Below are 144179 nucleotides of genomic sequence, written 5' to 3'. Positions count from 1 at the left end.
TTCAGCTGGGCGACACCTAGGTAATCTTGCAGTCACTGCGGAAAAGATACCTCCTTACACTAGGTGTCTTTTTTAATTCTAACACATTTAAGACTTATCAGGAGCATGTTGGGGATGTTTTGGCCAATATGAGAGACATACTTGCTTACGAAAAACGTACCCATGAAACTAAATGGCTATTTAATACGTTTCCCAACAAACCCCCCGAGTGGTCACGTCTGACCATTCTCCTTACCAACCCACAACCCTTAAAACTTATATCTACATTGCACAATGTGGCTATGGACCACTAGGTTTCAGACCTCCATAAGCTTTGCTTGGCATGGGAGGGGGACCTGGGGCAGGCTATAACAGATGAGCAGTGGGAGTTCTGTTGCCAACAAACAAAGGAGGTGTCCTCCAATGACAGGTTCTGTTAAATTCATCACAAATATCTGCATAGAGTATACCTCTTACCCATGGATCTTGCTCGATTCTACCTGGATGTTGATACTAGATGTGTCTGATGTCGGGCACCAGAGGTGACTCTTATACACTTGCCGTCGACATGCCCTGAGGTTGCAATATTCTGGGCTCATATCCTGACTTCACTACTTGACATGTCTAAACATGAATTTCGACTCACCCCCATGGTGGTACAATTGGGATACGTTAAAGAGATCCCAAAGAGGTATCGGAGACTTGTTCCCCTTGCCCTCTTATTGGGGAAACATATAGTTTCAGTGACTGGCTGGAAGATGTGACACTCTGCGAAGAATGGGTGGTGGTATATGCACAAACACAGCCCCCGAAGGCACACCCTTGAGACTTCTAGGACCCGTTTCGACCGTACCCTCTAAGGTTCACACAGATTAGTTAGTTAAATATCACCTGTAGAGATATACTTGGCTAGTCTAATATTCTGAAAGGGTGTATTCACCAAATTCTTGACCTTGTGATGCACTATACTCTTGTTGTTGCTTTTTTTGGCTACAAACATACATTGGTATTTCCTGTGGCTTTTATTGTATTTGTTACGTACTATTATATATGTCTGTGTCAGACAGCACATCGTTCCACCGCAGCAACCTGTTTTCTACTTTAATATTATATTTTTCTGCTTTACTTCACCCACTATTGCTGTTACAAAGTGTAAGTTGATATTCAATAAAGAAACAAAATTAAAGAAAAAACAAGTTCCACTGGTGTGCAGCTGTCAAGAGTCTCTTGACTGGTTACACATGAACATGTGTGCAAATGCATTTGCACATGTGAGACTACCATCTTTTGCAGTTCAGTATCTGCACATAGGTAGCCTATCACAAAAGGGTCCCTTCAAGGATTGGTTCTGACCTTGGGTAGGCATTATAATGTCAGTGAACATTCATAGTGTAGGCCTATAGTGCTTACTGAAAGACTGCAATGCTTAAATTAACTATATATTATGGTGAACTCTGATCAAAAGTACAGTTTCACCCCAATTAGGCCTTTAGGCTCCAGTGAGATATCAATCTTATGGGAAATATGCATTCTGAGTGTAGATCACAGTCACTTTTGTCACACACTTCTCATAGCACTTTACGAATTGTCATATTTCTCAGCCATAAACAGAATCTAGGAATTTATTCCCCCTACTGGGCCATGTTAATCAGTGTGTTAGCCAATAGGAAGATCAAAGGCCTCTCCACGCATTACACCCATTAATAATACTGACCCAGTTCTGGAGAAAGGAATGGGTGGAGAGGAAATCTCCATCTGTTAAATAACTCTTCACACTGTGTCTGGGCTGGGAAAGCTGAGCCGATAGAAACAACAAGGAAGGAAAAATGTCTGGAGCCAAACACAGGAGGGGATTCTCTATAACATTTTGTTAGGGGCAGAGTTGAGATTCCCAGGTAAGTTCTTCCCTTAGACCACTTGAAGTTGCCATCTCAAAGAGTCTCGGAATGCTGTGCAGATGGGTTGAGGCAGGGTAGAGTGATGATATGGCACCCTAGGATAGGCCAGGGGTGCTTAGGTTGTGGAACTTACCAACTCCACTTAAAACCCCATGCATAAGAGGGAGCCATTCCAGAAGACACTGGACCTTGGGCAGCAACACCAGAATAAGGCCTTGCTGGAAGAACTGAGGACTTTCAACTCTAAGGTCTTGATTTTTTTGGAGCAACTACATAGAGCCAATTAAGGGCTACGTGTCTAGACTCCTTTTCAACAACAGATGGGAAGGGCTATGTATGGCAGCAAGGGATGACTGTATTAGAGTGGCCATTTTCCTTTTCTCTGTGCTATTTTTGAACAACTGAGATTTAGGAACTTCTGCACTTTGTAATTTATGTAGATGTCCTTTTTAAGCCTGCCTGCGGACAGCTTTAGCTGTCATCAAGAGCTCATGTCATCAACACACAACAAAATAACCACAGAATGGGCTTTAAGTTTACATTTGAAAAATAGTCTATTTCTGGAAAGTAGCTTCTCTTCAAATGCACAAAAACAGAACTCCATGGAGTGTCTAAGAGTCACCAGCTCCTCACCATTGTGATTGCAATCCATACTGAAAGCACAGAGCCTAGCAACAGTATACATTCACCTTCCAAAGCAACACTTCTGTGCCTTAGACTTTCAAAATATTCTAGCCAAACAGATAAAAAGCTGTTCCATCTACAGACAAAAGACTCAGAAGAAATTGATAGTACCGATAATGCTAGAATTTCTTAACATGCTTTTTTCAAAATGTATAGTATATGCACTCAAAGTTGAAATAATGACTATGACCATTATAACCCAGTACTGTTATATATATATAGCCAATAAGAAGGCATACAACCCTTTTAAGCTAGCAAAAACAGATATTAAAATATATTAGGAAGCCATACCATCCCTTTAATCTGTTTAGTTATGCTTACTGGCACAGTTGAATTGTTTGTCATCATTCAAATCCAGTTCCAGGGTCTGCTCTATTCATAACTCTAGAGGGTAGTAGTGTCAGTTTAGGTTAGGACACCAAAGGACCTCTATGCACTGCAGACTGGTACAGGAAGTATACATGACTTACTATAGGAGGTGTCTAGTATAGGCTTGCAGTAGCACACCATTGTCTGAGAAGCTTGAAGGACGTATGTCTGAGTAAAGAGGAATATCAAGTATCATTGGTGAATGCGCTTCCTTGGAGTCCAGAAACAATGACAGGAATGTGTTTTACCATGCTTCACCGTACCCACTGCTACCCATACATTGGTAATATGATGTTTGGAAATAGATCCAGGTAAAGGTGAATTGAATATGGGAGAAAACAGAGTCACTGGATAATGTTGTTCAGCCTGGTAACACAACTAGGCACAGGTTTCACTGTCAGGGTGTGGATACATAAAGACAAGAGGAAACTATTACTGATGTTATCATTCTGACTTTTACATCTAATCCTTAGTGTTATATATGCTATACTGTTATATTGTGATAATATTTTATTCATATTAATTCCCCACTTAGTAAGCCACATATCAAGATGGTACTTTCCCTTATCCCCTCTACTTCAGTATACATGGAACATTCTGACAGTTGTATGACAGTTGTATGATAGCTTGCCTTAAGATGTCAAGAGGATTCTAATCTACGAGGTGATTTGATTGAGGAGAACTATGGACCGGAGGAGACATGAATAATAGCTGAGTTGTTCTACTTAATTGATTCCTGTCTCGACCGCAACATATACGTTTGATGACCTCTCTATTTCCACTCTCTATGGTCTGTTATCATTCTGACTTTTACATCTCATCATTAGTCCTGTGTATGCTATACCTTTAATAATCTCTGTACTTCCGCTCTCTGTGGTCTGGTGAAACTCTGTGCCCTCCAAGAGCTGAAAATATAATGTAAAATTTGTAACATATGCCAGGAGCATTCTAAGCTATGATGCAATTCCAATTATAATTAACTACTTTCAGCATTATACCACTTTCAATGTGACAAGTTCATTAACACAGTTAGTAATAGAGCATTCTTCTAATGATAAGTGATCTCTTTCCCACCTGAGTTGATACCTTGTTGCCATATGTGTCTCTTAAGAAAGTGTATCAATGTCTGTGCTCAAATGAGGATCCTTTCTGCTCCCCTCATAAAAAAACAAGAAGTGCAAAATAACAGTGTATAATGCTCAGTGGATGGCTACTGAAGAAAGTGTTCAAATATAAGTTCAAATCCTTAGACCTACATGTTTTCCTAGAACCCTCCCGTAAATCCAGCTTAGTTTGGAAGAAAATGAGTAATGCAAGAGTGCAAAACTCTAGCAATGAGGTCTCACGTAGCGAATATGTTTCTCAATTGCCTAGCAATGACTCACTGAATCATAAGGAGTTTGTACTACAACTATTCAAGATAGTCATCATCTTCCTGCTGCTCAATGGGTCATGTAGTGTTTCATAGTTTTAATCATCATGTCTTGTGTAATACGTCCATCGGAGATGGGAAGCCTCTTTCCAGGCAATGCCTCTTCTGCTTTTGAAGGAATATAAATTCAGATTAAGTTGAGAGTACCTCACCTCCAGCAAGGCTCAGTATGAAGAGGTAAGCATCAGCTGCTTTCAAGAATAACTTGCAATGCTGCACCTTCATGAAAAAATCTTCAAGAACTTGTGTGCAAAATAATAAGAATGTCTTTTAATAGTGGCTTTTAGCACTTTGTTAAAGAATTTTCCAGGACTTATGCGTCGCTCAAGTGTAAAACATACTAACGGCTTGCGGTATGGGACCTTTGTGAAAGAATATCAAAATATTTAGTAAATGTGTTATGTAATCCTCACTTTTTGTAGAATTCAAAAGAGTGGGCCATATGTACTAAGAATCTATTTGCAAAAGGCAGTCACAAATTGCGCACTGACATTTTGTGATTTGATTATTATTTTAAAAATGAACTGACAAATGTACTAATAGGTCATTTCAGAAAATTCACATTCAGAGTGGATCAAAATCTGACCTACGTCATAAATATTAGTGAGGTAAGTCACAAATTGCACACACATTCCCATTGGAGGTCATAACAGTTATGGTGACCTGCTGGGTTAGTCGACCACATTGTCTGTGATTGCTTTTAAACAAAGTGAACTTTTCCTTTTAATTCCATCCCATTTTTTCTTTAAGGAAACTGGACTGCATTTAAAAAAAAAGTTTACTTTTCTTAAAGGAGGAAATGTTCCTTTTTGTGAAGGAGTTACCCCCCTCCTTTGAGGTCTGACTAATTTCTAAATGATTTGCGACAGGAATTCTGGTTGCAAACCATTGATCCATTGCAATTTAGGAGGGATGCCCTAAAGTGTCTTGACTTAATCCTACTTAATCCCAAACTGGGTTTCGTGAATACAAAACAGCCATTTTGTAGTCACAAACCCTTCAACCTTTTGTATCACAGGGTTTGCGAATCACAAGGTTTGTAACTACAAATGGCTTACTACTTCTGGTCCTTGGTTTGTTCATAAACATATACTGTGGCTAGATAATATAGGGCCTGATTTAGAACTCGCGGATCAATCAATCAATCAATCAAATAAATTTGTAGAGCGCGCTACTCAACCCGTGAGGGTCTCAAAGCGCTGGGGGGGGGGCGGATGGGTTACTCTGTCACAATGGTGACTAATATCCCATCCACCGAAATCTGGCCATGAGATGTAAAAAGATGTAATATAAATGTGCAGGACCACCACTACCAAGATGCATTGTGTAACTCACCAGAGTATTTAATGAAGTAATCAGGTGCTTGCAATCATTTGCTCAACCCAAGCATTTGGCCTGTGACCAAGGACGAGATGTCTGAAACGCGTAAGGCCTGGATACTGTGTAAAGAATTCTTTGAATGTTACTGGCTTTGCTGCTTTCCAAAATAAACTGCAACCTGTTGAGAGTGCGCTTTCTCTCCGGAGGACAACTTTGTTTTGCACATAATTTACGGCCTGTCTAGCCGTGAAAACAGCATCATTACCATATCGTCATATAAAGAGCAACAGGAGGAAATAATTTCAGCAAAACTCTGTAACTGTGCTTTGAATTCACCTACTAAGATTTTTAAATGTGCTTTTATGTGTGTTTGACTGCAGCAACCTACTAAGGCAGAAATGTTCATCTACTAAAGATGTAATATAAATGTACAGGACCACTACTAGCAAGATGAATTATGTAACTCACCAGAGTATTTAATGAAGTAACCAGGTGCCTGCAATCATTTGCTCAAGCCAAGCATTTGTCCTGTGACCAAGGACGAGATGTCTGAAACGCATAAGGCCTAGATAATGTGTAAAGAATTCTTTGAATGGTACTGGCATTGCTGCTTTCCAAAATAAACTGCAACCTGTTGACAGTGTGCTTTCTTTGTTTTGTATATATATATATATATATATATATATACATCACTTTGATATGTGGGTCTGGTTTTCCTGGGGGTCGATCGCAGCCCCCATGGAAATCACACATGCATTGACAAAAGTGATCTCTCTCTCTCTCTCTCTCTCTCTCTCTCTCTCTGTCTCTCTCTCTCCATATATATATATATATATATATATATATATATATATATATATATAGAGAGAGAGAGAGAGATATATAGATATAGATCTATCTCTATCTGTATAGATATATCCATGTAGATAGATATATCTATCTACATAGATATAGCTACACAGATATATCTATCTACATAGATAGATATTTCTATATGTAGATGTATATGTATATATATAGATCTATATATATTTTTAAAAGTTGTATGGTTTCCTTGGGAGCCATAATGCCCCCCCTCCAGAGACCACTCACCTTTATTTAAAAAAAATATGCTCGGGGGGGAGCGGCCCGTTTTCCGAGGGTGCCGACCCTCCCAAGTGAAATCCCTGGTGTCTAGTGGTGTTTCCTGGCCCTCAATTGCAGCTGTGCTGCAATTGAGGGCCAGGAAACCCGTTTAGGAAGGCCTCTTGGAAAGGGGAGAGTCTCCTCTTTCAAACGAGGCCTTCCCGAACGTTGGGAAGGCCGTTTGGGGCTGTTTTCCCCATCGGAGCAGGAAACGGCCCTGCGTCCTCTTCCTGCTCCGTTGGGGAAAACATAACTGGTGGTGCGCTGACGTGGGGGGGCGTTGGGAGACACGGAAGATCTTCTGTGTCTCCCGGGGTTTTTAAAAAATAAAAAATATTTTTTAACCCCCTCCCTGGGGTCCGCCACTGGCCGTGACCCGCACCAGGGAGGTAGTGTGAGCGTCGGCCACGGGTTAACCCCATGTGTGCATTACGTGCAATTTCAAGACATGTGTTTCATATATAAATATTCAAATCCAGGATGGCATACAAAAAGGAATTATAAAAATACATGGAAATAAAGTTGTAGTACTCCACACTAAAGTCCCTGTAACGGCATTTTATATGAAATGGGCGCTTCTTTGAAATTACCTATTCAGTAAAACAATAGCATCAAAAATCAGGTTCCCAAGAAAATATCAGATTAATTTACATAAATAAAAAAACCGTAATTTGAGAAGAGGTAAGACGTGCCCCAATAATCTTAAATTGAATTTATCCAGCTCTATTAATAGAAGAGTGATCAAGTCACACACCTCATAACTGAGGAGGTCATCTCTATTCAGGTACAAACTGATCCGTGAAACTACACCTTCTCAGCCGAAGTGTCTTTAGCGAGCTAAAAGTATTGCTTAAGTTGAACATCTCCGTCAAGTGTGATAGTTTACCATAATACGGAGACGATGCTATCGGTGTAACTCCAAAAGGTGAGAGACCTCCATGAATGGGAACCTTGCCTTACCTGGTGTATGTGAGAACGCTTACCAATAAACATACCTCGTCGAAATATTGGTTCTACAAGTCTATTGGTTCATTGCGTGTCTATTTGCTTTGCTACCAATCATGAGATGAGAGTGTTTTTATTATATTTTCTTTTTGAAGTTAACATATTTAATAGAACAGAAAGCAAATTGCTGTCAATACAGCCAATCCTCACTGTTGAAAATAAAATGTTATTCACAGCAAACGTTTTATCTGAACACGTTTCTGTGGTAGATGCAAATGTTTTGTTTATCCATGGGATAATGCTGTTATTTAACCTGTTCCCACCTTGAACAGTGAGAAAACTTAATTTAATCAGGATCAAATAGTTTGCTCAAGTAGGCACGCCTATATTTAAATTGAGTTGTCTGGGTTCCACAGTTGACAATTTGGCAACAATATTTCATCAGTTCTGAAAACGTTCTGGTGAAACCTCAGCTTTCAGACAATCTCAATCAAGCTGGCTAACCCACTAAATTTCATTTGTCTGTGCTTTCCTGAATGGAATGCGAGGCTCTATTTAACACCTCTATAATGCAAAGGCTACAGTCATCCATATGATCAACAATGAACACCATTTTGGGCATATTTAAGAGTCCCTAGCGCCATTCCAACACCACATTAGCGTCATTTTTTCACGGTAATGTGGCATTAGACGGCCAAAAACGCCACGCCATATTTTCAAAGAAGTGTAATGCATGCATTGCACCACTTTGTAACACTTAGAGCTACATTATGCCTGCACCAGGCATAATGTATGCAAAGGAGGCGTTTCCCCATTGGGGGGGGCTAAAAAAATGGCACAAGGAAATCTAAGAGATTTTCTCGCACCATTTTTTTCAGCACTTTTAACACCTACTCAGAACAGACATTAAAAGGAGGCTTCCATTGGTTACAATGGGCCTCTGGGTGCTTTGCAGGATTAGAGTAAAACTTTTTGATGGTAATCCTGCAAAGCGCCAGACTTGCATCAAAAGTTTTGACTCTGGTCCCCTAACTACCCCCATGGTGTGCCATATTTTAACTATGACACACACATGGTGGTGTCAGGGGACGCTAAGGGGTGCAAAAAAAGTGGCGCTGCACTGTGATCAGTGCTACCTTTCTTAAATATGCTGCTTTGTGTTGCTTCCAATATGGCAGGGAAAAACAATCAGTTGATACCATAATCATCACTATTAGTGCTTAAATTTTCTCTTAGAACCAGAACCTGAAACGCCTAAAAATACTGATACATAAAATGAACCCATCACACTATCCTAACCAAGAATTGGAAAAGCCAATAGGTCTGGCAATAGCTGCCAGCCTTTTGGCAATTCATGTTCTGTTTTGTCATTGTTTTTGCAAAACATTGTTAGGGAACCTACTCGGACCGCCAATCTAAAAAAAAATATCTAGGCAAAATGTATTTTTGGTTTCAAAAAGTGCACACAATGCCATAGTGATTCTTGTAAAAAGGGCAGAATACTGTTACTCATAGAGAAGTCAGATAATATGATACATTGTACTTTGATGCAAGAGAGAAGAAGGCAAGAACGAAAGAAAGAATACAGAAGGCTTGAAAGAAAGAGAAATCAAGCAAGCAGACAAGAAAGAAAGAAGGCAATAAAGATAGATGAAAAAGAAGGCGAAGAGGTAAGAAAGCAAGAAGGCAGGAAAGAATGCAAGAAACAAACAAAGATCGATGAAAACAAAGAAGGCAAAAAGGAAAGAAAGCAAGAAAGAAGGTGAGAAGGGGTGTGCGGCCATGCCAGGCAGCAAGGTGGCCTCTCATTAGAGCACTCTGCCAGCCAAACACACTATCCACTATTTATCAGCCACATATAGAACACCCTGTACCTGTCTGCTAGATGCACGGGATCCCTGTACTGCTGGGATCTATGAGGTGACCTTCTGGAGGCAATGTACAGTGCCTACCGGCCTGCAGGGAGGCGACCTGCGATCGGCCCAATGGGCATGCCCACTGCCTGACTGCTGTGTGTCCTGGGGGCGGGTGCCTCTGTGGCTGGCGAGCCCAAGAGCTCTTAATCAGTCCTTTTGCCTGACGCTCTGCCCTGGGGGCTTCTGGCACAGCCTGCAACACTGGCTTGAGCTGGTGCAGGATCACGGCCTGGTGCTACGACTAATCGGAGAGCCACATGGACCACGCTAGCGGTGCCCAGAGTGCTAGGAGACCAGCCCCTGCCTGAGGCGGAGTTGTGGCCCACTGCTCCATGGTGCCCACATCTAGTCACGCATGAGAGGGAGAATTGGCGCATCACATGAACTTGGTGAGCCCGGCCTTGTCCGGGATGCCGTGACCCTTCTGAGCTTCTGTGCTACCCTGCTGCTGATCTGACATGCCTTATGTCCGGCCTGCTTGTGCCTCCCAGCCTAACTGCTCTGCCTTGGTGTGGCGGGCCCCACTAATCCAGGGCTCTGGGCTCAGCCTCTTGCCCTATATATTTGCTGACAGCACAGAGGTGTAGCGGATCTTATCAGTCCACTGTGAGGCCTACTCCCCACCAGCTTGGGTGTGTTACCCTCAATACGCCTGCCCCTACCTCAATGGCAGCCGCACTGTGGGCAAGCACTAGGGTAAGCAAACCAAACTGACCTTCGAGAAAAAAGGCCTCACCCGAGAGGTGGAATATGGTGGGTGCTCCACCCCTGTAGCAGACGCATCGGGGTGATGAACCCCAAGAGATAGACCTGAGGGAGAATCTCCTAGATGTTAAAACCAGTCTGAAAAATATTGATGCTAAGCTGGACCTACTCCCTTATCGCCTTGACCAGGGAAAGTACTGGGTGAACACACATGACATAAGATTGGACCACCTGGAAACTCGTGTTTTGGACGCTGAGGACCTTCAATCCAATACTAAAGAACAGTTGCTCCAAATGGATAAAGTACTTGAACTGATTAGGCTAAAAAATCAAGACCTAGAGGCAAGATCTAGCTCAACAATCTTCGTAGTTCCAAAATCAACTGCCATCTCAAGGATGGAAGACTTTGTTGAAATACTTTTCAAGGAATTTTTCAGGGAAAGCTTGTCACCAGTCCTCATCGTAGAGCGCTCATCCCTCGCTGGGTCCCCAACCTTCTCCTGGAGTGCAGGCTCACCCCATAATTGCTAGACTATTGAACTACTGGAACCAGGATCCGGTCTTGTGACTCATGAGGGAGCGAGGCGAACTGCAATACCAGGGCAGTAATGTCTCCTTCTATCCTGATTTCACACTGGTGGTGCAGGCGCTGTGACAAGACTTTGTGCCCGTCAAAAAATTATTTCAAACAGCAGGGGTTTCTTCTGGCCTTCTCTACCTGGGCCAATGCCGGATATCTTATGAAGGCAACACTCTCTTTTTCACAGATGCCAATATGGCCCTCAAATTTGCTAAAAAGATCGAGAGAGGCTGCCTGCTGTTCCTCTCTGCGTTCACTAACAACTTGCTAGTTCCAACTAAGCAAGAATGATTGACATAACATATAGGCCCTCATTCTGACCTTGGCGGGCGGCGGAGGCCGCCCGCCAAAGTCCCGCCGTCAGGTTACCGTTCCGCGGTCGAAAGACCGCGGCGGTAATTCTGACTTTCCCGCTGGGCTGGCGGGCGGTCTCCTTCAGACCGCCAGCCAGCCCAGCGGGAAAGAGGCTTCCACGATGAAGCCGGCTCGGAATCGAGCCGGCGGAGTGGAAGCTGTGCGACGGGTGCAGTTGCACCCGTCGCGTATTTCACTGTCTGCACAGCAGACAGTGAAATACATGTAGGGGCCCTCTTACGGGGGCCCCTGCAATGCCCATGCCAGTGGCATGGGCACTGCAGGGGCCCCCAGGGGCCCCACGACCCCCCCTACCGCCATCCGGATCTCGGCGGTCTGACCGCCGGGATCTGGATGGCGGTAGGGGGGGTCGGAATCCCCGCGGCGGTGCAGCAAGCTGCGCCGCCGCGGAGGATTCAATGGGGCCGCGGTACACTGGCGGGACCCCGCCAGTGGTGCCGGTCCGACCGCGGCTTTACCGCCGCGGTCGGAATCCCCATTGGAGCACCGCCGGCCTGTCGGCGGTGCTCCCGCGGTCCTCCGCCCTGGCGGTCAAAGACCGCCAGGGTCAGAATGACCACCATAGTATCCTTCTTTTTTGCATCCCCAGACCTGTTCTGCCTATTGGTCCTGGGGTGTTCTTCACTGACCTCTCACCTTCGGAGAGCACTGTCTCTCTGCTAGGGTTACACATGCCTGTCTATATGCCGTGCCTACTACTGTTCCATGTAAAGAGGCTGTTGGCCATCCTGACTGCACAAGGTGAGGTTGATGCCGGAGTTCGCCCGCCCCCGGGGATGTGTCCTGCCTATTTTCCATTATGGGTTGTGGGGAATATGGGTAGGTGAGGGGATATTCTACTCAAAATGTTTGGGGGGTTGGTGTGGGTGGGATAGTATATGGGTTTCTGTTGTTGTTGATGTCTTGTTATTGTTCTTTTGTTCTCTGGTTTTACTCTTGACAGTAGACATGGCCTTTATTAACTGCAACATTACACCAAGAGCTGTGCAGCACTCACCCACCTACCACTATGATTGATTCTCACTTGTAATATGGCCACTGTAAAATGCCTCACCTGGAACATCCACAGCCTAAACGACCACCGCAAAGCACCCCTCCTACATTCCTACTTAACCACGCATAGTGTAGACATATGCTTCCTCCAAGAAAGCTAGGTACAACACCCACAGGCCCCTGGTTTGCAAACTAAATGGTGTGGTGACGCATACTCTTCTACGTACTCTAACTATGCCTAGGAGGTCTTGATCTGGCTCCAAAGAGGGCTCCCCTGGCAGGTCTCCCTCTTCCTCATAGACTAAGAGGGATGTTACGTCATACTAGCTGGCACCCTCCACAGACACCCAATAAGGCAGATAGCAGTGTACGCCCCCAATGCTGATGACCCCAAGTTTTTTGCCACCCTATGGTCAAAGATTGCTGGTCTCGGACCATGTGCTCTTCTTCGGGGCTCTTCTTTGGGGTGGTGATTTCAATGCATTGATGGACAACCAAGCAGATTGGTCCGGACTCTCCAAATGATTACACCCTGCTCAATCTTGTCTCTTAACACCATTGTGACCGACAATTTCTTGCAGGATATTTGGCGGCTCCATCATTACTAAGCAAGAGAAGGCACCTGCCTCTCAATGGTTCACAAAGCGTGGTCCAGGATAGACTTCTGGTCAATTGCCAAAGAGATCCAGACCTGGACTACCAGAGTGCCCCACTTACCACACACTCTATCGGACCATGCTCTGGTACTACTGGAAATCAAACTGCCTCAGGCACTTCCCTGAACGTTCCCTTGGTGATTGCCACCGTCCACATTAAGGGATGCTGCATTCTGGGATGAAATCGGTACTTAAATAATCGCAACTTTGCTCATGATAAAGACTGCATTAAATTGCCTTCCACACTCTGAGAAGATTTTAAGGTGGTGATTCGGGGTGCATGCATAGCTAAACAATCTGGGGGATTGAAAGAGAGCCAGGAATCTATTTCAAGATTGGAGCGAGAGATTCACAACCTTGAAATGATCCACTATCACACTGGAGATGATGCCACTCTTGCCAACATCTATGACAGACTATCTTAATTTCAAGAAGAAGCCCTTTGTGAAACTCGCTACCTCTATAGGGAGGCACAATCCAGACAATACGGAGAGGGAGATAGGGTGGGTAAAACACTAGCAGGACTATTCCGCCCTCTGTGCTCCTCCAGAAATGTTACGCAGCTTTAGGGCTCCAACTCGACTCTTGCGACAACTCGCTCTGAAATAATAAATGTAATGACATCCTTTTACACCCAATTTTACAAGGATACCCCAGTCTTCATTGAGGCTGAACCTACCAGATATTTTGACACCGTACAGCTGATATGGCTTGACAGTACTCACCAAGCCTACCTAGACACCCCTGTTACCACAAAAGAAATTACTAATGTCATTAATGATCTTAAGCCCCCGGCCTTGACGGGCTTACAACAGCCTACTATAGAGAATACGCCTCACTCTTTGCCCCATACCTCTTAGCAATGTTTCAGGAGTCTTTATGCACCAGCTCCCTTCCGTCCTCACTGCGAGAAGCGGTAATCATCACATTCCACAAGCCCAACAAACTGGGTGACCGCTGTGACTCATACAGACAACTCTTTGCTGTCAAACAACCTAAATCCCCAAATCATGGGTGAGGGCTGCCCTGTTAGATGCAACCAAAGGGTTTGACACCCTGGACTGAGGATATTCTTCCCATTGCTGGGACGAATTGGTTTAAGCCCATAAATATATTAAACAAATACAACACCTTTACACATTACTCTTGGCCTGAATGCAAATTAATGGACTCACCTACGATCTTTTCCCGGTGTCTCGGGTACTAGAAAGGGATGCCAAATTTACCCCAAGATGTCTTTTAGTTTCACTGTGTGCCAATGACATCACCCTTTATGAATGTGTCCCAAAGAAAACCTGGTCCCATTGACCCAGGAGGCAGTTAAGTTTGGAGGCTACTTTGGCATCCAGCTCAAGTGGTCCAAGTCCCTAATATTCCCCCTCACTGACAGCACACTTCCATTCCCCACTGATTATCCTATGAAATCGACAGATGGCCAGACCGAGTACCTGGGCTTAGCCGGAAACCCAGGAAACTTTGACAGGATAATTACGGTCAAGCCATGTCCTGGCTTGAGGAAAGAATACCAGTTTGGTTCAGGTTGCCCCCATCCCTAGCCAGACGCCTCATGATTGCCAAGATGATCGTCCTACCTATGTTCCTCTACCTATTTGTAAACATCCCTCTACCCCTCACTACTTCACTTTTCAAACAGCTAAGGGCAAGCTTGGTGACCTTGGCCTGGGTGGGGAGCTAACCTTGGATCTCAGGGGAGGTTCTTAACCCACCACCAGCTCAGGGTGGCCTGGACTCACCGGATATGACTTTATACGCCTACTGTTCACAGGCCCAATTTTTACATTTCAGGGTACACCCGGCACCATTCCAACTTGACGTAGCTACGGAAATAGTCAAAGCATCTCCCTGCCCCTCTCAGTACATTATATCCACCTTACAAAACACCCAGATATGAAATCAACACAGTAGAATGCGTGCACTTGGCATGGGTGGGCTTATGCAAAAAAGCAGGCCTGACACTGCTATATGCACCATCAATCCCTTTTGCTGACAACCCTATGCTGCCACCGCTACTAGAAACTGGAGTGAAAACCCGAGCCCAAAAACTAGGCCTTCAACTCTTGTCAGACTTATATACAGATAACCAATTTCTCCCACAATTTGAGGGAACTTAGTCTATGTCTCTGATTTCTTTTGACACACATCATTTATTATCAAATCCAGTCCACATCCTGGACAATATATGACACCTTTCCATTACCTCCACTGGAGCACATACTTACATTCCCACTAGTGCACAAACTGATCACCCTGCTCTATACCCTCACAAAAACTTACCTTTGGTGGTATCGCCACGTGCCAGTACACACTCGGAAGAGGATCTAGATCCACCCCTCACAGATGCAAATGTTCCTTCTGCTGTGGCCAAATGGAACACCTTTTCCCAAATTATCGACTTCGCTTAATTCACTTTAAGTTCCTACACAGGCTATAACATACCCCTCTGCAGCTGTTTAAAATGAGGCTGACCCAGGATTCAAGCTTCCAGTGCTGTAATTATACCCCAGCTTCCTTTCTTCACCTGGTGGTGGCATTTTGGTAAGATGTTTTTCAAACTATTCAAAAGATAACCAATCACTCTCCGACCTCACCCCCTTGGTTGGCCTGCTGTGATATGTCAAGGACATCCCCAAGGCACAGCATCATTTAACTGCCTTGCTTCTCCTCCTGTGCACTGGGGTAAGAAACCAACCCCGTTGTTAAGCTATGGCTGGGTTATGTGGTGTCCTGCCAGGAGCAGCTCCTCATCTATTGCGAACTAATGCCTCAGAGACCCCGTCCCAAAGATGTCTGGGGCCCGTCACTACCTTTCTTCTGAATACACAAGCAGATGATGAGGAAGATTCCACTCAGGCATAACAGTCCTACACAACGACTTAGCTTACGATGGGTGGTGGACAAACACTTTTATTCCTGACAGCACTGTCTCTACAACCCACACCGTCTCTATATCCTCCTCAGATATGCAATTCAGTGGCTACCAAGTTATGCCCCTGGCAACATGACTATCCAAGTGGCCTTGCACAATAACTGGTTCAGTGCTGATTGCAAACTGCTAAGCGGTCTACTGTCTGCAACTGTCAATTGCCATATCACAATTTGTATTCACTATTGTTGTGTTGTTTGTGTTGATAAATGTCAATAAAGAAACTTTTTGAAAGAAAGAAACTGGTTGGGCAGAGTGAAACCCTACTCAATCAGGAACCACAATCGTTGCTAGGGTGAAGTCACAAGCAAGCCCCAAATCAAACTGTGCTCAACTCTTTGGTAGCTTTGCAAAGAGCATTTAGGCTTAAGTTAGAGGAAATGTGTAAAGTATTTATGAAGCACTTCAAACAGTAATTACGCAAAAATACAACACAATAAAAATAGCAGCAAAAAGCACAAGGTGCAAACTGCAAATATCTGGTCATGGTGGACCAGGACAAAGTTACAAGTACAGGCTAATCATGATGAGTGCAGGCAAGCTACAGGGATCCAGTTAGGCCCTCTGAACAAGAATGCCTTAAATCCTGGTTGCAAATAGTTGCAGAGTCCTGAGTCAAAGAGGCGTTACACACCAGTGTTGTGTAGCCATTTTAGTTATAGCTCCATGCTTGTTTTTTTAGCACACTAGGCATGCTGCTGTGCACTTTAACCTAAATATATTTTATTCAGCTTTGTTTATTATTTTAGCAATAGACACATTTGCTTTCTTGTTTTTTTCTCTCTATATAGCTGTTCTTTGCCTAGGCCAGCACTGTGTTCTTAAACAAGACATTTCTTTCACTCTGTGCTTCTCTCAAGGCTGCAGTAAGATAGGTTGCCGGTAAACGTGGTAACATTTTGTCTCTGGTATTCATACAAACATTCACATCCTTACAAAGGGACATTTTCTAAGAACATCAGCTGTTCTTTTATATAAACACTTCCCTGTCCCATACACATCAGAGGGAGATTCCAGCCAGATGACCACAACTTCGCTACAGCTGCTTATGCAGACTTCAGGCCTGTGCTCAGTTATAGGGGATGATGTCTTCCCAGGGGAGCATGAAGGGCAAAACTAGAGCTTAAAATGCTGTGCTCTAATATAGCTTAGGTAGGAATTAGTCTATTGACTCCAGTAACAATATGGTAGCGTTATTTCTATGCTTTACTCTCTTTGTCACAACTGTAATCCTGTCAAGCTTTATCATCCTGGTTATCGTAGTACATGCTTTATTGTCTAAGATGCAGTTGCTTCATAAAACCTTATTGAAACCTATACTGTCTCTGCTTGTCCTTGTATATGTGAGACTAATGTAACAGAGAAACGGATGAGATCTGAGTGACCACGATTTCCCTGAGGAGTCAATTGTGTCATGCGCTCGGCTGCCCAATCATCCCTTCTCTTGGGTAGAGATGATGCATTGCTACTTAGCCAGAGCAAAACCCGGATTAGGGTGATAGGTGTTTCCTGTAGTGGGTTAAGACTCAGGGGGTCATTCCAACCTTGGCGGTAAAAGGCGCTTACCGCCGTTCAGAAGACCGCCATAACACCGCCGCGGTAAACCGCCACGGTCATTCTGACCCACAACAGGCAAATCCACAAAAGTCCGCCACACCAAAGGGCAGCGAGAAACTGGCGATGACCAAACCTCCACCGTCACGCCAACAGAAATACGCCCACACTATCACGACACACGAATCCACGTGGCGGTCTTTCAACCGCGGTATTCCATTGGCGGTACACACCGCTGCGCTCAAAATACACACACACTTACAAAATACAACCACATTGGACAATTCAAAATACACACACCTGAGACACATACACACACCACTCCCACACACCCAATTAAATATAAAATACACACCCACATCACCCACAAACCTCCACTCCTAGAGATTCGTGAACACGCACCGAGAAAAGACATCCGAGCACCCAGACGCCCAATTCACTGTCACGCAGCAATATTTGCACGCACTTCACACAACACAACAATACACATCACCACACTTAGCACCACACAATCCACCCTACATATCACCCACACCACCCCATGGCACCGCAAAGACACCCCAGGTTCTCTGATGATGAACTCAGGGTCATGGTGGAGGAAATTGTAGGAGTAGAGCCACAGCTGTTCGGGGCACAGGTGCAGCACACCACCATTGCCAGGAAGATGGAGCTATTGAGCAGAATAGTGGACAGGGTCAACGCTGTGGGACAGCACCCAAGAAATCGGGATGACATCAGGAAGAGGTGGAACGACCTACGGGGGAAGGTGCGTTCCATGGTATCCAGGTACAACATCGCGGTGCAGCGGACTGGCGGCGGACCCCCACCTCCTCCCCTAGAATTTACAACATGGGAGGAGCAAGTCTTGAACATCCTGCATCCTGAGGGCCTCGATGGAGTAGGCGGAGGAATGGACTCTGGTAAGGCAAATCTTATCTACTTCTTCCCCCCACCCCACCTGCATGCCAACTCATAACCCCACCCTCACCCTCACCCCCATCACATCCTACTCCTTGCAACTGTCTCACCATCACAACTCACCCATCCCAACACCTAGCCCTGCATGCGTCCACAAAGCATGGACACCCATCACCTAAGCATGCCCACTGCACATACACATACAACCCCCCCAACCACCGTCACAACGGCCCCCACAAAGGAATGCCAGCACTGGGGTACACGGGCACCCACCCATTGCACGCTATGACACACACAGAAACAATAACTATACTTTTATACCCCTGCAGGACCCGAACGCCACCTCACCGCTCAGGAGGGTCCACAAATGTCCACTCCACCCCCAGAAGAGGCCCACAGTAAGGACAGCGGCTCTGTCTCCCTGGATCTAGATGACCAGCCCGGTCCATCGGGGACGTCGGGACAGTCGGTTCCCCTCACACAGCCACCGGCCACAGTAGACCTTCCCTCCTCTGGGAACACCAGCACAGCACCCACCCAGCGGGCCCATACCTCTGTCCCCAGGACACGTCAATCAGCGGTGTGTCCACCACTACAGGGAACCCAGGCTAACCCACCACCCCAACAACAACAGGGACCTGGGGGCAGTGGTAGTGGGCACACGGTCCAGGGGACAGAGACCCAGGGAAACAGGGGAACTGGGAGGGCTGCTGTGCGACAGGGGGGGGACAGGCCCAGGGAACCCACTCTCCACGAGGCCCTCTCCTCCATCATGGGAGCATACCACCGCTCCCAGGAGACGATGGTGACGGTCCTGGCCAGGTTTCAGGAGATCCAGCTTCTGCAGGAGCAACAGTATATGGGGTTCAGGGAGGAACTAAGAAACATCAGTTCTGCCATGGGTACCATCGTAGTGGCCCTGAATGAGGTAGTCACGACATTGCGGGACACTGTGGCACCTCAAAGGGCCCCTGACACTAGCATGCACCAAGAACTGCCTACCACCTCCGCCGGCGCTAGTGGACAGGAGGCCCCGACACAAGACCAACAGGCCACCAGAACCCCACCCCCTGCAGAAGGAGAACCACCCCACAAGCGGGCCCTGAGATCCAGGAAGAAGACAGAGTAAGATGTCAAGACCCCCGCCAGCAAAGGATACCGCCCTGATTGTCATCCCACTGTCCCACATTGTCACCCTGTCCAACCTTAAACTGCCCCTGCTCCACTTCCCACAGGCATTTGGACAATGCACCTGTGAAACTGATAGTCTGGACTCTGCCATGGACAATCCTCCACCATCACCCCTCACCGATTTGCAACCACCCATCCAATTTAGAGCACTTGAATAAAAACACTTATTGCACAAAACAATCTGGAGTCTGGCTGTGATTTAGAACAAATGTATTAGACATGACCGTGCCAAAATGTTCATTCACATTGTGCTGCTAACAAACCGCTGTCAAACAGCTGTAGTCCATGGGGAAACAAAGCAGATGTCACGCAGTGGGGCCCACATCTCTGAAAACGGAAGGGAAAGTCACAACACAGTTACCATACACTGGGGGAAAAAGTCAGACAGTAGAGAGGTAGGAGTCATTAATTAAATGTAATATGCCGGTGTCTACTCTTACCTGTGTGTCACTGAAAATACTGCTGTATTACTGTGTTCCTGTTCTCTATGTCGTCCTCTTCGCCTTCCTCCTCTTCACTCTCCACAGGCTCCACAGCTGCTACAACACCACCATCTGGACCATCCTCCTGCAGAAAAGGCACCTGGCGGCGCAAAGCCAGGTTGTGAAGCATACAGCAGGCCACGATGATCTGGCACACCTTCTTTGGTGAGTACATTAGGGATCCACCTGTCATATGGAGGCACCTGAACCTGGCCTTCAGGAGGCCAAAGGTTCGCTCTATCACCCTCCTAGTCCGCCCATGGGCCTCATTGTACCGTTCCTCTGCCCTTGTCCTGGGATTCCTCACTGGGGTCAGTAGCCAGGACAGGTTGGGGTAACCAGAGTCCCCTAATAGCCACACCCGGTGCCTCTGGAGTTGACCCATCACATACGGGATGCTGCTATTCCGCAGGATGTAGGCGTCATGCACTGACCCAGGGAACTTGGCATTAACATGGGAGATGTACTGGTCAGCCAAACACACCATCTGTACAGTCATGGAATGATAACTCTTCCGGTTCCTGTACACCTGTTCACTCCTGCTGGGGGGGATCAAAGCAACATGTGTCCCATCAATGGCACCTATGATGTTGGGGATATGTCCAAGGGCATAGAAATCACCCTTCACTGTTGGCAAATCCCCCACCTCAGGGAAAACGATGTAGCTCCGCATGTGTTTCAGCAGGGCAGACAACACTCTGGACAACACCTTGGAAAACATAGGCTGGGACATCCCTGGTGATATGGCCACTGTTGTTTGAAATGACCCACTTGCTAAGAAATGGAGTACTGACAGCACCTGCACTAGAGGGGGGATCCCTGTGGGTTGGCGGATGGGTGACATCAGGTCTGGCTCCAGCTGGGCACACAGTTCCTGTATAGTGGCTCGGTCAAGCCTGTATGTCAGTATGACATGTCGTTCCTCCATTGTAGACAGGTCCACCAGCGGTCTGTACACGGGAAGATTCCTCCATCTCCTCACATGTCCCAGCGGACGGTGCCTATGAAGGACAACAGCGAGCACAGAGTCAAGCAACCCACAGGTACGTAACCACAGCTTGCACATAACACTATTCCCAATGCATTAAATGGCTTGTATGAGTGTTGGTGCATGGCCTAGGTATGTGTGACGCAGTTGGTAATTAGGCCATGTGGGCCCTTGAAATGGTGGCTGCCTGACCTGTGAGGTGCGACAGTGGGATGTGAGGTCAATGCGCTGGCGTGGCACACCGCGGCGGTAGGCGGTCGAAGACCGCGGCGCTAAGCCGCATTGGTTAACATTGAACCCTATGGGTTTCAGGAGCCAATGACGATGTGCGCCGGCGGTCGCGGTACGCACCGCCACGGTCGTGACCGCCATTTTCTATCTGCTTAATCACTCGATAGCTGATCTTCGACAGGAGAGGACCTACACTGCAAGTGCTGCTGTGACCTCGGTCTGGAAGAGACAATGGCTCATGCGACTGGGGAAAGGGCCCCTGCCTTCACTGCGGAGGAGTTGGAGAAACTTGTGGATGGGGTCCTCCCCCAGTATGCGCTACTCTACGATCCTCCAGACCAACAGGTAAGTACACTGGGACCTTGCTTAGTGGGCAATGCCTGGGTTGAGTGGGGTGGATGAAAGATGGTGGGGAGGGGAGCGATTGAGGCATGCATCAAACGACAGATGAGAGCATGTGCCACATGGCAAGGGTGGGGATGGGGGGCCACTCACATCGAGCATGCAGAAGGTGATGACAATTTTTCTCTCCCTGTACATGTCACATAGGTCAGCGCCCACCAGAAAGTCGCGATTTGGTGTGCCATCGCCAAGGACGTCCGGACCCTGGGGGTCCACAACAGACGGGGCACCCACTGCCGGAAGAGGTGGGAGGACATCCAACGCTGGAGCAGGAAGACGGCGGAGGCTCAGCTGGGGATGGCCTCCCAACGTAGGAGGGGTGCCAGTCGTCATTTGACCCCCCTGATGTCCCGGATCCTGGCGGTGGCCTACCCCGATTTGGATGGGCGCGTGAGGACATCACAGCAGACACAAGGGGGTGAGTACAAATACATTCTGCTGACTTTGCGCGCAGTGGAGGTGTCTGGGTGGGGGAGGAGGGCTGTGGGTATCCCTAGGCCAGGGCGATTTCTGTAGGCTAGGCCCCTCCGTAAGGCATGGCCCTGTGCCCCCGCCCCCCACCTCTGTAGGGTGGCAAGTACAGGTATCCATGGCCCTGTGTCATCTATGTGTGCAGTTGTCGTCCATAGGCTTGTAGGCCATGTCCCACGGATTGCGTAGTGGACCCCAAGTGGGCGGCGTAGTGCAGGGTGCTTCTGTGTCTGTCTTGTCTGCCAACGGTAGCGGTAATCCATGCACTCAACATGTCTTTATTTCTCCTCCCCCCCTTTTTTGTGGTCTTCCTGTTCATGTGTGCATTAGCATCATCAGGCAGAGGAGAAGTAGCATCGGAGCACGAGGGAGCTGCATCTCACATGGCTATGGCGGGCCATGCAACTGACTCGAATTTCACCAGTGAGACGGAGGGCGAGGGGAGCTCCACAGCGGGGACTCGTGCTGATGTCAGTGACAGCGACTCGTCCTCTGAAGGGAGCTCCCTTGTGGTGGCGGCAACATCCGTGCCCCCCGCAACAACAGGTACAGCCGCCACCCAGCGCACCAGCACCACCCTCCCAGCAGCCCCTCAGCGTTTGCCCCGTGCCCGCTCACCCAGGAAGGTGGGCATCTCCTTCGCCCCAGGCACCTCAGGCCCTGCCCCTGTCACCCCTGCTGCCCTCAGTGAGGAGGTCATTGACCTCCTAAGGACCATCATTGTTGGGCAGTCTACCCTTTTGAATGCCATCCAGGGTGTACAAAGAGAGGTGCACCAGAGTAATGCATACCTGGAGGGCATTCATTCGGGTCAGGTTGCCCATCAGCGATCGTTCAACGCTCTGGCCTCAGCACTGACGGCAGCAATTGTCCCTGTCTCTAGCCTCCCCCTCCAACTTCCTCCACCCAGATCCAATCCCCTGTACCTCTGCCTATCCCAGACACACACAGACCAGCCTGCACACACCTCAACACCCAAGGGAAGCTCATCTAGACATAAGCACCACACATCACACAAGCATTCACACAAGCAACATCCACATGCTGATATACCAACAGCCACTGCCTCCACTGTGTCCCCCTCCTCCTCGTCTCCCTCCTCCCTCCCTGTGACGTCTCCACTCACACTTGCATGCACAACATCTTCAGCCACTACGTCCATCACCAGCACACCCACCAGAACACTCCGCACACGTGCAGTCACCACCCCCACTACCATTTACACGTCCCCTGTGTCCTCTCCAAGTGTGTCTGTCACCCCCTCCTCCAAACTACACAAACGCAGGCAGCCACCCACCCAACAGCCATCCACCTCACGACAGCCTCCAGCCCAAGCACCTGCACCCCAAAGACACCAGACTTCACACTCCTACAACCACATCCTCTTCCTCCACTCCCATACCCACTACACCTACCCGTCCCTCTCTTTCCAAATTGCTTTTCTTTTCCAAACTTGACCTCTTTCCTACAACTCCCCCACCCCGTCCATCTCATAAGACTCCAATCAGCACCTCAGCCACCACAAAACCGGGACCTGTGAAGACTGTTGTCCATGGACTGTGGAGTCCCCCACCCTCAAGGGCATCCAGTTCAGCTAGGAGCCAAGGCACGGCCAGCCCACCACCGGAAAAGCATTCTCAGATTGCCAGTGCCCGGCGCGAGCGACCAAAGACCCCAGGGACAAAAATCCCTACATTGTCTCCAGCAGGAAGTCAGGTGCCACCTGGCACACCGCCAAAGGTGGGAAAGGGCCACAAGCGTGCAGGGAAGGGTGGGAAGGGCGGCACGCCTGAAGAGTCCGCCAGCAGGCCAGCTGGCCAGGAGGGCTCCACCAGCCCCATCCCACGTGTGCAGGAGGACACACACAGGCCCGGTACTGCAGCCCAGGAGGGCCCCGCAAGCCACCAGACAGATGGGCAGGAAGGCCCGGCCAGCCAAATGTCAGGTGGCGAGTGACATCCATGCCTGGGCCGGATCCGCTGACCAGGACACTCATCTTAAGCACCGCTCCGCTTGGCCCTTCATCTCAAGCACCGCTCCGCTGGGCACCGCCGTCTCAGGAACCGCTGAACTGGGCCCTTCATCTCAAGCACCGCTGAACTGGGCACCGCCGTCTCAAGCACCGCTGAACAGGGCACCGCCGTCTCAAGCACCGCTGAACTGGGCCCTTCATCTCAAGCAACGCTCCGCTGGGCAACGCCGTCTCAAGAACCGCTGAACTGGGCCCTTCATCTGAAGCACTGCTGAACTGGGCCCTTCATCTCAAGCACTGCTCCGCTGGGCACCGCCGTCTCAGGAACCGCTGAACTGGGCCCTTCATCTCAAGCACCGCTGAACTGGGCACCGCCGTTTCAAGCACCGCCGAACAGGGCACCGCCGTCTCAAGCACCGCGGAACTGGGCCCTTCATCTCAAGCACCGCTGAACTGAGCACCGCCGTCTCAAGCACCGCTGAAAAGGGCACCGCCGTCTCAAGCACCGCTGAACTGGGCCCTTCATCTCAAGCACCGCTGAACAGGGCACCGCCGTCTCAAGAACCGCTGAACTGGGCACTTCATCTCAAGCACTGCTGAACTGGGCCCTTCATCTCAAGCACTGCTCCGCTGGGCACCGCCGTCTCAAGCACCGCTGAACAGGGCACCACCGTCTCAAGCACCGCTGAACTGGGCCCTTCATCTCAAGCACTGCTCCGCTGGGCACCGCCGTCTCAAGCACCGCTGAACAGGGCACCGCCGTCTCAAGCACTGCTGAACTGGGCCCTTCATCTCAAGCACTGCTCCGCTGGGCACCGCCGTCTCAAGCACCGCTGAACAGGGCACCGCCGTCTCAAGCACCGCTGAATAGGGCACCGCCGACTCAAGAACCGCTGAACTGGGCCCTTCATCTCAAGCACCGCTGAACTGGGCACCGCCGTCTCAAGCACAGCTGAACAGGGCACCGCCGTCTCAAGCACCGCTGAACTGAGCACCGCCGTCTCAAGCACCGCTGAACTGGGCCCTTCATCTCAAGCACCACTGAACAGGGCACCGCCGTCTCAAGAACCGCTGAACTGGGCACTTCATCTCAAGCACCGCTGAACTGGGCCCTTCATCTCAAGCACTGCTCCGCTGGGCACCGCCGTCTCAAGCACCGCTGAACAGGGCACCGCCGTCTCAAGCACCGCTGAACTGGGCCCTTCATCTCAAGCACTGCTCCGCTGGGCACCGCCGTCTCAAGCACCGCTGAACAGGGCACCGCCGTCTCAAGCACCGCTGAACAGGGCACCGCCGACTCAAGAACCGCTGAACTGGGCCCTTCATCTCAAGCACCGCTGAACTGGGCACCTCCGTCTCAAGCACAGCTGAACAGGGCACCGCCGTCTCAAGCACCGCTCAACTGGGCCCTTCATCGCAAGCACCGCTGAACAGGGCACCGCCGTCTCAAGAACCGCTGAACTGGGCCCTTCATCTCAAGCACCGCTGAACTGGGCCCTTCATCTCAAGCACTGCTCCGCTGGGCACCGCTGTCTCAAGCACCGCTGAACAGGGCACCGCCGTCTCAAGCACCGCTGAACTGGGCCCTTCATCTCAAGCACTGCTCCGCTGGGCACCGCCGTCTCAAGCACCGCTGAACAGGGCACCGCCGTCTTAAGCACCGCTGAACAGGGCACCGCCGTCTCAAGCACCGCTGAACTGGGCCCTTCATCTCAAGCACCGCTGAACAGGGCGCCACCGTCTTAAGAACCGCTGAACTGGGCCCTTCATCTCAAGCACCGCTGAACTGGGCCCTTCATCTCAAGCACCGCTGAACAGGGCACCGCCGTCTCAAGCACCGCTGAACAGGGCAGTTCATCTCAAGCACTGATGAACAGGGCACCGCCGTCTCAATCACCGCTGAACTGGGCACTTCATCTCAAGCACTGCTCCGCTGGGCACCGCCGTCTCAAGCACCGCTGAACAGGGCACCGCCGTCTCAAGCACGCTGAACTGGGACCTTCATCTCAAGCACTGCTCCGCTGGGCACCGCCGTCTCAAGCACCGCTGAACTGGGCCCTTCATCTCAAGCACTGCTCCGCTGGGCACCGCCATCTCAAGCACCGCTGAACAGGGCACCGCCGTCTCAAGCACCGCTGAACTGGGCCCTTCATCTCAAGAACTGCTCCGCTGGGCACCGCCGTCTCAAGCACCGCTGAACAGGGCACCGCCGTCTCAAGCACCGCTGAACAGGGCACCGCCGTCTCAAGCACCGCTGAACAGGGCACCGCCGTCTCAAGCACCGCTGAACTGGGCCCGTCATCTCAAGCACCGCTGAACTGGGCACCGCCGTCTCAAGCACTGCTGAACAGGGCACCGCCGTCTCAAGCACCGCTGAACTGGGCCCTTCATCTCAAGCACTGCTCCGCTGGGCACCGCCGTCTCAAGCACCGCTGAACAGGGCACCGCCGTCTCAAGCACCGCTGAACTGGGCCCTTCATCTCAAGCACTGCTCCGCTGGGCACCGCCGTCTCAAGCACCGCTGAACAGGGCACCGCCGTCTCAAGAACCCGTGATCTGGGCCCTTCATCTCAAGCACCGCTGAACTGGGCACCGATATCTCAAGCACCGCTGAACAGGGCACCGCCGTCTCAAGCACCGCTCAACTGGGCCCTTCATCTCAAGCACCGCTGACCAGGGCACCGCCGTCTCAAGAACCGCTGAACTGGGCCCTTCATCTCAAGCACTGCTGAACTGGGCCCTTCATCTCAAGCACCGCTGAACAGGGCACCGCCGTCTCAAGCACCGCTGAACAGGGCCCTTCATCTCAAGCACTGCTGAACAGGGCACCGCCGTCTCAAGCACCGCTGAACTGGGGCCTTCATCTCAAGCACTGCTCCGCTGGGCACCGCCATCTCAAGCACCGCTGAACAGGGCAACGCCGTCTCAAGCACTGCTGAACAGGGCACCGCCGTCTCAAGAACCGCTGAACTGGGCCCTTCATCTCAAGCACCGCTGAACTGGGCAACTCCGTCTCAAGCACCGCTGAACAGGGCACCACCGTCTCAAGCACCGCTGAACTGGGCCCTTCATCTCAAGCACTGCTGAACAGGGCACCGCCGTCTCAAGAACCGCTGAACTAGGCCCTTCATCTCAAGCACCGCTGAACTGGGCCCTTCATCTCAAGCACCGCTGAACAGGGCACCGCCGTCTCAAGCACCGCTGAACAGGGCCCTTCATCTCAAGCACCGCTGAGCAGGGCACCGCCGTCTCAAGCACCGCTGAACTGGGCCCTTCATCTCAAGCACTGCTCCGCTGGGCACCGCCGTCTCAATCACCGCTGAACAGGGCACCGCAATCCCAAGCACCGCTGAACAGGGCCCTTCATCTCAAGCACCGCTGAACAGGGCACCGCCGTCTCAAGCACTGCTGAACTGGGCCCTTCATCTCAAGCACCGCTGAACAGGGCACCGCCGTCTCAAGAACCGCTGAACTGGGCCCTTCATCTCAAGCACCGCTAAACAGGGCACCGGCGTCTCAAGCACCGCTGAACAGGGCCCTTCATCTCAAGCACCGATGAACAGGGCACCGCTGTCTCAAGCACAGCTGAACTGGGCCCTTCATCTCAAGCATTGCTCCACTGAGCACCGCCGTCTCAAGCACCGCTGAACTGGGCCCTTCATCTCAAGCACTGCTCCGCTGGGCACCGCCGTCTCAAGCACCGCTGAACTGGGCCCTTCATCTCAAGCACTGCTCCAATGGGCACCGCCGTCTCAAGCACCGCTGAACAGGGCACCGCCGTCTCAAGCACCGCTGAACTGGGCCCTTCATCTCAAGCACTGCTCCGCTGGGCACCGCCGTCTCAAGCACCGCTGAACAGGGCACCGCCGTCTCAAGCACCGCTGAACAGGGCACCGCCGTCTCAAGCACCGGTGAACTGGGCCCTTCATCTCAAGCACTGCTCCGCTGGGCACCGCCGTCTCAAGCACCGCTGAACAGGGCACCGCCGTCTCAAGCACCGCTGAACAGGGCACCGCCGTCTCAAGCACCGCTGAACTGGGCCCTTCATCTCAAGCACCGCTGAATTGGGCACCGCCGTCTCAAGCACCGCTGAACAGGGCACCGCCGTCTCAAGCACCGCTGACCTGGGCCCTTCATCTCAAGCACTGCTCCGCTGGGCACCGCCATCTCAAGCACCCCTGAACAGGGCACCGCCGTCTCAAGCACCGCTGAACTGGGCCCTTCATCTCAAGCACCGCTGAACTGGGCACCGCCGTCTCAAGCACCGCTGAACAGGGCACCGCCGTCTCAAGCACCGCTGAACTGGGCCCTTCATCTCAAGCACTGCTCCGCTGGGCACCGCCGTCTCAAGCACCGCTGAACAGGGCACCGCCGTCTCAAGCACCGCTGAACAGGGCACCACCGTCTCAAGCACCGCTGAACAGGGCACCGCCGTCTCAAGCACCGCTGAACTGGGCCCGTCATCTCAAGCACCGCTGAACTGGGCACCGCCGTCTCAAGCACCGCTGAACAGGGCACCGCCGTCTCAAGTACCGCTGAACTGGGCCCTTCATCTCAAGCACTGCTCCGCTGGGCACCGCCGTCTCAAGCACCGCTGAACAGGGCACCGCCGTCTCAAGCACCGCTCAACTGGGCCCTTCATCTCAAGCACCGCTGAACAGGGCACCGCCGTCTCAAGAACCGCTGAACTGGGCCCTTCATCTCAAGCACCGATGAACTGGGCCCTTCATCTCAAGCACTGCTCCGCTGGGCACCGCCGTCTCAAGCACCGCTGAACAGGGCACCGCCGTCTCAAGCACCGCTGAACTGGGCCCTTCATCTCAAGCACTGCTCCGCTGGGCGCCGCCGTCTCAAGCACCGCTGAACAGGGCACCGCCGTCTTAAGCACCGCTGAACAGGGCACCGCCGTCTCAAGCACTGCTGAACTGGGCCCTTCATCTCAAGCACCGCTGAACAGGGCGCCACCGTCTTAAGAACCGCTGAACTGGGCCCTTCATCTCAAGCACCGCTGAACTGGGCCCTTCATCTCAAGCACCGCTGAACAGGGCACCGCCGTCTCAAGCACCGCTGAACAGGGCAGTTCATCTCAAGCACTGATGAACAGGGCACCGCCGTCTCAATCACCGCTGAACTGGGCACTTCATCTCAAGCACTGCTCCGCTGGGCACCGCCGTCTCAAGCACCGCTGAACAGGGCACCGCCGTCTCAAGCACCGCTGAACTGGGACCTTCATCTCAAGCACTGCTCCGCTGGGCACCGCCGTCTCAAGCACCGCTGAACTGGGTCCTTCATCTCAAGCACTGCTCCGCTGGGCACCGCCATCTCAAGCACCGCTGAACAGGGCACCGCCGTCTCAAGCACCGCTGAACTGGGCCCTTCATCTCAAGAACTGCTCCGCTGGGCACCGCCGTCTCAAGCACCGCTGAACAGGGCACCGCCGTCTCAAGCACCGCTGAACAGGGCACCGCCGTCTCAAGCACCGCTGAACAGGGCACCGCCGTCTCAAGCACCGCTGAACTGGGCCCGTCATCTCAAGCACCGCTGAACTGGGCACCGCCGTCTCAAGCACCGCTGAACAGGGCACCGCCGTCTCAAGCACCGCTGAACTGGGCCCTTCATCTCAAGCACTGCTCCGCTGGGCACCGCCGTCTCAAGCACCGCTGAACAGGGCACCGCCGTCTCAAGCACCGCTGAACTGGGCCCTTCATTTCAAGCACTGCTCCGCTGGGCACCGCCGTCTCAAGCACCGCTGAACAGGGCACCGCCGTCTCAAGAACCGCTGAACTGGGCCCTTCATCTCAAGCACCGCTGAACTGGGCACCGATATCTCAAGCACCGCTGAACAGGGCACCGCCGTCTCAAGCACCGCTCAACTGGGCCCTTCATCTCAAGCACCGCTGACCAGGGCACCGCCGTCTCAAGAACCGCTGAACTGGGCCCTTCATCTCGAGCACTGCTGAACTGGGCCCTTCATCTCAAGCACCGCTGAACAGGGCACCGCCGTCTCAAGCACCGCTGAACAGGGCCCTTCATCTCAAGCACCGCTGAACAGGGCACCGCCGTCTCAAGCACCGCTGAACTGGGCCCTTCATCTCAAGCACTGCTCCGCTGGGCACCGCCATCTCAAGCACCGCTGAACAGGGCAACGCCGTCTCAAGCACTGCTGAACAGGGCACCGCCGTCTCAAGAACCGCTGAACTGGGCCCTTCATCTCAAGCACCGCTGAACTGGGCACCGCCGTCTCAAGCACCGCTGAACAGGGCACCACCGTCTCAAGCACCGCTGAACTGGGCCCTTCATCTCAAGCACTGCTGAACAGTGCACCGCCGTCTCAAGAACCGCTGAACTAGGCCCTTCATCTCAAGCACCGCTGAACTGGGCCCTTCATCTCAAGCACCGCTGAACAGGGCACCGCCGTCTCAAGCACCGCTGAACAGGGCCCTTCATCTCAAGCACCGCTGAACAGGGCACCGCCGTCTCAAGCACCGCTGAACTGGGCCCTTCATCTCAAGCACTGCTCCGCTGGGCACCGCCGTCTCAATCACCGCTGAACAGGGCACCGCAATCCCAAGCACCGCTGAACAGGGCCCTTCATCTCAAGCACCGCTGAACAGGGCACCGCCGTCTCAAGCACTGCTGAACTGGGCCCTTCATCTCAAGCACCGCTGAACAGGGCACCGCCGTCTCAAGAACCGCTGAACTGGGCCCTTCATCTCAAGCACCGCTAAACAGGGCACCGGCGTCTCAAGCACCGCTGAACAGGGCCCTTCATCTCAAGCACCGATGAACAGGGCACCGCTGTCTCAAGCACAGCTGAACTGGGCCCTTCATCTCAAGCATTGCTCCACTGAGCACCGCCGTCTCAAGCACCGCTGAACTGGGCCCTTCATCTCAAGCACTGCTCCGCTGGGCACCGCCGTCTCAAGCACCGCTGAACTGGGCCCTTCATCTCAAGCACTGCTCCGATGGGCACCGCCGTCTCAAGCACCGCTGAACAGGGCACCGCCGTCTCAAGCACCGCTGAACTGGGCCCTTCATCTCAAGCACTGCTCCGCTGGGCACCGCCGTCTCAAGCACCGCTGAACAGGGCACCGCCGTCTCAAGCACCGCTGAACAGGGCACCGCCGTCTCAAGCACCGGTGAACTGGGCCCTTCATCTCAAGCACTGCTCCGCTGGGCACCGCCGTCTCAAGCACCGCTGAACAGGGCACCGCCGTCTCAAGCACCGCTGAACAGTGCACCGCCGTCTCAAGCACCGCTGAACTGGGCCCTTCATCTCAAGCACCGCTGAATTGGGCACCGCCGTCTCAAGCACCGCTGAACAGGGCACCGCCGTCTCAAGCACCGCTGACCTGGGCCCTTCATCTCAAGCACTGCTCCGCTGGGCACCGCCATCTCAAGCACCCCTGAACAGGGCACCGCCGTCTCAAGCACCGCTGAACTGGGCCCTTCATCTCAAGCACCGCTGAACTGGGCACCGCCGTCTCAAGCACCGCTGAACAGGGCACCGCCGTCTCAAGCACCGCTGAACTGGGCCCTTCATCTCAAGCACTGCTCCGCTGGGCACCGCCGTCTCAAGCACCGCTGAACAGGGCACCGCCGTCTCAAGCACCGCTGAACTGGGACCTTCATCTCAAGCACTGCTCCGCTGGGCACCGCCGTCTCAAGCACCGCTGAACTGGGCCCTTCATCTCAAGCACTGCTCCGCTGGGCACCGCCATCTCAAGCACCGCTGAACAGGGCACCGCCGTCTCAAGCACCACTGAACTGGGCCCTTCATCTCAAGAACTGCTCCGCTGGGCACCGCCGTCTCAAGCACCGCTGAACAGGGCACCGCCGTCTCAAGCACCGCTGAACAGGGCACCGCCGTCTCAAGCACCGCTGAACAGGGCACCGCCGTCTCAAGCACCGCTGAACTGGGCCCGTCATCTCAAGCACCGCTGAACTGGGCACCGCCGTCTCAAGCACCGCTGAACAGGGCACCGCCGTCTCAAGCACCGCTGAACTGGGCCCTTCATCTCAAGCACTGCTCCGCTGGGCACCGCCGTCTCAAGCACCGCTGAACAGGGCACCGCCGTCTCAAGCACCGCTGAACTGGGCCCTTCATCTCAAGCACTGCTCCGCTGGGCACCGCCGTCTCAAGCACCGCTGAACAGGGCACCGCCGTCTCAAGAACCGCTGAACTGGGCCCTTCATCTCAAGCACCGCTGAACTGGGCACCGCTATCTCAAGCACCGCTGAACAGGGCACTGCCGTCTCAAGCACCGCTCAACTGGGCCCTTCATCTCAAGCACCGCTGACCAGGGCACCGCCGTCTCAAGAACCGCTGAACTGGGCCCTTCATCTCAAGCACTGCTGAACTGGGCCCTTCATCTCAAGCACCGCTGAACAGGGCACCGCCGTCTCAAGCACCGCTGAACAGGGCCCTTCATCTCAAGCACCGCTGAACAGGGCACCGCCGTCTCAAGCACCGCTGAACTGGGCCCTTCATCTCAAGCACTGCTCCGCTGGGCACCGCCATCTCAAGCACCGCTGAACAGGGCAACGCCGTCTCAAGCACTGCTGAACAGGGCACCGCCGTCTCAAGAACCGCTGAACTGGGCCCTTCATCTCAAGCACCGCTGAACTGGGCACCGCCGTCTCAAGCACCGCTGAACAGGGCACCACCGTCTCAAGCACCGCTGAACTGGGCACTTCATGTCAAGCACTGCTGAACAGGGCACCGCCGTCTCAAGAACCGCTGAACTAGGCCCTTCATCTCAAGCACCGCTGAACTGGGCCCTTCATCTCAAGCACCGCTGAACAGGGCACCGCCGTCTCAAGCACCGCTGAACAGGGCCCTTCATCTCAAGCACCGCTGAACAGGGCACCGCCGTCTCAAGCACTGCTGAACTGGGCCCTTCATCTCAAGCACTGCTCCGCTGGGCACCGCCGTCTCAATCACCGCTGAACAGGGCACCGCAATCCCAAGCACCGCTGAACAGGGCCCTTCATCTCAAGCACCGCTGAACAGGGCACCGCCGTCTCAAGCACTGCTGAACTGGGCCCTTCATCTCAAGCACCGCTGAACAGGGCACCGCCGTCTCAAGAACCGCTGAACTGGGCCCTTCATCTCAAGCACCGCTAAACAGGGCACCGGCGTCTCAAGCACCGCTGAACAGGGCCCTTCATCTCAAGCACCGATGAACAGGGCACTGCTGTCTCAAGCACAGCTGAACTGGGCCCTTCATCTCAAGCATTGCTCCACTGAGCACCGCCGTCTCAAGCACCGCTGAACTGGGCCCTTCATCTCAAGCACTGCTCCGCTGGGCACCGCCGTCTCAAGCACCGCTGAACTGGGCCCTTCATCTCAAGCACTGCTCCGCTGGGCACCGCCGTCTCAAGCACCGCTGAACAGGGCACCGCCGTCTCAAGAACCGCTGAACTGGGCCCTTCATCTCAAGCACCGCTGAACTGGGCACCGCTATCTCAAGCACCGCTGAACAGGGCACTGCCGTCTCAAGCACCGCTCAACTGGGCCCTTCATCTCAAGCACCGCTGACCAGGGCACCGCCGTCTCAAGAACCGCTGAACTGGGCCCTTCATCTCAAGCACTGCTGAACTGGGCCCTTCATCTCAAGCACCGCTGAACAGGGCACCGCCGTCTCAAGCACCGCTGAACAGGGCCCTTCATCTCAAGCACCGCTGAACAGGGCACCGCCGTCTCAAGCACCGCTGAACTGGGCCCTTCATCTCAAGCACTGCTCCGCTGGGCACCGCCATCTCAAGCACCGCTGAACAGGGCAACGCCGTCTCAAGCACTGCTGAACAGGGCACCGCCGTCTCAAGAACCGCTGAACTGGGCCCTTCATCTCAAGCACCGCTGAACTGGGCACCGCCGTCTCAAGCACCGCTGAACAGGGCACCACCGTCTCAAGCACCGCTGAACTGGGCACTTCATGTCAAGCTCTGCTGAACAGGGCACCGCCGTCTCAAGAACCGCTGAACTAGGCCCTTCATCTCAAGCACCGCTGAACTGGGCCCTTCATCTCAAGCACCGCTGAACAGGGCACCGCCGTCTCAAGCACCGCTGAACAGGGCCCTTCATCTCAAGCACCGCTGAACAGGGCACCGCCGTCTCAAGCACTGCTGAACTGGGCCCTTCATCTCAAGCACTGCTCCGCTGGGCACCGCCGTCTCAATCACCGCTGAACAGGGCACCGCAATCCCAAGCACCGCTGAACAGGGCCCTTCATCTCAAGCACCGCTGAACAGGGCACCGCCGTCTCAAGCACTGCTGAACTGGGCCCTTCATCTCAAGCACCGCTGAACAGGGCACCGCCGTCTCAAGAACCGCTGAACTGGGCCCTTCATCTCAAGCACCGCTAAACAGGGCACCGGCGTCTCAAGCACCGCTGAACAGGGCCCTTCATCTCAAGCACCGATGAACAGGGCACTGCTGTCTCAAGCACAGCTGAACTGGGCCCTTCATCTCAAGCATTGCTCCACTGAGCACCGCCGTCTCAAGCACCGCTGAACTGGGCCCTTCATCTCAAGCACTGCTCCGCTGGGCACCGCCGTCTCAAGCACCGCTGAACTGGGCCCTTCATCTCAAGCACTGCTCCGATGGGCACCGCCGTCTCAAGCACCGCTGAACAGGGCACCGCCGTCTCAAGCACCGCTGAACTGGGCCCTTCATCTCAAGCACTGCTCCGCTGGGCACCGCCGTCTCAAGCACCGCTGAACAGGGCACCGCCGTCTCAAGCACCGCTGAACAGGGCACCGCCGTCTCAAGCACCGGTGAACTGGGCCCTTCATCTCAAGCACTGCTCCGCTGGGCACCGCCGTCTCAAGCACCGCTGAACAGGGCACCGCCGTCTCAAGCACCGCTGAACAGGGCACCGCCGTCTCAAGCACCGCTGAACTGGGCCCTTCATCTCAAGCACCGCTGAATTGGGCACCGCCGTCTCAAGCACCGCTGAACAGGGCACCGCCGTCTCAAGCACCGCTGACCTGGGCCCTTCATCTCAAGCACTGCTCCGCTGGGCACCGCCATCTCAAGCACCCCTGAACAGGGCACCGCCGTCTCAAGCACCGCTGAACTGGGCCCTTCATCTCAATCACCGCTGAACTGGGCACCGCCGTCTCAAGCACCGCTGAACAGGGCACCGCCGTCTCAAGCACCGCTGAACTGGGCCCTTCATCTCAAGCACCGCTGAACAGTGCACCGCCGTCTCAAGAACCGCTGAACTGGGCCCTTCATCTCAAGCACCGCTGAACTGGGCCCTTCATCTCAAGCACCGCTGAACAGGGCACCGCCGTCTCAAGCACCGCTGAACAGGGCCGTTCTTCTCAAGCACCGCTGAACAGGGCACCGCCGTCTCAAGCACCGCTGAACTGGGCCCTTCATCTCAAGCACTGCTCCGCTGGGCACCGCCATCTCAAGCACCGCTGAACAGGGCAACGCCGTCTCAAGCACTGCTGAACAGGGCACCGCCGTCTCAAGAACCGCTGAACTGGGCCCTTCATCTCAAGCACCGCTGAACTGGGCACCGCCGTCTCAAACACCGCTGAACAGGGCACCGCCGTCTCAAGCACCGCTGAACTGGGCCCTTCATCTCAAGCACTGCTGAACAGGGCACCGCCGTCTCAAGAACCGCTGACCTAGGCCCTTCATCTCAAGCACCGCTGAACTGGGCCCTTCATCTCAAGCACCGCTGAACAGGGCACCGCCGTCTCAAGCACCGCTGAACAGGGCCCTTCATCTCAAGCACCGCTGAACAGGGCACCGCCGTCTCAAGCACCGCTGAACTGGGCCCTTCATCTCAAGCACTGCTCCGCTGGGCACCGCCGTCTCAATCACCGCTGAACAGGGCACCGCAATCCCAAGCACCGCTGAACAGGGCCCTTCATCTCAAGCACCGCTGAACAGTGCACCGCCGTCTCAAGCACTGCTGAACTGGGCCCTTCATCTCAAGCACCGCTGAACAGGGCACCGCCGTCTCAAGAACCGCTGAACTGGGCCCTTCATCTCAAGCACCGCTAAACAGGGCACCGGCGTCTCAAGCACCGCTGAACAGGGCCCTTCATCTCAAGCACCGATGAACAGGGCACCGCTGTCTCAAGCACCGCTGAACTGGGCCCTTCATCTCAAGCATTGCTCCACTGAGCACCGCCGTCTCAAGCACCGCTGAACTGGGCCCTTCATCTCAAGCAATGCTCCGCTGGGCACCGCCGTCTCAAGCACCGCTGAACTGGGCCCTTCATCTCAAGCACTGCTCCGATGGGCACCGCCGTCTCAAGCACCGCTGAACAGGGCACCGCCGTCTCAAGCACCGCTGAACTGGGCCCTTCATCTCAAGCACTGCTCCGCTGGGCACCGCCGTCTCAAGCACCGCTGAACAGGGCACCGCCGTCTCAAGCACCGCTGAACAGGGCACCGCCGTCTCAAGCACCGGTGAACTGGGCCCTTCATCTCAAGCACTGCTCCGCTGGGCACCGCCGTCTCAAGCACCGCTGAACAGGGCACCGCCGTCTCAAGCACCGCTGAACAGGGCACCGCCGTCTCAAGCACCGCTGAACTGGGCCCTTCATCTCAAGCACCGCTGAATTGGGCACCGCCGTCTCAAGCACCGCTGAACAGGGCACCGCCGTCTCAAGCACCGCTGACCTGGGCCCTTCATCTCAAGCACTGCTCCGCTGGGCACCGCCATCTCAAGCACCCCTGAACAGGGCACCGCCGTCTCAAGCACCGCTGAACTGGGCCCTTCATCTCAAGTACCGCTGAACTGGGCACCGCCGTCTCAAGCACCGCTGAACAGGGCACCGCCGTCTCAAGCACCGCTGAACTGGGCCCTTCATCTCAAGCACCGCTGAACAGTGCACCGCCGTCTCAAGAACCGCTGAACTGGGCCCTTCATCTCAAGCACCGCTGAACTGGGCCCTTCATCTCAAGCACCGCTGAATAGGGCACCGCCGTCTCAAGCACCGCTGAACAGGGCCGTTCATCTCAAGCACCGCTGAACAGGGCACCGCCGTCTCAAGCACCGCTGAACTGGGCCCTTCATCTCCAGCACTGCTCCGCTGGGCACCGCCGTCTCAAGCACCGCTGAACAGGGCACCGCCGTCTCAAGCACCGCTGAACATTGCTCTTCATCTCAAGCACCGCTGAACAGGGCACCGCCGTCTCAAGCACCGCTGAACTGGGCCCTTCATCTCAAGCACCGCTGAACAGGGCACCGCAGTCTCAAGAACCGCTGAACTGGGCCCTTCATCTCAAGCACTGCTGAACTGGGCCCTTCATCTCAAGCACCGCTGAACAGGGCACCGCCGTCTCAAGCACCGCTGAACAGGGCACCGCCGTCTCAAGCACCGCTGAACTGGGCCCTTCATCTCAAGCACCGCTGAACAGGGCGCCACCGTCTTAAGAACCGCTGAACTGGGCCCTTCATCTCAAGCACCGCTGAACTGGGCCCTTCATCTCAAGCACCGCTGAACAGGGCACCGCCGTCTCAAGCACCGCTGAACAGGGCAGTTCATCTCAAGCACTGATGAACAGGGCACCGCCGTCTCAATCACCGCTGAACTGGGCCCTTCATCTCAAGCACTGCTCCGCTGGGCACCGCCGTCTCAAGCACCGCTGAACAGGGCACCGCCGTCTCAAGCACCGCTGAACTGGGACCTTCATCTCAAGCACTGCTCCGCTGGGCACCGCCGTCTCAAGCACCGCTGAACTGGGCCCTTCATCTCAAGCACTGCTCCGCTGGGCACCGCCATCTCAAGCACCGCTGAACAGGGCACCGCCGTCTCAAGCACCGCTGAACTGGGCCCTTCATCTCAAGAACTGCTCCGCTGGGCACCGCCGTGTCAAGCACCGCTGAACAGGGCACCGCCGTCTCAAGCACCGCTGAACAGGGCACCGCCGTCTCAAGCACCGCTGAACAGGGCACCGCCGTCTCAAGCACCGCTGAACTGGGCCCTTCATCTCAAGCACCGCTGAACTGGGCACCGCCGTCTCAAGCACCGCTGAACAGGGCACCGCCGTCTCAAGCACCGCTGAACTGGGCCCTTCATCTGAAGCACTGCTCCGCTGGGCACCGCCGTCTCAAGCACCGCTGAACAGGGCACCGCCGTCTCAAGCACCGCTGAACTGGGCCCTTCATCTCAAGCACTGCTCCGCTGGGCACCGCCGTCTCAAGCACCGCTGAACAGGGCACCGCCGTCTCAAGCACCGCTGAACAGGGCACCGCCGTCTCAAGAACCGCTGAACTGGGCCCTTCATCTCAAGCACTGCTCCGCTGGGCACCGCCGTCTCAAGCACCGCTGAACAGGGCAACGCTGTCTCAAGCACTGCTGAACAGGGCACCGCCGTCTCAAGAACCGCTGAACTGGGCCCTTCATCTCAAGCACCGCTGAACTGGGCACTGCCGTCTCAAGCATCGCTGAACAGGGCACCGCCGTCTCAAGCACCGCTGAACTGGGCCCTTCATCTCAAGCACTGCTGAACAGGGCACCGCCGTCTCAAGAACCTCTGAACTAGGCCCTTCATCTCAAGCACCGCTGAACTGGGCCCTTCATCTCAAGCACCGCTGAACAGGGCACCGCCGTCTCAAGCACCGCTGAACAGGGCCCTTCATCTCAAGAACCGCTCATCAGGGCACCGCCGTCTCAAGCACCGCTGAACTGGGCCCTTCATCTCAAGCACTGCTCCGCAGGGCACCGCCGTCTCAATCACCGCTGAACAGGGCACCGCAATCCCAAGCACCGCTGAACAGGGCCCTTCATCTCAAGCACCGCTGAACAGGGCACCGCCGTCTCAAGCACTGCTGAACTGGGCCCTTCATCTCAAGCACCGCTGAACAGGGCACCGCCGTCTCAAGAACCGCTGAACTGGGCCCTTCATCTCAAGCAGCGCTAAACAGGGCACCACCGTCTCAAGCACCGCTGAACAGGGCCCTTCATCTCAAGCACCGATGAACAGGGCACCGCCGTCTCAAGCACCGCTGAACTGGGCCCTTCATCTCAAGCATTGCTCCACTGAGCACCGCCGTCTCAAGCACCGCTGAACTGGGCCCTTCATCTCAAGCACTGCTCCGCTGGGCACCGCCGTCTCAAGCACCGCTGAACTGGGCCCTTCATCTCAAGCAGTGCTCCGATGGGCACCGCCGTCTCAAGCACCACTGAACAGGGCACCGCCGTCTCAAGCACCGCTGAACTGGGCCCTTCATCTCAAGCACTGCTCCGCTGGGCACCGCCGTCTCAAGCACCGCTGAACAGGGCACCGCCGTCTCAAGCACCGGTGAACTGGGCCCTTCATCTCAAGCACTGCTCCGCTGGGCACCGCCGTCTCAAGCACCGCTGAACAGGGCACCGCTGTCTCAAGCACCGCTGAACAGGGCACCGCCGTCTCAAGCACCGCTGAACAGGGCACCGCCGTCTCAAGCACCGCTGAACTGGGCACCGCCGTCTCAAGCACCGCTGAACAGGGCACCGCCGTCTCAAGCACCGCTGACCTGGGCCCTTCATCTCAAGCACTGCTCCGCTGGGCACCGCCATCTCAAGCACCCCTGAACAGGACACCGCCGTCTCAAGCACCGCTGAACTGGGCACCGCCGTCTCAAGCACCGCTGAACAGGGCACCGCCGTCTCAAGCACCGCTGAACTGGGCCCTTCATCTCAAGCACCGCTGAACAGTGCACCGCCGTCTCAAGAACCGCTGAACTGGGCCCTTCATCTCAAGCACCGCTGAACTGGGCCCTTCATCTCAAGCACCGCTGAACAGGGCACCGCCGTCTCAAGCACCGCTGAACAGGGCCGTTCATCTCAAGCACCGCTGAACAGGGCACCGCCGTCTCAAGCACCGCTGAACTGGGCCCTTCATCTCCAGCACTGCTCCGCTGGGCACCGCCGTCTCAAGCACCGCTGAACAGGGCACCGCCGTCTCAAGCACCGCTGAACATTGCTCTTCATCTCAAGCACCGCTGAACAGGGCACCGCCGTCTCAAGCACCGCTGAACGGGGCCCTTCATCTCAAGCACCGCTGAACAGGGCACCGCCGTCTCAAGAACCGCTGAACTGGGCCCTTCATCTCAAGCACTGCTGAACTGGGCCCTTCATCTCAAGCACCGCTGAACAGGGCACCGCCGTCTCAAGCACCGCTGAACAGGGCCCTTCATCTCAAGCACCGCTGAACAGGGCACCGCCGTCTCAAGCACCGCTGAACTGGGCCCTTCATCTCAAGCACTGCTCCGCTGGGCACCGCCATCTCAAGCACCGCTGAACAGGGCACCACCGTCTCAAGCACCGCTGAACTGGGCCCTTCATCTCAAGCACTGCTACGCTGGGCACCGCCGTCTCAAGCACCGCTGAACTGGGCCATTCATCTCAAGCACTGCTCTGCTGGGCACCGCCACCTAAAGCACCGCTGAACAGGGCACCGCCGTCTCAAGCACCGCTGAACTGGGCCCTTCATCTCAAGCACTGCTCCGTTGGGCACCGCCGTCTCAAGCACCGCTGAACAGGGCACCGCCCTCTCAAGCACCGCTGAACAGGGCACCGCCGTCTCAAGCACTGCTGAACAGGGCACCGCCGTCTCAAGCACCGCTGAACTGGGCCCTTCATCTCAAGCACCGCTGAACAGGGCCCTTCATCTCAAGCACCCCTGAACAGGGCCCCGCCGTCTCAAGCACCGCTGAACAGGGCACCGCCGTCTCAAGCACTGCTGAACATGGCACCGCCGTCTCAAGCACCGCTGAACTGGGCCCTTCATCTCAAGCACCGCTGAACAGGGCCCTTCATCTCAAGCCCCCCTGAACAGGGCACCGCCGTCTCAAGCACCGCTGAACAGGGCCCTTCATCTCAAGCACCGCTGAACAGGGCACCGCCGTCTCAAGCACCGCTGAACCGGGCCATTCATCTCAAGCACTGCTCTGCTGGGCACCGCCACCTAAAGCACCGCTGAACAGGGCACCGCCGTCTCAAGCACCGCTGAACTGGGCCCTTCATCTCAAGCACTGCTCCGCTGGGCACCGCCGTCTCAAGCACCGCTGAACAGGGCACCGCCGTCTCAAGCACCGCTGAACAGGGCACCGCCGTCTCAAGCACCGCTGAACAGGGCACCGCCGTCTCAAGCACTGCTGAACAGGGCACCGCCGTCTCAAGCACCGCTGAACTGGGCCCTTCATCTCAAGCACCGCTGAACAGGGCCCTTCATCTCAAGCACCCCTGAACAGGGCACCGCCGTCTCAAGCACCGCTGAACAGGGCCCTTCATCTCAAGCACCGCTGAACAGGGCACCGCCGTCTCAAGCACCGCTGAACTGGGCCCTTCATCTCAAGCACCGCTCCGCTGGGCCCTTCATCTCAAGCACCGCTCCGCTGGGCACCGCTTTCTCAGGAACCGCTGAACTGGGCCCTTCATCTCAAGCACCGCTTCGCTGGGCCCTTCATTTCAAGCACCGCTCTGCTGGGCACCGCCGTCTCAGGAACCGCTGAACTGGGCCCTTCATCTCAAGCACCGCTGAACTGGGCACCACCGTCTCAAGCACCGCTGAACAGGGCACCGCCGTCTCAAGCACCGCTGAACTGGGCCCTTCATCTCAAGCACCGCTGAACTGGGCCCTTCATCTCAAGCACTGCTCCGCTGGGCACCGCCGTCTCAAGCACCGCTGAACTGGGCCCTTCATCTCAAGCACCGCTGGCCCGTTGGCGGAAGGGGCAGGCCCGCATCTGTGTCGGGCAGGGCTGCACGAAGCACTCTGGGCACTAGTCCCCCTCCAGTACCAGTGGAGACTGTTATCCACTTGAGAGACTGTGGCTTTGCACTCCCCAGGATGGCACAGTGGGCAACCCACCCACTGTATAGACTTGAGAGACCGTGGCTTTGCACTCCCCAGGATTGAACAGTGGGCAAGCCACCCACTGTAGAGACTTGAGAGACTGTGGCTTTGCACTCCCCAGGATTGCACAGTGGGCAACCCACCCACTGTAGAGACCTGAGAGACTGGCTTTGCACTCCCCAGGATGGCACAGTGGGCAACCCACCCACTGAAGAGACTTGAGAGACTGTGGCTTTGCACTCCCCAGGATGGCACAGTGGGTAACCCACCCACTGTAGAGACTTGTGAGACTGTGGCTTTGCACTCCCCAGGATGGCACAGTGGCCATGGAGGCCCCTCGTGGATCTGGCGTCGTGGACTCATCTGGCTGAGGTGCCCCACCTTCCCTTCCCCCTGAGGTGCCTGTAGTTTTCCTATCTGATGCCCCTGCAGTGTTCTCTCCGTTGGAGGCAGGTATCCTGTGTGGGCTTTGCCCATGTGTTTTGGCCCAGTGGCCCACGAACAATGACTGATGGACATATCGGACTGGACAATTTATGTATATAAAGTTATAGATGTGTGATATATTTTATACTCAGTCTTACAATATAATTCTATATTTATAATCATTTCCTTTTGCCTTTGCATTCTTCCGGGGGGTTTGGGGGTGTAACTGTGATGTGTTGCTATGCATTGATGTGTGTGTTGTAGAGGTTGAGGGTGAGGGTGGGTGTGTTGCATATGTGTGTCCCCGTAATGTTTTGCCTCCCCCTCCCCTGTGTCGTAGGTGCAGTACTCACCGTTGTCTTCTGCGCCGGAGTTCGTGCTCCTGGTAGAGGAGCAGGAAGACGATGGCTGGTAGGATGTGTAGTTCGGGTTCCATGCTGTCCAGATTCCTCGTGGGGTGTATGGAGGTGAGCGTTTTCCATTTGAAATGGCTGTTTCCGCCGTGTTTTTATCGGCGGGGCTACCGCCCCGGAAAAGGTGGCGGATTGGTGGGTTGTGATAGGGTGGGCGGTACATTGTCTCCCGCCTGTCTGTTGGCGGTGACCGCCGCGCTGTTTGTTTGTCCCGCCGTGGCGGGCGGTGTGTTAAAGTGGCGGTTTCTGTTGGCGGTTTCCGCCAGGGTCGGAATTGCATTTTTTTTACCGCCAGCCTGTCGGCGATTTGGCCGCCACTTTAACACCGACCGCCAGGGTTGTAATGACCCCCTCAGTCTCCCACACCGCAGGCGATTCTGCTGCTCAAATCCAGTAGTCTCATTAGAATAATGAGAGCCTACGTGACATGGCACCCCCAACGGTTGGTCAGGCTCTAATTTTTGGCTCCTCCTGAGTATCTCTGTTTCACTACAGGGATCAAGAATGTGAGCTGCCAAAGATTATCATGGAGACCTACTCTAGTATTGGTCGAGATAATCTGGGGGCCAGACCAACAAAACCACAATTCCAAGGTGAATATAATAAAGATTTTACCAAGCAAGCTTCTGAGGGTACTAAGAAACGCTGGGATAAAAAACAACAAACTCCTAAAAAACTAAGGGGAGAATCTCTGCATACGGAGACCCCACAGAATAGATATAATCTCAGAAATAGAGGTAATATAAAAATGCCTGACAGATATCAATATACTGATACACACCAATATTGTTCCTTTCAGGACTCATCGGAAAAAAGCAGTGAGAGAGGTGGGTGGTCAGAGCGAAGAACTGAGTACGTGAAACAAAGACAGGAATCACAATGCTCAACAGAAGTTTCTGTTTAAAAAGAAGAGAAACGTCCCGAACAAAAAACACAATTCAAAAAGAAAAAGGTGGCAGCAGTTGCAGTTCGACATGCCACTCAAGAAGAGGGCTCTCTTGAAGAACAAGAAGTGGGCACTAGCGCTATTAGACAGCGCAGCAAAGGTCACAATTGTTCGCCGGAATCTTCTAGAGCATCTGGAGGTGAAAGCAACTGATGATTTCCTACAAGTAGAGACTGCGGACATGCGTGTCTCCACGCCTGATAGGGTTTACAAAGTAACACTACAGTTAGAAGGAGACATTGAGCGCACAATAGACGCAATCTTCTGGGACTGCGTCGTAAACATATATGATATTCTACTGGCCAAAAAGGATTGGCCACCTGAATATGGGGAAGATGTTATTAAACCTTCTTTCTCTCCCCTTGTTCCCAAGGAGGTTGCAGAATCCTATGTTATTGATTGGGCATTGGCGCAGACACCCCCTGTTAGACCTGACAGCCTTAGGGGGGTCACCCCTAACTATTTGTCCGCCTCCCTCCACTTTTAGATACTGTTTTTGCTGGTTTTAAGACTCTGCGCACTTTACCACTGCTAACCAGTGCTAAAGCGCATATGCTGTCTCCCTTTAAACATGATAACATTGGAGCATACCCAATTGGATTATTTAATTTACTTATAAGTCCCTAGTAAAGTGTACTATATGTGCCCAGGGCCTATAGATTAAATGCTACTAGTGGGCCTGCAGCACTGATTGAGCCACCCACTTAAGTAGCTCCTTAACCATGTCTCAGGCCTGCCTTTGCAAGGCCTGTGTGTGCAGTTTTAGTGCCAATTCGACTTGACATTTAAAAGTACTTGCCAAGCCTAAAACTCCCCTTTTTCTACATATACATCACCCCTAAGGAAGGCCCTAGGTAACCCATAGGGGAGGGTGCAGTGTAGGCAAAAGGCAGGACATGTACCTGTGTAGTTTATATGTCCTGGTAGTGTATTACTCCTAAATTCATTGTACACTGCTGTGAGGCCTGCTCCTTTCATAGGCTAACACTGGGGCTACCCTCATATACTGTTTGAGTGGTAACTGCTGATCTAAAAGGAATAGGAAGGTCATATTTATTATGGCCAGAATGGTAATACAAATTCCTGCTGACTAGTGAAGTTGGATTTAATATTACTATTTTAGAAATGCCACTTTTAGAAAGTGAGCATTTCTCTGCATTTAAATCCTTCTGTGCCTTACAATCCACGTCTGACTAGGTTCAGTTGACAGCTCCCTTTTGCATTCACTTCAACAAACCCCAAACACAGGATGCTCAGCCTCACTTGCATACATCTGCATTTTGAATGGGTCTTCCTGGGCTGGGAGGGTGGAGGGCCTGACACTTACATGTCAAAGGACAGTAGCCTGCCCTCACACAAAGGACTGCCACACCCCCTACTGGGACCCTGGCAGACAGGATTGAACTGAAAGGGGACCTTGTGCACTTCTCAGCCACCCGTTAAAGTCTCCCCCACTTCAAAGGCACATTTGGGTATTTAAACAGGGCCTCTGCCCCTACCAATGCAGACACTTCCTGGAGAAGAGAACCTGAACCAGAATCTGCAACCTGCCAAGAAGAACTGCCTGGCTGCCCAAATGACTCACCTGACTGCTTTCTGTGAAGGACTGTGCCTTGCTGATGCCCTGCTGCCTTGCTGCTCTCTGGCTGTGCTGAGAAGTGCTCTCCAAGGGCTTGGATAGAGCTTGCCTCCTGTTCCCTGAAGTCTCAGGACCAAAATGACTTCATCTCTACAAGAAGGACTCCTTGTGCAGCGAAAATTGACGCACAGCCTGCCAGAAATTATGCACAACCTGCATGGGGGTGATAAATTCACTGAAGGCTGAACCGGAATGACACAGCCTGACTTGGCAACCAGAAGATCGATGCAGTGCCAGCGTAGTTATCGGAAATTTGACGTATGGCCCACTGGATCGACGCACAGCTGAGCCGGAATGACACAGCCTGACTTCCAGAGAGGAATCGACGCAGCACCTTCCGCATGGTAGAAATTTCTACGCAACGCCCACCGGATCGATGCAGTCCCTGTGACTTCGTCCTGTCAGCACCGGAAATCTATGCATCGTCCCTGGGATGTTCAAAAACTCCACAACCCGAAGAGGATCCAAGACCGAGCACCGGAAATCGACGCAAAGCCTTCTCTGTGTTAAAAATAAACAACGCACCACCATGTGCGGCCCGAGAAATCGACGCACACCTCCCTGTTTTCCATGCATCTCCTCCTCTGTAGTTCTTTGCAGTGATTTTGAACACAAACCAGGTACTTTCTGCTTGAAAGAGACATTTAGGCCCTCATTATGACATTGGCGGTAAGTCCCGCTTACCGCCATGCCGACTGCCGCCAACATACCACGACTGCGGTGCTATACTGCTACCCATATTATGACACACACATAGCAATCCGTCACTATACAGCCACACACACAAGTCCGCCAGTCTGAAGGTCAGTGATAAACTGGCAGTACTAAAACCCACATGTTACGCCAACAGAACTACTCCCACAGCATTATGACCCACGAATCACTGCAGCGGACATTCAATGCCACCAAACCATTGGCGTTATATACCGCTGCGCCCAAAAAACACACACACATACAAAACAACACCACATTGGACAATTCAAACTACACACACCTGAGACATATACACACACTACACACCCACACCAATATAAAACACACACACACACTACCCACAACCCTTTACGACTCCAGAAAATTGACAACAGCGAGAGAGATACACCAAGAGCACCCACAGAACCAGAGCCACAGAACACCATCACCCATACACCATCCACGCACCTCACAGCACACACCGCAACACATCACCCCACACACTCTCACACACACCACACACACTACACCCATGGCACCACAAAGACACCCCAGGTTCTCAGAGGAGGAGCTAAGGGTCATGGTGGAGGAAATCATTCGGGTAGAGCCACAGCTATCCGGATCACAGGTGCAGCAGACATCCATCGCTAGGAAGATGGAGCTATGGTGGAGAATCGTGGACAGGGTCAACGCTGTGGGACAGCACCCAAAAACAAGGGATGACATCAGGAAGAGGTGGAACGACCTACAGGGGAAAGTGCATTCCGTGGTAGCAAGACACCACATAGCAATACAGAGGACTGGCAGTAGATCCCCACCTCCTCCCCCACAACTAACAACATGGGAGGAGCAAGTCTTGGTAATACTATATCCTGAGGGCTTGGCAGGAGTAGATGGAGGACTGGACTCTGGTAAGTCAAATCTCTATTACTATCACCCCCCACCTGCATGCCATTACAAACCCCCACCCCTACCCTCACCCCCATCACCCACCACCTCACATACACCCCACCATCACACCCCACTCATCCCAGTACCAAGCCCTGCATGCACCACCAATGCATGGACATCACTCACAGCCCAGCATGTACACCCATCACTAAAGCATGCACATTAGAGAAAATCACCTAGGCCACAAAATAACTACTCACACAAGGCAAAGCTGCCAGGGCAATCACAACCATACAGGGCAACACACCCATGCACAACATGTCACACACAGAAACAATATTACTGCATTTACATCCCCACAGGTCCCAAACCCAATGTCACCGGAGAGGAGGTGCCAGCAACATCCAGTCCCCCCACAGAAGAGGCCCACAGTGGTGACAGCAGCTAGGCACACCTGGATCAGGATGACCAACCTGGCCCATCAGGGACCTCCGGACGGTCTGTTTCCTAGGCACAGTCCCATACCACCACAGAGCCTCCCCCCCAGGAAACACCACCACAGCACCCACCCAGCGGGCATATACCTCTGTCCCCAGGACAGGTCAATCACCAGTGTGTCCACCACTACAGGGACCCCCAGACAACCCCACAAATACAGGACGATCAGGGACCTGGGGTCAGTGGGCACACGGTTAAGTGGTGAGTAATATTTACTGGGTTTGCCAATACTCAGTAACATGAATGTAATTGATGTTTTACTTTTATGGTAATACTTCTGATCTAATTTATATTTATATAGCAAATACGACAGTTGTTTTATGGTTTGTTCAAATTCGCAAGTTAAACAGAAACTCTTTTCATGGTCTTTGTTTAATGGAACGAGTTTGTGTCTTCATTCGCTGTGAAGCGAAACCTCGCAGCTCTCTCCTCTGTCAGATGTGGATTCCGTAAACAACATGGCTAGATAAATAATATGTATTTTAATAATCTCTTCATTGAAGTAATTCTTATATTTCTTTATTCAGAAATGAATGTACTCATTAGAGTGCACGATAACCTATCCATGCAAGAAAGGAGGGCCCGTTGTACCCAAAAATAAATATTTATAATGTTTGATCATACATGAAATTTCTACCCCGGATCGAGGCAAACTGCTTGACAATATAAATACGCTTCCTACATTTATGCGTGAATAGAAAAACAAAAAACATAAATATGCAATTAGGGAGCTTCCATGTGAAACAAAATGGTTAAAAAAGTGCAGGGTTTGGGTTTTGAATCTTCAGAACTGTGCAATGCTCCACATTTCGTTTGTCCTGGTTGATGCGCAAGCAACTCACAAAAAAGGCAATGAGGGCCCTGCACAAAGCCATTTTGCGGTCGGAAAAACACACATCTTCCAACTGTAAAAGAGCTCTTTGAAATGCATTAAACCCATTTCTTGATTCCGAAAAGCATTATAAATTTGCAAAATGGGCTTACCAACTCATTCTGAATCAGTTAGGAAGGTATTTTGATGGGATATGTGATATATCTTTGCCTGATGGAATGTTACAGGATGTTTTGGAAGCAAAGCATACTTCTCTGTGTCATGGTGAATAGTTGGCAGGCATTTTGTAAGGGGCAGCTGGAGAGGACACTTATCTCCTGATCGTTGGGGTGTTTTTTTACAAGAAATAAACCACCAGTTTCACTTTTTCAGCCCCCAGAGCTTCCTTAATTACACTGACATGACATGGGTTACGATTACCCTTTACCTCAAACAGCTCAACACCAGCCTGGAGCTCCCCCAGGTTTTCTGAAATCATCTTTTGGAATACAGAAAAGGCTGCATGTGTGCATGCTCCATTCTGTTTCCTCAATTTCCGATTGGGAAAATCTGCTTCTCCAAATACCTAAAAAATGTACCTCTTCATTTGCATTTGTATTGTTAACATACAGAGGATCTAGGTTTCCGAGAAGAAGAACATATAACTGTTTACATATGTGCGGAGTATATCAATTTACAACATTTAGTGGGGATTGGTTACCATGATGATTGCAGGCGGGCAACTAACAGTCTCAAATGACAACACGCACCCTCTTCAACCGCTCCTGCCCTGAAAAACTCGAACTTCCTCGCGGTGGCTCAGTTGTGCTGTCCTGTGTCTTCATCCTCTGCAAGCAGGCGCGTATTTCCATATTATCATCAGAGTGACTTTGTAATGCATGCTCTACATTGTCGTGCTTGCGATTTCAATCTGGACTGAGTCATTACCTGATTTATACACTGTCCGTAACTGGTTGGGAACGCCACAAGCCCTTTCAGTATTTTGTCTCAGGAAATGAGTGTATGTTATCTGTGTGTAATCGTTTACCCTGCTCCAGTGATATTCTTACTATTTTGGCAAGCAACTTTTCTGAGATGACAAGAGAGCTATTGTCTCACTACCGTGCAGAACGTTGAACCACCACCAGTGCTCCTAGTGTCACCAGATAAGCCTAATATCAAACAGGGTAAGTTTGAAAAAAGTTTTTTTACACAAATTTAAATGCTGAATGAGACATCACTTTGATACATTCTCTACGTCCTCAGGGGCTAATCTCCATCAGATTTAACGAGTTTGAAATTTGTATTAAAAATTGGACCTGCATTATTTACCAAATAAATGCACCATTTTAGAGACGTTTCAGTTTGGCAAAAGGAGAGTACATCACCGTTTTGATGAAATTAGCTCCTATCTGCAAATTTCGTGCTAGTTTAGAAGAGATCAATTTATGCTTGGCTGTATGTAGGAAAAGTAAGACATGAACTCTAGCTCTAAGAAGATCAAAACAAAGTGATAACAGCTTAGATTGAACACAGTTTGTCAAATAAAAGCAGTTGACTTGAAATGGAAAACTGATCATTGCAAAATAGGTTTGAGGTGCTAACAAATATGGAATTTTAGGTCAGTATGGTAGTGACAAAGAATGTCCACCTATCGAAGCACACAAAGCATGTGGAGAAAAAAGGCTAATTATGCTTGGGTATACCTGGTGCAAAAAATTGCCTCAGTATTCTGGAGAGTGATGGGAGGGGTCTAGCCAATCGGGGTGGTGTAATTGTGTGTCAATATGATGTGTTATTTTTGAAAGGAAAACGTGATGAGAGAAGAAAGTTGAAATTGAAGTCTTAAGAGGTCAGAAGGAAATGGGCTTTCTCTTGCCATTTTCAATAAAATGAGATAACCTAGTTGTTAGACCTGACAGCCTTAGAGTGGTCATCCCCCAACTTTTTGCCTGCCTCGCTCCACTTTTCTGACACTGTTTTTGCCGGTTTTAGGACCCCTGGGAGCAGCTTTGGTGGCTGGAGTCTTCCCCCTCTCCCGCCGGGCACTGGCCAACTTCTGATGCTTCACAGGTGGGGGTCTGTCTGTGCTGGGGCTCCGTGCCACACTGGCTGCCCTGGTGGCCGGTGCACTCCAGATTCCGGTGACTACAGGCACCACTGGTCCCGGAGATGTTGTGGCTGAGGTGCTAGTTCGGGACCTATGAGACGGACGGGGTGGGGGAGGTGTGGGAAAGAGGTCAAGGTTGGACAGGAAACGTTTTTTGAACACACTGGGATGGGTAGCTGGAGGGGGTTGGGAGTGGAGGAAGAGGTGGTGGTTGTAGGAGGTGTACGTTTGGTGACTTTGGGTGAAGGTGCATGCGCTGGAGGCTGTTGTGAGGTGGATGACTGTTGAGTGGGTGTGTGTCTGCGTTTGTGTATCTTGGGAGGGGGCATCACAGACACACTGGGAGAGGACACAGGGGACGTGTGAATGGTAGTGGGGGTGCTGACTGCACATGAGCGGGGTGTGGTGGTGGGTGTGCTGGAGAGGGACTTAGTGGCTGTAGAGGTAGTGCATGCAGGTGTGAGTGTAGACAAGACTGGGAGGGAGGAGGGAGACGATGAGGAGGGGGACACAGTGGAGGCAGTGGATGTTGCTGTGTCTGCATGTGTGTGATGCTTGCGTGAGTGCCTGTGGGATGTGTGGTGCTTATGTTTGCCTGAGCTACCCTTGGGTGTTGACGTGTGTGCATGTTGGTCTGTAGGTGTGCTTGGGATAGGCTGAGGTGCAGGGGATTGGGTCGGGGTGGAGGAATTTGGAGAGAGGAGGCTAGAGACGGGGACAATGGCTGCCATCAGTGCTGAGGCCAGAGTCTGAAAAGCTCGCTGAAGGGCCGCCTGACCAGAATGAACGCCCTCCAGAAATGCATTGGTTTGTTGCAACTGCCTCACTGCACCCTGGATGGCATTCAAAATGGTAGACCTCCCAACAGTGAGGGACCAGAGGAGGTCAATGGCCTCCTCACTGAGGGCAGCAGGGGTGGCTGAGGCAGGGCCTGAGGTGCCTGGGGCGAATGTGATGCCCACCCTCCTGGGTGAGCGGGCATGGGGCAAAGGCTGAGGGGCTGCTGGGAGGGCGGTGCTGGTAGGGGGGGTGGCGGCTGAACCTGTAGATGCAGGGGGCACAGATGTTGCCGCCACCACAAGGGAGCTCCCATCAGAGGACGAGTCCGTGTCGCTGGTGTCAGCTCCTGTCCCCGCCGTGGAGCTCCCCTCACCCTCCATCCCACTGGTGAATTCAGACTCCGTAGTGTCGCCCTCCAGGGCCATGTGGGATGCAGCTCCCTTGTGCTCCGGTGCCACTGCTCCTCCGCCTGATGATGCTAATGCACACAAGAACACAGAGACCACAAAAAGGGGGGGGGAGACAGAAGAAAGACATGTTGAGTGCATGCGGTACTGCTACCGTTGGCGGACACGACAGACACAGAAAGCCCCCTGCACTACGCAGCGCTCTTGGGCTCCACTGTTCAATTTCTGGGAAATGGCCTACAAGGCTATGGATGACATCTGCACACATAGATGACACAGGGGCATGACTAGGTGTACTTGGCACTCTGCAGAGGTGGGCTGGGGTGCCACATGGCCTGCCTTACGGAGGGGCCTTGCCTACGGAACTCACCCTGGCCTAGGGAAACCCACAGCCCATCTCCACTGTGTGCAAAGTCAGCAGAATGAGAGTGTACTCACCCCCTTGTGGCTGCTGTGATGCCCTCAAGCACCCAACTCCGGGTAGGCCATCGCCAGGATCCTGAACATCATGGGGGTCATGGTGCGACGGGCACCCTTCCCACGTTGGGAGGCCATCCACAGCTGAGCCTCTGCCGTCTTCTTGCTCCAGCGGCGAATGTCCTTCCATCTTTTCCGGCAGTGGGTGCTCCGTCTGTGGTAGACACCCAGGGTCCGGACGTCCTTGGCGATGGCACGCCAAATATCTTTCTTCTGGTGGGCGCTGACCTACATGAAATGTACAGGGGAAAAAGAGAAGTTATTACCAACTGCACCGTCAAAGTGATTGGCCCCCATCCCTACCCTTGCCATGTGGCACATGCATTCACCGTCTTTCATGCATGCAGCACTCTCCACCCTTCCTTCTTACATCCAGCCCTCTCCACACAGGCATAGCCCATACAACATGCTCCCTGTGTACTTACCTGTTTGTCTGGAGGACCGTAGAGTAGCGTGTACTGGGGGAGGACCCTATCCACGAGCTTCTCCAACTCCTCTGATGTGAAGGCAGAGGCCCTTTCCCCTGACACTCGAGCCATTGTCTCTTCCAGACCAAGGTCACAGCAGCACTTGCAGTGTAGGTCCTCTACTGTCGAAGATCAGGTATTGAGTGATTGAACAGATAGGAAATGGTGGTCACGTCCGCGGCAGTGCGTACCGTCACCGCCGGCGTACATCGCCATTGACCCATAGGGTGCAATGTTAACCAATGCAGCATTGCACCGTGGTCTTCGACCGCCTACCGCGACGGTCTACAACGCCAGCGCAGTTACCTCACATCCCATTGTCCCACTTTACAGGTCAGGCAGCCGCCATTTCAGGGGCCCACATGGCTTCATTTCCAACTGCGTCACACATACCTAGGCCTAGACTCAACACACACAGGCCACCTTTTGTGTATGATTGGTGTTCGATGTAAACTGTGGGTATGTACCTCTGAGTTGTTTGAGTCTGTGCTCGCTGTTGTCGTTCATAGGCACCGTCCGCCGGGACATGTGAGGAGATGGCGGCATCCTCTGGTGTACCGACCGTTGGTGGACCTGTCGACAATGGAGGAGCGACATTTGATTATCACATACCGGCTTGACCGTGCCACAATCCAGGAACTGGGTACCCAGTTGGAGCCAGACCTGATGTCAGCAATCCACCATCCCACAGGAATCCCCCCTCAAGTGCAGGTGCTGTCAGTGCTCCATTTCCTTGCAAGTGGGCCATTTCAAACAACAGTGGCCATAGCATCAGGGATGTCCCAGCCTGTTTTCCAACGTATTGTCCAGAGTGTTGTCTGCCCTTCTGAAACACATGCGGAGCTACATCGTTTTCCCTCATGTGGAGGATTTCCCTACATTGAAAGGGGATTTCTATGGCCTGGAACACATCCCCAACTTCATAGGTGCCATTGATGGGACCTATGTGGCTTTGGTACCCCCCCAAAGGAGTGAACAGGTGTACAGAAACCAGAAGAGTTATCATTCTATGAATGTACAGATGGTATGTTTGGCAGACCAGTACATCTCCTATGTGAATGCCAACTTCCCTGGCTCAGTGCATGACGCCTACATCCTGCGGAATAGCAGCATCCCTTATGTGATGGGTCAACTCCAGAGGCACCGTGTGTGGCTATTAGGTGAGCACCTGGAAGCCAGTTAGTGGGAATGGTTGTATGGGTCTGGGGATATCCCTCCAGGTTAGTGCGTGTCTAACAGTTGTCCCTCACCATTTGCAGGTGACTCTGATTACCCCAACCTGTCATGGCTCCTGACCTCATCGATCTAAGAGAGCCTGGGGCAACAATTCTTTTTCCAGTAAGGCCTCCCACCTTTGGAATACCCTTCCTTTGGAGCTCCGTAATGAATCCTCCGAGCACCTCTTTAGGAAAAAGCTCAAAACTTTTTTATTCTGTAATTAGCATTGATCCCCCCTCCTATTTGTGCGTTGCTGCTTTTTAGCGCTGGGATGCCTTCGGGTCGCCATGCGCTTTACAAATCTTATAAACTAAACTAAACTAAACCCCAGTGAGGAATTCCACGACAAGGGCAGAGGAATGCTACAATGACGCCCATGGGCGAACTATGAGGGTGATCGAGCGGACCTTCGGCCTCCTGAAGGCCAGGTTCAGGTGCCTCCATATGACAGGTGGATCCTTATTCTACTCACCAAACAAGGTGTGCCAGATCATCGTGGCCTGCTGTATGCTTCATAACTTGGCTTTGCGACGACAGGTGCCTTTTCTGCAGGAAGATGGTCCAGATGGCGGTGTTGTTGCAGCTGTGGAGCCTGTGGACAAGGAAGCAGAGGAAGAAGATATGCACAACAGGGACTCAGTGATCCAGCAATATTTCCAGTGAGACACAGGTAAGAGTACAGACCTGCCTACTACGTGTACTTTAACACTACTACCTCTCTACTGTGTGTCTTTTTCACCCAGTGTACGGTCACTGAGTTGTCATTTTCCCTTACGATTTCACAGATGTGGTTCCCACTGTGTGACATCTGCTTAGATTCCTCATGGACTAGAGCTGTGTGACATAGGTATGTTGTCATTAAACTTGAAAGAGCATTTTGTCACTCTAATTGCTAATACACTATTTCGAAATCACAGACAGACTCCAGATTGTTTTGTGCTTTAAGGGTGTTTATTTAAGTGCTCAATATTGGAGGGGGTAGTGAAATGGTGAGGGGTGAAGGCGGAGGAATGTCCATGGCAGAGTCCAGTCTATTAGTCTCACAGGTGCATTGCCCAAATGGGCATAGGAAGTGGAGCTGGGGAAGTTTAAGTATGGACAGGGTGACAAAGTGGGACAGTAGGATGACAATCAGGGTGGTCTCATTTCTTGGCGGGGGCCTTGGCATTGTGCTCTGTCTTTGTCCTGGATCTCAGGGACCGTTTGTGGGGTGGTTCTCCCTCTGCAGGGGGTGGGGTGCTGGTGTGGTGGTCCTGTGGCGGTGCCTCCTGTCCACTAGCGCCGGCGGAGGTGGTGGGCAGTTCATCATCCATGCTAGTGTCAGGGGCCCCTTGTAGTGCCACAGTGTCCCTCCTGGTGTTGAGTACTTCCTTCAGCACCCCTACGATGGTGCCCAGGGTGGAGCTGATGGTTCTGAGTTCCTCCCTGAAGCCCATATACTGTTCCTCCTGCAGCCGCTGGGTCTCCTGAAACTTGGCCAGTACCGTTGCCATTGTCTCCTGGGAGTGGTGGTATGCTCCCATGATGGAGGAGAGGGCCTTGTGGAGAGTGGGTTCCCTTGGCCTGTCCGCCCCCTGTCACACAGCAGCCCTCCCAGTTCCCCTGTGTTCCTGGGCCTCCGTCCCCTGGACCGTGTGCCCACCACCACTGCCCCCAGGTCCCTGTTGTTGTTGGGGTGATCCTGGGTTCCCTGTAGTGGTGGACACACTGCTGATTGATGTGTCCTGGGGACGGAGGTATGGGCCCGCTGGGTGGGTGCTGTGCTGGTGTTTCCAGAGGGTGGAAGCTCTGTAGTGGCCTGTGACTGTGTGATGGGAACCGACTGTCCCGAGGTCCCCGATGGGCCGGGCTGGTCATCTAGATCTAGTTGGACAGAGGTGCTGTCATCACTGTGGGCCTCTTCTGTTGGTGGTGTAGACATGTGGGTACATTCCTGTCCAGTGACGTTGGGTAGGGGTCCTGCAGGGGTATAAAAGGATGGTTATTATACCTGTGTATGTCATGGTGTGCAATGGGTGGGTGACCGTGTACCCCAGTGTTTGCATTCCTGTATGGGACCTTGTGTGAGGATGGTTTAGGGGGTTGTATGGGTATGTGCAGTGGGCATGCTTTAATGATGGGTGTCCATGCTTTGTTGTTGCATGCAGGGCTTGGTGTTGGGATGGGTGGTTTGTGATGTTGGGACATATGTGAGGAGTTGGGGTGCTGGGGGTGAGGGTGATGGTGGGGGTATGTGATAGCATGCAGGTAGGGTAGGGGTTGTAATAGTTAAGATTTGTCTTACCAGAGTCCATTTCTCCACCTACTCCTGCGAGGCCCTCAGGATGCAGAATCGCCAAGACCTGCTCCTCCCATGTTGTTAGTTGTGGGTGAGGAGGTGGGGGTCCGCCGTCAGTCCTCAGAACCGCCAGGTGGTGTCTTGAGACCACGGAGCGCACCTTCCCCGTAGGTCGTTCCACCGCTTCTTGATGTCCTCCCGATTTCTTGGGTGCTGTCCCACTGCGTTGACCCTGTCCACTATTCTTCGCCATAGCTCCATCTTCCTTGCGTGTGAGGTGTGCTGCCCCTGTGCTCCGAATAGCTGTGGCTCTACCCGGATGATTTCCTCCACCATGACCCTGAGCTCCTCCTCCGAGAACCTGGGGTGTCTTTGCCGTGCCTTGGGGTGGTGTAGGTGATGTGTGGGGTGGAGTGTGTGGTGATATGTGGGGTGATACTTAGTGGTGTGTTGTGTGAGGTGCGTGGAAGTTCTGTGGGTGATGGTGTTGTGTGCCTGTGGATGCTGTTGTTCTTGCTGGTGCTCTCTCTCTGGCCTTCTTTCAGAATTTTTTGTCGTGGCTGTTTGTGGGTGATGTGGGTGTGTGTTTTATATTGTATTGGGTGTGTGGGAGTTGTGTGTGTATGTGTATCAGGTGTGTGTTTTTCGAATTGTCCAAATTGCTGTGTTTTGCAAGAGTGTGTGTATTTTGAGCGCGGCGGTGTGTACCGCCAATGGAATACCGCGGTTGAAAGACCGCCGCGTGGATTCGTGTGTCGTGATAGTGTGGGCGTATTTCTGTTGGCGTTACGGTGGAGGATTTGTTTTCGCCAGTTTATCACTGACCTTTGGTGTGGCGGACTTGTGTGGGTGTCTGAATTTTTGCGGATTCCGACATGTGGGTCATAATAGCTGTGGCGGGATTCCGCGGCAGTGTGTTGGCTGTCTTCTGCACGGCGGTAAGGGGCTTTTACCGCCAATTTTGTAATGAGGGCCTATGTAACTTAAGTACTCTCCTATCTTTATCATGAGATTTAAATATCTCTCCAGAGAAATATGATTAAATGAACTTCCATATGATAATTGTATGAAATTGGGTTACTGGTGGACGGAAAATTAACCCCTTCTCAAGTAGCAACCACAATTCTGGTCTAGGTGAAACACAAGCAAACCCTAAATTAACCTATGTTCAACCCCATAATAGCTTGGCATAAAGCAGTCAGTCTTAACCTAAAGGCTATGTGTAAAGTATTTATGCAGCAATTCAGACTTTAATAAATTAAAACACAGCATAAGAAAAATCTCACGCCAATTTAGACAAATAGAGTAAAATGTATTAAATTATTTGACACCACAACAAAAAAATCCTATTAGTAGAAGAGGAGATATGTGATTTCAAAGTTTTAGGTAAAAAAAGGTGTTTAAAAGCACAAACTGACAACTGTGGTTATCTGGTCGCGCCGGATTGGGACAAAGTCACAAGTTCAGGCCTACCATGATGACCCGCTGAACAAAGTACTTTAAATCCTGGTTGCAGAATGTTGCAAGATCCTTTGTTAAGTGTGCATCGAGCAACAGAAGATCTGGGGAGCTGCGGGGCTGCAATGTGAGGTCCTGTGTTGAAGATGCACCATGCAGTGGCAGTTCCCAGGAGTTGCAGAGCTGTGGAGCTGTGATTGATGGCCCTGCTTCGATGATGTATCACTTAGCGGTGGTTTTGAGGAGCTATGGGGCTGTAATGCAAAGTCCTGCATGAGGTGGTGTCACTCAGCAGTAGTTCTGAAGACCTGCAGGGTCCTGTGTCGGGATGCATTGTGCAGGGGGGGTTCTGATAGTGAACTGCAGGAAGATGTGTAGCCATGCATTGGTTCTGCTAAAATACCACAGCTGCGCCAGCAAAGCACCTTCAGCCCCACTTCCAAGGGTCCAAGACTGAGTTGGCATCACTTGGAGTGCACAATTCACAGCAGGCAGTGTCCAGGGTTCAAGGTACTAGGAGCCTTTTCTGTCCCTGAGGCTCTGATCAAGAGGCCAGCCAATTAGGCCTTGAAGTCACTTTTGGTAGTCCTATGTGCAAGATACAGCTTCAGTCCTTCTCACTGAGGCAACAAAATCTCACTTCTTTGTGCAGCAGAGGAGCACAGCAGTCCTTCTGAGTCTTTCAGAGGTCCAAATGTGTACTGAATAATTGGACGAATTGGCCCACTATTTATCTTTGTTGCCAGCTTTCAAGCAAGAAAAGTTTGTCGAGGGTTCCACCTTCAGAGGTAATTGGAATTTTCTTCCTCTCTGCCCTGGCCCCAGCTGGTCAAGGGTCACAAAAGACTAGTGTAAAACTTTGTGAGTCTGCTGAGGCCGATCCTTTGAGATGTGAAAGCGTGGTAGGTGACAGCTGTGCCCACCTAACAAGAGATGGCCATACCTGCCAACAGCTATTCCCCCTTTATTTCACTGTCTGGGAGTAATGCAGAAAGAGAAACTGCCAGGTACACCTAGTCATGTGACCCAGGATAGAGGCTGCTCGCACCAACTGGTTGGGATATGAAAATGCCAATTTCTAAAATGGACATTTTCAGAACTGTGACTTATAATCCAACTTTACCATTAAGGAGGATTTTAAATTACAATTCTTTAGGGACCAATCTCGACTTTCCTACCTGCTCCTAATTGAAATTTAGCACTTATTGAATGTAATGAGGTAATCCAATGTTATCCAATGGGAGAGACAGGCCCCACAGTAGATAAAAATGAATTTAGGAGTCTTTGACTACCAGAACATGTAAAAACTAAGAGTACATGTCCAAATTTTAAATACATTGTACCCTTCCCTATGGGCTGTTTAGGGCCTTCCCTAGGGGAGACTTACATCTATTAAAAAGGAAGGTTTGGGCCTAGCAAAAGGCCTGCAGTGGCAGGCCTGGAATATGTTTCAAAGGGCTGTGTAGGAGTGTGATACAACCAGTGTTGCAAGCCTTCTGGTAGCGTTTGATTACAGGCCCTGGGTACATGTAGTACCTCTTTACTAGGGATATAAAAGTGACTTAAATGTGCCAATTAGGTGTAAGCCAATTCTACCATGTTTGAGGGAGACAGTATAAGCACTTTAGCACTGGTCAGCAGTTTTAAAGTGAACACAGTTCTTAAAGCCAACAAAATGTGTTCAGAACAGAGGAGGGAAAAGGCAAGATGTTTGAGGATGGCCCTGCGGAGAGGGCTATGTCCAACAACTATCATAATATGGATTGGCACAAGGTTCAAAATATAATTTTGCAATCGCCTTATGTCCTTACACTTTTGCATGATAGTGAATACTCAATGATAGTTCATCGTCTTTGGTGTGGATTTTCTTACCGTTCAACCTGAAAACTGGCATGCAAACATGATTCAGCAGGGTCAACATGCATCAAGACGCAGTCTGTACAGAGCAATAAAAACTCTAGAATCAGATGTTTGGAGTGGTTGGCTCTTCATCCTGCATACATGGCATTTTTTCTGAATATTTAACACAAACATAGACTCCTACAGAAAGGGGAACTAGAGTCATGTCAGCACAGATAGCTCCTTGTCCCAATACAGTCAACATATACATGTACAAGGTACTCAAAAAAGGAGAGCAGCCTCACTCAACCCTCCAAGTTAGGGAAAGCCAGTAAATATTTTAAAGTCCCTTTGAGCCCTCTTAAAAATCAAATCAAATATATTTGGAGTTCTTCCAGTCAAGATTCTTTATTTCATTCTCTTCATTACGTTCTGCTAGCCAATCAAATACTTCTAGACAACATCTGTTTCTTCCAGCCATGTTGCCTAGGCCACACCAGGGCAAGAAAATACAAGCACCACAATGCAATGAACATAAACTATTGTCGCGTAGGCTCTCATTATCCTAATGAGACTACTGGATTTTTGGGCGGCAGGATCGTTCACAGTGTGGGGGACTAAGTCTGACCCATGGCGAAGGACCCTTGTCACCCCGAAACCAGGTTTTGCTCCGGCTAACTAGCAGTGCCTCATCTCTCCCAAAGGGAAGAGACAATTGGGCAGCCGAGCGCATGACATCTTAGTACTTTTCAGGGAAGTTGTGAGTTTTAAAAGATTGGTTTAATAAAACGACTGCATTTTAGATAACAAGGCGTGAGCCGCAATAACCAGAACCATACAACACAGTAGGATTGAAACAGTAACGAGGAGAGTGAAACATAAGAATAATGCTATCATAGTGCAACTAGATTACATTCTCTCTCTAAGTTATATTTTGAGCACAGCATGTGAAGCTCTAAGCCTGCCTTTCAGGTTCCCCCGGGAGGACATCGACCCTCATACCTGAGCAAAAGCCTGTAATTGGATCAGCATCTGCAACAGGCAGTCAGCATCTAGTTGTGGGTTCCTGGTCAGAATCTCCCTCTTACGTGTACCAGGACTAGAAAGTGTTTTTATGACTAACACACCGGTGTTCTAAGAAACGTCCCTACGTAAGAATGTGTACTTTCTACGAACCCTAAAGACTAAACTTCTACCACATCTATCGGCAATGTACCAGACTGTATCCTTGACTGAAGCACAGAAGAATGTGTTGTTTAAGAACTTCAGTGCTGAAGTAAGCTAAACAGTGTGATAGAAAAAAATAAAACAATACCGTGAAACTGGTTATTGTAAAATAACAGTGCGAGGCTAAACAAAATGCATCTAGGACAAAGTGCACAGAGGCCTAATACTTTAAGCAAACGCGCAAAAAGCTACATTAAAAATGGCTACACTATATTCCTGCACCCAAGTTTTTTAGAGAAAACATAATGTGTGAAATTCAGCAGTAGTTTCTCAATATCAATCCATAACATCACCCATTTTAAAATGTCATAGTACATATCCAAATGATGCAAGTAAATTAGATACTATGGGTATGATGTGTTACTATGCATATATGTGGAAGTGTATTAAAAGAGTTTGCTGCTGTGAGCTTAGGTGTGTGTCTTTTTGTCTGCACTCTAGGGCCTTATTTAAAAAGATTTGATGTAAGGCAGCACAGCAAGCCTTTTAGCTGTGCTGCCCTATGCCAAATCAAAAGGGCAGGAATGCACTGTATTTAAGAGATGTCCATTCAGGCAGCAGAAATTGCTGTCGTGCACCAATGCAGGCATCCTTGCACCACGCTGCAAGTGTCAGAGTTGTTGGCAGGATTGTTTTCGAGTGCACAAAACAATCCATGGAGACATTTTTCTTGTTCTATGTGTGCTGCAGAATGCAAAAAACTAGGAGCAATGAAAATATTTCTCTTTGTTACACCTCCCACGGGGAGGTGTACGTTTTGGTGATGCCCCAAGTGTATATGATTTTTGAAAATCTGTGGCAGCATCAAAATCCATGGTTGTTGGGAACACCCACAGGTATGCCAATGGAATGCCTCCTTGATGTAGAGTAAGGGAAGGCAGTGATTTGGCAGTGATTTGTCTTACTATATTTCTATGAGGTCATGCAAATCCACACAGAGTGGCTTTGCATCCCCTCGTAGATATGATTGAGAGGCCTGCGCCACTTGAGTGTCCAAAAATGTGATGAGCTGACAGTACAGACCTCTTCTATATGAGGCCCTTGGTGTTTAAGGCAGACATGGGGTCTCATTTACCAGGTTTTGGCACAGGGCAGCACTGCAAGTATTCTTGCAGCGCTGCCCTGCGTAAAAAAAAGGGCAGGAATGTGCCATTTCTATGTGAGATACGGCACATTCATGTACTTTCCCTGTGTGTTGGTGCACAGATGGCTGCCAGGCACCAACGCAGGCACACTCCCTTGCATCATGGGGCAACAATGCTTGGGTTGTAGGAATGATTGTTTTTGTGCATGAAGGTAGCCTTCCTGCACAAAAACAATTTCTGGAGGTGATTTCCTTTTACTATGTGTGCTGCAGAATGCAACAGAATGGAACACACATGGAAAGAGGAGAAATAAGGATATTTCTCCTCGTTGCACCTCCCTTACGCCTCCTCTGGGGATGTGTAGGCTTTTGATGAATACCCAGGTTTACAAAATCTTATAAGTCTGGTAATGCGTCAAAATCCATGGATAGTGCATGGGAACACCTACAGCAACACCCATGGAACTCCTCTTTGACACAAAGTAAGGCAACGTTGCGACTTGCGCTGCTTTTCCTTAATCCATAACTACAAGGCTATGAAAAGCCGATATAGCCTGCGTTGCCGGTGGGTCACAAACAGTGACACACCAGTGGAACAAGCTGCTTGTAAATAAGCCCCTTGGTCTTTTCATTGATATTATGAACCAAATTACACCCTCCACTTACCTCTCCCTCAGTTAAATCATATATAATACCATGTTCACTGAATCGGATCTCATATGTTTTGCATGGTCCTCCGGGTTGGTATAGAATTTACTATTAATTGATAGTTACATGGGATCATTTGGATGTGCACTGTGAACTTTTAAATTGGTGGTGTTATGGATTTTATCATGAGAAACGGTTGTTGAATTTTTCACATGGAGTATTCTCTACCAAACTTGGATGCAGGAATATAGTTTATGTTCATTACTGTGTCGTGACTACACTGTGCATATTTTCTAGCTCTGACGAAGTTTGAGTGACAAAGCTGGACAAAACATTTGTTGGCGAGAAGTGTTTGATTGGCTAGCTGCATTTGATGGTGAGAACAAAAGAAAGAATCTTTACTGGAAGAACTCTGAATATATTTGATTTGCTTTATAAGAATGATCAAAAGGGCTTTAAAATATTTAACCCAGTGGACTGGGAATCCTGCATACAAGCCTTGTCCCCTACCAGTGAGTGCTATTTCCCAAAACAGATGGCGAAAATATATATGTATTTATTTATTTATATATAAAACACATATCTACTTAAAAGACATCGCTATAGCAAATTTCATTGTAACTGTTTAGGCATTTTGGAGTACATTTCAAAAGAGTAACAATCAAATAAATTGCTATTTTTGCTCCCATGTATTCTGCAATTTCAGTAAACGTCTTAGCTTGACATTGCTACAGGAAGAAGAGAAGAGAGTCCAGCCAAATGACTTCCTGAGAATGCCAAATTTGTGGAAAGGTTGTAGGAACTGCAAACCGGAAGGCCTGGACCCTTAACCTCCCAATAATAACAGTAGTAGGTTAATTGGAGGTGAGTTCCCACATCAAGAATTTCTATTAATAAGCACTGTGCATACTATTGGTGAATGTTCAGCAGTCGTTTATTTACATTAGAAAAGGAAATCATGAGTAGCTGCAAGGCAAAACAATGCACAAAATCCACAGTTGCCAGGAGTTCCACTAATTTAGAGCCCAGTTGGTTCTTGACAAGCTTGAAGGAGTTATTAAGTTCCAAGAATCGGCAAGATTACAGTCCAATTAAGTAATGCCAAAATTGGAGAGAGATCAGGTAGCAGTGTTCGGAGGAGTAACAGCCAAAATTGGAGAGAGATCAGGTAGCAGTGTTCGGAGGAGAAACAGCCAACACGTGTTTCGCCCCTTTAGCGATTCACCGCAGGACGCGCCAGGATTTTTCAGCTTTATCTTCTTGTTCCCGTTTCGTCAGATCCATTTCCATAATTGTGACAATTGATGTCAGATGCTTTTCAATGTGTACTGAACTAGCCTTGAGAAAGCCCTTGCTTATACGACTGCTGAACATTCACCAATAGTATGCACAGTGCTTATTAATAGAAATTCTTGATGTGGGAACTCACCTCCAATTAACTTAGCTTGACATTGCAACTCAAATGCTTCTCCTGATCGGAGTAAAATTTAGGGGTGCATATTTATGTAGAAATCATGCAGCAGAGTGCAGCAAGTTACTTTGCTGCGCTGCGTGATAGAGAAAGATTGAGAATGCACTGTATTAAAAATAATACAGTGCATTCTCGCTTTTTCCCAGTGCTGGCACACAATGTGCTGCCTAGTGCCAAAGCAGCCACCCTTGCACAGTGATGCAAGGGTGCCTGCATTGTAAGCAGGATTGTTTTTGTGCAGGAAGGGGCCCTTTTCTGCACAAAAACAATCCCCTGAGGCATTTTCTACCTTCTATGTGCAGCACACATAGAAAGAGGAAAACACAAGGAGAAATCAACCTATTTCTTCTCATTACACCTCACCTGGGTTGGGGGGGGCGTAGTAGTTTTGGTGTATTCCCAGGTCTACCACTTATGGTAAATCTGGGAAAGCATCCAAATCCATGGGTGTTGCTTGGGAACACTCATGTACTACCCATGGAACACTTCCCTAGGGCCTTGCATCACTATGGCTTTATCAAACTACTTAGGGCCACATAAGGTGGATTTGCATTGCTTGCCAAATCACATTTAGTAGCTGCGTTATGCTTGCACCCCGCTGCGTGGTGGAAAAGAGCTGCAACTACTTCATATATTTTTTCCACATTTTTGGGCATTTTGTCTTACATTAGAATACAAATTAACAAGAAAATCAAATGTTCAATAAAGGCTTTCAAACTGCAAAAAACTTGGTAGGCAAATCAGTTGTATATGGGTGGGGGAATACTTGAGAGATTGCTAGAAATATTCAAGGAAGATTCATGAAAACTGAGGAGAGTTTTACACTGAATTTTGCTGAACCCGAAAGGTAGATCAACTGGTTGGAATTTTTCGAAAGTGTTGCCTCTTTTTTGACCACTGTAAAAGGTGTAATCTACTTGGTTATCTTCAATTCTAATTATCATGAAGAGAGAAATAGTGGCCAAATATTTGATGATTTTTGCTCCTTAATCTTCAAAGTGGTGGCATTAGAACCCTGTCTGCAGTATGTCATATCTGCTGTCTACATTGCGTATTGTAGATGTTTGCTTAATGGTAAACCTGTTTAAAGCTGACTGTCAAATTTGATGGTGCTCTTCATGTAATTTCTAGGCTTGAATAGAGCCTTTTGGTTTCAATGCATGGTCTTGTACTGGGATCCACATCTATTGTGGTACATAAAACAATGTTTCAGCCCCTAGTGAGAAAAAAAGAAGGGAGTATCTTCCAAGACTATGTTTTGCTGCATGGATTGAGAATGGTATTTTGCTGCATGGAAAAGTATAATAGAGCATTGTACTTGTGAGAAAGTCATCCTTTTAGCATGTTCACCACAATTTTTCCGACTGCTACTGGTGGTAACTGAGCCTGACTGTGCCTTGGGCTCTGCTAACTAGACCCAGTGCCAAAGCTCTGATTAAAAGGTATATGGTAATATTGTACAATTGCAATTGGCAATGACAGACCCCTGTAAGCCTCTAGTATATAATAGGGCAAGGGAGATTCAAACTACCTGTAAGTTCCTAGAATGTAATAGGGCAGGGAGGTTTAGAGGGCCAGTAGATTTCCTACACTGGGTGCGCACTGCTGTGTTGCCTGCTATCATTTTTAAAGACAGCCCTGTCTTGCAGACTGTCTTTAAAAATTTAAATCTGTGCAAATTCTACTTTGTAATTAAAGGTACTTTCAAAGTGATAGTCTACCTTATTTTCACATATAAGTAACCCATTGGTGTCCCAGGAATAGGATGCCATAAAACTATAAGCATGGGCAATATAAAAGGTGTTTTATATGTCCTGGTGAGGAAAAATAGTCCCTTTAATTTTTCCTTATCGTAGATACCATAACATAAGAATATTTCATGTAAGCATAACTATTGTAAGGAAGGAGCAAAATGTGTCATGAAAGTGCTCAAAAGATTGGTAATGATAAACCCAACAACTTGCCACTGTTGAATTTATCAAGCAATCAATCAGTTCATTTGTAGAGTGCACTACCACCCATGAGGGTCTCAAGGCGCTGAGGGGGGGAGGGTGCTGCTACTGCTCAAATAGCCAGGTCTTGAGCCCACTTCCTGAAAGTCAGCAGGTTTTCAGTCTGTCGTAGGGGCAAGGGAAGGGTGTTCCAGGTTGTGGCGGCGAGGTGGGAGAAGGATCTGCCTCCGGTAGTCACTCTTCGGTTGCGGGAACGGTGGCGAGGGCGAGGTCGTCTGAGCGGAGTTTGCGGGATGGGGTGTAGAAGGTGAATCGTCTGTTGAGGTAGGCTGGACTGGTGTTGTGGAGCGCTTTGTGTGCGTGGGTGAGGAGCTTGAAGGTTATCCTTTTGTTGACGGGGAACAAGTGTAGGTCTCTCAGAAGGGGAGTGATGTGGTTGTGGCGGTGGGCATCGAGGATCAGGCGTGCAGAGGCGTTTTGTATGCGTTGCAGTCGTTTGAGGAGTTTGGCCGGGGCTCCTGCGTAGAGGGTGTTTCCGTAGTCAAGTTTGCTGCTGATGAGGGCTTGGGTGACTGTTCTTCTTGTATCTGTGGGGATCCATCTGTAGATCTTGCGGAGCATGCGTAAGGTGCTGAAGCAGGTTGAGGAGACGGCGCTGACTTGCTTGGTCATGGAGAGTGTTGAGACGAGGATGAGGCACAGGTTGCGTGCGTGGTTGGTGGGTGTTGGGGCTGCTCCCAAAATAATACAGAAAAGAAGTTAGGGGATTTTCTTTTTGTAAGCCAAAAGCTAGTCTGCTAGTGGCCTCTCCTCATTGCTCAGCCTTAACAGAATTAGCCAGGCTGCTTTAATGAGGTGATAAGTGGCCTGCAATGAGCAGAGGTTATCTGAAAGGGGGAGTTCTGCAGCTGCAGAGGCCAGGCCAGGAAGTAGAGTGTGTAAATCAAAATGGGATTCAAAGGAAGCAGGACAGTAAGCATTGCCAGCCAGGACAGCCCTCTCAGCCCGTACCCCACAGAGAGACAACAGGCCCAGGAAAGGAATTTGCAGATGGTCTGGAGGGGGAGTGTTATACAAATGAGCCACACCAGTAGTTTGGTGTTCTGCTTAACTTCAAAAAAAGAGGGAACGAATCTAAAGAATGCAAAGAATTCAGCACTCTTAGTCTGAGTAATGAATATATTAAGGCACTTCCCAGGGCTCAAACAAAAGTATACAAAAATATTAACGTGCGCATTTAACTTGAATGCAGCAAAACACGTGCAGTCAGTGGTCAAGATGGAATTGTGGTTAAATACAGATAGCATTACAGTTGGTGTAGCCAGGTTTTGCTCATCTGGAGAGAAATCTCCCATCTTGGATTTTAAAGTGCAATGCTTTGTGGGACAAGAAAATGCCACACTTTGGAGGAACCTGTCATGCTTTTGGGTGACACCTTGCATCTTCTTGGACGGGGGTGCCCACCTGCCTGCCCTCAAGATGATTGAACACATATCTGCAAGCTGCATTGCATCTCAGTTCTGCTGCCGGAAACCACAGGAAGAAGAAGGACTGCCGTGCTGGAACCCTGGTCTGCAACCCAAAAGACTGCACTCTGACGTACTGCTCCTGTTGCACATTGAAACAACAGCCCTTAGGACTTTGCCTTCCTTCAAAAAGGATTTGGCCTGGTGCATTTTGGGAATTGTGGTCCAAACTTCCAAGAACCATATCAGAGCTTCTAGACCTTTGGATGTGTTTTGGAAACTTTGAACCCTCAAGTGGAACTTCAGGAAGAAGTTCCAGAAGTTTGAAGAAGTTTGGAGAAACTTTAGGAAAAAGCCCCATAAGTGGACCAACCGAACTTCGTGAGCCAACCCGACTACCTTTGACTGTACCCTTGCCTGCATTTCAGGTTCATCCTGCTGAAAGCTCCAGATCTTCAGACTTCCAGGATTTGATCTGGTCTCGCAAAAAGGCAATCTGATGATGTTGAATCGAAATCGGCTTGCTGTAGAGGACATCGTGAAAGAAAAGCTCCAGAAAAATATGTGCGAAGGTACAATTTTGACTGAGGCCTCCTGCTCAGTGTATCCGAGTAGGGCTCCATTTCAGTCAGCCTCAAATTATGACTTGGTCCCGGTCTAGGGTGACCAGGTGTCCCTGGTTGGGACTATTGATTTCTAAGCACTATAAAGCACGTTTTTTTTATTTAATCTTAAAAAATTAATATCAGCAGTTCCATATATTGGATTTTTGTTGTTTTGGTGTCATTTTAAAAATAGAAATATTTCCTATTGTTATAAATTGGTGTGGGATTTTCTTGTGTGTTGTGTTTTACTCATTTACTGTATTGGTCCTAAGTTATGTGTATTTAGAACACTCACATCCCTCAGAAGCGAACTCCTGGTGCCTAGAGAAAGGGGTGATACCTTAGCTGGGGCCTATTGAAAAGAGCCCGCTTTCAGTTTTTTTCCATAATTTTAGGACTGAGCTGGCTGCTCTAATGTGAAGCAGGAGATTATTTCAGGCTTTAGGAGCTAGGTACAAGAAAGCTCAACTACTGGCTCTGGCTCTTCGGATGTGAGGGGTGAGCAGCAGGTTGACAAAGTGAAGATGTCAGTTAGGGGTGTGGAAGCTCATCTTGGCATAAAATCAGCAATGAGATTGCACGGTTATGCTGGTTGAATTTTGCTCAATTTTTCACACTAAACGAATGGGCAAAAGGAGTTCACCAAGGGTGCGTACTGGCCCCTACTCTTTTTCTTTTATATATAAATGAATGCATACCATACTTGCTTGATTGTGAGAATGATTCCCCAAAGCTAGGAGATAGAAAAACAATGTGCCTATTATTTGGCAGTGACACCCTGTTGTTATCCAATACTCCCCCAGGTTTATCTTCTCTTTTAGCAAGGTTCTTGGCATATTGCAAAACATATGGGTTACAAATCAACAACTGCAAAATTAAACACATGGTGTTTGGAGATGATAAGAACAAGATGAAATGTCCCATGTTACTGGAGGCCCTCGAGAGGGTGCCTGAATTCGATTTCTTGGGCATCGAGGACTCCCATAGATGGTCAGGGCAGCTAAAGAAGTGTACTGTGTCTTTAAAACAATGGGCAGTGGGCATTATAAGGTTTGCAAGTAGAGTATCCACCTTTCCCATCTCTCCGGCTCTGGAAATATATAGAAGTCAACCTTGTGGGGCAGCCCTTTATGGGGTTGAAGTTTGGGAGCATTGCAACCTGAATACTCTGGAAAAGGCAGAAAATACATTTCTCAAGACACTGCTTAAGATACCCCAAAGTAATCCAACACTCTCAATTCACCTGGACCTAAATGTAAGATCTATTGCTGGTAATGCTGCTTTAATGCCAATAGAGTATTGTTTAAAAGTATAGTACACAGATGAATTAGATGCCCGTGGGGAATAGTTTTGAGGTCTGTTGGGTTCACATGCAGACAAAATTCCTTGGTGCTTTTATATTAAAAACTGTCTTTTTAAGTTAGGTTTGGGGGCTTATTGGACAAATCCCTTTGAACTCCCGAGAAATGCCGTTGAAAAGTTCATATTGGAATATTGTCCAAGGAGAGAAAATTAAAAAGGTGCCCTTTGGCAGCTTAACAGACACTTTTTTATTATTCAAATGGTCGTTTGAGTTTGAGATATACTTAGATATCGTATCAAAGTCATTTGCATGAGCACTTTACCTTAGGTTTAGATTAGAGTCTCTTCTGTTATTCGCTTTTACTGGTTTATGGAAAAGTAAGCTTAAAACATCAAACATCTGTCCACTATGATGTGTGAATTCAGAGTCAATTGTGCATGTCCTGTATTTTTGCTCAGACTATAAAAAGTAACAAGCTCACTGTATTAAACCACTCTGTAAACTGATGGGTTTCACAGACCATCACACCACATAGAGGGTTTGCAGACCAAGAACTAGTGGCCCAGTCATGTTCACAATAGTAAAGTTTTTATCAGCTAAATGACATGACATAGGTAAAAAAAAAAACTTGCATGATGCTCCTGTGTGTTGACAGATGTGGCTATAAGGGAGAAAGATATATGCTGTTGACGGTCCCAAGACTTATACTGGTAAGAAACTATGAAAGTGATGCATTGTACCTTGATTCTTGTCAGGTCCTTGTGATGTCAACATTGTATTCACTATAGGCAATAATATACACCAATACGTTTTAGAAAGAGAAGCAGACACTGGTGTGGTTTAAATGCAAGGGAACAGGAGATTGAGCTCAGTTGTTGCTATGATGCCTCACTGATTTCATTTTGAGAAGCAGTTTTATGAAAGCATATCAAAGTGTAATGGTTTTCAGTTGCCAAATAAATTGGCCTTAATTATATTAGGTGTGCTGGTATGGAAGACTGAGGTGAGGTTGAAAACAGCCACACATGTATTCATATGTAAAATTATGTTACTCAGTATGTGTACTTCAATATGCAGAGATCACTACATCTTTAGGTGAATTACCCAAGAAGTTAAAATCTACCAACTGGACAAGTAGTGTCAGAAAACCTATGAGTAAATGTGTTATGGTAAGCTGTCAGTGTCACAAGCAATGATAATTCCACCCAATTAGGGGCAGATTTGTGAAAAGAGGCACTGCACCTAATGCAGCACCACTTTTCTTGCGTCCCTTAGCGCCCTCCTAATGCCACCATGTGTGCACCATACTTAAAATACGGTGCACCATGGCAGTAATTAGGGAACTAGTGTAATAATGTTTTACGCTAATCCTGCAAAGCACCCGGAGGCCCATTGAAACCACTGGGAGCCTCCTTTCAACACCTGCTCTGAGCAGGCAAAATAAATCCTTTATATTTCTTGTGCCATATTTTTGGCCCCCTAACAGGGGAACGCCCCCCATTGCATACATTATGCCTGATGCAGGCATAATGTGGCTCAAAGAGTTACAAAGTGGTTCAATGCATGCATTGAGCTACTTTGTAAATATGGCGCAGCATTTTTGGCCTTCCAACGCCACATTAGTGTAAAACAAATGATGCTAATGTGGCATTGAAATGGCGCTAGGCCCTCTTAAATCTGGTCACGACTGTTGCAGCCATGACCAGGAAATAGGTACTGTCACGTAAAATACGGTTGAGGCTTTTCAACTGCGCCCTGTGTGTTAGCGGCCAAATTCATGAAGTACGTGTACCTCGGTCCAAGTGTTTGGACCCAGTAGGAATAAGCCCTGCATCGGGAGGCCAACATTTGCAATGTCAACCTTGCGATGCAAAGATTTTTTTCACTATATGCAATAATATCCACCAATACTTTATAGAAAGATAAGCAGCAACTGGACTGGTTTAAATGCAAGGGAACAGGAGTTTGAGCTCAGGTGTTGCTATGATGCCACACTGATTTCATTTTGAGAAGTAGTTTTTAAAGGATATTAAAGTTTATTGGTTTTCAGTTGCCACATAAATTGGCCTTACCTAGCGCTGCATCTGGAGGCCAATATGTGCCTGCTATTTAAAAATATTAACCTGCAGTTACTTACCATGCTGACACGTGTTTGCTGAAGTCTTGTTCTTTTGACTGTCACCACTCACTTCAGCACGTCCTGGGGCTTGTGTGCCTTTTTACGTTCCTGGCACCTGCTTGGCTCCTGCCTCTCGAGGGGTCCTGATGCGTGATCATTGCTTTGCTGGCATCACTGCTCCACAGTAGAAACTTGGGGGACCTGCAAACGAAAAGTGAGGCACTTACCAACAGAGGACTGTTGCTACTCAATTGGTAAGGTGCAAAGTATTAATGTGATATGGAGAAGGACTGTAATGGGTATGTGTTCTTGAGCACCACTTCTTCTGGATTTTCCAGATAATAGAAAGACACAATGGGCCAGATGTATCAAGCTCCCAGTTTGCATTTCTTAAATAGCAAATTTTAAGAAATTGCTATTTAAGAAATGAAAAATGGAATGTACGAAAATTGCGATTCGGTAATAGCGATTTCTTAAAAGTCACAATCGCTATTACCAAATCGCAATTAGGGAACGGGACTCCATTCATCCCCATGGGCCTGTTGGCCCATAGATGCGAATAGTTTTGCATTTCCGAATTTGCAATTTCCTTTTAGGAATTGCATCTCTCTCCTACATTATTGCACGACCTGAATCAGGTTAGTGTCATAACGTTACATTATGCAAACAGCAGTGGCATTATTGCTGTGTTTCCTTAAGCTAAGTCATACAGAGGTTCTATGATAGTGCTTTGACCAGGCCTCAAAGAAAAGGGTAGTAGAGTGAATGTTGAGGTTGTCTGCGAGACTGGCTCAAGAAAAGATAAAGAAAGAAAGTAAAACACAGTTATTGAACTAGAAAAGCAGGTACTTAACCTTGTAGTTGAAGTGATGTAAACAAGAAAAGACTTGAAAAGATACACATCACAGTACAAAACGTTTCCAAGTGGCGTGTATTGCTTTGGTCAATAAAATGTTATGTTTTATATTTTTGGATGGAAGGTTGTGAGTAGCCAGAATAAGATTATGTCAACACACTACATTATCCTAAAAATCTGTAGACCTAGGGCTCAAAAATTGAGGAGCAACAGAAGTAAGAATCGGAGGCCATTTCATGTACCTAGTATAAGGTATGCTTGCCATACTTGTGAAGACAGCAAGGTAGTAATGCAACCACTAATAATGTCTTTGTTTTTGGAACTAATTCTTCATTGTTTGTGTTCTAAGTCACACTTGTTTTAAAGTGGTAATTTAACTCCTTGAAGTAAGAGCAGGTGTACTAAAAGTACTTGTTGATTATTGTACCCAAAATCAAAGTTGTAACTTCATTGGAAACACACACTGTAATACTATTCATACAAGTAGTATTTTACTTGAAGGCATTATCCAATGACAATTTTTGAGGTAATAGAATACCATTCACCTCAAATTAATATTGATGACCTAGGTCTCTGACACAAATGAATCACCAGTTTGCCCATGTTGAATTCAGAAGTAGTGAAATATTTGATGAAACTATTGCAATACTTCATTTAGATTCATATTTGATTCACTCAAATGTCTGGCATTACACTAGCGGAGTGACAACATACACTGTCAAACTTTGGACCATTCATGTAGGTTCTTGGTGATCAATGTACAGCAAATAGCAAAAAATTAAGCGGGTAGTCTTGTCATATAGGTTTTTGTTATTGAAACAGGGCAGGTGTTTCCCTATCTTGGACCCAGACAGTATTTGAATTGATATTAGTAATTGTACTAATTAGGTTTACAGGTATTAACATCAGTTCCATTATGTGTCAAAAATTGCCTGAAGAACATGTTAAAATACTTTTCTGCTTCAGATGTTCATAGTAGACTGTCTACTGACAATATCTAACAAAATAAATGGTCCATCACAAACTAACGCTCCTTCACTTGCTATGTGAACTTATATTGTTAATCTTAGCCACCAGGAGTAGACCCTTAGCAGTTAGTATTTCTTAACTGAACTTCAAAAAACATACATAGACTTGTTTTATCTCAGATTGGGGGGATTCTATAAGAAATCAGTGCATGGAATGTTTGGGAGTCATTGTATCAGACAATGTTTCTATTAATTTAATTGAATAATACATCAGGGCTGTTCACCTGTTTGCACTTTAAAGATTGCACAGCTTCAGCAATAAGATCTAGCTTGTACTCCTTCTACTAGTTTTACTCTAGACTATCACAATCTAAATGAAATTCACTTGAATGAGTGATAAAAGCATTAGTAATGCATTGCTATGAATTTCATAACAGGCATTTTTCGAATCAAAAATCATCTTTACTTGATTTTGTATATTTGTCAAATTGGTATGAAAGGCAGGGGTTTGCAATTTGGTGATAATGTTTTAAAGTTCCAAATTCAGCTTCACCAAAATCTGTTGCAGAGGAGTTTGCTTCATTTAAATTTTAATTTATTGGTTGAGCCTAGGCAGCATGCATGCGCTGTCTGCAAGACATGCTGTACTCACTGTATGGGCTTCCAGCCCACCTACTGGGTTTTTATTGGGAACTTGGATTGTCCTCTAGAAAGCCTTGCTTTCTAGTGGCTAATCATTCTTTTTTGTCCCTCCGCTTAGTTGCTTATTAAGGTCCAGAGACCAGGGACTAACGTCTGTATGGTTCTACCTGGTTTGTTTTTAAGTGTTTGTCAGGAACTATTCTTTTTTTCCAACTTCCATTTTAGTTGTATGTGCATGACTTGTTTGCAGCTCTTCCTTTTTTTTTGTGCATGGCGTCCCCAGCCAAAATAGAGCAGGCTGCCTAAAATGGGGTCCACCTTTTGTCAGCAATGGAACAAGTGCTTTCCGTTTTAATTTACAGCCATGCTGCTTGGCGGCAATGTAACACGTGTTTTACTTTAAAAAAAAAAAAAATGCACGGCACCCACAGCACCATGGCGGCTGCTTCGCCTGCACGCCTTTCTTTTTTCTCTTTTGTAACACACTTGACAGGCTTAAGTTTGACATTATACTGTTATGGTCACATTTTACTAAATATGCTCTTTACCTCCCTACCTCCATGAGTAGCAGCATCCTGTAAAATGTAGCAGTCTGGGTTATGCCTCCCTCTTTGAATACATAGTGCAAAGCCCGCCTTGATGCCGTGGTACAATCTGAATTCCCATAAGCATCCTGAAACCAACCACATGGTATCAATTGCACAGGTCCTCTCAACTGGCTGGGCTGTCCTAAACGTGGCGGCCAAGACAGGGACAGGCAGTACGTCTGTCTACCTTCTCTTCGTTTACATAAATGATTCCTCTGTGCTTTTATCTTAAGAAATCAATGTAAGCATGCTACAATTATTTAAAAAACCTTGTTGTTATGAATGCACCAATCTGTAAAAGAATTGAACTTTAACATTGATCACTAATACATTTTAACATGCTTAAAAAAGCGACGGGGTACTGATAAACCTGGTTTAAAACTGATTAACAGGATGAAAAGCATAATATTAGGGTTTTGCCAGCTGTCTTTCCCATTACGGTGATTAGTTAAAGTTACAATAAAATGCTCCCCTCAAAATCGCTAGCCTGCTACACCGTAAGAGACATCACCATTGATCCAAAAGGCAACCACGCAGCTGCACACAAACCGGAGCTCAGAGTTCAAGGCTTCTTGTGCTTACCAAGTTCCTTGCAGCAGCACAGCCAAAGTTTGAACTGCTCCGCATTTCCATGCCTCCGCGGAAGCATGGGCGCTAAAACAAACAGAACCTCAGGCAGACAGGGTCCGCTGCCAGAGTGGTGCCAGAAGTAAGTGTGCATCGCAGACAGAGCTGACTGGATGAGCAGCAAACGCCAAGGTGTATGTTCCTTAAGGAAAATGATACACAATTTATTCCGCAGCACATGGAAACTGTGAGCGCTTTTCTAGTAGCTATCAATTCAACACCAGAACATTAAGGAAGACAAAGGAGGTGAAGCAGAGTTGCCCTATTTTCATACAATTGAAGCTATGTCATTCGTGATGCAAAAGCTGGTACAGTTTCAGTGGTTCCAGCCATTTTAGTCAGTTTTGAGGAAATGTTGTGATTATCTTAAATACAACAAAAAAATACATGTGTCACTCTGCAGTCATCGATTTAAATAGTTCTCACACCTTTTTCCTCTTGTTCATATTCTTTTTTTTGCAGTTTATATAGGGGCTGATTCTAACCTTGGCGGACGGCGGAGGCCGTCCGCCAAGGTTCCGCCGTTAGAACACCGCACCGCGGTCGAAAGACCGCAGCGGTGATTCTGAGATTTGCCCTGGGCTGGCGGGCGGCTGCCAAAAGGCCGCCCGCCAGCCCAGGGCAAATCAACCTTCCCACTAGGATGCCGGCTCAGAATTGAGCCGGCGGAGTGGGAAGGTGCGACGGGTGCAGTTGCACCCGTCGCGTATTTCAGTGTCTGCTAGGCAGACACTGAAATACTTTGTGGGGCCCTCTTACGGGGGCCCCTGCCGTGCCCATGCCAGTGGCATGGGCACGGCAGGGGCCCCCAGGGGCCCCGCGGCACCCCCTACCGCCATCCTGTTCCTGGCGGGCGAACCGATGGTCCTCTTAGGGGTGGGAGCAATGAGGGTGACCCACTGTCAGCTACCCAATGAGGACCAATTAATTGGTAGCCAACTTGTAACACTTCTCTATCAGGCATTTAAATCAAACAAATCAGTGGCACCGTTGTAAAAAGAACATCAAGACACAATAACAGTCTGAGGAAAATTTTGATTATTTAGTTATTATATTAAAAATCCAAAATCAATGAAGCTCTCACACCATTTGTTCACCATGCCACATAATTACACTACACAAATACACTACACACCACACAATTCCACCCCCCACAGTTCCACAACTAACAATTCCAGTTCAACCCACATAATTCCACTCCAAACCACATACATCAACTCCACTCCAAACAAAAACACATGGGTAAAAGACATTGGTGGTCATTACAACCCTGGCGGTCGGTGTTAAAGCGGCGGTAAAACCGCCAACAGGCCTGCAGAAAAAAAAATGGAATCACGACCATGGCGGAAACCCCCAATAAAGACAGCCACTTTAACACTCCGACCGCCACGGCGATAGAAACAAACACCGCAGTGGTAACCGCCAACAGACAGGCGGAAGAAAATGTACCGCCCACAGTATTACAACAGGGCAATCCGCCACCTTTTCCGGGGCGGATTCACCGCAAACAAAAACACGGCGGAAACAGGACTTGGAAGGGAAAACGCTCATCTCTACACACCCCACGAGGAACCAGAAGGCGAAGGAGCCGGAACTCCATATTCTCCCTGCCTTTGTCTTCCTGCCCCTCTACCAGGAGCCCGAACGCCGGCGGCCAAGACAACAGTGAGAGCTTCACCTATGACACAGGTGAGGGGGGAGGGAAAAAAGAGTGACACACAGACACAACACCCCCACTCCCACCCTCACCCACCACAACACACACACTAATACATGTTGATAGATTACAGTTACACCGCCCCAACCCCACCAGAAGAATGCAAAGACAAAAGGAAATTATTGTAACCATTGTAATCTATTAAAATCCAGTACTCAAAAATATATATACACTATAAACAAATGTATACACCAAGAATACAAGTCCAGGTATTGCACCATTTAAGTCTGTGGACCACTGGGCACAAAATGCTTGGGCGAAGCCCACACTCAATACCCGATCAAAATGGAGAGAACACTGCAGAGGCATCAAATAGAAATACAACAGGCACCTCAGGGGGAAGGGAACGGGGGGCACCTCAGCCGGATGAGTGCACGACGCCAGATCCACATGGGAGCTCCATGCCCACTGCAGTATCCTGAGGAGTGCAAAGCCACAGTCTCTCAAGTCTTTCCAGTGGGTGGTTTGCCCACTGCTTTATCCTGGGGAGTGCAAAGCCACAGTCTCTCAAGTCTTTCCAGTGGGTGGGTTGCCTACTGCTTTATCCTGGGGAGTGCAAAGCTACAGTCTCTCAAGTCTCTACAGTGGGTGGTTTGCCCACTGCTTTATCCTGGGGAGTGCAAAGCCACAGTCTCTCAAGTCTTTCCAGTGGGTGTGTTGCCCACTGCTTTATCCTGGTGAGTGCAAAGCCATAGTCTCTCAAGTGGATAACAGTCTCCACTGGTTCTGGAGGGGGCTTTGTGCCCAGAGTGCTTCATCCTGCCAAGGACAGAGGTAGTGGATGTGAATCTCCACTGGTTCTGGAGGGGACTTTGTGTCCAGAGTGCTTCATCCTGCTCATGGCGGTCTCAGTAGTGGCGGTGCTTGCGGCGCTCATGGGCCTGCAGTGCTGGTTGGTGGCTCAGTGAGCGTGCTGGTGGCGGCGGTGTCCTAGGCAGCGGTGCTGGTGGCGGCAGTGTCCTAGGCAGCGGTGCTGGTGGCGGCGGTGTCCTGGGCAGCGGTGCTGGTGGCGGCGGTGTCCTTGCCAGCGGTGCTGGTGGCAGCGGTGTCCTGGGCAGCGGTGCTGGTAGCAGTCTTGTCTGCTGTGCAGGTTGGCGGTGACTTGCCTTTCTTTCTGTGCCCCTTCCCCACCTTGAATGGTGGTGCAGCTTTCTTTCCACTCCCAACTGTAGTCCTGGGTGGGCCCTTGGTGGCAGGTGTTTTACCCTTCTCCCTCTGGGCAGTGGCCAACATCTTATGCTTCTCAGGTGGGGGACTGTCCGTGGTCTGGCTCCTTGGCACACTGGCTGCCCTGCTGCTTGGCGCACTCCAGAAGCCGGTTATTGCTGGCACCACTGTTCCCGCTGATGTGGTGGCTGAGGTGCTGTGTTGGGACCTGGAAAGTCGTGCCCTAGGGGCCTGAAGGGGAGGGGGAGGTGAAGGGAAGAGTTCAAGGTTGGACAGGAAAAGTTTTTTAGACACACTGGGACGGGTAGATGGAGGGGGTTTGGGAGTGGAGGAAGAGGTAGTGGTTGTAGGAGGTGTACGTTTGCTGACTTTGGGTGAAGGTGCATGGGCTAGAGGCTGTCGTAAGGTGGATGGCTGTTGGGTGGGTGTGTGGCTGCATTTGTGTACCTTGGGAGGTGGGCTCACAGACACACTGGGAGAGGACACAGGGGATGTGTGAATGGTAGTGGGGGTGGTGAGTGCATGTGAGCGGGGTGTGGTGATGGGCGTGCTGGTGATGGAGGCAGTAGGCATGCAGGTATGAGTGGAGATGAGACAGGGAGAGAGGAGGAGGAAGTGGAGGAGGGGGACACAGTGGAGGCAGTGGCTGTTGGTATGTCTGCATGGGTATGATGCGTGTGTGCCTGTGGGATGTGTGGTGCTTATGTTTGCCAGAGCTTCCCTTGTGTGTTGAGGTGTGTGTGCATGCTGGTCTGATGGTGTGCTTGGAATAGGCTGAGGTACAGGGGTTTGGGTCTGTGTGGAGGAAGTTGGAGGGGGGAGGCTGGACACAGGGACAATGGCTGCCATCAGTGCTGAGGCCAGAGTCTGAAAAGCTCACTGTTGGGCTGTCTGACCAGAATGCATGCCCTCCAGGTATGCATTGGTCTGTTGCAACTGCCTCTCTACACCCTGGATGGCATTCAGAATGGTGGACTGCCCAACAGTTAGGGATCTGAGGAGGTCAACGGCCTCCTCACTGAGGGCAGCAGGACTGACAGGGGCAGGGGATGAGGTGTCTGTGGAGAAGGAGATGCCCACCTTCCTGGGTGAGTGTCCACGGGGCACACGCTGAGGGGCTGCTGGGAGGGCGGTGCTGGTAGGGGGGTGGTGGCTGTACCTGTAGATGCAGGGGGCACAGAGGGGCCCACCACCGCAAGGGAGCTCACATCAGAGGAGGAGTCCGTGTCGCTGGTCTCAGCTCCTGTCCCCGCCGTGGAGCTCCCCTCGCCCTCTGTCCCACTGGTGGCTTCAGACTCCGTTGTCTAGCCCTCCAGGGCCTTGTGGGATGCAGCTCCCTCCTGCTCTGGTGCCACTGCTCCTCCGCCTGATGATGCTATTGCACACAAGCACAGGGAGACCAAAAAAAGTGGGGGGAAAGACAGAAGAAAGACATGTTGAGTGCATGCAATACCGCTACCGTTGGTGGACACTACAGACACAGAAGACCTCTGCACTACTCCGTGCACTTCGAGTTCCATAATTATTCACAGGGACATGGGGTACAAGGCCTATGCCCGATTGATGCACACATGGATGTCACACAAGCCTCACTAGGGGCCATATATACAAACACTTTTTCCTATAGATACAGAATGGGGAAAAACCTTTGTTACATCTGGCCCTAGGTGTAGTTGCCTCTGAACACTGGTGGGGTGGTGTGCCACATGGCCTGCCTTACGAAGGGACCTTGCCTACTAAACTTGCCCTGGCCTAGGGGAACCCACAGCCCACCTCCCCCACCCAGACACCTCGTAATGCGTGCAGTTTCAGCTGAATGACAGTGTGCTCACCCCCTTGTGGGTGTTGTGATGCTCTCAAGCGCCCATCCAACTCAAGAAACGCCACTGCCATGATCCATAACATCAGGGGGGGGTCATGGTGCGACGGGCACCCCTCCCACGTTGGGAAGCTATCCCCAGCTGGGCATCAGCCGTCTTCTTGCTCCAGCGGCGAATGTCCTCCCATCTTCTACGGCAGTGGGTGCTCCGTCTGTGGTAGACCCCCAGGGTCCGGACTTCCTTGGCGATGGCACGCCAAATATCCTTCTTCTGGTGGGCGCTGACTTACAGGAATAGTATAGGGGAAAAGGAGGAGATATAACCGTCCGGACCATCACAGTCATTGGCCCACGTTCCCACCCTTGCCCTTACGCACATGCACTCACCGTTGTTTCATGCACGCCTCATTCCCCCCCCATCTTCCAACCACACGACTCCACACAGGCATTGCCCATACAGCATGCCAACAGTGTACTTACCTGTTTGTCTGGAGGACCGTAGAGTAGAGTGTACTGGGGGAGGACCCCATCCACTAGTTTCTCCAACTCCTCCGTGGTGAAGGCAGGGGCCCTTTCCCCAGACACATGAGCCATTGTCTTTTCCAGACTGAGGTCACAGCAGCACTTGCAGTGTAGGTCGTCTCCTGTCGAAGATCAGGTATCCAGTGAGTGAACAGACAGAAAATGGCGGTCATGGCGTACATCGTCATTGGCTCCTGGGACCCATAGGGTCCAATGTTAACCGATGCAGGATTATGCCGTGGACTTCGACCGCCTACCGCCATGATTTACAACGCCAGCGCAGTTACCTCATATCCCCTTGTCCCACCTTACAGGTCAGGCAGCCGCTATTTCAGGGGTCACACATATCTAGGCCCTGCATACACATTATGACAGGGACATAGCGGATTGAATAATGTGTGCAATAAAGTTGTGTTTTCGTACCTCAGAGTTGGCTGACCATCTGCTCGCTGTTCTCATCCATAGGGCACGTCCGCTGGGGTAGGTGAGGAGATGGCGCCATCCTCCTGTGTACAGACCACTGGTGGACCTGTCGACAATGGAAGAGTGACATGTATTTGTCACCTACAGACTGGACCGTGCCACAATCCTGGAACTGTGTGCCCAGTTGGATCCGGACCTGATGTCAGCTATCCGCCATCCCACAGGATTCCTCCCTCTAGTGCAGGTGCTGTCAGTACTCCATTTCCTGGCAAGTAGGTATTTTCAAACAACAGTGGCCATTGCATCAGGGATGTCCCAGCCTATGTTCTCCAACGTGTTGCCCAGAGTATTCTCTGCCCTGCGCAGCTACATCGTGTTCCCTCAGGTGGAGGATTTGCCTACAGTAAAAGATGACTTCTATGCCCTGGGACATATCCCCAACATCATAGGTGCCATTGATGGGACACATGTGGCCTTGGTACCCACCGGCAGGAGTGAACAGGTGTACAGAAACCGGAAGAGTTACCATTCAATGAATGTGCAGATGGTGTGTTTGGCCGACCAGTACATCTCCCATGTGAACGCCAAGTTTCCTGGCTCAGTGCATGACACTTACATTCTAAGGAATAGCAGCATCCCTTATGTGATGGAGCAACTCCAGAGGCACTGTGTGTGGCTATTAGGTGAGGACATGGACCCTATACAGTGTGAATAGTAGTCTGGGTCTGATGTTGTCCCTAAGGGTTAGTGTGTGTCTAACAGTTGTCCCTCGACATTTGCAGGTGACTCTGGCTACCCCAACCTGTCATGGCTACTGACCCCAGTGAGGAATCCCAGGACAAGGGCAGAGGAACGCTACAATGAGGCACATGGGCGAACTAGGAGGGTTATAGAGAGGACCTTCGGCCTCCTGAAGGCCAGGTTCAGGTGCCTCCATATGACAGGTGGTTCTCTATTCTACTCACCAAAGAAGGTGTGCCAGATCATCATGGCCTGCTGTATGCTTCACAACTTGGCTTTGCGATGACAGGTGCCTTTTATGCAGGTGGATGGTCCAGATGGAGGTGTTGTGGCAGCTGTGGAGCCTGTGGACAGTGAAGACGAGGAAGAAGAAGAAGAGGACATCGACAACAGAAACACGGTGATTCATCAATACTTCCAGTGAGACACAGGTAAGAAGACATCACTGCCTGCTACATCTGATACACTTGTTCTACCTCTCATCTGTCTGTCACTTTCACCCAGTGTATGAACACTGAGTTGTCACTTTCCCTTTCAATTTCACAGACGTGGGTCCCACTGTGTGACATCTGCTTTGTTTCCTCATGGACCAGAGCTGTGTGACATAGGTATGTTGACAATACAATGGATATTGTATTTTTCCTCAGTTATTGCAAATACACATTTTCGAAAGCACTGACTGACTCTAGATAGTTTTGTGATTTAAGGGTGTTTATTTAAGTACTAAATAGTGGAGGGGTTGTAAAATGGTCTGGGGTGATGGTGGAGGAATATCCATGGCAGAGTCCAGTCTATTAGTCTCACAGTGTATTGTCCAAAGGGGCATAGGAAGTGGAGCTGGGGCAGTTGATGGATGGACAGGGTGACAAAGTGGGACAAAAGGATGACAATCAGGGTGGTCTCATTTCTTGGCGGGGTTCTCGGCATTGTTCTCTGTCTTTGTCCTGGATCTCAGGGACCGCTTGCGGGGTGGTTCTGCATCTGCAGGAGGTGGGGTGCTGGTGTCGTGGTCCTGTGGCAGTGCCTCCTGTCCACTAGTGCTGGTGGAGGTGGTGGGCAGTTCATCTTCCAGGCTAGTGTCAGGGGCCCCTTCTTGTGCCACAGTGTCCCTCCAGGTGTTGACGAGCTCCTTCAGCACCCCTACAATGGTGCCCAGGGTGGAATTGATGGCTTTGAGTTCCTCCCTGAACCCCAAATACTGTTCCTCCTGCAGCCGCTGGGTCACCTGAAACTTGGCCAGTACCGTTGCCATCGTCTCCTGGGAATGGTGGTAGGCTCCCATGATGTTGGAGAAGGCCTCGTGGAGAGTGGGTTCCCTGGGCCTGTCCTCCCCCTGTCGCACAGCAGCCCTCACAGTTCCTCTGTGTTCCTGAGCCTCTGTCCCCTGGACCGTGTGCCCACTGCCACTGTCCCCAGGTCCCTGCTGTTGTTAGGGTGGTGGGTTAGCCTGGGTTCCCTGTAGTGGTGGACACACTGCTGCTTGACGTGTCCTGGGGACAGAGGTATGGGCCCCCTGGGTGGGTGCTGTGCTGGTGTTTCCAGAGGGGGGAGGATCTGTTGTGGCTTGTGCCAGTGTGAGGGGAATCGACTGTCCTGAGGTCCCAGATGGGCCGGGCTGGTCATCTAGATCCAGTTGGACAGAGCTGCTGTCATCACTGTGGGCCTCTTCTGTGGGTGGAGTGGACATGTCTGGACCCTCCTGTCCGGTGACGTTGGGTAGGGGTCCTGCAGGGGTGTAAAGGCATAATTATTGCATCTGTGTGTGCCATGGTGTGCAATGGGTGGGTGACCCTGTACCCCAGTGCTTGCATTCTTGTGTAGGACCTTGTGTGATAATTGGTTTGGGGTCTGTGTGGGTATGTGTAGTGGCCATGCATTGGTGATGGGTGTCCATGCTTTGTTGTTGCATGCTTGGTGTTGGGTTGGGTGGGTTGTGATAGTGGGACATATGTGAGGAGTTGGAGTGAAAGATTTGCCTTACCAGAGTCCATTCCCCCTGGTACTCCTGCGAGGCCCTCAGGATGCAATATAGCCAAGACCTGCTCCTCCCATGTTGTTAGTTGTGGGGGGGAAGGTGGGGATCCGCCTCCAGTCCTCTGCACTGCAATGTGGTGTCTTGAGACCACGGAACGTACCTTCCCCCATAGGTCGTTCCACTTCTTCCTGATGTCATCCCTAGTTCTTGGGTGCTGTCCCACTGCGTTGACCTTGTCCACGATTCCGCGCCATTGCTCCATCTTCCTAGCTATGGTGGTGTGCTGCACCTGTGTTCCGAATAGCTGTGGCTCTACCCGGATGATTTCCTCCACCATGACCCTGAGCTCCTCCTCAGAAAACCTAGGGTGTCTTTGGGGTGCCATGGGGTGGTGTGGGTGATGTGTGAGGTGGTGTGCTTTGTGATGTGTGAGGGGATGTGTTTGTGTGTGTTGTGTGAGGTTCGTGGATGTTGTGTGAGTGATGGTGTTGAGTGCCTTTAGATGCTAGTTTGTTGATGGTGGTGTCTCTCTCTGGCCTTCTGTCGAAATTGTGGTCGTTGGGGTTTGAGGGTGTTGTGGGTGTGTGTTTTATATTGGATTGGGTGTGTGGGAGTGGTGTGTGTATGTGTATCAGGTGTGTGTATTTCGATTTGTTCAATGTGGTAGTGTTTTGTAAGTGTGTGTGTATTTTGAGCGCAGCGGGGTGTACCGCCAATGGAATACCGCGGTTGAAAGACCGCCGCGTGGATTCGTGGGTCGTGATAGTGTGGGCATATTCCTGTTGGCGTGACAGTGTCGGTTTTGTTATCGCCAGTTTATCACTGACCTTTGGTGTGGCGGACTTGTGTGGGTGTCTGGATTTTGGCGGATTCCGAGCTGTGCGTCGTAATAGCTGTGGCGGTATTCCGCACCGTCTTCTGCACGGCGGTAAGTGGCATTTACCGCCAATATTGTAATGAGGGCCATTGTCATTTACAACACCAATAGCACTAACTCTTGCAAATGCGAGACCTATTGCATTGCAAATGCTTATTAATAACACTGCTGGCCCATCGGACATCTGCCACTTAGATGCATCTCTGTTGCATGTAGATTCACAAGCGTCACAGTGGTTGTCTGCAGTGTCTTCCTTAGATTTATTTAAGCTTTAAATTTCCAGCAGTGTAATTTGTGACTTAATCCTTCATGTCATGTTACTGTTGTGTAATCACTTCATGATGACTTACATTTACTATACAAATGTTAACACATGGATAAGTCGAAAAAAGTCTGCACATAATATGTTGCAGATCTAAATCAATAACCTGTATCTGTGTGTTTATGAATGAAAGAGAAGTGCTTGCCATTGAGTATACAGATACTATGCAAAAGTTTAAGAGGATGCCCTTCCCCGCTCACACCCCTCAGATTCCCCAGAAGAGACCAGTTTCCAAAACATGCCAGTAGAAGTGGGCGAGCCACAGAAAGCTCAAGCCAGGTTTGAGGCTGACGTCTGGCTCTGGTTCTGGCTCAGCTCAAGGTCCCATTGAAACCTCAAGCCCACAACTAGTCAAGAGTTCATTTGGCTTCTGCTTGCAACCCTCATCCTACCCTCATGCACAAAGAGGACAAAATAGAGCATTAACATTTAAGGTAAAATAGAGATAGAAATAGATACCCATTTACTGTCTGATTTGTACAAAGTAAAATCAGAAACCCTGGATTAATTGTGTCTTCCTCCACACTTACCCAATTTGTGTGTCTTAGCCAAATATTTTATTTTACCACTCTTCTTCACTATCACATATAAAATCACCATCAAATATGTGAGTTCAGAATACCAGCTTTAAAAAAGACCTGTTATGTTTGACTATAATGTTGCTCTGGCTAGAAGAATATGGGTCACATACAAGGGTCACCTGACAACTGTCCTGTCTCCAATTTCATTAACAGTACTGTCACCAGGGTTGGGAAGGGGCAGGCGTGGTTTTACATTCATGTTTAAAACCTATCACTTTTAATAAGTACTTCTCAGTGCAGTGCTTTGTGATGTATTAATGTCAAGGTTTCCACCGGCCAAAGAAATGCACTTTTTTAATTTAAAAGAGACTTTGCCTTATTTTACGTGATTTACATGGGAAATATCCTTTATGGCTTGGTTCGTGTACAGGCTCTAACAGAAAAACCAGACCTCTGCCCATGGGCATAAGAAGTATAGGGGACAAGGGGGATATATCCCTCCCAGATTTAGCAGTGAGGGAGACATGAGGGACAAGAGTGGAGGACGAGCGGACAAAGAATTTCCTCCTCTCAACTATGGTTCACAAGACCATTAGCACACAAAAGAGCTAGCTTTAATGGACCTGCACTTGACCTGTGACCTACCTCCAGTTACCTGTGACAAATCTAATAGTGGCAGCATAAAGGTGACGCCTCAGTTACCACTCATCCTCTGCTCTTTTGTTGTGCTAAAGCCCTCCAGGAATTCTTTTTCACCTCGCCTCCACACCTGCCTGCAGTCGGCACTTCCAATGGCAAAGGAACAGAGGCCCTTGGTAGATTTCTGTCTGCTTCCTGCCCCTCCTTAGCCCTCCCTGACTTGCCACCTTAAAGACAGATCCCTGAAGACAGCATGAAGATTTGAAGAAGTAAGGTAACAAGAGAGAGAAAAATGTTTTTAGTTAACCAAAACCATAAAACCATCTGATCACAGAGCATCACTCAAAAAAATCAATCAGAAACTCTGCAAGCAGAATTCTAAATCCATCACGAGACAGACCTGTTTAACAATACCATGGGTATTCGCGCCCACTAGCCCATCCATGGCCCTCAGTTGACATACAAGTCAGGCGAGCAAACAAGACTTTTTCTTTTGTCACTTAACTATGACCTACAAGTCTTTTTCCCTTTTACCATACATTATGACCTCCTAACTTGATGTTGTGCAGGGTATATCTTCCATAGATTCAGACTATTAGCATTAATGATGTGCAATACAAAAATGCCAAGCACACACCAGTATGTTAAAACAATAAAAACACAATCACAATAAAATTCCCAATACATAGGGACAATACTTGAATAAAATGTGTTCTATCTACCAGATTAATTGCTTCGTAGTGACTGATGGGCTAGGAACAGAAATTAGATAGGCTACCTCCCCAACTTTATCTTATTTTGTTTCAAAGAGCATTAGAAAGCCCTTGCTTTCCTTAACAGGTAAAAGATAAGTCAGGCTGGAAAACATCTCCTGTTCTGTTAGCCTTAAAAGTTGGGATAAAACTATCTTTCTAAACAACCCCTTCTCCTTCCTTAATGGGTTGGGGTTGGGCTACTAGGGGGGAAAGTTTCTCAAAAACTGAACTAGCCTTATATTTAACATTTCATTGCTTTGGTGAAATGCTGTGATGATGGCTGATCTGCAGGATCTGACCCCTAGGGCATTGAATTCCCTTCTCAATAGTTCCCTTCTCTGGCTGGCCAGGACTGGACAGCTACAGACTACATTAGTCAACGTCTCCACAGCCTGATGGCATAGCCTGCATTCCTGGGTCTCTGTCGCAGCATCCTTTTTCTGTTTGGGTAGAAAATCAAGGGTTGGGATGTCTCCCAATCTTAGCATTAAAAGGCTCTGTTTGGTTTTCAAGGAGGAAAGAGTGGACATTTTGGGTGATTGTCATAATGTGGCGGTATGTACTTACCTGTTGGCGGTAGTACCGCCACCTTACCACCTACCGCCATGATCATAATGACCCCCTTAATTTATAGTGTATTCTGCTTCCTTCACGAGATACCCCATGTTGCCATCTCCATCCTCTACTCTTATGTGGTGTCCTCCCATCAAACCTCCCTCCCCCTCTTTACTCTATCTTCTTCTGCAAGCTCTCATTGGTAATCTTGACTAACACCCCAAGTCACCCTTATTTCTGCCTCACTTGTCTTTCTGCCTCAGTCCCCTTCTTTTCACCTCACTCATCTCTACTTTCAGCCTCCTCTCTTCTCCCCCCTCTGCCTTCCCTTCATCCTTCTGCCTTCACTACTTCTCCACCTCTCAATCCCTCCTCTTTTACATCACTATCTATTTGCTCCTGTTCCCTCTCACTCTTTCTGCACCTTCTTTCTGCCTTAACCCCCTCTCTGCATTATACAAGCTCCCTCTCTGCAGTGGGTGAAGATGATGACAATGCCTCATCCTGCTCCCTCATTTCTCTATGCTCTTAAACAACACCCAAAGAGATTTACTTGTTCTTTACACTGCAGGTCAGTGATGGTGACCATTTTTACTAGCTGCCCTGCTGTCAACTTTGAATTCAGCATGCTTTTCACACAAAAGTTCCTGATTTGTTAATGAATAATGGTTATTTTTTGTATGCAGGTGCCTGTGCTTCTAGTCATCGTTCTCTGCCTTCCCAGTAGTTGCCTTATTATCAGGGCCACTGGAATTATGTGGCAGGAGAGGGCAAAATTATGCAGGAGGGTCAAGTAAATTATGATGCCAGAAAAGGCAAATTATGCAGCATAATGTGGCACATTTTGTAATAGTATTGCTTCATTATTTTATATTTATTCAACTTGGTAACACTATCTGGGCATTGGTTGCACCTCTTTAGCACTGATTTAACATAGCAATAAGCAAGTGAAACCTGGCCCGTACAGCTTTGCAAAGGGCCTTCCAATGCGCAGCAACACATCGCTGCATTTATAGCAACTTTTGAATTGCTTCAGCTAGAAACAATTTTTTTGTTAACATCTGCAAATGTAGCAAATTTATAATTATGTGAAACTTGACACACAATCACATAATTCCAGTGGCACTGCTTGTTATCATTGCCATTTGCAGCAGCTAGCTGATATTCTGCATCTGCAGGATGCAGTACCATTTCGATATCTCTTGAGACCGAGACAGAAGTAAACTTGTTTCTCAGAGATTTCTCCTTGTCAATACCCCAGTTCTACTCTATTCATGACTCTACTCTGTGCAAGATCCCAAGGATGGCACTATGCATTAGCAACTGCCCAGGTCCCTGCGCCCAGACGACCAACATGACCAACTATGAGGCCCTCTGCCCTGAGCCTCTCAGCTATGGTGTTGCGCTGAGAGGCATGGGGCCTCATATTTGTGCAACTCTGTAAAGAATAGCGCCTTGCTGCACTGGACTTGACTGTGAGGCCCAGCGAAGGGACTCTACAGAGAAAGGAATGGAATCACCACCCCACCGGCCTTATAGCACTACACCATAGGGATAATACTCAGGCTAGGAAAGGGCCTCCTCCTGGGCTAAGCACTGATGGGGTGGCGCAGCAAGGCCTAGGGTAGATGCCCTGGATACGGTGGCAAGTCCCTGTGTTTGGCAGGCTTGGCCTGTGATTGGGGATCCAGTCCAGCACTGCCCACACAAAGGCACTGCTGGACACCCACCGTCGTGCACTTTTAACTCTATCAAAGGACAAGCAACTCTTTCAGCCCTTGATGGCTAGAAAGGAGGTACTGCAGCACAGGAGTGGTCCTGCAAAAACCAACTTCAGGAAAACCTTCAGCTGTTTGGATGCAAACAGCCTTGAATAACGGAATGAGGCTCGAGTTCAGGACCTGTCCTGGGAGTATGGCCCTAGTGTCTATTTCTTAGATTAAGGATTTTAAGCACTGTCAAATTATCAACGAAGTGGACTTGGGACAGGGAAATATTTGCCCAGGAGAAATCAGTTGGTTAAATTAGTAAAGCCAAAACTGCAGCTCACTGCTACTTGTTGCAAAGGCTACACAGCAACTAAATTGCACAGCAAGAATTGTGTGGCGTAGTGCGACACATTTTGTGATAGTATTACTTACTTTCACGTTTACACTCATTAACACTGTCTAAGCATACAGAGCCCCTCATTCATACACGTTTACCACCCAAATGTACCAATAAGTAACAGAAAGATGACCAGCCAACCTTTGAAAAGGGCTTTTACTGCACAGCAACGGGACTCTGCATTTGTTGTAAATTTTGAACCGTTTGAGGTAGAAACAATTTTTGGGGGGTTAAAATCTGTACATTATGCAGCAGATGATGGTGTATGTGTTAAATACAGCAAATAAGTAATGATACCAAAAAAATCATGGCCCACAATCACATAATCATAGTTGCTCTGGCTGTACCTTTACCACTGTATTACAAATATGCCATGTGACTGGGCACTTCTCTCCTACCAGGTAATATTCAGCCTATTCTGTAATCATATGCTTGCTAGCAGGTTTTACATAGAATCACAATTCTCCCAATCTCTGCCAAAAAATGAATAAGTTGAGAAAAGTGAATGTCCAAGAGAAGGCAATTTGGCCAGGATTAAAGAAACATGTCCCCTAGCTCCACATTTCCAACTAGTCAGCCAGCCCACAACTGAGGTTTAAATAATTCCTTTGGCAAGGCCAAGAGGCTGCTCTTCCCTTGGAAATGCCATTCTAGTCATAGTGTTTATATTTCCATCATATTTAGGTGAAATGGTAAAGCTGAGATTAGATGTCACAGAATCTAGTTCCATGGCTACAACATGTCCAGTGGACAGGGCCTGTGGCAGTGGGTACTTACTGGGCAGAAACTGATATATACTACTGGTGTTTCAAAGCTTAACAATTGCATTCCATTTGCATAACAAAACCCATTTCTAAATGTGTCGCTCACAATTTGCAATAGCAAGCAGTCAAGTCTTACTACAGGAGGTGGTAAAGCGATCAGAACTCAAATATATGAACAGCAATCACCATCAATAAACTCAATCACCAGCCAAGTTATTTTAAGATGGCCTATGTCACTTACCTTTACCTTTACCTGAACACTAAAGTCACCCTCACCTCCCTTTACCTATTCCCACTGCTGACTCCTCAAGTCACTCTCACCTCCCCTTACCTCTACTCACCCCTGATCCCTCAAGTCACCCTCACTTCCCTTCACCTCTACCTAACCCTGGATCATCAAGTCACCCTTACCTCCAATTACCTAATTTCACTTTCTTTGAAAAAATGAAGTGAAAGGTACGTTATTTAAAGAAACAATTATCTTTGTGGTAAAGACTGTGTGGTAAAAGATGTGAGGCAAAGGCCATTTTCACTCAGGCAGCCCACATATGTTTAGGGGGCACTACCAATTGTTTTATGTCCTTCAGTATATTTGGCCAGAATGTTTGCCTTTTTTACAGTTTGCCGCATCACTCCACCCACATCCCATACTCTAAGTCTTCCCTGAGACAGCACAGGCACTGTTGCTTGCAAAACATTTTGTTTACCTAGGGGACTGAGAGACCACCCATTAGCTGGCTTTATTGACATTCTTATTTCCTTGCTTCTCTTTGGTCAGTAAGTGCCGGCTTGAATTCCTCTTCAAGTGTTTGCCACCACAAAACATGTTATTCACTGCAAAGATGGTAAAAAGGCAAATACATACTCGCACCCATCCAAACACACATACTCACGTGCAGACAAACATGCATTGACCACAACACTCATACTCACATACACACATGCATACCCACTTACATGCATACACGCACTCACTTCTACATTCATACAACCATACAACCATGCATTCACACATTCATGCACACACGCAAACAACACACACTCACACACACACAACACCCACCATCCTCTCACCCCTGTTGGATGATCAACTTACCTGGTCCGGGGAGGAGGTCATCCAGCAGAAAACCGTAAGGGGTGCTTCCACCTCTGGCAGCGCCCAGCCAGCAGGACACCACCAGACCATATTATTGCACGTAATATGCTGGACGGTGTCCTTCTGGTGGGGCAGGTGGTGTAACAGCCCTAGCGCCTCCACCCGCCAGCAGGACTACTGCTGTATTTCAACCTAAAGTGTGACAGAAATCCAGCAGTACCCAAAATATGGTGGGCAGAAGACCACCAGCACTGCCAGTATTCGGGCGCCAGTGACTTTGCTAAAGTCATAATGACCGCCAAATGTCATAATTACCTATGTTTCTAGTATTCATCGCTAACACCTCATATCTGAGCTTTGCCCACACACTCTGCATATTTCACTATGCCTATCTTCTGTGAGCATCTCATATGTGTCTCGCACAGCAGGCTTTTTTACATTGGTACGCATTTCTCTTCCACACAAACACTGTGCAGCTCCTTTTTGCAATCATCCTACACAAGGCTAATTCTTATTTTAAGTTTATCATGTTAGATCTGGCATCCTTGGCGTGGTCTCCCCTGTCTTTTTTGCCTCTGCTTTCCATGTTCTGACCGTGTGCTGGTCTCTGTTTTTGCTGTGTTTGTTACTCTGGGCACTTTACCAATGCTGACCAGGGCTATATTACAAGTTCTCCCTGTGTAAAATGTATGGGTAATTGACTTTTCCATGATTGGCACATTTGATTTACTAGTAAGTCCCTAGTAAGGTGCACTAGAGGTGCCCAGGGTCTGTAAATCAAATGCTACTAGTGGGCCTGCAGCACTGGTTGTGCTACCCACATGAGTAGCCCTGTAAACATGTCTCAGACCTGCCACTGCAGTGTCTGTGAGTGCAGTTTTAACCTGCCAATTCGACCTGGCAAGTGTACCCACTTCCCAGGCCCAAACATTTCCTTTTAATACATGTAGGGTACCCCTAAGTTAGGTCCTAGGTAGCCCCAGGGGCAGGGTACAGTGTATTTTAGAGGTGGGACATGTACTGATGTGTTTTACATGTCCTAATAGTGAAATACTGCCAAATTAGTTTTTCACTGTTATAAGGCCTATCTCTCTCTCTTAGGTTAACATGGGGGCTACCTTTAAATATCATTTAAGTGCAGTTTCCATTTGGGAGCAGATAGAAATCTAGGGTTTGGTGTCTCTGGACTCATAATGGAAAACAAATATATTTTGGTAAAGTTGTTTTTTATATTGTCAATTTGAAAATGCCACTCTTAGAAACTGGAACTTTTCTTGCTTAAACCATTCTGTGACGCTGCCTGCTTAAGTATTCGCTGTCTGGGTCAGACGGACAGTTGTGCTGTTTGTAAATCCCCTCTAGACATTGACACAAAGGGAGCTGGGGTGTAGTCTGCATATCCTGGTGGGCCATCTGAGCTAGAGTGGAGGGAGGAGTGGTAACTTACACCTGAACGAGCTGTCCCTGCCCTCATACAATGCAGTCTCCAACCCCTTGGTGTGAGTCTGGAGCCAGACCTGGGCAAGGCAGGATCTTGTGAACAACAGAGACCTTCCTTTGAAGTTTGCCTACTTCAAAAGCAGAAAGGGATATAAGTAGTGGACCCCTAACTGCAGATTTTCAGATTACTTCTGAATTCAAGAGGAACCTTTGCCAAGGAGAAGAGCTGGAGGAGGAGCTTTGCCCCTTTGCCTGTGACTGTACTTTGTTGGATTGGCCTGCAGTTGCTGCTTCTGCCTGAAAGAGGACAAATACTGGACTTTGTTGTGTATTCCTGCTTGTGAAGAATCTCCAAGGGCAGCAAAGTGGTAACATATCCAGTCCCTGGGCCCTTGAAAGGTGCAGCCGGTAGGACAAGGACTGAAATCCACACACAGGAAGCCATGCGGGGAGAATTTTGACACACCACCTGAAACAGGGTTTGAAAAATGACACGCCACCCACCTTGAGGCTGGAATGGATGCACCACCTGTATCGTGGCTGGAAAATCGATGCATCAACTGCATCGTGGCTGGAGAAACGGTGCAACACCCACTTGCGGATGGCGAAAACAACACAAACCCCACACAGCGGGGTTATACATCACCGTGCGGCTGGATTTTTCATGCATCAACGCTTGGCATCGAAGTCATCATGAACCTGTGTGGATCCAAGGTGCCCCGTCCGGAAGTGATGCATCGCTCTCTTGTGGGGGTGAAAAACGACGCATTGCCTACCAGGCCGAAGAAGAAATGAAACACGGCCTCACTTGCGAGGAAGGAATTGACTCATCGCTGAATTTTCCGTTGCACATTCGCCCATGTGGCTTTATTTTTGACACAAACCAGGTACTTTGTGTAACAAAAACATTTCCATTGTTTTCTATGGATAAGACTCTTTTTGCTTTAAGAATTCATAACTTTACTTGTGCATGTTGGATTTTTGTCATTTTGGTCTAGGGTACTGCTATTGAATATTAGGTCTCAGGCCCCTCAGTTTCATTTCTCAAGTCTACTACCATTTAATAACTGATCTGGGCCTTCTTTCTGCCTCCCTTGAGTAACCAGAACCTTTCCAACTCCACGTCCACAGACTGAGCTCCGGCTCACCTGAACTATTACCTGGTGGTAAGTGTCCAGAGTCCCTGAGCAGAAGGAAACACAGCACCACCAGCCACCAGAACCCAGTATTCAGTCAGACCTACAGTCAGTGAGTGGATGAAGATAATCGCAATAAAGGACCATAGCTACTACTGCTGCTAATAGGTAAGTGGTCTACAGAGTGTTGTCTAGTGTAAAAAAATAAAAATAAAATTCTTAATCAATCTGTTTGGATACTTTTTTGGTCAAATTGTGACAATGCACAGCCCTTTTCAGCATCACATCAGTTGTGCATTTTCTCTTTCTGTTCTGTGTACTGAACAATTCTGTAGCACTGTACTTACTGTGACCCAAATCAAAATCTTACAATGTCATATGATGTTCCCCAACAGATTACTTTTTTGCCAAACGTACATAAATCCTTTGCTTTCGGGGACCTTCTTGACCATATTGCCCGTCATCCTCAGCTAAAGGAAAGTTTTCAGGTAGGTTCCTTTGCCACTGTAAAATATATGCTGTAGTGTTACATGTATTGCTGAAACATTCTTGTCATGTACGTTGCTGACTAAAATGTTCTTCTTGCTGCGGAAACCTAATGGTGTTATAAAGCAGTTTTATAGTCCTTCTAGAAAGCCTTTGAACACAGTTGTATCACTTCCCCTCACTGTCACACAACAATGGGAGAGGATCCTTATAATGGAGGCAGGTTTTACCCCTAACACTCCCTGTGTTAATTAAATGTGTGGATGCACACAAAAGTCTCTTTGCAACTTTTAAACTGCAGTTAATTGATTTGTATGTTCCCAAATTGCAACCACTACAAACCTATTTTTCCCTTTTTTTCTAGAATGGACATCCGGAAATTCTTTGCAAAGAAATGACCAAGTGATGTGACCCTAAAATCAGACAACTCAGAAACCAATATGAATCATTACGATGATGTGCAGGAACTGCAGTTTTCAAATCAATATGGAATTGTGGAGTTGTCATTGCCTCAGATGAATCAAGCAACAGTTCTTCTGCAACAGCAACCAGTCTTCAGGTTAACGACGAAACACTTGGAAGTGCAGTGGCACCAAACCAACCGCATGAGAGCATCATGCCCATTGAAATCATTGTAACACAGTCACACAGGAAAAACGCATTCTGCATTTTCAAGGAAGGTGGTACCAGGATTTCCCCTGGCTGCATTACATCGACAGAGTAGCAGGAGTGCTATGTTTTCACTATGCAAAAAATAAGTCACTGAAATTAACTGAGCTTTCCAGGGACACAGAAGAAGCATTTTGCAGCACTGGTTATACTAACCGGAAGAAGGCCATTGAAAAGTTCATAAAGCACCAGAGCAGTTGTGCTCATTCGTATGCACTGAGTACACTAGCACAGTATAGAGAGGGCCAACCAATCAATCAACTGTTATCACAGCAAGTCTGACAACAACAAAAAGAAGCCTGTCTTTGTCTTATCATACCACTGCTCTTCTGGTATACCAAGGCCTTGCACTTTGAGGTCATGGTGACAGCAAAGGACATTTCTGTCAATCAGAGGATGTACCTACTTTGAAAGTGGATTACAGCAAATCGAGCAGAATATCTCAGCCCAGACATCCAAAATGAAATTCTTCAGTTATTGTCCCATGCAATTCTACACCAAATTTGTAAGAACATTGGTGACAATCCATATAGAGTACTTGTTGATGGCACACAGGATTTATCTGGTCAGGAACAAGAACTTTTTTGCACTAATTACACTGACCAGGAAATGTACCTTCATGAGCATTATATTGGACTGTATCAGGCTGATAATACCACTGGTACTGCAATTGCTATAATTGTAAAGGATGTTTTATGCCATCATGATCTTTCTCTGTCAAAGCTGAGAGCACAAATACATGATGGGGCAGCAAATATGGCAGGAAAATACCATGGTACACAAGCATTAATAGGCCAAGAACAACTTCTTGCTCTTTACATTCGTTGTGGAGCACATTGTACAAATCTGGGTATGCAGGCTGTAGCACGTAAATATTCCATAATGGAAGATGCACTACTTTATGTCCAAGAACTTGCTAATCTGGTTGGGCAATCTATGCCACGCTGTACAATATTCTCAGACCCAATCCAGCACAGCATAGAAGGCCCTACAAATGTGTTACAAATAAAGCCACTGTGTCCAACACACTGGATGGTCCAAGTGAAAGCTGTACAAAAAGTACTGAATAGTTATGACCCTATTCTGGAAAACCTAGAACAATTGTCAACATCCAAGTCCAGTAGTGATGTGTCTATTCGTGCTCGTGGTTTGCTGGCATACTTTCAGAGAGGAACAACTTTCTTAGGACTTCAAATTGCACTTAAAGTACTGCAGCTTCTAGAATGTTTGAATATTGCCATGCAAGGATGCCAGCAAACTGCATCAGGGCTACTGGCTGCTATGAATGTCGCAAAAAGTGCAATAATTAAGTTTTGTAGTGATGAGCCGTTTGGCAGTGTTCTTGATTTCGCTAACCACATGACTGCTAAGTGCCATCTTAATGCCAGTGAAGTGCCACAACTGCAGCATATCCCTAAATTAATTAATGATGGAGCCACAGAAATTTTTCATTCTGCAACCATCAGGGACTACTATCACCTGCAGAATTCTGAACTTTTGGATGCAGTTTCTCTTCATCTTACTCAGAGTTTTAACCAGGAAGGCATCCAAACATATGCAAAATTTGAACAGGTGCTTTTAACAGGCAATGGCATGGATTATATTGCTCAGTACAAATAAATTGACCCCTTGCTGCTCTCAGCTCAATTAACCATATGATCAAGTATGTTCAAGTACTCTTCGGTCCTAGAACTGGCAGACATACTCCGGAAAATTCTTCCAAGAGAGAGATTTCTTTTCACAGGTTGAGAAGCCACTGCGGAGTCTTTTAGTTAGTCCAGTTTTTTCTTGTGAAGCTGAAAGAAGCTTTAGTGGTCTCTGCCGACTGAAAACCTGGCTAAGATCAACTATGTCCCAAAAAAGACTGAACCATGTTGGCATATTCAATATAGATAAAGAAATGGTGGACTCAGTTGACTTACAGACAATAAAAGAAACAATTTGTGCTCTGCATTGAATGGCACAATAAATTATTTGGCTTTTATTTGGTAGACACACTCCGGAAAATGCTCCCAAAAGAGAGAGATTTCTTTTCACAGGTTGGGAAGCTACTACAGTTTCTTTTAGTTAGTCCAGTTTCTTCTTGTGAAGCTGAAAGAAGCTTCAGTGGTCTCTGCCGACTGAAAACCTGGCTAAGATCAACTATGTCCCAGAAAAGACTGAACCATGTTGGCATATGCAATATAGATAAAGAAATGGTGGACTCAGTTGACCTATAGACAATAGCGAAAGAATTTGTGCTCTGCCCTGAATGACACAAAACATGTTTTTACTTTTCAAATTAAAATTAATAATTTTGTTATAGACACCAGCAGCAAGAAAAAACTATTTCTAATTAGACCAATTTCATGTTGAGGCTTAGGAATCTCGCTAAGAGTATTTAGCCTATTCCTCCATTTTTCATCCAACCTTTGTTTGCTTTGTGCGTGAAGATGCAAGATTCATAAACATGCTTTTTTCACATTTAGTCTAAGTCATTTGTGAATGTAAACAACAAAAAAGCATACTTGCAAACAGTGACAAAATGCCTGCCTATCTCAATATTTCACTTGAAAACTATGCAGTTGCATTTGTTTAATGTAGCGTATGGTTCTCACACAACGGGCATTTTGTATAGGGTCACTGGAAAGTCCACAAGATTCTCCCTATCCCCTCAACCCCCGCAAAAAAATAATGTCTCCTACCTACGTGCCTAGACTTTGGCTTGGTTAGTCTGTTAATCCCCCAACTCTACTTAGGAGGGAAGTTCACTGATAACCAGGCTATGAGCCTAACTCGCATTGTCCAGTCAATCCAGGTCCGATTAGGAACCAAAAGCTGACCTGGCAAAAATGTTCAAACCAGTCCTAATCTCTTCCTCGTCACACTCTCATCACTCCCTTTCTCTCCTTACTTTCTTGTTCCTAAAGCTGCTCCCCTACTGTAATTACCTGGAGAGACTAGAGTAAGAGAAAGAGGCATCAGCGGGCTGTCAGTGGCACCAGCCCACCAGGGAAATTCCTGGGGGAAAAATACACACCACCAAGACCTGGAACACCCTCCCCATCCACCTCAGGCAATCTCCCAAACTGTCTCAGTTCAGGAAGGACCTCAAGACCTGGCTCTTAGACTGATCCTCGACACCCACCTTCCCCAGCACCTTGAGACCCTCACGAGTCAGTAGCCGCGCTTTACAAATCCCTGATTGATTGATTGACTACAGGCAGTCTTGGCCTGAATGAATCCCTCAATACCCCTCTTACTCCTGCCCATAGGCTCACATGGGCTGTGTCTGCAGAAGGAGAGGCTAATAGGCTTATGTCTCTGAAGCAATCGCTGTAGTTCAACACAGGTGGAGACACAAAACTCTCCATGCCCACACAGACATGCCAGGCCGAGGGAGAGAACAGCTTTAGAGGCATGGAGGGGTAATCTTTCAGGTGCTTTGTAATATACGGGTTTCAAATGGAAGCAGCTTGGGCTGTGTACTCACAGCTGTGGCTTCCTTTCCTTTTGGCGCTCAAGGGAAGATCTTGGCCTTGCTGCAGCTGTACCGAGGACACCCTGCACAGGGTACATGACTGACACAGCAGTTTCCATGGAACTTGAGACTGACTCGGCCACGTTTAATGTTGTTCCCGATTGATTTGTATAGGCACAAGAGGTAGACCACAGTGCTGTCCTATGGAGTAAATTACATTCCTGAGGATACTGTGTTGCCATCTGAGCTCATCAGACCCAGCAGATTTTAGCGAGTAAGCCCCGACCATGTGATAATGTAGTAAATGATACAATATGTGTTAGTTTGTCATCAGATGTGTGACACTTGGCAGACTTACCATTTCTACTTTATCCGGCTACTGTTCACTCCACTTTATGTCAAGTGCGCTGGCGTCTCATGGTGTCTCTTCGTTTCAGATGCTGTTTTCATTTAGTTAGTAAACTGTCCATCATGGACACTATGGAAAACACTCACAAATAAACGTGTGAAAATATGTTTGCTCCTTTATTGACCTAGTTTTATGGATTTTATTGATTCATAAAACTACCCTATGCTAAGCCGTGTATTGTTGCACATTATGGAAAGCCACCACGTTGTGCAAGGATGCAGTAATATTTTTGCTCTTCAAGGAGAAAATATTATTCTTCAAAGTAGAAACCCATCCCTTAAACTTACACTAAGTTTAAATGTGTTCTGCTGCCCTTGCCACTCTGGAAATGTTCTGTTCTCTTGACCACCCTGCAAAGAGATGTACTCCTCGCATAGATGGAAGTCAATCTTTCCAGGGTGCAAATGGACCAGAGAGGAGTTTGAATACTAACGAAAGCACATGTGTGTGTTGGCAAACTTTTAAGGGTAACCATGCCTTCAAATGTAAAAGTCCTTTATCATCCCGTTTAAAGGGACCTACGCCTGTGTTAGTAATATTATGAACGACTAAAAATGGTTAAATTTCCTTTTGTGAACTAATTGCAGTAGGAAATCCTGCCATTTGCACGTGTAAGTTTAAGTCACACTCGTAAATGGCTTTGTAAATCAGACCATACTATGTAATGTAAAATAATCCATATAGAGCAGCTGGATCACGCAGGATTTCTTTGTAACATGACACATGGAATTTCCTCTAGGATTAAAGCTTTATAGCATTCCGAAAGAGGTAGTTCATATTAAATGAGAAACAGGATCTAATTGATAAGAATATATGTTTTAAAATACAAGAAAAGAGTACAGACAGATGGCTTTTATTTTCCACATATAGTACGTTCCGTGTTTGAAAACCTGCTGCCCATCTTCACACTCGCAGAAACCAATTTTAAACACAATTTCTTGTATGGGCATTTGTAAAACTCCGCGACTGTCTACCTCATTGTAACGCATTTCCAGATTACAGGGATTCCCTGGGTATCAGTAAAGCCTGTACTTAGATTCAAGGATAGATTGTTATTTTTTCCAGGCGCTCTGCCTCCAAGGCACCGAGGCTGATTAAATTTTAAGACAGGCCCTTGTGGGAACTGCAGGAATGTACTTACACAGTGGAGGCTGACCTGTTTCAGCCGTCACGTCCCGTAAATGGACAAACCTTCATGGTTTTTTCATTATGATCAACTCAACTCTCCAGGAATATTTTTTTTCTTTTCCTTATTCTGATGGAGAATATGTTGTAAAAATACTTGAGCATGATTTGGGGACAAAACACTGCAATAGGAATGTATTTTAAATTCACTTGTGGTTTTATATCAACACACTTCTTCAATCTTACATTTAGGAGATCTGTTTACAGTTGTGAAACTGTTTTACCTTTATTTGGGGCTATTTTAAACCTTAAAGAAAGGCTGATTAACAGAAAAGTACTCCAAGCTCTGATAACAAGTAAGACTTGCAAAACTTTATTTTCCACTTTTGGGACCTTCCACTACACACAGCTGATTTTCATATGCTTGTGAAGATCTTGCACAGGTACACTGGTTGATAGACGTCATACCAATTTACACTATTTCAATGTCGTCTTCAATAAGGGGAAGACTAGTCTGCTGTGGAGTTGATCGTAACTATCGGGTGTATTTAAAAATATATTAAGCCGTGTTTGCATCACGAAATGACTCAAATCGATGCAAAATTTTAAGTAGACAGGGTTTTGTGCCAAAAAGAAGAGCCCATTTCATCTAGTCTCTGCACGGGAAAATGTTTTTTTTTTTCTCCTTTCTTTTTCAACTTTTCATGTGTGCTGCACTATACAGCACGCATAAAAAGTGGGAAACTTTTTAAAATTAGTCTGAGCATAGTATTTTGTACTGGAAGGCCATCCTTCCAGTACAAAACCTGTGGTAGTCTCATGCAGACACCCTTAAACTATGGTGCAAAGGTGTGTGCGTGGTGCATGGAAGCAAATTTCTGAGATGGGGCTGGGAAGAGGGGAGGAGAGTGCCAAATCTCTGTAAATACAGCACTCTCCTGCTCTCTCCTCACGCAGCACAGTGCAGCATTTTTGGCTGCTGCACTGGGCTGAATGAGAATTTAATAAATCTGGGTCTGAGTGTGCTTGTGAACAGCTAGAGAATTTGATCATGCTTTAATGAATGTACGGAACTAATGACATCCACCGGTCTCACTATCTATTTGTGACGTCAGCATGCCATACGGCATACAGGCATCAGAGATGGGAATGGGCAGGAGTGGTGAGGTCACGCTGAAGCGATTTTGCTTTGGCCCCCACCTTTAGAAGAAAAAAATGAAGCTTTTTACTTCCACATAGGGTCCATTTAAAACCTCATAGCATCAACCATTGGATGATGGCTTTACTAGAAAGGTTAAAAATGGGTGGAAGGGATATTACATCACAGGAAAATGGACGAACACCTTCTTCGAAAGGCAAACTCTGGCAGCATGAACGGTGAATTTTATAATCTTGGTTAGGCATAAATATCCTAGTCACATGTACCATTACAGGAAAATGGTGTTGTTTTTGTATGGTACATACATGAAGTGGGATCAAGTATCTATCCAACATCCCTTGATCATACTGGTGTCTCTTATCCTCGCTACTGCCCTAGTCCTTCCTCCAAACAAGCAGACTGATGTTCTGGACTGGGGACACACAAGCCCTCTGCAAGCAAAGGACCTTCAGAGCTACGTCGACCAGGAGGAAACCAATGCCAGCCCATAATGCATGACCATCCCATCTGCTTAGACAAAACCAGATGACCCCACCACTTCCTTCTCGGAACCAAAACTACTCTCAAATTAGTTCTGCTTTCAGATGAAACAATAGACACCAACTACAGAAGCTCCAAAGTTATCAGGATGACACTGAAAGGAACAATGAGCCAACAATTTAGTGTGGAGTGAAGAAGCAGCTTCCTGCTGAAATCTACGGAATATGGGCCCTGATTACGAGTTTAGAAGCTATTTACTGGACCTGATAAATAATGATACCATGGAGTATGTTATTTATCGGATACAATAAATAGCACCTGTTAGACCTGACAGCCTTAGGGTGGTCCCCCCTAACTTTTTGCCTGCCTCCCTCCACTTTTTGGACACTGTTTTTGCTGGCTTTTAGACTCTGCGCACTTTATCACTGCTAACCAGTGCTAAAGTGCATATGCTTTCTCCCTTTAAACATGGTAATCTTGGATCATACCTGATTGGACTATTTAGTTTACTTATAAGTCCCTAGTATTGTGCACTATATGTGCCTAGGGCCTGTAGATTAAATGCTACTAGTGGGCCTGCAGCACTGGTTGTGCCACCCACTTAAGTAGCCCCTTTACCTTGTCTCAGGCCTGCCATTGCAAGGCCTGTGTGTGCAGTTTCACTGTCACCTCGACTTGGCATTTAAAAGTACTTGCCAAGCCTAAACCTCCCCTTTCTCCACATGTAAGTCACCTCTAATATATGCCCTAGGTAACCCCTAGAGCAGGGTGCTGTGTGGGTGAAAGGCAGGACATGGACCTGTGTAGTTTACATGTCCTGGTAGTGTAAAACTCCTAAATTCGTTTTTGCAATACTGTGAGGCCTGCTTCCTTCATAGGCTAACATCGGGGCTGCCATCATACAGTATTGAAGTGGTAGCTGCTGATCTGAAAGGAGTAGGAAGGTCATATTTAGTATGGCCAGAATGGTAATACCAAATCCTGCTGACTGGTGAAGTTGGATTTAATATTACTATTCTAGAAATGCCACTTTTAGAAAGTGAGCATTTCTCTGCACTTAAATCCTTCTGTGCCTTACAATCCACATCTGGCTGGGCATTTTGAATGGGTCTTCCTGGGCTGGGAGGGTGGAGGGCCTGCTCTGACACACAGGACTGCCACACAACCTACTGGGACCCTGGCAGACAGGATTGAACTGAAAGGGGACCTGGTGCACTTCTTAGCCACTCTTTGAAGTCTCCCCCAGTTCAAAGGCACATTTGGGTATAAAACAGGGCCTCTGCCCTACCTCATCAGACACTTCCTGGAGAAGAAACCTGAACCAGAACCTGCATCCTGCCAAGAAGAACTGCCTGGCTGCCTAAAGGACTCACCTGACTGCTTTCTACAAATGACTGCTGCCTTGCTGTTGCCCTGCTGCCTTGCTGAACTCTTGCTTTGCTGCTGAAGTGCTCTTCAAGGGCTTGGATAGAGCTTGCCTCCTGTTCCCTGAAGTCTCAGGACCAAAAAGACTTCTCTTTTTCACTTGGACGCCTTGTGCGCCGAACAATTAGATGCACAGCTTGCTCCGTGGTGAAAAAATCACTGCACACCGATCCGGAAAGACGCCGCTCGATGCGACGCCTGCGGTGCGACCGGAACTTCGACGCGCGGCCTCGTCTGGACAATGCCGCCCGACTCCAGAAAGGAAAGCGACGCGATGCCTGCCGTGAGGGAGAAGATTCCACGCACAGCCCACCGGAACGACGCGCAGCTGGAAAACAAGCCTAGGATTCCACGCACAGACCCCGGGACATCTGGTTATCCCGCGAACCACAGAAGGAGACTGTCAGCATGCCGGAAAACGACGCACGACTTCCCAGTGTGAAAAATAACGACGCAAGTCCGTGTGTGAAGAGGCGAAACCGACACACACACCATTTTTCCACGTATCTCTTCCTCTGCGGCCCTTTGCGGAGATTTTACACTTTAAACCAGGTACTTTGTGCTTGAAAGAGACTTTGTTTGCTTTCTAAAGATTTAAGACACTTTATATCACTTTTCAGGGATATCTCTACTGTTGGACCTGGCTTTTTGACAGGGACATCCCCAAACTTTTTGCCTCCTTCCTCCTATTTTTTTCTGACCTGTTGTTGTTGGCTTTTGACCTCTGAGCACTTTACCACTGCTAACCAGTGCTAAAGTGCATATGCTCTCTGTGTAAATTGTACTATTGATTGGTTTATCCATGATTGACTATTTAATTTACCTGTAAGTCCCTAGTAGAGTGCACTACATGTGCCTGGGGCATGTAGATTAAATGCTACTAGTGGGCCTGCAGCACTGGTTGTGCCACCCACCTCAGTAGCCCCTTAACCTTGTCTCAGGCCTGCCATTGCAAGGCCTGTGTGTGCAGTTTCACTGCCACTTCGACTTGGCATTTAAAAGTACTTGCCAAGCCTAGAACTCCCCTTTTTTTTCTACATATAAGTCATCCCTAATGTGTGCCCTAGGTAACCCCTAGAGCAGGGTGCTGTGTAGGTAAAAGGCAGGACATGTACCTGTGTAGTTATATGTCCTGGTAGTGTAAAACTCCTAAATTCGTTTTTACACTACTGTGAGGCCTGCTCCCTTCATAGGCTAACATTGGGGCTGCCCTCATACACTGTTGAAGTGGCAGCTGCTGATCTGAAAGGAGCAGGAAGGTCATATTTAGTATGGCCAGAATGGTAATACAAAATCCTGCTGACTGGTGAAGTCAGATTTAATATTACTATTCTAGAAATGCCACTTTTAGAAAGTGAGCATTTCTTTGCACTAAAATCTTGTTGTGCCCTTCAATCCACGTCTGGCTAGGTTTAGTTGACAGCTCCTTGTGCATTCACTCAGACACACCCCAAACACAGGGTACTCAGCCTCACTTGCATACATCTGCATTTTGAATGGGTCTTCCTGGGCTGGGAGGGTGGAGGGCCTGCCCTCACACAAAGGACTGCCACACCCCCTACTGGGACTCTGGCAGACAGGATTGAGCTGAAAGGGAACTTGGTGCATTTCTTAGAGACTCTTTGAAATCACCCCCACTTCAAAGGCACAACTTAGTATAAAACAGGGCCTCTGCCCTACCTCATCAGACACTTGCTGGAGAAGAAACCGGAACCAGAAACTACATCCTGCCAAGAAGAACTGCCTGGCTGCTCAAAGGACTCACCTGTCTGCTTTCTACAAAGGACTGCTGTCTTGCTGTTGCCCTGCTGCCTTGCTGAACTCTTGTCTGGCTGTGAAAGTGCTCTCCAAGGGCTTGGATAGAGCTTGCCTCCTGTTCCTTGAAGTCTCAGGACCAAAAAGACGTCTTCCTTTCACTTGGACGCTCCGTGCGCGAAAATTTCGACGCACAGCTTGTTTTGCGGCGAGAAAAACGCCGCACACCGACGCTGATCGACGCGACGCCCTCGGGACGATCGAGACTTCGACGCACAACCTCGCAAGGACAAAGCCGCTCGACTTTCCAGGAGAAATCGACGCGACGCCCACCGTGAGTGCGAAACTTTGACGCACGGCCTCGCAAGGACAACGCCGCCTGACTTCCAAGGAGAAATCGACGCGACGCCTGCCGTGAGACCAAACTTTCGACGCACGGCCTCGCAAGGACAACGCCGCCCGACTTCCAAGGAGAAATCGACGCGACGCCTACCGTGAGATCGAAACTTCGACGCGCAGCCCCGCAGAACGACGCGCAGCCGGAAAACCAGCAGGAGAATCCACGCACAGACCCGGGACATCTGGTAATCCCCGCGATCCACAAAAAGAGACTGTCTGCGCGCCGGAAAACGACGCCCGACTTCCCCGCGTGGAAAAGACCGACGCAAGTCTGTGTGTGCTGAGGAGAAATCGACGCACACACCCCTTTTTCCACGCATCTCTTCTCCTGTGGCCCTCTGAGGAGATTTCCCACCAGAAACCAGGTACTCTGTGCTTGAAAGACACTTTATTGCTTTTTAAAAGACTTAAAGACACTTAATATCACTTTTCAGTGATATCTTTACAAATTCGTATTGCAACTTTGATCGTTTTGACCTACAAGTACCCAGATAAATATTCTATATTTTTCTAAACACTGTGTGGTGTATTTTTGTGGTGTTATACTATGGTGTTGTATGATTTATTGCACAAATGCTTTACACATTGCCTTCTAAGTTAAGCCTGACTGCTCGTGCCAAGCTACCGGAGGGTGAGCACAGGCTGATTTTGGATTGTGTGTGACTTACCCTGACTAGAGTGAGGGTTCTTGCTTGGACAGAGGGCAACCTCACTGCCAACCAAAAACCCCATTTCTAACATTGGTGATCAGCGGTGAGGATAGGACTTGTGTTTGTGCAGTGACATACAGTAGCTAAGTATTTCACTACCTACCCACAGTTGAAGGTCAACTTGATTTTTTATCTCTTTTTTGACTTTTGGTCTCTGATGTCCTCCTGGATATACTATTGATATTTTGGACTTTGGATTTTGTTTTTTGCTGGTAAGATCCTATCAGAATGGGATCGCTTACCTACTTATTCTTTTTGCCTACTGACCACCTCACTAAGGCTGACCTAAGGAAGCTTTGCAGAGAATGTGGCCTTCCTGTAGCAAAGAGATCTACTAAAGCAGAGATGCTACATGCCTACATAGTCTGGGAGGAAGACAGATGGGCAGAGAGAGAGGCAGCAAGAAACCAAATGACTAAGTACCCCTCAGAGGAGGAGGAGGACGACTCAGATGAGGAAAGAGACCCAGTGAAAAAAGAATGGCTCATGGCTCAAGCACGGTGGATGGAAGAGCTAGATGAGTTTATTGAAAGGGCTGAGGCAGCAAGTCTCTTAGCCCTGGAAGAAGAAAAGATTGCAGCTCAAGAGCTGAGCTGTAAAGAGCTGAAACTGGAGGCCGGAAGGGCTGAGTCCAGTTCAGATGGTGGCAGCAAAAATCTTGCATCTAGTACTGCTGAAGAAGGGCACAAGCCCAGAGATGTGGTACCCAACTTGAAGAAGAGAGTTGACACACCCCAGGCGGTTCAAGGGTATGAGGTAGTTCCCGTTATGCACAGGGTCCCTGAGAAGGATTGGGGAACTGGCACAGGGAGTCATATTCCTACTGGGGGGAGGGACACTTTACTGACTCTAGCAGAGAGTGACAGAGAAAAGGGTTCCCCCCTGGTGGACGTCCTGGATATAGAGTGTAGAGACATCCCAGAAGAGTTTGGGTTGAGTGTCAGGGACAGACAGATACTGTCTCACCAGTCTCAGGAGGGTGAAGTAGAGTGCTTTTCCAAGGTTGAGTTACTGGGTGGTTGGGTGAAGGGTACTGTGGTTAATACATGTGAAGGGCAGAGTGATGTAATTGCTGGAGAGCATATGTCTGGTCCTTATTTTCCAGAGCTACGCCAACACCAGGTGGAGTGTGAGTTCTCTGACCCCAGGGAACTTACAGTGGAGGCAGACTTTTGGGTGAGTACCAGAGAGTCTGAAGAGGCATTTGGGGGTGCTCCTGAAGGGAGTGGTCTAGGTGGTTCCCGACCAAGTGAGGTGGGAGAGGATTGTAGTGTCCCAGGTAGGTCTCAGAGCCTAACCTGTACCGTAGGGCTACCTTTTGAGGGAAGCCCCGCAGTGTCAGAAGAACTTGGGGGGATGACTGTAGACAGCATCCCAACAGTTCTGGTGTCTGGCAGTACCACTCCTAGTGAGGGGGTGCAGAAGTCCAGACATAGGGTTGAGAGGGGGTGGCCGACCCCAGTGGAGGATCTTGAAAGTCAGGGGTCAGCTCTGAGAGCAGAGCCCCCCAGGAATGACCCAGGTGAAACCGTTTCTGGTTTGGGGGAAACCCAGACTCTGCCGGATGGGCAGAGGTCGGGAGACCTGCGCCAACCAGACTCTTGTGTGGCCCTTGGGGACGGCGTGTCCCTTGTGGGGGGTGAGAGTGCCCCCCAGGAAGTCCTGGCATGCCAGGCAAAGATTCAACCTCAGGGTGGTGACTCTGGGTTGGATAACCGGGTTCAGAGGTTAAACTTTGACCTGGTGGGAGGTAGGTGTGCCTCCCAGAAAGTCCTGGGGTGCCAGGCAATTGCCCAACCTCAGGGTGGTGACTCTGGGTTGGCTAACCAGGTTCAGAGGTCAAACTCTGACCTGGTGGGGGGTAGGTGTGCCCCCCAGAAAGTCATGGTATACCAGGCAATGGTTCAACCTCAGGGTGGTGACCCTGGGTTGGAGAACCAGGCTCAGAGGTTAAACTCTGACCTGGTGGGAGGTAGGTGTGCCTCCCTGAAAGTCCTGGCCTGCCAGGCAATGGTTCAACCTCAGGGTGGTGACTCTGGGTTGGATATCCCGGTTCAGAGGTTAACCTCTGACCTGGTGGGGGGTAGGTGTGCCCCCCAGAAAGCCCTGGTGTACCAGGCAGTTGTCCAACCTCAGGATGGTGACCCTAGGTTGGAGAACCAGGTTCAGAGGTTAAACTCTGACCTGGTGGAGGGTCAGTGTGCCCTCCAGGAAGTCCTGGCATGCCAGGCGATTGTTCAACTTCAGGGTGGTGACTCTGAGTTGAATGGCCCAGTTCAGAGGTTAAACTCTGACCTGGTGGAGGGTCAGTGTGCCCTCCAGAAAGTCCTGGCGTGCCAGGCAATTGTTCAACCTCAGAGTGCTGACTCTGGGTTGGATAACCGGGTTCAGAGGTTAAACTCTGACCTGGTGGGGGGTAGGTGTGCCCCCCAGAAAGTCCTGGCGTGCCAGGCAATTGTTCAACCTCAGGGCGGTGACTCTGGGTTGGATACCCAGGTTCAGAGGTTAAACTCTGACCTGGTGGGAGGTAAGTGTGCCTCCCAAGAAGCCCTGCTGTGCCAGGCAATTGTCCAACCTCAGGGTGTTGATTCTGGGTTGGATGACCAGGTTCAGAGGTTAAACTCTGACCTGGTGGGGGGTAGGTGTGCCCCCCAGAAAGTCCTGGCGTGCCAGGCAATTGCCCAACCTCAGGGTGGTGACCCTGGGTTGGGGAACCAGGCTCAGAGGTTAAACTCTGACCTGGTGGGAGGTAGGGGTGCCTCCCAGAAAGTCCTGGTGCGCCAGGCAATTGTTCAACTTCAGGGTGGTGACTCTGAGTTGAATGGTCAGGTGCAGAGGTTAAACTCTGACCTGGTGGAGGGTCAGTGTGCCCTCCAGGAAGTCCTGGTGTGCCAGGCAATTGTTCAACTTCAGGGTGGTGACTCTGAGTTGAATGCTCAGGTGCAGAGGTTAAACTCTGACCTGGTGGAGGGTCAGGGTGCCCTCCAGGAAGTCCTGGCGTGCCAGGCAATTGTTCAACTTCAGGGTGGTGACTCTGAGTTGAATGGGCAGGTGCAGAGGTTAAACTCTGACCTGGTGGGGGGTAGGTGTGCCTCCCAGGAAGTCCTGGTTTGCCAGGCAGTGATCCAGTCTGAGGGTACAGACCCTGGGCTGGAAGACCAGGTTCAGGGTGTCCCCCCGGACCTGGAGGGAGGGGCTACTGATAACAGTGCCCCTACCATGTTGTCTTCTGAGGAGGCCACTCCTAGTTGGAGGGTGCTGGACCCCAGAAGGGAGGGCAGGGGGAGGGAAGCCTCACCCCGGGCCCTAGTCCAACCTGAAGGTACAGGCCCCAGGTTGGAGGGCCAGTGGCAGGTTAACAGCCCTGCACTGGTGGAGGAATGGTACAGGGTGACTTCTGTAAGCACCCTGACCATGTTGGACCCTGGGGGTACCGCTCCAGGAGGGAGGGTACAAAGCACCAGAGGGGAGGACCAGGCTCAGGCTGTCATCCCTGACCTGGTGGAAGGGAGAGTGGTTAAAGGGTGCCCAGAACCTGGGGCTACCGCCCCCCACTCTCCACAGCCACAGTGGTTGGAGAGCTTTGAGAGGCCTGGGGCCTGGCTCTCATCCCTGGCAGCTGTCAGTAATCACTGTGGCTTGCTGTCCGGGTGGACAGAGTTATCCCTGGGGAGGGGACAAGTGTCACACCCCAGGGGTAGAGTGGGCAACACCACTATGTTGGTCATGGTGGTACTATCCTGCTCCTGGGATACATCTGTGAGCAAAGTAAGGTTAGGTGCTACACAGATGGGATCCGCAGGAAAGGAGAAAGGTTCCCCATGGATGGGCTTAGTGGGCCCTGAGAGTATGGACAGAGGGATCCAATGGGAGTCAGGAAGGCGAAGAACTGGAGCATGCCCCTGCTGTTGTGGGCCTGGGTCCTTGTTCTGTCGCCTCAAACAGGGAAGTACATCAGGATAGTGATTGTTCTCCCCTGGCTTTAGGCTGGTGGGGGGTCATGTTGGACCTGGCTTTTTGACAGGGACATCCCCAAACTTTTTGCCTCCTTCCTCCTATTTTTTTCTGACCTGTTGTTGTTGGCTTTTGACCTCTGAGCACTTTACCACTGCTAACCAGTGCTAAAGTGCATATGCTCTCTGTGTAAATTGTACTATTGATTGGTTTATCCATGATTGACTATTTAATTTACCTGTAAGTCCCTAGTAGAGTGCACTACATGTGCCTGGGGCATGTAGATTAAATGCTACTAGTGGGCCTGCAGCACTGGTTGTGCCACCCACCTCAGTAGCCCCTTAACCTTGTCTCAGGCCTGCCATTGCAAGGCCTGTGTGTGCAGTTTCACTGCCACTTCGACTTGGCATTTAAAAGTACTTGCCAAGCCTAGAACTCCCCTTTTTTTTCTACATATAAGTCATCCCTAATGTGTGCCCTAGGTAACCCCTAGAGCAGGGTGCTGTGTAGGTAAAAGGCAGGACATGTACCTGTGTAGTTATATGTCCTGGTAGTGTAAAACTCCTAAATTCGTTTTTACACTACTGTGAGGCCTGCTCCCTTCATAGGCTAACATTGGGGCTGCCCTCATACACTGTTGAAGTTGCAGCTGCTGATCTGAAAGGAGCAGGAAGGTCATATTTAGTATGGCCAGAATGGTAATACAAAATCCTGCTGACTGGTGAAGTCGGATTTAATATTACTATTCTAGAAATGCCACTTTTAGAAAGTGAGCATTTCTTTGCACTAAAATCTTGTTGTGCCCTTCAATCCACGTCTGGCTAGGTTTAGTTGACAGCTCCTTGTGCACTCACTCAGACACACCCCAAACACAGGGTACTCAGCCTCACTTGCATACATCTGCATTTTGAATGGGTCTTCCTGGGCTGGGAGGGTGGAGGGCCTGCCCTCACACAAAGGACTGCCACACCCCCTACTGGGACTCTGGCAGACAGGATTGAGCTGAAAGGGAACTTGGTGCATTTCTTAGAGACTCTTTGAAATCACCCCCACTTCAAAGGCACAACTTAGTATAAAACAGGGCCTCTGCCCTACCTCATCAGACACTTGCTGGAGAAGAAACCGGAACCAGAAACTACATCCTGCCAAGAAGAACTGCCTGGCTGCTCAAAGGACTCACCTGTCTGCTTTCTACAAAGGACTGCTGTCTTGCTGTTGCCCTGCTGCCTTGCTGAACTCTTGTCTGGCTGTGAAAGTGCTCTCCAAGGGCTTGGATAGAGCTTGCCTCCTGTTCCTTGAAGTCTCAGGACCAAAAAGACTTCTTCCTTTCACTTGGACGCTCCGTGCGCCGAAAATTTCGACGCACAGCTTGTTTTGCGGCGAGAAAAACGCCGCACACCGACGCTGATCGACGCGACGCCCTCGGGACGATCGAGACTTCGACGCACAACCTCGCAAGGACAAAGCCGCTCGACTTTCCAGGAGAAATCGACGCGACGCCCACCGTGAGTGCGAAACTTTGACGCACGGCCTCGCAAGGACAACGCCGCCCGACTTCCAAGGAGAAATCGACGCGACGCCTGCCGTGAGACCAAACTTTCGACGCACGGCCTCGCAAGGACAACGCCGCCCGACTTCCAAGGAGAAATCGACGCGACGCCTACCGTGAGATCGAAACTTCGACGCGCAGCCCCGCAGAACGACGCGCAGCCGGAAAACAAGCAGGAGAATCCACGCACAGACCCGGGACATCTGGTAATCCCCGCGATCCACAAAAAGAGACTGTCTGCGTGCCGGAAAACGACGCCCGACTTCCCCGCGTGGAAAAGACCGACGCAAGTCTGTGTGTGCTGAGGAGAAATCGACGCACACACCCCTTTTTCCACGCATCTCTTCTCCTGTGGCCCTCTGAGGAGATTTCCCACCAGAAACCAGGTACTCTGTGCTTGAAAGACACTTTATTGCTTTTTAAAAGACTTAAAGACACTTAATATCACTTTTCAGTGATATCTTTACAAATTCGTATTGCAACTTTGATCGTTTTGACCTACAAGTACCCAGATAAATATTCTATATTTTTCTAAACACTGTGTGGTGTATTTTTGTGGTGTTATACTATGGTGTTGTATGATTTATTGCACAAATGCTTTACACATTGCCTTCTAAGTTAAGCCTGACTGCTCGTGCCAAGCTACCGGAGGGTGAGCACAGGCTGATTTTGGATTGTGTGTGACTTACCCTGACTAGAGTGAGGGTTCTTGCTTGGACAGAGGGCAACCTCACTGCCAACCAAAAACCCCATTTCTAACATCTACAATTTCATATTGCATCTTTTTTCGTTTTGACCTGCAAATACCCAGATAAATATTATATATTTTTCTAAACACTGTGTGGTGTATTTTTGTGGTGCTATATTGTGTTATTGTATGATTTATTGCACAAATACTTTACACATTGCCTACTAAGTTAAGCCTGACTGCTCGTGCCAAGCTATCAGAGGGTGGGCACAGGATAATTTGGATTGTGTGTGACTTACCCTGACTAGAGTGAGGGTTCTTGCTTGGCCAATGGGTAACCTGACTGCCAACCAATAACCCCATTTCTAACAGCACCTATCACAAGTTGGTAGGAAATAACAAACAGATTTTGGTGTTTAATGTACCAAAATCCACATGATATGGTAATACTGTATGCTTTCTTCTGTTAAATTTTGGCAGATGTGCCCTTCCGAAATTTAGGAAAGGTGGAGGTATTTTACACAGTCAATAATTAATGGACGTGTTAAAAAATTACCAACTCACAGTTCCAACCTGTTTGTAAATATGGTTTTACACATTGGACGGAATATATTACTCAACTTTTAAATGGGGATATAGGTGGTCATTACGACCCTGGGGGACGGTGTTAAAGCTGCGGAAATACCGCAAACAGGTCGGCGGACAAAAAAAGGGAATTACGACCCTGGCGGTAATCACCAACAAAGACAGCCACTTTAACACACCGCCTGCAACGGCGGTACAGACTAGCAGCGTGGCGGTCACCGCCAAAAGACAGGCGGGAGACAATGTACCACCCACAGTATCACAACCCTCCAATCCGCCACCTTTTCCGGGGCGGATTCACCGTGGATAAAAACACGGCAGAAACAGCTTTTGCTATGGGAAAACGCTCACCTCAACACACTCCACGAGGAACGACGACTCCATGGAGCCGGAACTCCACTGCTCCTCTATGAACAACAGCGACGTAGGCGCAGAACATACCGGTGAGTACTTCATCTACGACACGGGGGAGGGGGGAGGCAAAGTTAGGGGGACACCCACCAAACACCCCCACCCCCACCCTCGCATATTACAACATACACACCAATGCAGTCAAAAATATCACATGAACAACCCACAATCCCCCCGGAAGAATGCAAAGACAAAGCGAGATCCGTTCAAATATTGTAATGTGCCAATATACATGTCATATAAAAATATACTGAATCAAACCTCAAAATCTGTCATATTTATATATACAATACAATAAGTAGTGCAGATATGTACACAACAATGTCCGTGCACCAACAGTCCAAAAATGCATGGGCAAAGGCCCACAATAGATACCTGACCAAAATCCGAGAGAACACTGCTGGGGCATCAGATTGAAATACTACAGGCACCTCAGGGGGAACGGAGGGGGGGGACCTCAGCCGGATGAATGCTAAGCCAGATCCACAACGGGGCTCCATGCCCATTTATGCCATCCTGGGGAGTGCAAAGCCACAGTCTCTCAAGTCTTTACAGTGGGTGGTTTGCCCACTGGACCATCCTGGGGAGTGCAAAGCCACAGTCCCTCAAGTCTTTACAGTGGGTGGCTTGCCCACTGGATCATCCTGGGGAGTGCCAAGCCAAAGTCTCTCAAGTTTTTACAGTGGGTGGTTTGCCCACTGGAACATCCTGGGGAGTGCAAAGCCACAGTCTCTCAAGTCTTTACAGTGGGTGGCTTGCCCACTGGACCATCCTGGGGAGTGCAAAGCCACATTGACGCAAATAGATGCAGTTCTCAACTGGTACTGGGTGGGACTGGTGGCCAGACTGGATGAGTCTCCCCGTGAAAGTTCCTGTCCTGTCACTGTCCCAGCTGCACATTGGAGAAGGATGCCTGATGTTGTTCAGCGGTGCTTTGCCATGGGGGTCTTGGCCTTGTTCAGCGGTGCTTTGCCATGGCTGGCTATGGACTGTTCAGCGGTCTTCACCATGGCGGTCCTAGCCTTGTTCAGCGGTGCTTTGCCATGGCGGTCTTGGCCTTGTTCAGTGGTGCTTTGCCATGTCTGGCTATGGACTGTTCAGCGGTCTTCACCATGGCGGTCTTGGCCTTGTTCAGCTGTGCTTTGCCATGGCTGGCTATGGACTGTTCAGCGGTAGCCTGAGATGGCGGTTCAGATACTGACATTGGTGTGGGGCATGACGAACTCCACACTGGACATTGGTGTGTGGCATGACGAACTCCACACTGGACATTGGTGTTTGGCATGACGAACTCCACACTGGACATTGGTGTGTGGCATAATGAACTCCACACTGGACATTGGGGTGTGGCATGACGAACTCCACACTGGACATTGGTGTGTGGCATGACGAACTCCACACTGGACATTGGTGTGTGGCATGATGTTCCATCATCGCCCAGTGGGGCTGTGGGATCCTGGTCCCTCCTGGGCACTGACTCCGGCTTTGGTCTCCTGACCAGTAACGATACTTGGGCCCTCCTGGGCACTGACTCTGGCGGTGGTCTCCTGACCAGTAACGATACTTGGGCACTCCTGGGCACTGACTCTGGCGGTGGTCTCCTGACCAGTAACGATACTTGGGCCCAGTAACGATACTTGGGCCCTCCTGGGCACTGACTCTGGCGGTGGTCTCCTGACCAGTAACAATACTTGGGCCCTCCTGGCCACTGACTCTGGCGGTGGTCTCCTGACCAGTAACAATACTTGGGCCCTCCTGGGCACTGACTCCGGCGGTGGTCTCCTGACCAGTAACGATACTTGGGCCCTCCTGGGTACTGACTCCGGCGGTGGTCTCCTGACCAGTAACGATACTTGGGCCCTCCTGGGCACTGACTCTGGCGGTGGACTCTGGACCAGTAACGACGGTGCTGGCGGTTGTGTCTGGCCCGCCGGAAATGATGGCGCACTTCTCCGCTGTGACACTCACAACAGGCTGGGCAGACTTCCTTGGAACCTTCCCCACCTTCTTTGGAGTTACAGCTGACTCACCAATCGCCTTCGATCCCATTTCACTTGTTGTCCCACCAGGAGTCTTGACACGGTCCCCTCGTCCACTCTCCAATTTCGGTGCCTTTACAGGGGGTGGGCTGACAGTGCCTTGGCTTCGGGTCCTACTGCCTGCCCTGGTGGACGGTGCACTCCAAAAACCTGGAACACGCACCACTGGTACTGGAGGCTTTTTGGCTGAGGCGCTACGACGGGACTGATGAACTGGGTGAGGGGGGTGGGGGCAAACAGATCAATTTGACAGAGGGACAGTTTCTGATGGACACTGGGATGGGTAGTTGGAGGGGGTCTGGGAGTGGAGGTAGAGGAGGTGGTTGTAGGAGGTGTTACTTTAGGTGTTTTGGGTGCAGGTGCAGGTACTGGAGGCTGTCGTGAGGTGGATGGATGTTGGGTGAGTGATTGCCGGCGTTTGTGTTCTTTGGGAGGGGGCGTCACAGACACACTGGGAGAGAACACAGGGGACTTGTAAATGGCAGTGGAGGTGGTGAGTGCAGGTGAGCGGCTTGTGGTGCTGGGTGTTCTGGTGTGAGTCCTAGTGCCTGTAGATGTGGTGCATGCAGGTGTGTGTGTAGACGAGACTGGGAGGGAGGAGCGAGAAGAAGAGGAGGGGGACACAGTGGAGACAGTGGATGTTGCTGTGTCTGTATGGGTGTGATGCTTGTGTGAGTGCCTGTGGTGTGTGTCGTGCCTATGTTTGCTTGAGCTACTTGTGTGTGTTGACTTGTGTGCCTGCTGGTCTGTAGGTGTGCTTGGGATGGGCTGGGGTACAGGGGATTGGGTCTGGGTGGAGGAGGTTGGAGGGGGGAGGCTGGACACAGGGACAATGGCTGCCATCAGTGCTGAAGTCAGAGATTGCAGGGTTCGCTGAAGGACAGCCTGACCAGAATGAATGCCTTCCAGGAATGCATTACCATGTTTCAACTCTCGTTCTACACCCTGGATGGCATTCACAATGGTAGACTGCCCAACAGTGAGTGACCTGAGGAGGTCAATGGCCTCCTCACTGAGGGCAGCAGGGGTGACTGGGGCAGGGCCTGAGGTGCCTGGGACGAAGGTGATGCCCACCCTCCTGGGTGAGCGGGCACGGTACACACGCTGAGGGGCTGCTGGGAGGGCGGTGCTGGTAGGGGAGGTGGCGGCTGTACCTGTAGAAGTGGGGCGCACAGATGGTGCCGCCACCATAGGGGAGCTCCCATCGGCGGACGAGTCCGTGTCGCTGGTTGGTGATCTGGTGGCCGATGTGAAGTTCCCCTCGCCCTCCGTCCCACTGGTGAATTCAGAGTCTGTGGTGTGGCCCTCCATGGGCATGTGGGATGCAGCTTCCTTGTGCTCCGGTGCCACTGTACCTCCGCCTGTTGATGCTGATGTACAAAAGTACAGGGAGAGCAGGAAAAGGGGGGAGACAGAAGAAAGAGAGTTTTAGTGCATGGCATACCGCTACCGTTGGCGGACAAGACAGACGCAGCAGCCCCATGCATTACGCCGTGCTCCTGACCTCTGCACATGCTATTTCTGGGAAACGGCCTACATGGCAATGGTAGTAATCTGCCCACATGGATGGCAAAGGGGCAACTTTACATCAACCTCCCTCTGTTTTGAGCTGGGGTAGAGTGCCACATGGCCTACATAATGGAGGGGCCTTGCCTACCTAACTCGCCCTGGCCTGGGGACACCCACAACCCACCCCCCCACCCAGACACCTCCACTGCACGCAAAGTCCATATGATGAGGTAGTACTCAACCCCTTGTGTCTGCTGTGATGTCCTTAAGCGCCCATCCAAATCCGGGTAGGCCACCGCCAGGATCCGGAACATCAGGGGGGTCATGGTGCGACGGGCACCCCTCCCACGTTGGGAGGCCATCCCCAGCTGAGCCTCCGCCGTCTTCTTGCTGCAGCGGCGAATGTCCTCCCATCTCTTACGGCAGTGGGTGCCCCGTCTCTGGTGGGCCCCCAGGGTCCGGACTTCCTTGGCGATGGCACGCCAAATGTCCCTCTTCTGGTGGGCGCTGACCTACATGACATGCACAAGGAAAGAGGACAGTCATTACCTACTGCACCGTCGTTGTGATTGGCCCCCTCCCAACTCTATCCCTGTGGCCCATTCATCCCCATGCATAACTTTTCCATGTACTCTGCCCCCTTCCCTCATCCACCCAGCCCTCTCCACCCAAGCCTAGCCCATCCAACGTGCTCCCTGTGTACTAACCTGTTGGTCTGGAGGACCGTAGAGTAGCGTGTACTGGGGGAGGACCCCATCCACAAGTTTCTCCAACTCCTGTGCAGTGAAGGCAGGGGCCCTTTCCCCAGACGCAGCAGCCATCGTCGCTTCCAGACCGAGGTCACAGCAGCACTAGCAGTGTAGGTCCTCTCCTGTCGAAGGTCAGGTATCTAGTGATTGAAGAGATAGAATATGGTGGTGACGTCCGCGGCGGTGACGTCCGCGGCGGTGTGCATCATCACAGGCGGCGCACCTGTTCATTGGCTCCTGGGACCCATAGGGTCCAATGTTAACCAATGCAGCATTACGCCGCGCTCTACGACCGCCTACCGCTACGGTGTCCAATGCCAGCGCAGTTACCCCACAATCCCATTGTCCCAGTTTAGAGGTCAGGCAGCCGCCATTTCAGGGGCCCACATGGCTTCAATTACTACTGCGCCACACATACCGAGGCCTACACTCAAAACCTTTCCCGGATGGGTTAATTGTCTGTTGTAGTCTTGTGTGTGACTGTGGGTACATACCTGGAGGAATGCTGACAGTTTCTTCGCTGTTGTCCTTCTTAGGCACCGTCAGTTGGGACATATTGGAAGATGGCGGAATCCGCCGGTGTACCGACCGCTGGTGGACCTGTTGACAATGGAAGAGCGACATGTCATCGTGACCTACCGGTTTGACCGTGCCACAATCCAGGAACTATGTACCCAGTTGGAGCCAGACCTGATGTCACCAATCCGCCATCCGACTGGAATCCCCCCTGACGTGCAGGTGCTGTCAGTGCTGCATTTCCTTGCAACTGGGTCTTTTCAGACAATAGTGGCCATGGCATCAGGGATGTCCCAGCCTATGTTTTCCAACGTCTTGTCCAGAGTGTTGTCTTCTCTGCTGAAACATGTAAGGAGATACATCATTTTCCCTGAGGTGGAGGATTTGCCTACAGTGAAAGGTGATTTCTATGCCCTTGGACATATCCCCAACGTCATAGGTGCCATTGATGGGACCCATGTAGCTCTGGTACCCCCCGCAGGAATGAACAGGTGTTCAGGAACAGGAAGAGTTATCATTCCATGAATGTACAGATGGTCTGTTTGGCAGACCAGTACATCTCGCAGGTAAATGCTATGTTCCCTGGCTCTGTGCATGACGCCTACATCCTGCGGAATAGCAGCATCCCTGATATAATGGGTCAACTCCAGAGGCACAGTGTATGGCTATTGGGGGACTCTGGTTACCCCAACCTGTCCTGGCTATTGACCCCAGTGAGGAAGCCCAGGACCAGGGCAGAGGAACGGTACAATGATGCCCATGGGCGGACTAGGAGGGTAATCGAACGCACCTTCAGCCTTCTTAAGGCCAGGTTCAGGTGCCTCCATATGACTGGTGGATCCCTATTCTACTCACTGAAGAAGGTGTGCGACATCATCATCGCCTGCTCCATGCTCCATAACTTGGCATTGCGACGCCAGGTGCCTTTTCTGCAGGAGGATGATCCAGATGACGGTGTTGTTGCAGCGGGGGAGCCTGTGGACAGTGATGAGGATGAAGCTGATGAAGATGAAAACGACAACAGGGAGTCAGTCATACAGCAATATTTTCAGTGAGACACAGGTGAGTACAGTTTCATGTTTCACATATTATTAACTTTCAACCGCCTAACTCTATCCTGTACCAACATTTCACTCCCTATTTGTTAACTGAGTTGTCCCCTTCCATTTCAGTTTCACTATTGTGGTAACCTACGTGTCAACAGCTTGCACCCTTGATAGACTTGTGATGTGTGACATTGGTATGTTGGCCTTCCAATGGGTAACCTTTTTTAACACTGTAATTGACAATACAAAGTTCACAATCATTGACTGACTTCAGTTTTATTAGTGTTTCAAGGGTGTTTATTTAAGTGCATAACAATGAAGGGGGGTTGTGAAATTGGGATGGGTGATGGTGGAGGAATGTCCATGGCAGAGTCCAGTCTATTAGTCTCACAGGTACATTGCACATCTGGCCATTGGAAGTGGAGCTGGGGCAGTTCCGATTTGGGCAGGGTAACAAAGTGGGACAGTGGGAGGACGATCAGGGTGGTCTTATTTCCTGGCGGGGTCTTGCCATCTTGCTCTGTCCTGTTCCTGGATCTCAGGGCCCGCTTGCGTGGTGGTGGTCCGTCTGCAGGGGATGGGGTTCTGGTGTGTTGGTCCTGTGGCGGTGCCTCCTGTCCACTAGCGCCGGCAGAGGTGGTGGGCATTTCATCGTCGTGGCTAGTGTCAGGGGCCCCTGGGAGTGCCACGTTGTCCCTCAAGGTCTTTTGAATGTCCGTCAGCACCCCTACAATGGTGCCCTAGGCGGAGCCGATGGTCCTGAGCTCCTCCCTGAACCCCAAATACTGTTCCTCCTGCAGACGCAGGGTCTCCTACAACTTGGCCAGTACCGTTGCCATCGTCTCCTGGGAGTGGTGGTATGCTCCCATGATGGAGGAGAGGGCCTCGTTGAGAGTAGGTTCCCTTGGCCTGTCCTCCCTCTGTCGCACAGCAGCCCTCCCAGTTCCCCTGTGTTCCTGTGCCTCCGTCCCCTGGAACGTGTGCCCACAACCACTGCCCCCAGGTCCCTGTTGTTGTTGGGGTGGTGGGTTACCCTGGGTGCCCTGTAGTGGTGGACACACCGCTGATTGACCTGTCCTGGGTAGGGAGGTATGGGCCCGCTGGGTGGGTGCTGTGCTGTGCTGGGGTTACCAGAGGGTGGAAGCTTGGTGTTGGGCTGTGGCTGGGCAAGGGGAACCGACTGTCCTGAGGCCCACGGTGGTCCGGGCTGGTCATCAAGATCCAGTGGGGCAGAGCTGCTGTCGTCACTGTGGGCCTCTTCTGGGGGTGGAGTGGTGTTGTCTGGACCCTCTGGTGTGGTGACGTTCCTTCGGGTTCCTGCGGGGGTATGAGTACATGATTATTGCATGTGTGTGTTTCATGATGTGCAATGTTTGGGTGTGCGTGTACCCCAGTGCAGGCATTCCTGTGTGGGGGCTTGTGTGGTGATAGTTGGGGGGTGTTGTGGGTCTGTGCAGTGGACATGCTTTAGTGATGGGTATCCATGCTTAGTTAGGTCATGCAGGTTTTGGGGTTGGGATGGGTGGTTGGTGTCATGGGTAGATAGGTGAGGATTTGGAGTGATAGGGGAGGGTGTGAGGGTGGGGGTGTGTGATAGCATGCAGGTAGGGTGGGGGATATGATAGTTGAAATTTGACTTACCAGTCTCTGTTCCTCCAACGACTCCTGCGAGGCCCTCAGGATGCAAGATGGACAAGACTTGCTCCTCCCATGTTGTTAGTTGTGGGGGAGGAGGTGGGGGTCCGCCGCCAGTCTGCTGTACCGCGATGTTGTGCCTGGATACCGTGGAACGCACATTCCCCCGTAGGTCGTTCCACCTCTTCCTGATGTCCTCCCTATTTCTTGGGTGCTGTCCCACAGCGTTGACCCTGTCGACTATTCTTTGCCATAGCTCCATCTTCCTGGCTATTGATGTGTGCTGTACCTGTGAGCCAAATAACTGTGGCTCTACCCGGACGATTTCCTCGACCATGACCCTGAGCTCCTCCTCGGAGAAGCGGGGGTGTCCTTGGCGTGCCATGGGGTGGTGTTTGTGATGTGTGGGGTGGTGTATGTGTTGATGAGTGTGGTGAGTGTAGTGGTATGTGGTGCTTTGTGCATGGGTGTTGTGTGGGTGATGGTGTAGTGTGCCTCTGTGTGATGGGGTTCTCTATTCTGTGCTGTCTCTCTCTGGCCTTCTCTCAGAAATTGTGGTTGTAAGGGTTTGTGTGTGATGTGGGTGTGTGTTTTATATTGTATTGGGTGTGTGGGAGTGGTGTGTGTATGTGTATCAGGTGTGTGTATTTGGAATTGTCCAATGTGGCTGGGTTTTGGAGCTGTGTGTGTATTTTGAGCGCGGCGGTATGTACCGCCAATGGAATACCGCGGTTGAAAGACCACCGCGTGGATTCGTGGGTCGTAACAGCATGGGCGTGTTTCTGTTGGCGTGGAGGTGGAAGATTTGTTTCCGCATGTTTATCGCTGACCTTTGGTGTGGCGGTGTTGTGTGGGTGTCTGAATTTCGGCTGATTCCGAGATGTGTGTCATAATAGCTGTGGCGGTCTACCGCTGCCGTGGCGCTGTATTGGCGGTCTTCTGCACGGCGGTAAGCGCCTTATACCGCCAAGGTCGTAATGACCCCCATAGTCTTTTAAATGGATCTAAATGTGAAGACGACTTCTTAAGACTCAAGCATCACAGATTTCTTGAACCTCATATTCAGGTTGGTTTTGTTCTGTAATGGGAGGTGGTGAAGAAGATGAATTAAAATTAGAATCAGAGACACAGGATTCTAACTGAAAAGTAAACAAGATAAATTTTCTGAGCACAGAGAACCTTTAAGCTAAAAGTCACATGATTAATTTAATGAGTAATAAAAATAGGAACAAAATATCATGGTTTCTCTGGTAACATATGAACAGGAAGAAAGCAAGAAGATAGCTTGGATGAAACAAATGCAAACAAAAAGAAGTTGAAACCTTGGCGACACTGTTACCAATATAAAAAATCAGCTAATAGTAGAGGTTCAGCCATTTGGGGAATCATTACAAACCCCACAAGTTGAGAACTCTGATATGTTAACTGTTTTTATCTATTGGTCTGAAGTTGATATCCCAAAGAAAGGGCATCTTCCCAGGATCTAACAAACATTTTGTCAAAAATATGGTAGATTTTGAATTCCCTTATCAGAAATGATAGTCTGTGGAAATTCAGTAAGACATAAGATACTTGTAAAGAGTCAAGTCATGAAAAGAGAAATGCACACCTTCCTTGGCAACTATTTTTATACTGCAAATTCCATAGGCATTGTAAATTCCTGTGATCTCCTTGGGTTTCAAAGGGTTTTTTGGTAACCATCCCCAAAAGGTCTCCACTCAACATTAGCCTTTTTCATAGCTGGTAATTCCCTTTCAAACACAAAATAGCTCAGTTCACTTTTAACAATGCATGAGACAGATAGAAAACGGGATGTACTTGTTATTATCTTCTTGCAATTGGAACAGAAGCCCCCCAGCCCCCGTTGCCCTTTGGAGCATCAGTCCCCAGTAAACTCTTTTGTGGTGTTATGGTGTTTTAGAAAAAGAGCTTTAATGAACATTCTCTTAAGCACATTAAATCTTGAGATATTTTGCTTATTTAAGCTACAAGTAATACCACCAGTAAAATGTACAACATTCTTAATACATTGGTGACAAAAAAATGTAAATCCAAGAACACTTTGAATTTATTTCACTTTGGAAGGGGATTTCTATTTGATGGTGGTTGACACTCTCTCTGGATTTATTGACAAATTAGATAATTTCATTCTAAACCAAGTTATGGGCCTCTTCCTTCTTTAATTCATATTTCTTAGATTTAGAAGACATATTTTATTGGTGAAGCCTCAGTAACTTTATATCCACCTGCTCCTGGTGTTCAGTAAGGGTTTAAGAAAAACAAAATGTCATCTAGGTATAACAGCACAGAGTGATTAAAGTCATCGGAAAAAATGAATACAAGAAGTACTGAAAAATGGACGGAGCATTGCACAACCATAATTACACTACTTGATACGTAAAATACACAAGGGGAGATGGGAGAGGCCCTTTTCTATTCATCAGCTTCTTTTATAAATAGGAGATGTTAAGGACCCTGCAAATCAAATTTGATAAAAGTTTGTGTCCTTGGCACAGATTCTTCTATTTAATAAGGATAATAGATTTTGGTCTTTGGATGCAATTGTTATTCTGTAGGAGTCGACTATCCTTCTGAAGCATAATAAAAATCATGGCAAACATTTGATGATACCAATATTATTCTGGTTGCCCAAATTGACAATGGGATTGTGTGTCTTTAGCCAAAAAGTTCTAAAATGCATAGCTTACTATGGAAATGCATTACATCAAATGAGTATTTCTCCATGATCACCAAAGGAAAACTGTAGTGGATATGAGGTCTCCTTAACTAGTCATGAAGCCAACAAAGTACCATCAGTAGTCTAGAGTACATCAAGTACTTCTTATCCCTCTTAGGAATTTTTAATGTTATTCTTAATTTTTCAATGATGATCAATAAATATTGTAAATTCTTTTTTTCATTTAAGAAAGCAGGGGCATCAATAGTATTTCCTTTATCAGCTCTCAACAAAGCTTGTCAAATAAACATATGACTTTCTGAACTACCCATAGAAGATCCAATAGAGGGAAGCCAACTCACTTTCCCTTTTGTCTCTTTTGCAATAAAATTCCAAAATCACTGCAATAAAAGGCACAAACCTGCATTTCATTGCTGTGTTTTTTAATTTTCACTTAATGGCCCACAGTTGTCCCTACCTGTGAGGATAGTTCGTAAGAAGAGGCACTGTTTTCAGATTTTTGAAAAAATATTCTTGGGGATTTTAAAAACCTAAGACAAGAATTCTTGCTCGTGTTACATCTCTCTAAGTCTCTATTTAATTAACAAATATATTTTAATAAATTCACTAAAAGAAGTGGGATGATGAGTATGAACCAGTTCATCTTTGATTCCTTCTTTAATTCTATTTCAAAGAATTGTCATTGGGGTCCCCCACAACCCAAATAGTTTCATCAGTCCATTGAAAATGAATCACATAAGGCAGTACATACATACTTTCTTGATGAATATCACAAAGAGCCTTTTTAAGGGAATGCTCAACATTAGGATGCTCAAATATCGTCTTGAAGGCAAACAGAAAGGTAGAATCACACTCGAGTTATAGGATTAAAGGCCTAAGCTGTGACTCAAGCCAAAGCAGGTCCAGTAACGCCGTTAACTGAGTATCCTCCTTTTGATCGATCATATGAAAAATGCAGAATGTGAAATTTTCATGTGAAGGATTCCTTTAATTTTATGGAATCCTCTGAAAAATGTGGTGTTCTACAAAGGACTACCAGGATAGCTGGACATTAGGATATGTGAAGACCTTAAAGATAATATTTCTGGAAAAGCCATCTTCTCAACATGGAGATGTTGTCACTCTTGAGCCAGACCCTGAGAAGGATCCATGGCCAAAGCACACCTGTAGAAAATCATTGATGTTCCTATATGTTAAACACTAGATGCAGTGAAGATCTTGCTTGTTTCCTTCATATTTGCTCCCAAGGTAGTGCGAAACCTCCCAGTAGCCGTGGGACAACTTTCACTTTCACACAACTGAAAGGTGTTACATGTCTCCTTAAAACGGTGCCAGTTAGGACAAAAAAAGGCAGTAAGGGCAGAAAAAACACCATTGGCAAAATGACTATTTCTTGATTGAAGATGATGAGCTTTACAAGGGCTGAGAAGCAATATATTAAAGCTAACTTGACATAAAGTAGACAAAGAGTACAACGTAGTCTTCCAGACTGAAAAATGCAACAGAGAAAACAAGACCAACAAAGGAGAAAATACCAGTGACAAAAGTATCAAATATCTGCAATGAACATGATAAAAAGCAGGAGAATCTAAAACGAAGGGATACACCCTTCCCAGTCCCGCTCTCTTGTATTTGAATAGAATTGTAAATGACTTCATAGTAAAAAGATAAAACACCATCTTGGACAGAAAAGATGACCATCTTTCTTAGGATTGGATAAAACTCCAAGCACTCCCACCATCAGAGAAAAATTGAATTTGCAGGTGCAAGATGGAATATCAAATGTCACATCCTGCACTTGATAATCTGCCCTCTTTGATCCTTTGTACGACTGTACTCTTTCTACCAAACTTTCAGCCCAACATCTTGGAATATAAACATAGCAGCCTACATGGCCGTGTGCATAACAGCGCTGGCCCATGGTCCTGTGTGAATCAGACATACCATGACATGCATACAAGCATGCTCTTGAGTGAAGCACTCAGGCCCACGGTCCTGAGTAAAGCAGACATACCATTATATGGATGTCAACTTTGGTGCCATCCTATCTGCTGATTCTGAAGCAGGTGACTGTGCTTTCACATCAGTGGAACCAAAGCCTGTTCTCTGTTAACTTTCGTCTGCAGATGTAACACTCATATGGTTCTTGAGAAACATTCAACACCAGATAAAACAAAGCATTTTTAAAATCCATTCTTGTCATCTACTGACAGCAGGGTTTCACTCTCACGTCTGATAGAGCGGAACGTGGTAACAATTTACCTGCGTTCGGACGCTCTTTAGGTCGATGAATCTTTTGACTAAGTGGGAACTCTCTGTACTCTTAATCGGTCAATCTCATCAAATCGATAATCAATAACGAACATAAGCAACACCTTGAACAACATAACACTTAACAATTAATCCAGAATACATTTCGGCGAACCCTGACCTTTCAGTCAGGAATAACCACACCAGTTTATTGCAAAGTTAGTGAATTTATTTCCCTATATTAACAAAGCTAGCACGATATAGATGTGTCTCAACACCAAATGATAAACATAAATGAACATTAATAGCTGTCCATATCGTCGAAACAAGTGTAATCTATGTAGCATCTGAATCACAAGGCATTCGATAATGGCAATGCAAAGCACTAATACGATAATCTGTAGTGGGCTAATTGCGTACATTTAGTCAGCATAACAAGACCTCAAATTGCATCGTGCGGCATATGGAATCCTCATCTAACCTCAAATTAGCATCAGCATGTGGGACTTCATGCAAAAACAATTTGGCAACATCAATTTAGAAAACTCCTAGCTAGGGTCCTTATCAAAATCAGCAGTTGTTTACCTAAAAGAAACACAATGCAATTTTACAATTTCCTTTCATAATTACCAATTCCGATCAGCAATCAATGAAGTCTTCGTCTCACAGGTACCGTTTCTCGATCAGCATGGGACGGGACAAAGGGACAGGGATGAACGGGGCAATTGCCTCACGGCGGCAAGATAAGATTACTACTTCATGCAAAGGGGCAAATCAAAGTTAAAGTCTCTAGGGCAAGAATCATTAAGGTCTCTTTCTCTCGATTAGAGAAAGCATCAAAGTCTCTCAAAATGGCGTCGCAGCAAAATGGGCCATAGTAGCTACGAAGTCAAAATGGCGGGATGTCCGAAGATAGAGGGAGCTTTCCTTTCGTGCACCTGGGTTTTATAGACAACAGTTCAAGTCCAGTAGGGTCTCCATTGGAGGGTTCATAGGTTAGCTTCAAATTGACCAATCAAAAACGACAGTTCTCAAGCTTTTACTTAAGCATACATTATCCTTGGAGATGGGTACGCAAATTGCAACATTGTCTCGCGATTAGCTTACTCTCAGAGCCTCCATTGTCCGCACCTGCAAGTCGACCTTGAATTAAAGAGAAAATATGCCATGCTGGCACTAACTTTAAGATAAGCATGTGAACAGTTTCTGTGGAAAAGTACAGCTTCAAGCAGAAATACACGTTTAATAGCACAGTGGAAAAATACGAACATCTAAATCGTGAGACCAGGCAGCTAGGCCAAAGCCTCCGCTAAAGTAATGCTAAGCTAAAACATTTCAAACAAGCAAATCGTAGCACACGTTTATGATTATGTCGGATTAGTGCAATTCTAATACACCACGTTATATAAAGCACGCGTATAAATGATGGCAAACTACTCTGAGGGCACATTTTGTCCCCGTACAATCTTTATTAGTTCGGTTAATATCACACATGATTGTTTCACAATACGTTTATGCGTTAATAAATCAAAACCTTCATTTTCTGCTTCATCACGTCTCATGTTGGACAAGCACACACTGCCCAGCAACAACATGCTCACGGACCTCAAATTAAGATGCCAATTTGATGCTGATAACTCGGTATCCACCAATCCTCAGTAACAGCCTCATTTAAAAAGGTCGACACACCCTAGAGAAATGGAATGAAGATATTATTCCCAATGGCTGAATGCGACAGTATCAATTACAAAAATATTATAACATAAAAGTATTAATGTAAAGATAAAAATATCGACTTTATTTAGCTTAAGTATAAATGTCAAAAATATTTGCTATCAAAATACTGTATTGTATAAAAAATATAGGGGCCAAATCACTCGCACATTTATGAGTGTATGACGTAGTACTGCAGGAGTACTGTTTTATGTACTCTTACATGCGTTTGTGAATCCGCCCCAAAATGTCCAACTCATTAAGTGGAAATAGGACACAAAGCATTCAAATTTGCTGAGTTGCATTGGTTGAAGAGGAATACACAGCGGGTAGTGTTATCTACAAAGGCTGGTCTGCTTTTGTCCCCAAAGTTAGAAGATAAACATGCTGCTTTGCTCCATGCACAGCTTCACACGATGGTAAAGACAATGTGCACTGTTCCCCATAAGATCTGAATGGAAGGCATAACCTTCCAATACCAATTGCTACAGATACACAACCTCGGAAGGATCAAATACATTAATGTGCGCTGTGCACTAAAGCAATATTTCGGTGACTGGAGCCGTTAGAGGTCAGTTAAAGCCCACGGCCGCTGCTGGTGCCTCAGCCCCCTTTTCCAAGTTTCTCGAGATTATATGCAGAAGGCATAAGGTGCTTCAAAATAAATAAGGTCAGAAAGGATCAGAGAAAAGAGAGTGATCAGAGAGAAGAGAGAGGACGAAATAGAGATTAGGTAAATGGAAAGAAAAACAGAGGGCGAGGAAAGTTTTTGACAGGGGTGTTTTTGTTTCCAAAGAGATCATTTTCTTAGGTTTTTGTAGACTTTTATATTTCCCTATGTAAGCATGTTGTATATAGCTGTATAACTTGAGTTTTTATTCACTGTAAATCGGTGCATACTTACCTGTGTGGAGTGCTATTGAAAGTGCCATCTTCTTCTTAGATTTCTGTGGATATGTTCAGTACCCTCACCTAGCAGATCGTAATTCACTACTTCTACTTTGCCCCATGTTGAGTTACTTTGAATTGTGCTTGGTAAATCTGGTCCCATGCCTTTAGAATAAAGATACAGAACAAAACAACCACCTTTTCCACACTCAACATCTGAATTAAATACCTTTTCTGGTCATTGTGGCTTCAAAAATGTTTTGCTATTTCTTTAACACTGAGCTCCGCCTTTAATATGTTATCTGCCTCGTTGTCATCGTATTTACTTTGGGTCAGTTTATCTTCTTTCATCCTTTTAGACATGTCTTATCCGTTGAGTCCAAGTGTCTTTCCTGGAGTCCATCTTTTTAAGCGTGCACATTTAGTGGGTGCAGGCCTCTTGTGGGAATGATGCATTTGTAAAGAAACAAGTGTGTATTTATAGTTTCATTTGCTACGTTCTCAGGCTTTTACAATATTTGTCAAACGTGTGACGGGACACACTCTAAAATTCAGAGACACTGTTGCTAAAGCAAATGTCTTAATTAGAAATTATTAATGAATGTCTTTGTATTTTTGAATTATGGATTTGTAGAAATTAATATAACATAGAAAAATAATGTGCTCGTTTGAAATTGTGGCCTCGGAGAATGGCCACCAGTGTTCACGAAATGTACTAAATGAATGATTAACAAATAAGAAATATTGAAAATAGATTAATGTAGTAACAGGTCATACTAAAGGATATGAATGATGCTTTAGCTTATTAATTGTAGGCCTTAACTTAGCGAGTGTCTTGGCCTAGTTTGCCAAGCTTCATGGAGAAGCTGTATTTCTTAGCGTTTTATGGAAAATGCTGACAGAGTGAACTAACTGTGAAATGCTCACTGTCTAATAAAATGCTTAGTAGAAGCTTTCTATGGGAACTGATAGACAGGAGATGATGTCTCTAGAAATGCAACAAAACATGTGTAGCATGTGCAAGATGTACTTTCCCAGGACGCGAACAGTGAAGACACTGACTGGAGAGGACGGTGCAACAATTTTTATACCTGACGAGCCGGATGATGAGAACATCGTAAGGCGGACCAATCAGCAATGTGTGAAGTGTAAAATGTTAGAATTCATAGATTTGGGATAGTAAGCTATTGGGTAGAGTTATAACGTACGATTAATTGACCAATTGGAAATTGGGGGATAGTTTGGGTGACTTTGATCTAACAACGTGACAGAGGGAAAAGATCAGACTTTATTCCGTTTTTATGATGCGATATTGAGAAGCAAAGAGATTCAAGATTCTGTCATTGGGCTCAAACTCTCTGACTGAGAGCCTGATGTGCTGTTGATCAACTGATGACCCGGAGACGAAGGCTGAATCTGTTTGCTGACCCATACTGAGGATAGGTACATATGACAATATGACTGAAATGTATTTTTGTGCCTTTTCTTTCTAGGTACCAACTGCACTGGCTTAGTTAGTTTCCTTAGCCAGATGTTTTCTAAATTCTTGTTTCTAAATCATTTTGCATGAAGCCCCACATGCTGATGCTAATCTGGGTTAGATGAGGTTTTTCTACCTGACGATTGACAGATACTGAGACAATTGTTTGACAAGCTGCTTTGCTGAACTTTATGGACAGAACTGATATCTTGATATCAATCCTATTATTGATTTTGAGCTGATGCTCTAGAATGTATTGTGATACAAGCATTAGTTAGATTGTGTTTCTGGCGTCTTTTGGTAAATTAATAATGTTCTTATATGCATTTGAAATTGAGTTTGAATATTAATCCGTATGACTTAGTATTGTAACCCAAAGGGAAATAAAATTACTAAACATTACTAAAGGTGTGGTTATTCATGGCTGTGAAGTCATGGCGTGTGAGAATTACTGACTCAATTGATTGTTGATTGATTGTTGATTATTGATTTGACAAATGATTATTGATTTTAGGGTAATGATCATTATGTACTATGCTGCAACCCTGGCAGCATTATTCTAAGTGAGTCAAAAGGTTCCAGGTACGCGTCTCTCCTTGTAAGTTTACTTAGAAAGGACCAATGCGCTAACAGTTTTTGGTAGCAGACTGATGGTTAGTCTCCTTAGAAGGCTTGCCAGAAGTGATTGGTAGTGTGAATAATAGTTATGGTGATAGTTTAAGATTGACCTGTTAAGAATTCATTATTATTGAGATTTGGATTTTGTTTTTTAAAATGGCAAGTGTAGAGAGAATGATGTCCCCTTAAGCCCAGAAATGACTTTCCCAGATCCTGGATCCTGCTAGTGGTGCTGGGTATGTTCTCGGCGTTCTAGTGATAGTGTGAGAGAGATAGGTTGCACTTGCACAACTTATGCAAAATTGCAAGTGAATTGTGACGTATGTAAGGAAATTTAGGGAGTCTGCATACTCCAGATGAAGTTTGAGTAGGAGTGTGGGTTCTCCGCAGTATGAGAGTAGGGAAGTCGTCGAACTTCACATATGTGTGGTGCTTTGTGCTCAAAAACTGTCCACATGGTTGTTGATGTGCGGAACCTGCTTGATCTAAGACTCCGGAGTATATTGAAAAAGTGTATGAGACACTTGGCTATATGTTGTAATCTGTCTGGTTTAGTAGGTTGATCGAGCGTGGTCAACGAGTCAGTTTGTGATTTAAGTGGCTGAGAGACATTTTTGACTTATATTTGGCGAGTCCTATGTGCACCAGGACAGACCCATTGATCAGTTGAGAGTTAAATTTGCGGGTTGAATTTTGCTTGCGAATCCGGGAAACCGAGAAAGAGGAATAGCTGCATAAGTGAAAGGGCCATCAGTGAAAATCCGTAAGGTTTCTGAAGCGATTGTGTTACCTTTCCTGTAGTAAACCAGCAGATTTGTTTTTGGATTTTGTTTTTTGATTAGTGCTTGCAATAATTTGCAGTAGTTTTGTGGGAATCGGAGTTTAAGAGGACGAGCCGCAAGACTTTGTCAGCCGCAGTATGTGTGAGTGTGACGTCATTGGAGTCGCGCTGGGATAGGTTGGTTGGTGAGAAGGGTCGCGCACGGATTTGCAGCCGTTTGTGACAGGCAATTGGTGGAGAACGTGGGTGAAGGGAATATTGGGAGTAAAAGTAATTTCCTGATTTGATTCCAGTACACAAAAAGTATAAAAGATGACGTTTTTCAAGGCATTAAAGAGTGCCCTAGAGAGGGATACATACATTAAAGCGAGTGTAGGGGTGGCTATACTGCCAGAGAATACACTGGCTTACATTGTAATGGAGGAGTGAGGTGTTGCACCATGTCTTTGGTGAAAACAATGGTGCAAGTTGACAGAGAAAAATGTGAGCTTAGCAATTCCTGAGAATGGAACGTTTAATTTGAGAATTTTGGAGCAGTTGCGGATGGCGCTATATGATTCGAAGTCCCTTCTGAGACCAGCACAGTTTGAGGTGTTAGCCGTGTGGGAGATGGTAGCTAGGCAGCAACAAGAAAAGAAATTCAATAAGAGAGTAAGAAAAGTCAAAAAGGCATTAGCAGAGGCGAGATGGGATTGGGAACAGAAGAAATGGAGAGCAGTGACATTGCAGGATGTTAAAATGTTTCCTGCCGTTACACAGGAGGATGAGACAGAAGGAAAAAAAGCGACTAGAAAAAGTGATAAGAGTTCGTCTGGGAGTAAAGAAGCAAAGAGGGCTTCCATAGTGGAAGAAGATGATGAGGACCTTATTGCACAAATATTGAGAGCTCAACCCCCACCATATGCGGTGCATGAGGGTAGTTCAAGTACTAGTGCTGATCCAACATTCCTGGCACAGGCAATGGGGACAGTGAGTCCGGTACAGGTTAATGATGGCCAAGTACAAGGTGTGGTGCAGAGTAGTCCTAATGTGTTGACTACTCCAGTGGCTCAGGCACAGATGCATCCACCACTGACACAGAGAATTTATCCTGATGTGCTCATTCTAGAGACAACTTCAAACTTAGTGGTACCTACAGAGCAAGTGGTTTCAAGACCACTGTTGGTTCAGACTGAGCCGACTCCAATTTTGTTGTGCTAGGCACAGCCGCAGGGGTTGCCGAGGCTTACACCAATGACAGGGACGCAATCGGATTTGATACCGGCAATGAATCATAGCAGGGGAGTTATTCTTCCACAGAATGCAGGTGCTAGAACAGCCCCAGATGCAATATCGCTGCCAATTACTGTTGGTCCAGCTGTGCCATTATTTGCACAGAATGAACCAAGCGTGAGTGAGCAGGGAGAGATGTCCCAGAGTTTAGTGAGGAGGGGACCAAATGAGCAAGTTCAGGTAGTCTCTTCCATGGGTCAGACCTTTGATGGATCAAGATCATTGTTGGATCTCAGTCCTCTTGTTGCACTTCCCGATACTGTGAATGGACATACTGGAGGTCAGAGCTTGAAGTTACTGACACCGCAGTCTTCACATGCAGTAGGTCAACAGGTGTCACCAAGGAGCGTGAGTAATATTTCATTGCAAGGATTGACAGCTCAGCAGTTGACTGAATGGTTAGACAAATTGAATACCCCACAGAATGCTCCCAGGGGTGGGGAACAGATCAATTGTGTCAGATTAAGCATGGAGGCAGGTGAACTAGTTGAGGGGACAATGGGGGTGAATAGGCTAGAGTCCTACACAGAAGCAGAGCTGAGATACTTGTGTCCGAGAATCACAAGAGAAGTGGACAAGGTACACCAGAGATTAGCAGATTTGGCAGAGAAGAATGGAGTAGAAATTGAGAAAACAAAGCATCTGAAGAGAAGTTACAGGTTAGATTTTGAGGCAAAGGATTTTGAACACATGAGGTCAGCCGGAATGAAGAACTTAAAGAACTATTGCAGAATGCTCAGGTTTGGGGAGCCTTGGAGAAATGGTAAGGCAGATGGGTAAAGGAAAGAGGTAAAAAGAAACAAGATTCTTTGAAGGTGTCTGAAAATGTACAACAGGGCAAGTATCTAGTAAAGATTTTACCAATGAGAGAAATCCCAAGGGGACATTTTGTTCATGTCTCGTGGCATAGAAGTGATATTCTGTCATTCACAAATGATTATCCAAAAATGAGAGAGAAGCCAGTTGAGTGGTATCAGCAGACAGATAGGTTTGTGAAACTCTCAAAATGTCTGTGGGAAGACCTGAATACCTTATTGGAGATAGTGGTTTATGGATTGAATGCAAGAGAGCTGTAGATTAGCCAACAAGTGAGCCAGAGATAGATAAGAGTACAGGTGCACCATCTCCCGAAGTAATGAAACATTATTATAAGGTGATTGAGCTCTTGAAGATGAGGATTTCACCCATGAATATTGACTGGCAGAGGATTGACAGGACAGTGCAGGAGGTAAAGGAATCAATACATGCATACTATGAGAGGTCGTTGAAAGTGTTCAAGGAGTACAGTGGCAAGGAAGAGATCAAGCCAAAAGACATGTTGCATTTTGTGTTCAGGTTTGTGGAAGGACTGAGACCTGAAATAGGTCAGATGATTAAGAGTCATTTGATTTGCTGGCAAGCAAAGCCAATTGATGAGGTGTTGCAGTATGCTAAATGCTGTAGTGATGAGACTGAAATGAAGCAGAAAAAGCTGAAGGAAAAGTCAATGGTGATGCAGATTAAGGCAGACAAATCAGGAGTGCAGGGGACGTTTGTGCAACAGATCCTGCAGCAGCAGGGAACTGTCATGTTTCAACCTCAAAATGAGAGGTAGTAGTGATGGGATATCCCCTGACTGTAATGGTCCCTCACTCGATTGAGACATTACTGACAAGGACAAAAACATATTACTTGACTGGTGCTAGGTTGACGAGGTATGAGACGAGTATTTTGGGTGCTCCAAATGTGACACTGAAAATATGTACAGTGCTGAACCCGGCAACTTTACTTCCAAGTGATACTACTGAAATTGAAAAGGAGGAAGATGTTAAACATGATTGTCTTGAAGAAACTGAGTTGTGCACAAAACCGAGACCTGACATTAGAGATACCCGATTGGAAGAAAATGATCAAATTTTTTTGTTGATGGCTCTTGCTTGAGAGACAGCACAGGGACACTGAGAGCAGGATATGCAGTGTGCACAATTACAGGTACCTTAGATGCTACCTGGCTTCGAGGAGTGTATTCTGCGCAAGTAGCGGAATTGGTAGATCTTACAAGGGCGTGCCATGTTTCTGCTTGGTTGAGAGTCACTATCTTTACAGATAGCCAATACGGATTTGGAATAGTTCATGATTTTGGTCAATTATGGTTGCAGAGAGGTTTTGAAACCCCACTAGACACCAGGGATTTTTTTTTTTCTGAAATTGTCATAAGGGAGCGACCCCTTGGGCAAGGGTCGCTCCCATGGGGGACATTTTTTCGGGAAGGCCTTTTCTGCCCCCCCCTGGGGGCAGATCGGCCTATTATTAGACCGATCTGCCCCCAGGGGGGGCAGAAACCTCTAGGCACCAGGGACCATATATATATATATATTTTTTTTTTTTATGTTTCATTTTATTTTTTTAGGTGGGGAGCGACCCTTTAGGCAAGGGTCTCTCCAATTGGGGGAAAATTATATTTAGGCCATTTCTGCCCCCCTTGGGGGCAGATTGGCCTATTTTGATGAGGCCAATCTGCCCCCAAGGAGGGCAGAAACCACTAGACACCAGGGAGTTTTTTCTTTGCGTGAATTTCACGCAAGCGGAGCGACCCCTTAGGCAAGGGTCGCTCCCTGGGGGGGCAAATATATTTTAGGCCATTTCTGCCCCCCCTGGGGGCAGATCGGCCTATTATTAGGCCGATCTGCCCCCAGAGGGGGCAGAAACCTCTAGGCGCCAGGGCACATTTTTTTTTTTTTTTTTTTGTTTGTTTTTTTAGAGATGGGGAGCGACCCATCAGGCAAGGGTCGCCCCCCAGGGGGGCAAATTGTATTTAGACCATTTCTGCCCCCCTGGGGGCAGATTGGCCGAGTTTAGGTCAATCTGCCCCCAAGGGGGCAGAAACCACTAGGCACCGGGGACTTGTTTTTTGGCGCCAATGTCACGCAGGGGGAGCGACCCCGTAGGCAAGGGTCGCTCCCGGGGGGGGGGTGGAGGCTGGGGGGGCAAATTTATTTTAGGGCATTTCTGCCCCCCCCCGGGGGCAGAAACCTCTAGGCGCCAGGGGAATTTTTTTTTTTGTGTTTTTTTTTTTGTTTGTTTGTTTTTTTAGAGATGGGAAGCGACCCATCAGGCAAGGGTCGCTCCCCTGGGGGGCAAATTGTATTTAGGCCATTTCTGCCCCCCTTGGGGGCAGATTGGCCGATTTTAGGTCAATCTGCCCCCAAGGGGGCAGAAACCACTAGGCACCTGGGATTTGTTTTTTGGCGCCAATGTCACGCAGGGGGAGCGACCCCGTAGGCAAGGGTCGCTCTCGGGGGGGGGGGGTTGGGGAGGAAAATTTATTTTAGGGCATTTCTGCCCCCAGCGGGGGCAGAAACCTCTAGGCGCCAGTGGAATCTTTTTTTTTGTGTTTTTTTCTTTTTGTTTGTTTGTTTTTTTAGAGATGGGGAGCGACCCATCAGGCAAGGGTCGCCCCCCAGGGGGGCAAATTGTATTTAGACCATTTCTGCCCCCCTGGGGGCAGATTGGCCGAGTTTAGGTCAATCTGCCCCCAAGGGGGCAGAAACCACTAGGCACCGGGGACTTGTTTTTTGGCGCCAATGTCACGCAGGGGGAGCGACCCCGTAGGCAAGGGTCGCTCCCGGGGGGGGGTGGAGGCTGGGGGGGCAAATTTATTTTAGGGCATTTCTGCCCCCCCCGGGGGCAGAAACCTCTAGGCGCCAGGGGAATGTTTTTTTTTGTGTTTTTTTTTTTGTTTGTTTGTTTTTTTAGAGATGGGAAGCGACCCATCAGGCAAGGGTCGCTCCCCTGGGGGGCAAATTGTATTTAGGCCATTTCTGCCCCCCTTGGGGGCAGATTGGCCGATTTTAGGTCAATCTGCCCCCAAGGGGGCAGAAACCACTAGGCACCTGGGATTTGTTTTTTGGCGCCAATGTCACGCAGGGGGAGCGACCCCGTAGGCAAGGGTCGCTCTCGGGGGGGGGGGGGTTGGGGAGGAAAATTTATTTTAGGGCATTTCTGCCCCCCCGGGGGCAGACCGGCCTATTATTAGGCCGATCTGCCCCCAGCGGGGGCAGAAACCTCTAGGCGCCAGTGGAATCTTTTTTTTTGTGTTTTTTTCTTTTTGTTTGTTTGTTTTTTTAGAGATGGGGAGCGACCCATCAGGCAAGGGTCGCCCCCCAGGGGGGCAAATTGTATTTAGACCATTTCTGCCCCCCTGGGGGCAGATTGGCCGAGTTTAGGTCAATCTGCCCCCAAGGGGGCAGAAACCACTAGGCACCGGGGACTTGTTTTTTGGCGCCAATGTCACGCAGGGGGAGCGACCCCGTAGGCAAGGGTCGCTCCCGGGGGGGGGTGGAGGCTGGGGGGGCAAATTTATTTTAGGGCATTTCTGCCCCCCCCGGGGGCAGAAACCTCTAGGCGCCAGGGGAATTTTTTTTTTTGTGTTTTCTTTTTTGTTTGTTTGTTTTTTTAGAGATGGGAAGCGACCCATCAGGCAAGGGTCGCTCCCCTGGGGGGCAAATTGTATTTAGGCCATTTCTGCCCCCCTTGGGGGCAGATTGGCCGATTTTAGGTCAATCTGCCCCCAAGGGGGCAGAAACCACTAGGCACCTGGGATTTGTTTTTTGGCGCCAATGTCACGCAGGGGGAGCGACCCCGTAGGCAAGGGTCGCTCTCGGGGGGGGGTTGGGGAGGAAAATTTATTTTAGGGCATTTCTGCCCCCCCGGGGGCAGACCGGCCTATTATTAGGCCGATCTGCCCCCAGCGGGGGCAGAAACCTCTAGGCGCCAGTGGAATCTTTTTTTGTGTGTTTTTTTCTTTTTGTTTGTTTGTTTTTTTAGAGATGGGGAGCGACCCATCAGGCAAGGGTCGCTCCCCTGGGGGGCAAATTGTATTTAGGCCATTTCTGCCCCCCTTGGGGGCAGAATGGCCGATTTTAGATCAATCTGCCCCCAAGGGGGCAGAAACCACTAGGCACCTGGGATTTGTTTTTTGGCGCCAATGTCACGCAGGGGGAGCGACCCCGTAGGCAAGGGTCGCTCCCTGGGGGCAAATTTATTTTAGGCCATTTCTGCCCCCAAGGGGGGCAGAAACCTCTAGGCGCCAGGGGAATTTTGTATTTTATTTTTTATTTTAGAGATGGGAAGCGACCCATCAGGCAAGGGTCGCTCCCCTGGGGGGAAAATTGTATTTAGGGCATTTCTGCCCCCCTTGGGGGCAGATTGGCCGATTTTAGGTCAATCTGCCCCCAAGGGGGCAGAAACCACTAGGCACCTGGGATTTGTTTTTTGGCGCCAATGTCACGCAGGGGGAGCGACCCCATAGGCAAGGGTCGCTCTCGGGGGGTTTGGGGAGGCAAATTTATTTTAGGCCATTTCTGCCCCCAGGGGGGCAGAAACCTCTAGGCGCCAGGGGAAATTTTTTTGGGGTGTTTTTTTTGTTTTTTTGTTTTTTTAGAGATGGGTAGCGACCCATCAGGCAAGGGTCGCTCCCCTGGGGGGCAAATTGTATTTAGGCCATTTCTGCCCCCTTTGGGGCAGAAACCACTAGGCAACAGGGATTTGTTTTTTGGCGCCAATGTCACGCAGGGGGAGCGACCCCGTAGGCAAGGGTCGCTCCCGGGGGGGGGGGGGGTTGGGGGGGCAAATTTATTTTAGGCCATTTCTGCCCCCAGGGGGGACAGAAACCTCTAGGCGCCAGGGGAAAAACAATTTTTTTTATTTTTTTTTATTTGTTTGTTTTTTTAGAGATGGGGAGCGACCCATCAGGCAAGGGTCGCTCCCCTGGGGGGCAAATTGTATTTAGGCCATTTCTGCCCCCCTTGGTGGCAGATTGGCCGATTTTAGGTCAATCTGCCCCCAAGGGGGGAAGAAACCACTAGGCACCGGGGATTTGTTTTTTGGGGGGGGTCAAATTTATTTTAGGGCATTTCTGCCCCCCCCCCTCCTGGGGCCGGCTGAGCTAGAGGCCAAACTCCACAGGTAGGCACTTTGCAAAAAACACCTCTGTTTTCTGTGAAAAAATATGTTGTGTCCACGTTGTGTTTTGGGCCATTTACTTTCGTGGGCGCTAGGCCTACCCACAGAAGTGAAGTACCATTTTTATCGAGAGACTTAGGGGAACGCTGGGTGGAAGGAAATTTGTGGCTCCTCTCAGATTCCAGAACTTTCTGCCACAGAAATGTGAGGAACATGTGTTTTTTTAGCCAAATTTTGAGGTTTGCAAAGGATTCTGGGTAACAGAACCTGGTCCGAGCCCCACAAGTCACCCCATCTTGGATTCCCCTAGGTCTCTAGTTTTCAAAAATCCACAGGGTTGGTAGGTTTCCCTAGGTGCCGGCTGAGCTACAGGCCAAAATCCACAGGTAGGCACTGTTTTCTTTAAAAAATTTGGATGTGTCCACGTTGCGCTTTGGGGCGTTTCCTGTCGCGGGCACTAGGCCTACCCACACAAGTGAGGTATCATTTTTATCGGGAGACTTGGGGGAACGCTGGGTGGAAGGAAATTTGTGGCTCCTCTCAGATTCCAGAACTTTCTGCCACAGAAATGTGAGGAAAATGTGTTGTTTTAGCCAAATTTTGAGGTTTGCAAAGGATTCTGGGTAACAGAACCTGGTCCGAGCCCCACAAGTCACCCCATCTTGGATTCCCCTAGGTCTCTAGTTTTCAAAAATGCACAGGGTTGGTAGGTTTCCCTTGGTGCCGGCTGAGCTACAGGCCAAAATCCAGAGGTAGGCACTGTTTTCTTTCAAAAATTTGGTTGTGTCCACGTTGCGCTTTGGGGCGTTTCCTGTCGCGGGCGCTAGGCCTACCCACACAAGTGAGGTATCATTTTTATCGGGAGACTTGGAGGAACGCTGGGTGGAATGAAATTTGTGGCTCCTCTCAGATTCAGGAACTTTCTGCCACAGATATGTGAGGAACATGTGTTTTTTTAGCCAAATTTTGAGGTTTGCAAAGGATTCTGGGTAACAGAACCTGGTCCGAGCCCCGCAAGTCACCCCTCCTTGGATTCCCCTAGGTCTCTAGTTTTCAGAAATGCATATGTTTGGTAGGTCTCCCTAGGTGCCGGCTGAGCTAGAGGCCAAAATCTACAGGTAGGCACTTTGCAAAAAACACCTCCTGTTTTCTTCCAAAAATTTTGATGAGTCCACGTTGCGCTTTGGGGCGTTTCCTGTCGCGAGTGCTAGAACTACCCACACAAATGAGGTATCATTTTTATCGGGAGACTTGGGGGAACGCTGGGTGGAAGGAAATTTGTTGCTCCTCTCAGATTCCAGAACTTTCTGCCACAGAAATGTGAGGAACATGTGTTTTTTTAGCCAAATTTTGAGGTTTGCAAAGGATTCTGGGCAACAGAACCTGGTCCGAGCCCCGCAAGTCACCCCTCCTTGAATTTCCCTAGGTCTCTAGTTTTCAGAAATGCACAGGTTTGGTAGGTTTCCCTAGGTGCCGGCTGAGCTAGAGGCCAAAATCTACAGGTAGGCACTTCGCAAAAAACACCTCTGTTTTCTTCCAAAAATGTGGATGTGTCCACGTTGCGCTTTGGGGCGTTTCCTGTCGCGGGCGCTAGGCCTACCCACACAAGTGAGGTATCATTTTTATCGGGAGCCTTGGGGAACGCTGGGTGGAAGGAAATTTGTGGCTCCTCTCAGATTCCAGAACTTTCTGCCACAGAAATTTGAGGAACATGTGTTTTTTTAGCCAAATTTAGAGGTTTGCAAAGGATTATGGGTAACAGAACCTGGTCCGAGCCCCGCAAGTCACCCCTCCTTGGATTCCCCTAGGTCTGTAGTTTTCAGAAATGCACAGGTTTGGTAGGCTTCCCTAGGTGCCGGCTGAGCTAGAGGCCAAAATCTACAGGTAGGCACTTTGCGAAAAACACCTCCTGTTTTCTTCCAAAAATTTGGATGTGTCCACGTTGCGCTTTGGGGTGTTTCCTGCCGCGAGCGCTAGGCCTACCCACACAAGTGAGGTATCATTTTTATCGGGAGACTTGGGGGAACGCTGGGTGGAAGGAAATTTGTGGCTCCTCTCAGATTCCAGAACTTTCTGCCACAGAAATGTGAGGAACATGTGTTTTTTTAGCCAAATTTTGAGGTATCCAAACGATTCTGGGTAACAGAACCTGGTCCGAGCCCAACAAGTCACCCCTCCTTGTATTCCCCTAGGTCTCTAGTTTGCAGAAATGCACAGGTTTGGTAGGTTTCCCTAGGTGCCGGCTGAGCTAGAGACCAAAATCTACAGGTAGGCACTTCGCAAAAAACACCTCCTGTTTTCTTCCAAAAATTTGGATGTGTCCACGTTGCTCTTTGGGGCGTTTCCTGTCGCGAGCGCTAGGCCTACCCACAAAAGTGAGGTATCATTTTTATCGGGAGACTTGGGGGAACGCTGGGTAGAAGGAAATTTGTGGCTCCTCTCAGATTCCAGAACTTTCTGCCACAGAAATGTGAGGAACATGTGTTTTTTTAGCCAAATTTAGAGGTTTGCAAAGGATTCTGGGTAACAGAACCTGGTCCGAGCCCCGCAAGTCACCCCTCCTTGGATTCCCCTAGGTCTCTAGTTTTCAGAAATGCACAGGTTTGGTAGGTTTCCCTAGGTGCCGGCTGAGCTAGAGGCCAAAATCTACAGGTAGGCACTTCACAAAAAACACCTCTGTTTTCTTCCAAAAATTTGGATGTGTCCATGTTGCGCTTTGGGGCGTTTCCTGTCGCGGGCGCTAGGCCTACCCACAGAAGTGAGGTATCATTTTTATCGGGAGACTTGGGGGAACGCTGGGTGGAAGGAAATTTGTGGCTCCTCTCAGATTCCAGAACTTTCTGCCACAGAAATATGAGGAACATGTGTTTTTTTAGCCAAATTTTGAGGTTTGCAATGGATTCTGGGTAACAGAACCTGGTCCGAGCCCCGCAAGTCACCCCATCTTGGATTCCCCTAGGTCTCTAGTTTTCAAAACTGCACAGGGTTGGTAGGTTTCCCTAGATGCCGGCTGAGCTACAGGCCAAAATCCACAGGTAGGCACTGTTTTCTTTCAAAAATTTGGATGTGTCCACGTTGCGCTTTGGGGCATTTCCTGTCGCGGGCGCTAGGCCTACCCACACAAGTGAGGTATCATTTTTATCGGGAGACTTGGGGGAACGCTGGGTGGAAGGAAATTTGTGGCTCCTCTCAGATTCCAGAACTTTCTGCCACAGAAATGTGAGGAACATGTGTTTTTTTAGCCAAATTTTGAGGTTTGCAAAGGATTCTGGGTAACAGAACCTGGTCCGAGCCCCGCAAGTCACCCCTCCTTGAATTTCCCTAGGTCTCTAGTTTTCAGAAATGCACAGGTTTGGTAGGTTTCCCTAGGTGCCGGCTGAGCTAGAGGCCAAAATCTACAGGTAGGCACTTCGCAAAAAACACCTCTGTTTTCTTCCAAAAATGTGGATGTGTCCACGTTGCGCTTTGGGGCGTTTCCTGTCGCGGGCGCTAGGCCTACCCACACAAGTGAGGTATCATTTTTATCGGGAGCCTTGGGGAACGCTGGTTGGAAGGAAATTTGTGGCTCCTCTCAGATTCCAGAACTTTCTGCCACAGAAATTTGAGGAACATGTGTTTTTTTAGCCAAATTTTGAGGTTTGCAAAGGATTATGGGCAACAGAACCTGGTCCGAGCCCCGCAAGTCACCCCTCCTTGGATTCCCCTAGGTCTGTAGTTTTCAGAAATGCACAGGTTTGGTAGGCTTCCCTAGGTGCCGGCTGAGCTAGAGGCCAAAATCTACAGGTAGGCACTTCGCAAAAAACACCTCCTGTTTTCTTCCAAAAATTTGGATGTGTCCATGTTGCGCTTTGGGGCGTTTCCTGTCGCGGGCGCTAGGCCTACCCACACAAGTGAGGTATCATTTTTATCAGGAGTCTTAGGGGAACGCTGGGTGGAAGGAAATTTGTGGCTCCTCTCAGATTGCAGAACTTTCTGCCACAGAAATGTGAGGAACATGTGTTTTTTTAGCCAAATTTTGAGGTATCCAAAGGATTCTGGGTAACAGAACCTGGTCCGAGCCCCGCAAGTCACCCCTCCTTGGATTCCCCTAGGTCTCTAGTTTGCAGAAATGCACAGGTTTGGTAGGTTTCCCTAGGTGCCGGCTGAGCTAGAGACCAAAATCTACAGGTAGGCACTTCGCAAAAAACACCTCCTGTTTTCTTCCAAAAATTTGGATGTGTCCACGTTGCTCTTTGGGGCGTTTCCTGTCGCAAGCGCTAGGCCTACCCACAAAAGTGAGGTATCATTTTTATCGGGAGACTTGGGGGAACGCTGGGTGGAAGGAAATTTGTGGCTCCTCTCAGATTCCAGAACTTTCTGCCACAGAAATGTGAGGAACATGTGTTTTTTTAGCCAAATTTAGAGGTTTGCAAAGGATTCTGGGTAACAGAACCTGGTCCGAGCCCCGCAAGTCACCCCTCCTTGGATTCCCCTAGGTCTCTAGTGTTCAGAAATGCACAGGTTTGGTAGGTTTCCCTAGGTGCCGGCTGAGCTAGAGGCCAAAATCTACAGGTAGGCACTTCGCAAAAAACACCTCTGTTTTCTTCCAAAAATTTGGATGTGTCCACGTTGCGCTTTGGGGCGTTTCCTGTCGCGGGCACTAGGCCTACCCACACAAGTGAGGTATCATTTTTATCGGGAGACTTGGGGGAACGCTGGGTGGAAGGAAATTTGTGGCTCCTCTCAGATTCCAGAACTTTCTGCCACAGAAATATGAGGAACATGTGTTTTTTTAGCCAAATTTTGAGGTTTGCAATGGATTCTGGGTAACAGAACCTGGTCCGAGCCCCGCAAGTCACCCCATCTTGGATTCCCCTAGGTCTCTAGTTTTCAAAACTGCACAGGGTTGGTAAGTTTCCCTAGGTGCCGGCTGAGCTACAGGCCAAAATCCACAGGTAGGCACTGTTTTCTTTCAAAAATTTGGATGTGTCCACGTTGCGCTTTGGGGCATTTCCTGTCGCGGGCGCTATGCCTACCCACACAAGTGAGGTATCATTTTTATCGGGAGACTTGGGGGAACGCTGGGTGGAAGGAAATTTGTGGCTCCTCTCAGATTCCAGAACTTTCTGCCAGAAATGTGAGGAACATGTGTTTTTTTAGCCAAATTTTGAGGTTTGCAAAGGATTCTGGGTAACAGAACCTGGTCCGAGCCCCGCAAGTCACCCCTCCTTGGATTCCCCTAGGCCTCCAGTTTTCAGAAATGCACAGGGCTGGTAGGTTTCCCTAGGTGCCGGCTGAGCTAGAGGCCAAAATCTACAGGTAGGCACTTCGCAAAAAACACCTCCTGTTTTCTTCCAAAAATTTGGATGTGTCCACGTTGCGCTTTGGGGCGTTTCCTGTCGCGAGCGCTAGAACTACCCACACAAGTGAGGTATCATTTTTATCGGGAGACTTGGGGGAACACTGGGTGGAAGGAAATTTGTGGCTCCTCTCAGATTCCAGAACTTTCTGCCACAGAAATGTGAGGAAGATGTGTTTTTTTAGCCAAATTTTGAGGTTTGCAAAGGATTCTGGGCAACAGAACCTGGTCCGAGCCCCGCAAGTCACCCCTCCTTGAATTTCCCTAGGTCTCTAGTTTTCAGAAATGCACAGGTTTGGTAGGTTTCCCTAGGTGCCGGCTGAGCTAGAGGACAAAATCTACAGGTAGGCACTTCGCAAAAAACACCTCTGTTTTCTTCCAAAAATGTGGATGTGTCCACGTTGCGCTTTGGGGCGTTTCCTGTCGCGGGCGCTAGGCCTACCCACACAAGTGAGGTATCATTTTTATCGGGAGCCTTGGGGAACGCTGGGTGGAAGGAAATTTGTGGCTCCTCTCAGATTCCAGAACTTTCTGCCACAAAAATTGGAGGAACATGTGTTTTTTTAGCCAAATTTTGAGGTTTGCAAAGGATTATGGGTAACAGAACCTGGTCCGAGCCCCGCAAGTCACCCCTCCTTGGATTCCCCTAGGTCTGTAGTTTTCAGAAATGCACAGGTTTGGTAGGCTTCCCTAGGTGCCGGCTGAGCTAGAGGCCAAAATCTACAGGTAGGCACTTCGCAAAAAACACCTCCTGTTTTCTTCCAAAAATTTGGATGTGTCCATGTTGCGCTTTGGGGCGTTTCCTGTCGCGGGCGCTAGGCCTACCCACACAAGTGAGGTATCATTTTTATCAGGAGACTTGGGGGAACGCTGGGTGGAAGGAAATTTGTGGCTCCTCTCAGATTCCAGAACTTTCTGCCACAGAAATGTGAGGAACATGTGTTTTTTTAGCCAAATTTTGAGGTATCCAAAGGATTCTGGGTAACAGAACCTGGTCCGAGCCCCGCAAGTCAC

Source organism: Pleurodeles waltl, chromosome 1_1 (assembly GCF_031143425.1).
Source record: "Pleurodeles waltl isolate 20211129_DDA chromosome 1_1, aPleWal1.hap1.20221129, whole genome shotgun sequence".
Lineage (NCBI taxonomy): Eukaryota > Metazoa > Chordata > Amphibia > Caudata > Salamandridae > Pleurodeles > Pleurodeles waltl.
The sequence above is the reverse complement of the archived record's forward strand: the minus strand, read 5'-3'. Positions refer to the sequence as shown.